The 144,179-nt window shown below is 36.4% G+C and overlaps 11 protein-coding genes and 1 non-coding gene across 14 annotated transcripts in view; 4 read left to right on the top strand and 8 right to left on the bottom strand.

Annotated features, from left to right (window-relative positions):
• The first annotated feature begins 15,188 nt into the window (after window positions 1-15,188).
• Window positions 15,189-24,062, top strand: LOC141723970 (protein PHYTOCHROME-DEPENDENT LATE-FLOWERING). Its single transcript, XM_074525942.1, has 12 exons — window positions 15,189-15,495; window positions 15,609-15,657; window positions 16,404-16,468; window positions 16,560-16,643; window positions 17,311-17,391; window positions 17,502-17,660; window positions 17,726-17,824; window positions 18,143-19,518; window positions 20,282-20,508; window positions 20,593-20,726; window positions 22,139-22,177; window positions 22,282-24,062. Exons 1-12 carry the CDS (start codon window positions 15,364-15,366, stop codon window positions 23,761-23,763), a joined length of 3,927 nt encoding a protein of 1,308 aa, XP_074382043.1. The 5' UTR covers window positions 15,189-15,363; the 3' UTR covers window positions 23,764-24,062.
• A 642-nt stretch (window positions 24,063-24,704) lies between these two features.
• On the bottom strand, window positions 24,705-36,085 carry LOC141723974 (peroxisomal (S)-2-hydroxyacid oxidase GLO4-like). Its single transcript, XM_074525945.1, has 12 exons — window positions 35,823-36,085; window positions 35,295-35,447; window positions 35,078-35,202; window positions 34,948-34,994; window positions 34,804-34,881; window positions 34,436-34,560; window positions 34,195-34,255; window positions 27,060-27,122; window positions 26,817-26,886; window positions 26,344-26,444; window positions 25,257-25,361; window positions 24,705-25,172 (listed from the first exon to the last, which is right to left on the bottom strand). Exons 2-12 carry the CDS (start codon window positions 35,432-35,434, stop codon window positions 24,993-24,995), a joined length of 1,095 nt encoding a protein of 364 aa, XP_074382046.1. The 5' UTR covers window positions 35,435-35,447; window positions 35,823-36,085; the 3' UTR covers window positions 24,705-24,992.
• Window positions 36,086-36,683: 598 nt separating this feature from the next.
• Window positions 36,684-39,267, top strand: LOC141723972 (DNA N(6)-methyladenine demethylase ALKBH1C-like). The gene is made up of 4 exons (XM_074525944.1): window positions 36,684-37,022; window positions 37,142-37,651; window positions 37,907-38,251; window positions 38,792-39,267. The coding sequence occupies exons 1-4, from the start codon at window positions 36,888-36,890 to the stop codon at window positions 39,065-39,067; spliced, it is 1,266 nt and encodes a 421-aa protein (XP_074382045.1). The 5' UTR covers window positions 36,684-36,887; the 3' UTR covers window positions 39,068-39,267.
• Window positions 39,268-41,468: 2,201 nt separating this feature from the next.
• Window positions 41,469-43,578, top strand: LOC141723976 (uncharacterized). The gene is made up of 2 exons (XM_074525948.1): window positions 41,469-42,759; window positions 42,852-43,578. Exon 2 carries the CDS (start codon window positions 42,894-42,896, stop codon window positions 43,317-43,319), a length of 426 nt encoding a protein of 141 aa, XP_074382049.1. The 5' UTR covers window positions 41,469-42,759; window positions 42,852-42,893; the 3' UTR covers window positions 43,320-43,578.
• Window positions 43,579-44,476: 898 nt separating this feature from the next.
• Window positions 44,477-44,881, bottom strand: LOC141660032 (uncharacterized). Its single transcript, XM_074466989.1, has one exon. The coding sequence runs from the start codon at window positions 44,879-44,881 to the stop codon at window positions 44,477-44,479; it is 405 nt and encodes a 134-aa protein (XP_074323090.1).
• Window positions 44,882-45,459: 578 nt separating this feature from the next.
• Window positions 45,460-46,029, bottom strand: LOC141660033 (uncharacterized). The gene has a single exon (XM_074466991.1). It carries the CDS (start codon window positions 46,027-46,029, stop codon window positions 45,460-45,462), a length of 570 nt encoding a protein of 189 aa, XP_074323092.1.
• Window positions 46,030-50,664: 4,635 nt separating this feature from the next.
• Window positions 50,665-51,570, top strand: LOC141723975 (acyl carrier protein, chloroplastic-like). 2 transcript variants are annotated; one of them, XM_074525946.1, is made up of 4 exons: window positions 50,665-50,830; window positions 50,939-51,043; window positions 51,153-51,272; window positions 51,375-51,570. In XM_074525946.1, exons 1-4 carry the CDS (start codon window positions 50,717-50,719, stop codon window positions 51,498-51,500), a joined length of 465 nt encoding a protein of 154 aa, XP_074382047.1. In that variant the 5' UTR covers window positions 50,665-50,716; the 3' UTR covers window positions 51,501-51,570. The 2 variants fall into 2 exon arrangements, with proteins under 2 accessions (XP_074382047.1, XP_074382048.1); XM_074525947.1 differs by having other exon boundaries at window positions 50,665-50,824.
• Window positions 51,571-52,159: 589 nt separating this feature from the next.
• On the bottom strand, window positions 52,160-63,727 carry LOC141723971 (protein SLOW WALKER 2). Its single transcript, XM_074525943.1, has 16 exons — window positions 63,023-63,727; window positions 61,536-61,611; window positions 60,950-61,069; window positions 60,665-60,740; window positions 60,319-60,387; window positions 60,120-60,204; window positions 59,642-59,709; window positions 57,924-58,016; window positions 57,233-57,382; window positions 56,483-56,566; window positions 56,087-56,230; window positions 55,291-55,380; window positions 54,355-54,437; window positions 53,867-54,241; window positions 53,340-53,562; window positions 52,160-52,977 (listed from the first exon to the last, which is right to left on the bottom strand). Exons 1-16 carry the CDS (start codon window positions 63,705-63,707, stop codon window positions 52,312-52,314), a joined length of 3,087 nt encoding a protein of 1,028 aa, XP_074382044.1. The 5' UTR covers window positions 63,708-63,727; the 3' UTR covers window positions 52,160-52,311.
• A 25,858-nt stretch (window positions 63,728-89,585) lies between these two features.
• Window positions 89,586-89,692, bottom strand: LOC141663308 (small nucleolar RNA R71). The gene has a single exon (XR_012551388.1). It is a non-coding gene; the product is annotated as a small nucleolar RNA R71 (small nucleolar RNA).
• Window positions 89,693-108,552: 18,860 nt separating this feature from the next.
• LOC141660034 (uncharacterized) lies at window positions 108,553-109,197 on the bottom strand. Its single transcript, XM_074466992.1, has one exon. It carries the CDS (start codon window positions 109,195-109,197, stop codon window positions 108,553-108,555), a length of 645 nt encoding a protein of 214 aa, XP_074323093.1.
• Window positions 109,198-109,208: 11 nt separating this feature from the next.
• Window positions 109,209-109,847, bottom strand: LOC141660035 (uncharacterized). Its single transcript, XM_074466993.1, has one exon. It carries the CDS (start codon window positions 109,845-109,847, stop codon window positions 109,209-109,211), a length of 639 nt encoding a protein of 212 aa, XP_074323094.1.
• A 24,566-nt stretch (window positions 109,848-134,413) lies between these two features.
• Window positions 134,414-144,179, bottom strand: part of LOC141723977 (phosphoinositide phosphatase SAC2-like) — a 12,127-nt gene continuing 2,361 nt past the window's right edge. The window contains exons 5-17 of one of the 2 annotated variants that reach the window (XM_074525951.1): window positions 143,358-143,580; window positions 142,456-142,532; window positions 141,950-142,134; window positions 141,764-141,861; window positions 141,502-141,635; window positions 141,255-141,383; window positions 140,512-140,848; window positions 137,613-137,734; window positions 137,342-137,455; window positions 136,423-136,617; window positions 136,007-136,186; window positions 135,337-135,439; window positions 134,414-134,899 (exon numbers count right to left, since the gene is read on the bottom strand). In XM_074525951.1, coding sequence (XP_074382052.1) covers window positions 134,786-134,899; window positions 135,337-135,439; window positions 136,007-136,186; window positions 136,423-136,617; window positions 137,342-137,455; window positions 137,613-137,734; window positions 140,512-140,848; window positions 141,255-141,383; window positions 141,502-141,635; window positions 141,764-141,861; window positions 141,950-142,134; window positions 142,456-142,532; window positions 143,358-143,580 — 2,011 coding nt within the window. In that variant the 3' untranslated portion in view covers window positions 134,414-134,785. Of the gene's footprint in view, window positions 134,900-135,336; window positions 135,440-136,006; window positions 136,187-136,422; window positions 136,618-137,341; window positions 137,456-137,612; window positions 137,735-140,511; window positions 140,855-141,254; window positions 141,384-141,501; window positions 141,636-141,763; window positions 141,862-141,949; window positions 142,135-142,455; window positions 142,533-143,357; window positions 143,581-144,179 lie in introns of both variants that reach the window. The other variant, XM_074525950.1, reaches the window with a different exon arrangement.

A 144,179-nucleotide genomic window follows, 5' to 3' on the forward strand; every position in this document is an offset into this window, starting at 1 on the left:
TGGTAAACTATCCTATTCTACTAGCTCATCTGTGGGAACAATTGGTTCACCATGAATATTTCTTGTTGGATCAACCACTTTGAATTCTTCAAATACCACTGAGGGTTTTGATGTCTGAGTTGTAGTTGTAGGTATTTTGGGAAACTGATCTTCCAATTCCTCATCATTAAAGTTCACTTTCCTCTTGGAATGGAGTTTGTATCTAAATCTCCTTTTCTGCTGCAATTCTTCTTGCATTTTCAAATCCTTAGGTTCAGTGATTACAGTTGGTTGTACAGGAGGTTCTGTTGTGGTTTTTACAGCTTGAAGCTTGGCCAAGATAGCAGCTTGTTCTTTCTTTTGCTTTTGCTTCTTAGCATCCAAAGCATATTACTTCTTTTCTAGCATGATTCTTTCTTTCTCTTCCTTCTTAGCTTCCACAAACAATGGATGTCCAACCACCACACAAATCTCCTTACCATTTTTATAAATTTTGGCAATTCTTCTTTTCAATGCTGAATTAGCTGGATACTTGTAGAATGTAATAGATCTTAACAACAGTTTCTTTTCATCTGGCTTTGGTGTCTCAAACACTGTATCCATAGGATTCATTTTTGAAAACTTAGGATAGTTCCATTTGGCCTTCATGATGAGATCTTTCTTTGGAGATTTGATACAGGAAGTTTGACCCCTTTCTAGATAGTTCATACGTATATCATTCACAGAGATTTTAATGACTTTAGAGTAATGATTAAAGACTTTGTCTAGCTTCTGTGTTGGGCCAAATATCTCCTGGATGTTCTCATCAATTTTCTTCCAATTAATTGGACTCAATTGCTTCTTCTCAGCTGCTCTCAAATTGACTGTTGTTTCTTTGATTAGATCTATGCTATCTTTAGCAGGTGGCTTTGTGAAAACAATTGTTGGCACAATTGCTTTACTTACTTGAATATTGAGCACTTTTTGATCCCCCTCACTTCTTGATTCCCCTTGACTGAATAAGACAATTGAGCTTTTTTTCTCCCTCTTAAAAGAGGTTTCTTTCTCCCCCTTTTTGTTATCAGCAAGTTGAGTAGAAGAAGAGGTTTGTGCTACCACTGGCCTTTGAAGCAATTCTGTTTGTTGTGCCTGATGTAGATGTATAGTTGTTAGAGAGGCTTCCATTGCTGTCATTCTTTTCTCCAAGGAATCCACCTTGGTTGCAAGATCAATGTTCTTCCTTAATTATCTTTTGATATCAAGCATTGTAGCTTCTGGAAGTTTTGCATCTAGTTAATCAGCTATATCCTTCTTCACTTGAGCGATCTCTATTTGAATAGAAGTGATATCCTGATTGTGTTGGAAGCCTTGGATTTGTTGTAGTTGGAGAGAAGCAAGATGTGCTTGCAGAAGCTTCTTGGTGCTAGCATTTTTAGATGACTGAAGAGCAGACTGTGTTTGACTGATAAGTTGGATGAGTGTGGTCTTGAAATGATGTTCATCACATTTCTTTGAGAAGACCCATGATGGCATGCCTGATCTGGAACTAGGGCCTACTTCTCCCCTATGTCCAATGGCTCTTCTTCACTTTCTGCATCCTCACCACTAAAGAAATCTTATGAACCACCAGTCTCGTAGTCAATATCACCAGTTGTAGAAGGCAGAGCTGTGATTGCATCCTTTGCTCTTTGCATAGACTGTATGGTGTGCACCAAATTTAGCATTCTTTCTGCATTGGCATTGCCCTGTCCAGCTAGAAGTTGATATGCTAGAACAGGGTGAGTAAATGTCTCAGCATCCAAGGAGGTAGATTCTATAACAGCTTGACTTTGCTGAAATAGTCCCTCCCTATTTGCATCCTGGACATTCATTAACTCACTTGCAATGACATCCACCCTTATATCTCCTGTACCTGTATTTCTCTCATTATCTCTCTTTTCTTGCATCAAGGTCTCACCTTGGCTCCTCACCCTCACACCCTCACCTTCACCATCTAAGGTGGGACTCCTCTCACTCACTTTTTCCAGTCCTGAAGAAATGGACTGCATTTGATCACTATTTTCCTCTCCTTTTTCCTGGGAGCAACCCAGACTCTCACTCAAATCACTCTCTTCCCTCAGTCCTAAGAGTGATTGCACTACTACTAAGTCATCTGCACTTGTAAGAATTGATGAAATTTTAAGCTGTGCAGAGACACCCGACGGATGAGGAATATCCATCGGGTTAGCAGTTTGACTATCCGACGGATGACTGCTGTTAAGCTTATCCGTCGGGATACAATCACTACTCAATGGATGATGTATATCCATCGGGATAGAATAACTAAATGAGTTTGGAGTGGAGACTATTATGGACTCTGTGCAGATTGATAAAAAATTTGGCATAGATGTCTCAACAGTCTCAGAAAGAAATGGCAAGTGAGCCAACAAATCATCTAGAAAATGATGCTCACTTGCATGGATTTTTGGCTTCTCCAAGAGAGTTAAATATGGAGAATTTGGAATTGATGTGTTTATCATGTCAATATTCAATGAGTATGTGGGAGAGTTTGGTGTATCAGGTGCTTCAATTATTAGAGATTTTGGCTGTGACTCCACATTTATTGGAGCCACATCAACCTGACTTTGAGAAGGTGTAGTGATTGGGTCTGTTGCACCAGTTTGCACAGTGTGTGAGTCCTGTGCATCCCCAAGGGTTTTTGATCTTTTCTTTCTGGCATAAGTTTGTGGTGAGTTAGTGTCCCTACCCCTTTTGGCCTGTGCTCCTGGTTGGGAGCTTGTTTCAATGGTAACATCCTTTTGGGAGGATGAAACCAGTAATGAGCTAATATCCTTATTAACAACCACTGTTTATTGGGAAACTGTGGTGTGGCTAAGTTTGGGTACACTCTTCTCACCAGCCTTATCCTTAGGGCTTCTTTGATTTTCATCATGTCCCTCACCTTTCTTGCCCACCTTCACACTCCCCTCTTTAGGTTTGGTGGATTTTACAACTGATCTCTTTTAGAAGAAATTAGAGGGGGCTTTCTTAGCTTTGGATTTAGGAACTTTTATTGGTTTGGTAGCTTGGGTAGGCAAATGTTGGGTCATTGACACAGTTGTCATAGCTACACTAGAAAGCAAAGAAGTTTGTGAGGTTGGAAGAGTGGAGATAGAAGAAATTACCTCACTTACTCAGGTCCCTCCATTACTGGAAAGTAGAATAAAGGAACCTCCTTGTGATGGTTTGCTCTGTTTAAATCTACAATGATCCTTCTTTCTTGAACCCAACAATTCAGCTTGTTGGTTGGGTTCTCAATTACAATTTCCTCAACAAGATGGTTAGCAAGCTTCATAAAAAATCTAGCATAATAGACACTTCTACCTCTCTTATTGATCTCTCCTAACTTAAATCCTAACTCAAACAAAACCAAGTCACTGAAATTAAAGTACTTATCAGTAACTAGCATGTAACGCATGTTAAGCATAGAGATGTTTATAGAGTCAAAGTTACTAATTTTACTAGAAAACACCTTAGTTACTACATCACACAGGTAACTTCATTCTTTCCTAAGACCCAACCTCCTAAATTCACTTAATTTAGAAGTAGTGAGTGCATAGCCCACAGAATTAAGAATATTAGCAATGCCAGTGTCTATGTGTGGAGCAGTTACAGTATTATCAGGGATCTTGAAGCATGCTTTAACAATATCACTATTTATGCAAAACTGCTTACCTTTCAGAGTGAATGTGATGGTCCTGTCTGTCAAATTGTACACTGCAATTGTCCATATCTCTTCAACAACCTCACAGTAAATGGTGGGTGATTCTAGTATGGCATAGTTGAGTTTGCAGTTCTTCACAAAATCCATCATTTTATGATAGTCACAAGACTGTTGAATCTCATTATTCACCAAAGCTGAGAAGTTATTTTTCTCATAGATATAACCGATTTGAGACATGATTTTCACTACATGTACCATTGTTAGAGATTTAGAATTTGCAAAGAGAGAGTTTGCTTTTTTAAGAAGAAAAAAATTAGAGCAATTGAATCGTGAGAATGATAAAAGAAATGAATAAAAGTGAATTTGCTTTTATACTATCTCAGAAATAAACTGACAAAAATAATAAAGTAAAATTAAAGTAACCAATAAAAATTGCTCAAAATAGCCGTTTTAAAAATAAACTGTAAAAATTCCGTCACTTATCCGTCGTGTCAAGCTTACAAACCGTAAGTATACTCGATGGATAATGTTCAGGAAATTAACGGCTAGGATTGAGATAATTCGACGGATGAGGATAAATCAGTTATCCGTCAAATAATAAAATATTTCAGAAAAATAATTGATTTTATTGACAAATTGTATTCCGACGGATGATCAAACTCGATGGATAATGATCATCCGCCGGGATGTAAATTCTGACTTAGCCAAAATTTCATCCAAAATAGAAAAATCAATTAAATTTCTGCCTGCATTACAACTTGCAAAAATATCTGAATTAATTCAAGAGTAATTAAGCATACCTAATTCACTTACCAACCTTGAAAAGGTGGATTCATCAAGTGGCTTGGTAAATATATCTGCAAACTGTTTTTCACTTGGAACAAAATGCAGTTCCACAGTACCATTCATCACATGTTCCCTTATGAAGTTGTACTTGATGTCTATGTGCTTTGTTCTTGAATGTTGTACTGGATTTTCAGTGATGGCAATTGCACTTGTGTTATCACAAAAAATAGGAATCCTTTCCACTTGTAGACCATAGTCCAACAATTGGTTTTTCATCCACAAAATCTGTGCACAACAACTACCAGCAGCAATATATTCAGCTTCAGCTGTAGAAGCAGAAACTGAATTTTGCTTTTTACTAAACCAAGACACAAGCTTGTTTCCTAGAAATTGACAAGTTCCTGTTGTACTTTTTCTGTCTATTTTACAACCTACATAATCTGCATTTGAATAACCAGTTAAATCAAAACCAGAATCTCTAGGGTACCAAGTGCCAAGTTTTGGTGTTCCCTTGAAATATCTGAAAATTCTCTTAATAGCTACCAAGTGAGATTCTCTAGGATCAACCTGAAATCTAGCACAAAGACAAGTAGCAAACATTATATCTGGCCTACTAGTTGTTAAGTACAGAAGTGAACCAACCATGCCCCTATAACTTGAAATATCCACAGACTGAAAGTAATGTTTAATTCAAGCTTAGTTGTAGTGGCCATGGGAGTTTTTGCAGATGTGCAATCCATTAGATCAAACTTCTTTAAAAGATCATGAATTTATTTAGTTTGACTAATGAAAAATCCATCACTAACTTGCTTAACTTGTAGACCAAGAAAGTAAGTTAGTTCTCCCATCAGGCTCATTTTATACTTACTTTGCATCAATTTGGCAAACCTTTTGCAAAAAATTTCATCTATAGAGCCAAATATAATATCATCTACATAAATTTGAACAAGTATACTAGAGCCATTAACATTTCTAAAGAATAAAGTTTTATCCACAGTACCTCTTGTGAAGTGATTTTCCAAAAGAAACTTTGATAAAGTGTCATACCAGGCTCTGGGTGCTTGCTTCAGTCCATAGAGTGCTTTCAAAAGATAGTAGACGTGATTTGGGAAATTTGGATCTTCAAAACCAGGAGGCTGACTGACATAGACTTCCTCCTCCAAATCTCCATTTAGAAAAGCACTATTGACATCCATTTGATAGACTTTGAAATTGACATGGGCTGCATAGGCTAAGAAAATTCTGATGGCTTCAAGTCTTGCAACAGGAGCAAAAGTTTTATCAAAATCTATTCCTTCTTGTTGACAATAGCCCTTAGCAACCAATCTAGCTTTGTTCCTGACCACTATGCCATTTTCATTCATCTTGTTTCTGAATACCCATTTGGTGTCAATTGGATTCTTTCCTTTAGGTTTGGGTACCAGCTTCCATACTTTATTCCTTTCAAATTGGTTTAGTTCCTCCTGCATAGCTAAAATCCAATCAGGATCCAATAAAGCTTCTTCTACCTTCTTTGGTTCTTCCTTAGATAGGAAGCTGCTATATAGACATTCTTCTTGAGCTGCTCTCCTTGTTTGAACTCTTGAAGATACATTACCAATGATGAGTTCAAAGGGGTGATCTTTTGTCCATTTTCTTTGTAGAGGTAGATTAGCTCTAGATGAAGAGGCCTCATTGTTGTCTTGAAGTGTTACTTAGTTTTGATTATTAGAAACTCCCCCTGAGTTTATGGATCTTTGATTTGAGAAAGGGGAACTTTCTATAAGTGATCTATTCTGATTTTCAGTTTCTTTTGATGACCCGACGGATGGTGCATTTTGAGTTCCGATGGATGAAGTTGATTGTCTCCCGATGGATGAAGCATTTTGCAACTCAACAGATGTTGAGTTTTGTGCTTCATTAGTAGTAGATTTTTCCGCATTATCCTTTTCCATTGTCTCTTGATCACTTTCATCATCACTGTCATCACTAATCATTTCCACATTATCAAATTTGAGGCTCTCATGGTAATCTCCATCTTGCAGTCCTTCAATCTTCTTATCATCAAACACAACATGTATTGATTCCATAACAATGTTGGTTCTTAGATTGTAAACTCTATATGCTTTACCAACAGCATATCCAACAAAATTCCTTCATCTGCTTTAGCATCAAACTTTCCATTTTGATCAGTTTGATTTCTCAAGATATAACATTTGCAGCCAAAGACATGAAGAAATTTAGAGTTGGCTTTTTGTTCTTGAACAATTGGTAGGGTGTCATACATTTTGCTTGATTAACCAAAGAAATATTCTGAGTGTAGCATGCAGTATTTATAGCTTCAGCCCAGAAGTATGTTGGTAACTTTGATTCTTTAAGCATTGTCCTTGCAGCTTCAATAAGTGATCTGTTCTTTCTTTCCACTACTCCATTTTGTTGTGAAGTTCTGGCTACTGAAAACTCATGCATAATCCCATTCTCTTCACAAAATGCTCTCATAACAGAATTCTTGAACTCAGTTCCATTGTCACTCATGATTCTTCTAACTTTGAAATCAGGATGATTGTTGACTTGCCTTATGTGATTGATGATGATTTCACTAGCCTCATCTTTAGACTTTAGGAAATATGTCCAAGAGAACTTTGAGAAATCATCCACAATTACTAGGAAAAATCTTTTCCTTGAGATGGATAACACATTGACTGGTCCAAACAAATCCATGTGTAGCAATTGCAGAGGTTCTTTAATTGTCGAATCAAGCATCTTCCTGAATGATGCTTTAATCTGCTTTCCTTTCTGGCAGGCATCACACAGTCCCTCCTTAGAAAACTCCTAGAAAACTCCACTTGAGGAATACCTCTAACCAGTTCTTTCTTTACAAGCTCATTCATGGTCTTGAAGTTTAGATGAGACAGCTTCTTGTGCCATAACCAACTTTCATCTTGACTTACTTTACTGAGAAGACAAGTAACAGATTCTGCATTTGATGAGTTGAATTCAGCTAGGTACACATTTCCTTTTCTCACTCTAGTGAGAATCACTTTGTTGCTTCTTTTATAAGTCACAACACAGGCTTCTGAATTGAAGGTTACTGAATTGCTTTTATCACAAAGTTGGCTGATACTCAACAAATTGTGCTTGAGACCATCCACTAAGGCAACCTCATCAATGATGACATTGTCTTTTGAAATCAAGTCATATCCCACATTATAACCTATGATGTCATCTCCAAAAGTAATACTTGGGCCAGCTCTCTCCTTGAACTCTGTGAGCAGGGTAGAATCTCCAGTCATGTACCTTGAACAACCACTTCCAGATACCAAAGATTCTTTTTGTTTCCCTGCATATATCAAAATCAAATCAAGTTGATTTTGGTACCCCCAAGTTTCCTTGGGTCCTGCCTTGTTAGATTTCTTCTTTTGTTTCTTAGGTTTGATCTCATTTGACTTGGGGATATCAGATTCATCCTTAGTCATCTGAGTTGGACCTTTGAATCCAGTCATTAAAACAGAATTATCATGCACATTTTGATTAACAGGAAAAGGCATGTTGTTTGCAAACATATTTTTCCAGTAAGGCATGCTAAATGGCATTTGAGGCTTACTAAATGCAGCATAATAAGGATTAGGTGCAAATGGCATATTAGCAAATTGTGCATTCATATTCTTTGCAGACATAGCATTTACAGTCATAGAAGGCATGGCATTCATGTTGGGAAAAGAGGACGGTATTGATGTAGGAGTAGGCATAACAAATTTGTAATTAACAGACAGATGATTAACACTACCACAGTTAACATATATTTTTCTTGGAGCATAATTATCAGGTGTGTAGTTGTTATGTTTGTTAATCCCTAATTTCCCATTTCTATTATTTTTCTTTTAAGTTTCTGTTTTAACCTCAATCTTTTCTAATCTGTCAATCAATTGCTTGATAGACAGATGACCAACATTCACTTTCTTCTCCTTCTTCACTTGACTTGATTCTCCTGGAACAAAGTTTTTGGAAACTGATCCATACTTCTCATTTAACTTGGCAAGTTTGGCTTTACTCACAGATTTGCTCACAGCCGACGGATGAGGATTTATGACACTTGACGGATAATCCTTTTGATTATCCGGCGGATGACTCTCATCATCCGTCGAGTCTATATCTGTTAGCAATCCTTCCACCAAATTGGATTCCAACTTCTCTTTACTCTTTTTCCAGGCCGCATCACAAAAGGACTCAATACCTTGAACTTTAGTGATTTGAGCATGAACATCTCTGGACAATTTCCATGCCTTAATCACCTCCTGTTCTCGTTCAAGTTGCTTCTTCAAAATCTCTTCTTTCTTCAAGGACTCAGTTAATTTATCCTTAGCAATCTTACATTCTATTCTCAATTTTTCAAATTCAATAAACTGAGACTCTAACACATTATTCATCTCACTTAAAAACAGATTATTTTCTTTGATTTTAGCATTTTTCTTAGTGAGATACTTAAGAGTAACACGCAAATGATATAATTCTATAGACATGTCATTAATTGCATCATTACACTCAGCTTTATAAATGTGCTAGGTTAGTGGTGATTACCTAATTACTTGAAGAACTTGTCTCTGTTTCATCAGACTTGGCCATTAGGGCTAGATTGACATAGCTGACATTTTCATCCTCATCCAAACCATCTGCTGCCCAGTTATTTTCTTGTGTAATAAAAGCCCTTTCCTTTTGTTTGAGCAACTCAAAATACTTCTGTTTATAATCCACAGGCTCAAACTTCTTCTTGCTGGAATCTGACTTTCTACACTCACTGGCAAAATGCCCTGCCAAGCCACATTTGAAATATTTGAATTTTGATTTATCCACCATGTTTCTATTTGGCTTAGCTGCTCCAAAGTTCTTCTTGAACTTGAGCTTGGAAAATCTTCTGGAAAGAAATGCAAGATGTTCATCAATATTATCCATATCATCTTGGCTCAAAGAATCTTCATTATCAGCTACCAGTCCCTTGCCCTTGTTTTCACAGATCTTAGAAGTAGACTCAACAGCTTCTACATTCACCTCTTTCTCTTTCTCCAACTCAGCAACCAGTGCTATGGATCCTCCTTTCTTCCTTCCTTTCTCCATCCTCTCATCTTGTTCTATTTCAAGCTCATAAGTTTTCAGGATGCCATATAGTCTCTCCAAAGTAAACTCCTTATAATCTTGAGAGTTTCTCAGTGAGACTGTCATTGGTTTCCATTCCTTTGGAAGAAATCTAACGAACTTGAGATTGAAGTCTTTTGTCTGATAGACTCTTCCATGCAACTTCAGAGCATTTAGCAGTTTTTGAAATCTACTAAAAATGTCAGTGAGAGATTCACTATCTCCACAATGAAAGTGCTCATATTGCTGAATTAGTAGCTGCATCTTATTCTCCCTTACTTGCTCAGTACCATCACAGATTATCTGAATTGTGTCCCAAACCTCCTTGGCTGTTTTGCAGTTAATGATGTTATCAAACATATCACCATCAATTCCATTAAACAATATATTCATGGCCTTCTTGTCTTTCCTGACTTGCTCAATATCAGGATCTGACCATTCATGCCTAGGCTTGGGAACAGATGGTTCATTCCCTGTTGCAGCTCTCATTGCTACATGAGGGCCTCTCTCTATGCAATCCACATAGGCCTTGTCTTGAAAAAGAAGATGTAGGTGCATCTTCACCTTCCAGTGGTGATAATTGTCTTTGTCCAGAAATGGAATCTTGACTCCAACATCCATCTTGTTCATCTTGCTGTTTTGTTGTGATCTTTAAACTCTTTGTACTTCAAGAGTTTGCTCTGATACCAATTGTTATTCCTTAACAATACAACAAGAATCACAGAAGGGGGGGTTGAATGTAATTCTGGCTTCTTTTTGATATTTATGAAAAATGGTTCTAACTTAATAATATATAAGTGTTTGATTTGCAAAGTGCGGAATGAAAGAATTATATAGATCAAAACACAAGTAATAAAACACAAGTCTTTAAAACTTTCTGGTGGATTAGAATGTATCCACCAGATATATATATATATATACATATCAAGAGAACCCTATGAAGTTTGAATAGCTCACAACTGATTTACAAGTGAACAAACAAACTACAGAAAAATTCTACAGAATACAGCTTACAAATGATTCTCTGCTAAAAATATGTTTTCTTGGTTTGTTAGTTAGTTTGTTCTACTATCTACACTTGGTTTATATATCACCAAGTTTACATGATTATAAGACAGGATAATAAAACAAAACATATCAAGTCTAATTTCATGCTTCTTCACTACTCTATTCCAGCATCTTTGAAAATTTTCATAACTTGCATGTAAATGATAATGCTTCTTTGTTATCATTTTCCTGCTAAATAGGCTGCCACATTCCTTTTTGCAAACACCCAACACATGTGACTGTGTTGTCACTGTCAACAGATATTTGAATTAATAATCCGTCAGGTACATGCTTGTTATCCGCCGGGTAGCCTTTTTGATCATCCGTCAGGTAGCTTTGTTGATCATCCGTCGGTTAGCCATTTATCACTTGACTCCATTTCATTTGTGCAGAATTACAAGACATCTTATATTTACATTTAATCAACCTATTTCGCACATCTACTAGTAGTTTTCATGACTCATAAGCTACTACAGAAACTATACAAAGTTGTTTGCAGAAATGTGCTACATGACTTATTGTTACATAAGCTACTCACCCGATGGATATCAGTTAGTCATTCGTCGGGACTATATTGAATTATCCGTCGGGACTATAATTGATCATCCGTCGGGTGCTACAAAATATACTAAGTTAAATCTACTAAGGTGTTTTGTTTGGCTTATCATCAAGTACACAACATATTCCTAACACTTGCGAATACTTTTGAACTCTTTTCATTATGTTACAATTATTCCCAGTAGTTCATTTCTATGTTGCAAGTACTTTGAAGTACTTAACCCTAAACCCTAATTCTTATTGATCCTGAGTCGTGAGCCTGATTTATTGTAAACCATTGATTGTTGAATTCTTGGATACGAACCACACATATTCGATACTACTCCACAAATACATATCTACCACATACTGATCCTTGATATGAGATTGATTATCAGACGAACCTTTATGCCTTGTATAACAGAAGATCATGCCTTGTAACATTTGCACCCTTGGTGTTCTGCACTCTGATTTTTTTCCTGGATTGAAAGTCAATCTTCTTGTTTACCTTGTTATACCTTCCTGGTGTTGTGAATCACCTTATGCTTCAAGATAAATGTTGTTTATGATTCAGTTTATCGAATTACATTGTTTATCATGTTATTATTATAGAATTGGATTATTTTTAAATATGGACCAGATTCGTGGTCAGACCATATTCGTGGTCATAATAGGCCAATGTGTGCCTTGGATCCAGTATATAGAGCAAAGTTGGGAGCCTTGCTCGGGGATAGTGCGTGACTGATCAACAGCCTAACCTTGGTTTTTAAAATAAAAGTGAATATCCAATTCTAATCATTTCTTATCAAGAAACTTGATTCCCTATTTCATTTCAATTGATCATTATTTAATCTCAATATTTTCATTATGACTTGCTGAGCTAGTTAGCTCACTCTTGCGAATCTGTTGATGTTCTTTTCCAGTTAAAAAGGAAATTGGTGATGGCGAGGATCCCCAGTCGAGTGTGCCAGCTAGGTTTACAGGTTGAAATGGAATAAGCCAGCGGAAGTTGTGTGACTTAGTGTGTGCTAAAAGTTTGTAATAAAGTTTGACTTCAGATGTAAGATAAATAAATTTGGGATTTGGTACGTTTGTAATAAATATGATTGTGGGTTGTGGACATACTTTAAAATGTTGCGATCCTTGATTATGGTAAGTATGGTCATTGCATATATTATATTCTTAAACAGGTTTAATATGGTGTGTGTGTTGTGGACCTCAAACTTCTGACCCGGGTTTGGAGGGCGCTACATTAAGTCTTTCTTTTATTTCATATATATAATTGATTTAATTTATGGAATAGTACTTTTCCTGTTTTAAATGATTTTATTTCTTATTTTTCTACTTAATAATGTAGCTCTTATATTTCAAATTTTATATATTTAACGTCATTCTTTAATATCTAAAGTCAAATAAATATTAAATTATAAGTAAATTATATTACATATAATAATATACCTTATTTAAAAGTACCAATCATTAAAATATTTAAACAAAAATATACTTTATAATTTCAAAAGTAGCCTCATAAAATAATTGAAATATACACATCTTAGTCACAATACTTATAATTGAAGTTGTCTTCTGAACTTTGACATAGTTTCTTTTTATTTACTCAATAAATAAAATCACTTGAAATATACATTTTATTACCTTTATCATTTATGTTAAATATTTCGATATAAATATATTGACAACCGTATTCAATAATATTATTATCATATTAAATTTTGCAGGTGATATCTTTACTTTATAATTATTGTTGTCATATCTCTTTACTTTAAACTTGATATATTTATATTTTAATCTATAGGTCACCAATAATTGCATTCAACCTGTAAATATACAAAAAACAACATTTATTTGCAAGTCATGCACATGATATACATTCAACCTATATATAAACTAAAAACACCATTTATTTTTAAATCATACACATGATATATAGGTAATAATTTAAAAGGATAACTTCAACCTATAATTACTTCTTATTTGTCTCATTGCAATCATTTTCTGAATATTTGTATTATCGCATAAAATTATAAATATTAGATTGTATTTTACGCTAACAACAATCTCAATTTTGTAAAATAATTAAACCACGAAAAGATATAGAAGAATGAATATATATATATATATATGTATAATTATAATTTAGACGAGTAAGTCCCGTAAACACATATAAAGAATGACAATGATATTTTTTTAGAGGTAATAAGTTTTTTATAATTATGCTCTCCGGTCACTTAAACCTACCTGCTTGTATCATGTTGAGCCAAATAAATTTGAGTCGACTAGCAATTACAGAAAATGCATGTCACGGTGAAAGACTTATGTATGCATCTTTTCCCGCACCAATATCTAGGATTGAATAAATATAGGTATATATATTTTTCTCGCCTCAATATTTAGAAATTATGTATTGATGATTGCAATATACAATATTTTAATAATTAATTAGTCTGAGATCATCGATGAAAGCTTGAAACAATTATCATGTATAAATTGCAATTTCAAAAACATTCATTATGATTTATATCGATTTATAAAATTATGCTACTGTAATATATCTATACACTACAATCTTGACTTTTTACTGTTTTTAACTATAATAACGATCTCGACTTTGTATAATAAATTTAAAAAGGAAAAAACTTTGTACAGTAAATAAACTAATTAAACTAATGAAAAAAAATAAGAGATTACATCAAATATAGACAAGGATATATTGTTAAATTTAAATAAGATAAGATATTTTTTTATAATAACGCTCTTCAATCACCTGAACATGTCTGTATCACGTTTAGTCAAATATACAGATAATGCATGTTGCAGTGAAAAATATGGGTACATATAAATATTTTCATTTTTATTTTATCCCACCATCTACTTCCAATTTCATCTTACAATCTATAAATTATTTTTATAAGTGAGAAATATTTTTCTCAATTTACCACACACGATAACATGCACATGAAGATCATGCAATTTGTAAAAATTGCATTTACTCTTCAATGTTTTCATGAATATAAAATAGGGTTAATTGCACTTTGCACCCTACAACTATATTTCAAAAACAAATTTGTACCAGAACTTTAAGAAATTCAGTTTGCACCCTCATACTTCAAATTTAGGATTCATTATGCACCCCTTTTCAGAATTTTGTGAATTGGGTAGGGGTAAAACCAGAAATTCAACAATATACTTAATCAAAATAAAATTTAGATTGTTCAAATATTATTTAAAATTATGTATTATTTTATAGCAACTATAAAATAATAAATTTTTAATTTTCAAATAACACTATTAATTTTACCTTCGATTATCATTTTTTTAATATCAATTTCAAAAATTTTATTACTCTACTTTATTAAATTTAGTTATATAATCAAAATTAATTGTTAAAATATTTTTTTGTAGAATTACAAAATACTAGAATTAATAATATAAAATGAAATCAAAACTCAAATTACTATTATCATTTAAAAAATTAAAAACTTACAATTTTGTATCAAAATTCAATTTTTAACATTATTTTAAAAGATATGAAATTAATTTACTTAATATTTTTGCTGAATTTCCGGTTTTACCCCTGTCCAATTCAACTAAATTCTGGAAAGGGGTGCATAATGAATCTCAAAGTTGAAATATAGGGTACAAACTGAATTTTTCAAAATTCTGGTACAAATTTGTTTTTGAAATATAATAATAGGGTGCAAATTGCAAACCTTTTATCGAAGGCATTTTTAAACAAACAATGTTCTTCTCATGTATACAATGCGATATCAAAACCTTTTATCATGATTTGTATTGGTTCATAAGATTACGAGTAGTGTAATATATTCATGCAATATTATGAATACTGTAGTATGTCCATACAAACTATTATATATAGACATGGATGTATTATTAAATTGGATAAAGTATTGAACTTTGCAACTAGTTTAGTACCCACAAACATTGATGGATAAAATAAAATGAGTAAATGGTAAGCAGGCTCGGCCCAAATAAGGAAAGGAGGCAGGGAGGCAGACAACAAACACACATTTATACACACTGGTTTGACCCGATAGCAAAGCGGGTCGGAGAGGGTATATACAATAGTAGACAAGCGAGAAAGCACTTTGAATCATCATCACTTACATATTGTTTGTTATTATGGTATTATTATTATTATTATTACCTTCGTAGATTATCCAAGAGGGGGTAACAAATAAATCCCGATGGGGGTTTCATTCAAAGTGTCTAAGAAAGGTGCTAGATTTCATCAACGCAAGCACCAATCTGGAAATACTACCAGTGCTGAAGATGACAACCACCATCACCACGTCGTTGTTCCGATCAAACAACAACAAGTAAATAATCTCTCCTACGTACTTTACTCATTTGTGTTTGCCCTCTCATTCCTTCCCCCCTCCCTCCATGTTATTCGATTACAAAATTTTGTTTTCCTTGTTTTTTCTTACAGATTCACCCGCTAACTATTCACCAGGAGGAGGATGTTGCTCAATTATCTGGTTTGTCAATTGCTCTCTCTCTCTCCTCTCTCTCCTCTCTCTCTCTCTCTCCCTCTCCCTCTCTCTCTCTCTCCTCCCTCTCTCTCTCTCTCCCTCTCTCTCTCTCTCTCTCCCTCTCCCTCTCCCTCTCCCTCTCCCTCTCCCTCTCTCTCCCTCTCCCTCTCTCTCCCTCTCCCTCTCCCTCTCAGATTCTCATGGCTCCTGCACATCTCTCTTATTGGGTTAATTATCAACCGACTCACTTATTTCGTTATACTGTATCAAGACAAATTTTTGGTCTCATTTAAACCACTAGTTCGAAATTAAGTTGCCTTCCGTCTGGTATTAAAGTTTTGATAAGCGGAAGAAGCTGACTATATTAATTTTTCTGACTAAGGATGCCAAATTAGTCCCGATCTGCTTATATATATGTTGTTCATTATGTTGATTTTTAGGGTTTACATACCCATATTGTTTTTGTATTGTTGGTTTATTTCTTGTCAACATGTATATGTATGTCTGCTTGTATTAATGTTTTCTTTTATTTTCTATTATTTCATCGTACCTTACCATGTAGACAAGTCCACATCATTAAATTTAACGGAAAATGTTGATTTTAACGTCAATTTTCCAAAAATTTAAATAGCGTAACTTGTTTTGTGTTGAATGATTTAAGTGACATGAAAAAAAATTCGGTGATTTGTAAATTCCTCTCTCCCTCTCTCTTGAAGATTCTTATGCCTCCTGTATCTCTCTCTTATTTGTAGATTCCCATGTCTCCTTCATATTCAACCTCCTGCCCGATGGCTATTCCATTGCTAAACCATCTGAGGTTTGTCATATATATATATATATCAATGCAAGTATTCCTATCCATATATAGAGACTAGAGTCTCCACTGAATGCATCATATCCTTTTATAGAATGATCTCAGGAGTCAGGCTAGCCTTAAAGAGCTTCCAAAGTTTCTACGTCCATATGATACAACTTCGGACGCCCTCTTCTCCGTGAGTATACTTTTAAATTTTAACTACCTGCTCCTCACGCCCTATTAATATATTATCTTTTTTTTGAGAGTATTTTAATATATTATCTAATAATATATTATCTAATAATCCAATTTCAGGTTTTTTTTGTGTTTTAAACAACAATGTTTTTTTTTGCGTTTGAAATATAGGCATTTCTATGTCTAAAGTTTTTTTATTCGTCCATTTCCCTTTCATTCCATATATATATGAAAGAAACAATTAAAGGAAAACTTATCTTTTTCCTAAGAATTTTATTATAAGAACTTTTTTTATGGAAAGTTTCTATGTCCATATGATACAACTTCTGGCGCCCTCTTCTCCGTGAGTATACTTTTAAATTTTAACTACCTGCTCCTCACGCCCTATTAATATATTATCTAATAATCCAATTTCAGGTTTTTTTTGTGTCTCAAACAACAATGTTTTTTTTTTGCGTTTGAAATATTGGCATTTCTATATCGAAAGTTTTTTTATTCGTCCATTTCCCTTTCATTCCATATATATATGTGAAAGAAACAATTAAAGGAAAATTTATCTTTTGCCTAAGAATTTTATTATAATATTTTTTCCTCAAGTTTAATGATGAAATGAAGGTGGTTTGTATTTTGAAATTGTTTTTATTTATCTTTGTTCTTATGTATTTGAGGCAATTGAGTCTGGCCGATTGCCTGGCGATGCTTTGGATGATCTACCATGCAAGTACATTGATGGATCACTTGTGTGCGAGGTGAGTTATTTGAAGGCACAATCAATGTTCGTTGTTTACTTGGTAGAATATATTCGACAAATGAATGGAAGTCTGTAAATTATTCATCTTCAATGAGAGGTTTTCTGCAGGTAAGAGATTATAGGAACTGCATTTCTGAGCCAGTAACTGATGTGCCTTCTGCAAACAGTCCTGTTGCTACCAAAATACGCCTAAGGATGTCATTAGAGAATGTAGTGAAGGATATTCCACAAATTTCAAATGATGCATGGACATATGGTGACCTGATGGTAAGTATGAATTACACTTTTTGTCCATAGAAAGTAGAGATCACCACTTACGTTTCGATATTTAGGAGGTGGAATCCCGTATATTGAAAGCCCTACAGCCACAACTTTGTCTGGACCCAACTCCGAAGTTAGACAGACTCTGTAAAACTCTTGGATCCTCCAAGGTAACAAAATTATAATTCTACTCATTTCTGGTTTCTTTACAATGTGTTCCAGAAACTTTTAATGAAAGAAAAGAAAAGAAATGTGAAGATTTGATTTCTTCAACTTGTTCCCAGAAGATTTTTTAAGGAAGAAAAGAGAAGATGTTTAAAGATTTGGAAAAAAAATCATTGTATATTTGTCTCCAAAATCTTCTTCCCACTTTTAGAAAGATTAAGAGGGAAATGAAAATAACTCATATTCCATTCTTTTCTTTCATTGTTTGTGGAATAGAGTGTTAGAGTTTGATTCAATCTGAATTCTTTTGAACCTTTTTGCAGCTAAATTTCGCTTTGTGTCGTATGCGTAGAAAAAGGTCAAGACAGATGCCAGAAGCTACAACATTTAATAATATGATCCATGGAAAGAAAAATTGCATTGATGGATTGCCAGAAAACTCGAACTACAGATTGGCAGATAGCGGGCCTATATTGCCGCTGCATGCAAGTGAGGATTTTAATATACAAAACTGTAGTACGAGCAATATGCTTCCCTCGAGACCGAGAAGCGTGGTGCCAGAAGCATCTATTACAACGTCCTCTCTTGGATCGCACCAATCAAAATATCAGATGGGTGTTGCGAATAGCAGAATTTATCAAGATTCTGGAGCAGGGCCGATTTTGAATGCTCCAGGTGGTTCGCCTGCCGGGCAGGACATTTTAAGCTCATACACTGATAATTTGAATACTACTGCATCTTCCATTCATGGCAAGAGAGAAAATCAAGATAATCAATTGTCTCCACTATCGAGCTTGAATAAGAGGGCTAGGCTCTCACAAGCGGGTCTAGATGGCAGTCTACAGCAGCATATAGGGCCACACATGGATGGATTTCAGGGATCAGATTTGCAGTGGAAGAATACACTACTACAGCAGCAAACAAGTGGAAGGGGGCTTAATTATGCAAATCCTGGAATGCAGAGGTATCCTCAGCAGATGTTTGAGGGAGGATTTAGTCAGGAGGGTGGGGCTCTGCCATTCACTGTTGGGCAGCAAGGAATACGGTACGGTCTAAAAGAGGAACCAGTTGAAATAGAGAGACCGGAGAAGCCAGATCTAAGTGGAGTTAAAATTGACATGCACGTGATGGAAGGTGAAATGAATCGCACGGACTCTCAGCATTCACGACAACAGCACAGATTACCACAAATGAGATCCAGTTTCTCTCAGACACCATGGAATAGTTTAGGACAGCCTGTTGAAAATATTTCTAGAAAGGACGACCAATTCCAGAAAAGAAAACCAGTGCAGAGTCCACGCATTTCTGCTGGGGGTTTGCCTCAGTCTCCTTTGTCTTCAAAATCTGGAGAATTTTCTAGTGGTTCTGTTGGAGCCCACTTTGGCGCTGTTTCAGCAGCAGCTACACTTAGTTCATCTCAAAAGGAGAAGGCTGTTACCTCAGTTCATGCAATTGGTGCCACAACCTCTTTGGCTTCTGGTGCCAACGAGTCAATGCAGCGACAACAGGCACAAAATGCTGCAAAACGGAGAACAAGCTCCCTCCCCAAAACCCCTTTAATGAGTGGAGTTGGATCTCCTGCAAGTGTTAGTAATATGGGTGTCCCACTTAATGCAAGCAGCCCTCCAGTTGGGACGCCACCTTTGGGTGATCAAGTTATACTTGATAGGTTAAGTAAAATTGAGCTGGTAACTGCAAGGTACTTTTTTGAACATAATATACTTATTTACTGCAGTAAAATACTATTTGTTGTGATTCATATAAGTTACACCATAGATGATGAACCAATGAGCCAAAAATGATGTAACATGATTTGAAAACTACGAACATACTCCCAGGTTCCTTGTTAGGCATTGTCCTTGGTATTTTTAGTGGTTACTGGTTACAAAAGAAAAAACTTAAAAGAAGATAGACTCATGCAATCCCGCATTTGTTGCAACTGACCTAAGTTGTAAATATTTGGAGCAGGGTTTAAAAGGCCCAATACTGTTCTTTGTGCTACTTCCTATCTTATTCTGTAAGTTGGACACCATTGTTTTCATATGCCTTTGACCGAGATTGTTTTCATTGTCAAATCAATTAATTTTGATTGAATTGTACGGGTGCTTGATAAGCGTCACTACAGGAAAATTATTAGGCCGTTGAGCCAATAAAGTTAGGTCAAGGAAGGTCCAAAGTATTTATGTCAAGTCCAAAACAATTGACTAATGTTAAGAAGGATGATTCTGATGATGCTAATAGTATTATCAGTTGCTTAATGTGTCAGTTCTTTGTTGGTTTCAATTTTGAGTTTTCCATATGATAAAGATGGTAATACTTGGTTTCAATCTTCCAAAATAGGATATCGACTATCCTGAAGGTCATTCCCTTGTGTCATTTTGTGTTAACAGAAATTACTTTTGCAAACAGTGGATTTGTGGCATTGCAAGCTTTCATTCATATCCAATTTTATTCTGTCTCAGGTTTAAACTTAATAGCAAAAAGAACAAGGTGAATGACCATCCTATTAAAAATTCTAACACATACTCAACTCAGCAGCTGATGCTTCATCTGTCAAGTGATACGAATACTGAGAATTTGAAAGATGAATCATGTAAGATGCCCTTGTCAAAGTCCGTTGTTGGTGGAAGCATGAATATCTGCAAGACTAGAGTCTTGAATTTTGTGCCAGCAGATCGTGCTGCCCAAGGTTGTTTATACCATATTATCATATTTAATGCTATCTGTTGCACTCGCTGATATTGAATTCATCTGTTTGAAACTGGTTTTTCAGTTATGGCTAGATCACGAAATAGAATGATCATGTCAGAGAAGCCCAATGATGGTACTGTAGCAATGCATTATGGAGATATCGAAGATGCTGATTACTTGGCAGCAGAGGATTATCTTCCAACACTGCCCAATACTGTAAGTTGCTAGTTTATATATACTGTATATATATATATATAATGATATTAGCATGCATTGTGTGTCAAATACTCTACTTAAGTAGAATTAATTGTGCCTTCTCTTGTAAAATTTTTAGTAGAATTTTCTTAATGCCAGTTAGCTTTTCTAGCAATCCCAGTCCCGACAATGAAATAATACTCTGTAAAGTGTAGATGGCCATAGTTAGCGGTGAACAAAAAACCAACCAACCCACAAACCCAACCCACACGATGTTTAATTGGGTTAATTTTTTGTCAACCCGAATATAATGGGCTGGCTCAGGGTTAAACAAAATTTAACCTTTACCCAACCCAACCCGATTACAATTTAATAGGCCCATTACACTTTAGGCCAGCCCATAGTGCAGTTATCTGATCCATCCAATCCCCTTTTGTACATCTAACCTAGGTCATTCAATTTATCTTTCATAAAAAAACACAGCCGCTCGGAGCACTCTCATTTACTTGCACTCTCAATTCACTCAAAGTCTCGAACACGGACGCCCCCTATTTCTTAGATTGTGTCTCGCGATTCTCTCTGTAAGATTCATCTCTTTTTAATTCTTTTCCTAATTCATAATCTTTTCTATTGTTTTGTTAAATTGATAAGCTTTAATGGTTGTGTATATACCCAATTAGTTTCATTTCGATTTAGATGAATACATTATAGTGATAAGATGGTTTTTTTTGCTATTTTGGTGTTAATGTTCTGATGCACTGATGTTAACGTTCTTAAATCATGTAATGAATAGATTATGTGTAATATGACTATGACAGTATGAATAGTGAATCATATAAACTATAGAATAAACTATAAACCATGAACTTGTTTTAATCTTCATTATACACACATATAAACATCTCCTAGATTACAGATTACTTATTATGTTTATCTTTAATACATTGTACTCGTAGTCTTTTTTCATTTTTTTTTAAATTTGTATCTATAGGGGAGGGAGGTTTATTCTAGTTCAGCTAAAGCTTTCCCAGTAATTAATGTTGGTGCTTAGTTCCTTGGGTTTTGCTATTTTGCATATTGTATTGCCTCTGTTCACGGTCACTTTCTCCCCCTTCACCCCTTCTCTTCTTGTCTGACTTTCTGTACTCGAAAAATGGTACCTCCAAATGTTCAGCATCATCAATAGTCCAGGATTCTTTGTTAAAATCCTTCTTGATTGGCACACCCTCAGTCTCCTCTGGAGATACTATGATTTCCTGCAGGTATAGAAGTAGAAAACAGACACATTTCTGTCAGATGGGCTGGATCTTTGACACAGTTTTGAGCAGCTTTGTTTTAATTTTGATATTATCTCCTTATAATTGTGACCTGAAGAAAAAATATTTACTCTTACTGATATATCGTTATCATCTTCCTTGTTATCCCCGTGACAGCATATTGCAGACTTACTTGCAGCTCAGATATGTTCAATGGTATGGCCTCTCAGTTTCGAGTTTTAATATAGCCTTCAATATTTGAATCTAGAACATTGCCTCCTTTTTGCTCCTTGTGTGTATCTAAATGTATACTTATGCAGATGATACGAGAAGGATATACAGTAGAAGATCATGTGCAGCCTAAACCTATCCACATGAATCGTGGCCCTAATAGCTATTCTAATGCAACTGGTAATCCTCCTAATGCTTCAGCTATTGAAATGCACGCAACAGAACAAATGTCGAGGCAGCCTTCTAACGAGATGACAAAGCCATCTAATAGTGGCATGTCATCTCTAAACTCGTCCCAGAATATGTCCGGCACAAGGATGTTACCTTCTGGAAATACACAACACTTACAGATATCTCAAGGACTGCTTGCTGGGGGTTCGATGCCCTCTAGAATTCAACAACCTGAGAATCAACAGTCTCTACAGCAGCTTCACCAAAACCAACAGCATTCCTTGTTGCAGCAACAGCAGCAGCAGCAGCAGCAGCAGCAGCACCATCAGTTCCAAAGGTCACCCTTAATGCTTTCTGGCGGTCCACTTTCACATTTGAATACAATGGGACAGAGTTCAAGTATGCAGCTGGGTAATCAAATTGTCAATAAAGCTTCTCCCCTCCAACTTCAGATGCTGCAGCAGCATCAGCAACAGCAACTACAGCAGCCCCAAATGCAGAGAAAGATGATGATGGGAATTGGAAATGTGGGCATGAGCAATATGGGTAATAATATGGCTGGACTTCAAGGCCTAGGCAATATGATGGGCATGGGTGCATCCAGGGGACTTGGAGGAGCTGGTATATCAGCACCAATGGGCTCCATCTCTGGACTGAATAATGTTGGTCAAAATACAATCTTAAGCCAGGCAGCAAATATTAGCAATGCCATAACCCAGCAACTTCGTACTGGCCAACTAACTCCAGCACAAGCAGCTCTCATGGCGACAAAGCTAAGAATTCAGAACAGGACAAACATATTAGGCAGTGGACAATCAAACGTTGGTGGAATGTCAGGAGCCAGACAGATGCATCCAGGCTCTACTGGTCTTTCAATGTTAGGCCCAACACTCAATCGAGCTACTACTAATCCAATGCAACGAACAGGGATGGGACCACCGAAGTTAATGGCAAACATGAATGTTTACATGAATCAGCAGCAACAACAGCAGTTGCAGTTGACTCCGCAACAGATGCAGCAGTTCCAGCAGCAACAACAGCAACAGCAGCAACAGCAGCAACAACTACAGCAGCAGCAGCAGCAAGAAACAACATCGCCACTACAAGCTGTTGTATCACCTTCACAGGTTGGTTCACCGTCAACCATGGGAATTCAACAGCAGCTAAATTCACAATCACAACAGCAGCAACAGGATAGTTCACAGCAAATGAGCCAGCGGACACCAATGAGCCCTCAAATAAGTTCCGGTGCTATGCATCCCATGAGTGCTGGCAATCAAGAAGGTTGTCCAGCAAGTCCTCAGCTGAGTTCACAAACCTTAGGTTCTGTTGGTAGCATCACAAATTCTCCCATGGAGTTGCAAGGTGGGAACAAGAGTACCTCCGGTGGGAATTCCTAAGTTCGGATGAAATACAGAGTTATCCTGGTTAAAGTCTCCTCTTTCCGGTGGTGATGATATCATGTTTGTACTGATCACTGGCTGGAAAAATATTGTCAACTCTGCATGATGAATGCAGCTTTCCAGATAGAGTAAAAAAACTAATGCTTGTATACTTGGATTTTACAAATGTTTGGAGTCGTTCTTTACTTTTTTGGACAAAGTCAGATCAAGCTTGCAATAGATTGATGTACTTTATTTGTACCTGAATTGTTTGAAGTTATGCTATCATATGCCATGAAGTTGGACTTTCCATTTGATTTCCGGTTTTAATAAATATTTGCTACTTTAGCAGCTGGTCGGTTGATGTTCTCCGGGTTTATGGAATTATAATATATATACTTACAGGGCATGTTTGTTTACGAGCTTATAAGTTATTTATAGCTTATAAGCCTGTAAGTACTTATCTCGGTCTTATAAGCACTTATCTCGGACCGTTTGTCGACTCAACATAAGTTAAATTTACGCTACATATTTTTTTCCAACTTATTTTGAATTTTTACTTTTTTATTAATTTTAGTTTTTAAATATATATTTTTAAATGTTAAGTTAATTTAAAAGTCATGAATTAAGATAATAATATTTAGAAATTATTTATTTTAATTTATTTAAATTGAAAAAATTTAGAATTATAAATAAAATTAACCAAACATTTTGTTATTTATTTTAAAATTTTCCAAACGGACTAAGCAGAGTAAATGTGCACAGCACGTGTAGCGTGCCTAATCTCTGACAGTTAAAACGATGTTGGGGAAATACAGGAAATATTTTGTTGGAGTAATACGAGAAAATTGTTGTCAAAAAATAGTGTGCTCTTGCTATTGCAAAATAACATGTAATTTGCATTCTTCACTTTCACTTCACCGGTTGTGCTGCTTTTCCATAAATTTTACTCTAGTCCATCAAACAAACTGACATCTTTGCCATATATTTTCAGCTCTACTTCGGTCCATCAAACCAGTTACATATAATTTTTATAAGCAGTTAATATTTTATTTTACAGAGTTTGAAGTTTGCTTCTGTATATATGACGACGGAAATTGCGGCATCAAGGACCCACTAGGTACGGGAAGAACGGGGTATCTAATATTAAGTATCAAAACAAGTTATAAGAACCCAATTGTTTTCAAATATCCCCAACTTTTACAACAATTTCACAGCAGAGTGTAACGATCATTATAAGAAACAATTCAAATCTTGCATTGGAGTCTCTCGTACCCCATCCTCACACGGCTTCTGGTAATATCCTTCAGAGTAGGGCATCCAGAAAGGGCCATGGTAAGCTCAAGTTCATCTTTCAACATTTCAATGACTCGTCTAACCCCATATTCGCCTTTCGCTGCCAATCCGTATATGATTGGTCGTCCAATCTGCCAAAGAAAAAGTAAAAATGAATGCCAAAATTATATTGAAAGATCGAAAGTGCAGAAATACTGCTTATCCATTTTCTTTACCAAAACAGCCTGAGCACCAAGTGCTAACGCCTTATACATGTCTGTTCCTCGTCTCAATCCCCCATCAAAGAGGACAGGGATTTTCCCTCTAACAGCAAGTACCACCTGCACCGTCAATTTAAAAATAAGCTTAATTATCATTAATTTATTAAAAAAATGAAGCTATTAGTAATATATATATAAATAATACAGAGTACAGACTAAATTTTAAATGAGAATCACAGAACCAACCAAGTACTAATATGGAAGCAATCCACTTTTTAGCCCAATAGTAAATTCACCTCCACTCAAATCAGCAACCTATTACAAACTCACTCTAAGGGAACTTCTTATTAACAGCAGACTCCCAGTCAAATTCTAAAAATAATAAAATTTGTGCCTCTAGCGTTACAAGCGAGGACAAATACAGTAACAGAGGGGGGGGTGTTTCCTTTAAGTTGCTTTCAATGCAAAAAGGCCACATTTTAAGGAGCTGTAGCCTACCAAAATTCAGATGCACAAAACAAGTGTGAATACACCAGTTCTAGCATCCTGTACTTGATGAATTTTATTTGCAAGGCCTCCATCTGAAACTGCCATTGGAACATAAAAGACAGCCTCAAATAGGCTCTTCCAGTTACACAATAGCACAGTCTTCCCACTTAGACCTCTACGCTACAGTTAGTCAGTTATAAACACAATTTGTTACCTCTCACATTCTCAACTCAAATATGAAGCCAAAACTAAATCTGACAATCTGCGTAGTTTCCAGTTACAGACAATGTTCAGTTAATTTCTCCATCCTCAGAGTCTAAAAATATGAGCAAAAGTATGCCTGCCCAGCTGCCCTAGTGAGATCCCGTAATATCATTTTCTATCTTCTTATGTAATTCATATGCAGTCTTGATCTTTCTTTCTCAACAGGAAAGAAACCATGTTGGATGCTCAGTAAATAGCTTACAAACTCTCAAAGAGTTAAAAAATACAGCAATATTATTAAATGAGCAAGGCATACAAAGATATACAATAAAATCTCTTTTTTGACTACGAACTGAAAACTCAAAGTAAAAAAGCCCAATCAATATGATTAAAAGTAACTTCAAATCACCTCTTCCAGAGCATTTATAGTCGCAGGAGAATAATCTAGCTGCCGCGCCCCATGATTAGAAACGATAATTCCAGCAACACCTACTTCCAGAGCATTTATGGCTGCATGTATTCCAATAGCACAATTGTCATTTATTTTTTTTTGCTACAATGCACTTGTTATGTTACTTGGCTTGTTGAAATAATGCTTTAACTAATTTTATGAGCCTTTTCAAAAGAATTGCATTAATAAAATTATACTCATAAATATATATAAAAAAAATCCAATGCAACAAAGTACATCAGTTCGAAATTGGAAATGTCATGCCTACGTTCTATGCTCCAAAGACAAACAAAATGGCAGAAACTGCTTCCTAAGAAAAACTAGAAGCACAAGGAAGATGTTTAGATTTTGGGTTCTTAAACATCCCTGATACACATGTACGATTTCTATCATGAAGAGATCCAAATTTTCAAGAAATCACGTGAACTTACCATCTTCACCAGTGAGTACCCCTTTTAGTAAAATTGGCAATTTCGTAATAGATCTTAACCATTCTAGATCCTGCAGTTGAAGATGCTGCTTAACTAATACTGATAGGAGAGCAAGTGACCAACAAATTATCAAATGTTATTTCTCCTACTTTTAAGCATGAATTATGCTTGTTCAGGAGAACAATGCTGAAAAATTCTTAATTTCCATAATACAACAATCTAGACATAAATAGTATTTGGTACCTTCCATGAAAAAGAAGCATCCAGGGTCTCTGACGCATAAGCTGCAAGATTTGAACCCATGTCCTGAAAATGATATTAGTTAGTCACCATAACATCTATTTACTCTTCATTGAACCAAATTTTGATTGTAATTATTTTTTAACCTTTCACATCTAATATTTATTTTAATAATTTACTTCCATTTTTCAGTCAATCTCCTCCTAAAATTAGAATCAATTAAATTCTTATAAAAAAATTACAAATTTAATTATATAAACATGCTATTATCATTATGTAATATTTAAATACACTACATATTGGTAGTATAATAAAACCTATACTACATATTGGTATTGGTAGTGTACTAAAACCTATGTAGTTACACATACATTCTTACATGTGTCTATAGCTCTAGTATCTAATATAATATTATACAAAACCTTTAAAAATTAGATGGCACAACATATTTATTTATATATTAATTTGGGAACTAATATACATAATTTATAAGGCCCGCGCTCAACTTGGAACCAATCCTTAATATAGAACCTTAGAACCATTACAACATAAGGCAAATTCTGCTGCAGAACCTGAAATTTTAAATAGACTCTTAGGTTCTAAACCTAGATAAATGCTTTTTGCATCGTTGTGTATTCTTAAGAATGTTTTGAAATTATAATACATAAAGACGACATAGTCTTCCTGATTGAGGAATGCCATTTGTAAAATACTAAAATCGGAACCGACTCGACAGAGTCAAGCTAATGTCATTTTTTGGTACTTACATATTATAATGTATAAAAATATTTTGGTTTTACATGATCGGAAAACAGACAGGCCGAAGAACTTAAACAATTTTATTATATCACATGAAGTAAATTTATACGGAAGCTTGTGAATTCTGAACTAGCGCGAAATTGGGGGACTATCCTAGAATAAATTTGAAACTGACTCATCTCTAGACCCAACAACTAATAAAGTAGGATTGTTATTCGACTTGATTCAAATATCAAAATTGCTTGTAACATCTTATATGACTACTTCAACTCTTGAAAGTAGCTCAGATTCAAGTTCTAACAAAAAATCTAATACTAGTAAATTAGCACATTTAACAGCATGATTATTTTTGTATATTGTTGCAAAACTATTCGGAAGGCCAAACCCAACAAAAAAATTAAAGTACTATAAATTACACTCTTAATCAACTGGTCGACCGCGTCTAAAGCGTCTGAAAGATAAGTATAACATCTCCTCGTGAGAAATATTTTCAATCGTCTTGCAATGAAAAAGTCATTGATAGAATACAAATTTATCCACTGTGCCATTTTAGTAATAAGGGCAATACCTCATTTACCCCGGTGATTTATCATCCTCATCAAGAGGAAACATCATTGAGGGCTATACATTGATCATGTCTCGTACTTGTGATCTGTTGATGATCATGTGAGGCAAACAATCGATCAAGTCCTAAAATTGTGATTTCTCTCGATCGAATTAATCTAACTCAACAAGTGACAACTTGATGTCTGAAAAAAATTAGGAAGAGAGAATACGAAATAAAACGATAAAAAAGATAGAACTTGGGCAACCGCTAAAGAATTAAAACCCCCAGGGTTTCCCGACCACAAAAGGAATGAAAAATTATGGATTGCAATTATAAAAAAAAGAGACTTAATTTGATGTGGGATTACATCACTATGTAAAGGATGTTGGAAAATTTGGGTTTTAGCCCCACATTGTCAAGTCATGTTTGAGCCATACTTAAGTGAGCGAATGTTGCGTGTGTGAAATAAGTGAAGCTTGGAATGTGTGTTCCTCCGTGAGAGTTTTTCGAGGCACTTTGAATCACTCAAAATGACCAAGAGATGAATGAGATATGAGTATCTAAAGATCCTCCCTTGAAAGTGGAAATGCAGATAAGCATCCTAATATCCCACATTGCAATGAAAAAGGGGTTTCCATTGCTTTATATAGCACATCACTTTAGTAGTGTCTAAATGTGTTACTAAAGTATTGCTCCATCCTCTACGTGCGCCTAGGGGGAGCAATCATGGGATTTCGAGTTTTGGTTTCTGTCTCCTCTTTGTTTCGTTTACTGTTTTAATACACTGATCTGTTATTCACACACAAAAACACGATTATTTTTGTTTACTTGTTTTCGCAGATTGTACAACAATCTTAAAGCGTATTATTTTTTACATATGTGTTTACTTATGCGGTTACTTATTTGTTTGAGTGACAGGTCTGTGGACAATCAAACTGTGAACAACGTGATGAACACGGTGGCCGATCCCAACGCACAAATCGCTGGATTTGATGGGATTCACAGCTGGCGCCTAACCTAACGCACTGACCGGAGTATCTGATGGGGGTAAGACACATGTTGGAATCCAGCGAATCCAGCGAATCCAGCGATTTGTGCGTTGGGATCAGCCACCGTGTTCATCACGTTGTTCACAGTTTGATTGTCCACAGACCTGTAACTCAAACAAATAAGTAACCGCATAAGTAACCACATATGTAAAAAATAATACGCTTTAAGATTGTTGTACAATTTGCGAAAACAAGTAAACAAAAATAATCGTGTTTGTGTGTGTGAATAACAGATCAGTGTATTAAAACAGTAAACGAAACAAAGAGGAGACAGAAACCAAAACTTGAAATCCCATGATTGCTCCCCCTGGGCGCACGTAGAGGATGGAGCAATACTTTAGTAACACATTTAGACACTACTAAAGTGATGTGCTATATAAAGCAATGGAAACCCCTTAGACAGTTCAGTGTGTCCTTAGGATAGACGTCGACAGGATTCGTTCCTCCGATTCTACCTGCGGTGCCACTGGTGTACATACACATGTCGTACAAACGCACGTACCAACTGTCACACCTGCGGTGCCTGTTGCACCTGTGATGCCAACCGTGCCTGCTGCACATGCTCATAAACCCGAGAAGTTTAACAGAACGAACTTCAAACGTTGGCAGCAAAATATGCATTTTTATCTGACCAAGCTGCATCTGGATTGCTTCCTGAAGGAAGAGGTACTGTTGCTCACTGCTGAGAGCAACGCGCAAACTGTGTATGCTGCTGATGCTTGGAAGCACTCCGACTACATCTGTCGGAATTATGTGCTTAATTGTTTGGCCGACTCGTTGTATAATGTGTATAGCTCGAAGCCAACAACTAAGGCCTTATGGGAGTCACTTGACCAAAAGTATAAAACTGAGGACGTTGGGGGCAAAAAGGGGATTGTTAGCCGCTTTCTTGAATTTAAGATAGCGGATTGTAAGACTGTGGTCAGTCAGATGCAAAAATTGCAGGTGATCATTCATGAAATTCATGCTGAGGGAATGGTCATTAGTGAATATTTCCAAATTGTTGTTGTGATTTAAAAGCTGCCACCTGCAAGGAAAGAGTTCAAGAACTACCTTAAGCACAAGGGAAAGGAAATAACCATGACTTCGTATTGAAGAAGACAATAGGGGATCTGAGAAGAAAATGAATGTTGCTACTGAGAAGGCAAACATGGAGGAGTACGTTAAAAGCTCCAAACCCAAGAAGACCACTTCGGGTAAAGGGGCCAAGCTGGCACCCAAGGAAGGGATTTCGAAGTCGAAATTTTAAGGGAAGTGCTATAACTGTGATAAAGTGGGTCATAGGTCTTCTGATTACAAGAAGCTCAAGGCCAACAAGAAGAAAGAAGCAAACATGGTCGATCATATTTCCAAGAAGATGGGTGACATAGACCTCTGTGTTACGGTCTCTGAAGTGAACCTGGTCGGCTCTAATCCGCGTGAGTGGTGGATTGATACTGGTACTACTAGGCATGTTTGCTCAGACAAGGTGATTTTCTCTAGTCTCAAAGCTTCCGATGTTGGTGAGAAGCTTTACATGGGAAAATTTAACGACTTCTACCATTGAAGATGAAGGCACGGTGATTCTGAAGATGACATTTGAGAATAATCTGACTTTGAAGAATGTACTTTATGTGCCTGATATTCGCAAGAACCTTGTGTCTGGTTCTTTGTTGAATAAGTACGGCTTTTGTATTGTAATTGAGTCAGATAAAGTTATTTTGTCTAAGAGTGATATGTTTGTAGGCAAGAGCTATGTAACCTATGGGATATTTAAGCTCAATGTTATATCCGTTAGGGACGATAATGAAATGAATAATTATTTTGCTTACTTGTTTGAGTCTCCTAATTTATGGCATGCTAGATTATGAAATATGAGTTATGACACTTTACGAAGATTAAGTGTTAAAGAATACATACCAAAATTGAATATCGATCCAAAACATAAGTGTGAAACTTGTGTCGAGGCAAAATTAATGAGATCATCTTTTAAACGAGTTGAAAGAAACACTAAAGTGCATGACTTAATAAATAGCAACATTTGTGATTTAAAATTCGCTCCAACTAGAGGAGGAAATAAGTATTTTATTACATTCGAGGATTATTGTACAAAATACTGTGGGGGTAACTAAATCATGATGATCAAATCATTGTGGGGGTAACCCCTGGCTTGTTCCTGTGATGAGGAAATAGTGAGACCCGTATGATACGAGGTTAAGCTTTTGAGCTTTTAATGATCCTTTGGCAAATACATAGAGTTCAAGAGTGAACACATGAAATTCAGTGGGGCCGCATGGGTTACTCTATAAGATAAAGATCACCTATGTGGGAGAGAAGTGGGGCCGCTTCAAAGGAGAATTGTATGGCACAATTCTTTAGAAGCTCCTGCAGAACCAGAACGATGTTTCATGGCCAAAATGGACATATTCGATAAGTATATCACTGTTTACACAAACGGTCGAACAGTTCAAGGACAAGCACGTCCCCTGTCTACCAGTAAAGTCGATATATTTATTCGAGCGAAGGTTCAAGAAACATTCTCTACCTATCGTATGCTATATCTAATCGAAGAAACTATCACCAAGTCAAACTCCGTGTCTGTCTGTCTGGTGTGTGCTACTATAACATCAATCTCATCCATGTAGGGGATTGTTGAAATATGTGGGTATTAGCCCCACATTGTCAAGTCATGTTTGAGCCATACTTGAGTGAGCGAATGTTGTGTGAGCGAATGTTGCGCGTGCGCAACAAGTGACGCTTGGAATGCGTGCTCCTTCGTGAGAGCTTTCTGAGACACTTTGAATCACTCAAAATAACTAAAAGATAAATGAGATACGAGTATCTAAAGATCATCCCGTGAAAGTGGAAATGTAGATAAGCATCCTAATATCCCACATTGAAATGGAAAAGGGGTTTCCATTGCTTTATATAGCACAACACCTAGTAGTGTCTAAATGTGTTACTAAGGTATTGATCATGGGATTTCTAGGTTAATTTGAAGCTTGCAAAGGCCGTGTGGGCGGCGTGCGAACAAGAATGTAGCAGAAAATTGGGCTATCCAATCACATGTGCGAACACGAATGTAGCAGAAAATTGGGCTATCCAATCATACTAGTTTTGTTAATTCTTATTTCCACTGTGCTTTAGATAATTAATTCATTTTTTATACGAGTAATTATAATTGATTTGACATAATATTTTAATTCGAGTCGGTTACGAATTAATAATTAATTAATTAACTCGGTTTAATTAATTAGTGGAGTAGCGCACAAGTTTTGTTATCCCTATATATACATCCTTAAGTCGTAGGTGATGGTTTTTTGCTCGGTTCATCCTCACTGATAGTGGCGCTCTACTAGTTTTGTTAATTTTTATTTCCACTGGGCTTTAGATAATTAATTCATTTTTTACACGAATAATTATAATTGATTTGACAGAATATTAATTTGAGTCAGTTACGGATTAATAAATAATTAATTAACTCGGTTTAATTAATTAGTGGAGTAGCGCACAAGTTTTGTTTTCCCTATATATACATCCTTAAGTCGTAGGTGATAGTTTTTTGCTCGGCTCAACCTCACTGATAGTGCCGCTCTACTTCACTGCAACTCGTTTTATTTTAGGAGGCGATTCGCTCACATACGATGAGGGCTAATACGCTTTAAGGAGCACTGGACTCGGGTTTTGGTTCCTGTCTCCTCTTTTTTTGTTTCGTTCACTGTTTTAATACACTGATCTGTTATTCACACACAAACATGATTATTATTGTTAACTTGTTTTAGCAGATTGTACAACAAAGGATACCTAATGAACAAAGGCAAGCTAACTAGGCTTGTTCCATATACCCATCTACATTTGTAATATAGTACTAAGCCTACATATAAAATATATAAATAGACTTTACTAATTTCCATATATTAAATAAGATTAAATAATTTTATCCTAAATCCACAATGGAACCAATATTCGTATTCTTCTATATTCGCTTTAAGATTTTCACGTGGATAATGTGGTACTTGACTAATGCAAGTTAGCGGAGAGATATAAGTATTTGCACTAGCTGGTTTAGATTATACTTGGAGCTTATATTTTTTTGATAAGAACATGTGAATACATGTGTGTCTTTTCATAAAAAGACGAATGGAGATGAGGTATGCGTACTTCTTAATCTCCATATAGCCTACTACAACAGCGGATACACTGGGTGTAGTACAATTTGGTTTGGTGTGTGCATGTAGCCTACTACGAGAACGGGATACACCGAGTATGCACAATTTGCTTTGGTGAGTGCATATGGATACACTGGGTATGTACAGTTTGGTCTAGTAATTGTTTGGTGTGTGCACGTAGCCTACTACAACAGCAGGATACACCGAGTATGTATAATTTGGATTGGTGAGTGCATGCGGGATACAATAGGTATCTACAGTTTTCTTTGGTAAGTGGACACATACATGATAACTAGTCGTGTAACTAAAATACTACTTTTTCTGTCCCACTCATTTTGTCACTGAAAAGTACTTATGTTGTATGACAATTAACTTAAAGATTACTACCACAAAGTACACTTTCATATCATAAGATTAAATTTTCAAATTTATATAACATGAAAAGTTGAGTTATTATATTTGAGGTCAAAGTTTCGTCAGTTTGACCAACAAAGTCAAATTAGGAAAAAATAAGTGGGGCAAAGGAAGTAATAGCTTTCCCATATTTTACTACCAAAAAAAATGCTAGTTATATTATATATTCTATAAAGACAATCAATTGTACTTAGAAAGATAATATAGATTCCGCTACTCACATTTGAGTGCACTTCAGTCGACAAGAGGCCTTCAAAATTCTTCAGCTGAGGTGCAATCATTCTGCAGAAGTGCTTTTGGTTATAGTTCAATATATAAGTGCAAGTAATAATACAAGCTGCACGACTGATAGAGATCTATGCACAATTACAGTTAGATTGGTAGAGGAAAACTGAAATAGATAAGTGCAGGTAATGTAATATCTGTGAGGATAAGATAAAAGATAAAAATTTGAAATATTACTTATTCTTAATGTCTGCTTCCCGTCGACCAAGTTTAGGAGTGTCAACAGTAAGAACAATGGCTTTGAAACCATTCCTTTCAGCCCTTTGCACCATCAGAGCCGATATATCACGTCTCTTAAATACCTAATTTAGTTGACAGATAACAAATTGACGTATATGACAGATCTTAGCACGAGAAAAATCAGTTCCATTTTGAGTTATGGAACAATGGTAAGCCAAGTTAAAATATTAATGAGTATGTGGTCAATATCAAACACTTAGGTAGGCAAAGAAAATAACTAGAATTGGGATGGAAGGAACTTGTGAAGGTAACAATGAAATTAAAAAAAAATTGTTATAAAAAGAGTTTGAATGTCAGGAAGATACATATAACTGAAAGAAGCGGACAGCGTTGCAGCTGGAAGCAACCTCCTCTATCGTGCAGGTAGAGTTAAATGACAACACCTGAAGTGAATAACAATTTAGTGCTAAATTTACACATCAAGAAAAGTGGTAGGATAAAAGCGATACCATTATGGTGTTACATGCTGCTGCTGCTCTGGCTGTGGCAACCTCCCCTGTTGCAAGTATATACCATTAAAGAAGCCAAAAACCACGCATAAAAACTGGGTGGAAATCTCTTGTGAAAAAAATGAAAGACCTTGAGGGTGTGCCAGCTGATGCATAGCAGTAGGAGCGACCATAATGGGAGCGGATAACTTGTAACCCAATATGGTGGTTGACATATCTATTTTGCTCACATCTACAAGAATCCTTGGCCTGATACTGATAGGTAAACGAGCAATGAGCTTATTAATATAGTACATGCACTAATGACAAAAAAAAAAAAAAAGGCAAAAAAAAGGTTAGTGGCTCACTAAATTCTACGAAAAGCTTCGACGTTCTCTTTAAGCGTGTGCTGGTCCTCAGCACCCCCAGAGTAGAAATCATAAAACATCTTTGGGAGGACCTCCTTTGCCAATTTGTGGAAATCACTCAAATTGATAGGATTGTCCATTAGTAAATATATTCTGTATACAAGAGGGGGGGGGGTTATACAATGAATACTTGTGGCATTGACTAGTACTTTCCTGTGTTCTAGTATGCATAACTCACATCAGTTTTTATCATCACTAATTAGAAAAAGAGCGGAAATCGAAATCAAAATCATATTACAAAACCCAAAAGCCAATCAAATATAGTGATCCTAACACAACAAAAATATACTTTCTTGTTCAGAAATGAATTTAAAATAGCAAAAAATAAAGAATCATAATAATAGAAACAAAGCAAATCAAAACATGGGTATGATACAAGTAGTATGTAAAGGATAAACCTGAAAAAATCAAAGCAAATAAACTATAATGTAACTTAAGTAGAATAATAATTAAAACAAATAGTAGTACCTCTGGTACAGTCACAGAAGCTGCTGGCCTAAATCCGTAGTTCAAATGTTGTGTCCCCCTGTGCAAAGTATAGGACCTGGGTTCTTCTTCTGATTCTCCCTCTCAAAGATATTACTATTAGTTAATTAAATATTGCTAATATTTAATTATATTTATATGTCAGCTGCGTTTTTGACCCTTTTCTTCTCATTGTCAAATGATGATATCACCGTTTGCAACCTCCACCGGAGGGGATGAGTCATGAGTGATGTTTATTTGTTACTACTTACTTACTAGTACTAGTAGCTTAAAAACCCCGCAAGGGTCTTTATTATAATTTTATATTATTTAAATTTATAATATTTTTTTTGTTAATCATTATCTTATTAATTTTATTAATATATTTATAAATTTATAAATATTAATAATATAAATATTTGTTGTTTGCATGATTCAAATCTGAATTTTGAGTAGTGTATAAATAATAATAATATAAATATATTTTGTTAATAGGGTTCGAACATGAGAATTTTAGTAATTTATAAATAATAATATAAATATATGTTGTTAGTAAAATTCGAACTTTGATATTTTTTAATATTTGAATTTAACGGTTCTGATTACTTGATTAAAAAGATCCTACCGTTATAAATGAGTAAAACCAAACCAACAAAAAAACATACCAAATTATATTGGTTATTATAGTATAGATTTTTAATTTCATGAAAATTATTTATATTATTATTTTATTACTGAACATTTGTTTCTCCTTTTTTTATAGGTATCCGATTTTTTTAATCAGGTAATGTATATCTGAATTTGATTCGACAACAGTGAAGATATTAATTAATCATTTGGTTTTAAAAAAATTGATTTACTTGAGTTAAAAATACTGTATATGTTGAATTCCTGTCAAAAAAATGTTGAATTTAATTTGAAATTGTTAACATTTGAGGGGAGGTGAACAGAAAAGAAGAAGAAAAGGCGGAGAGAGAGAGAGAGAGAGTAAATTGAAGTAGAGAGTGGGGGAGTTTCGTCCTTATAGTTAGTGGAATAAACACGAATCATCCAAGAAAAGGTGGGGAAATGATGAATCGCGGTCGAGGTCGAGGTCGAGGTCGAGGTCGCCGCCCAACTCATGCATCCTCCCGCAAAGTGTGGCGTCCCGTTGAACCATCTTCTTCACCTTCAACTCCTACGACTGCTAATACTAAACCCTCTGTAATTTTTATTTTTTTTGAATATAATCGTTTTTTTTATTGGATGAATGTACTGATTAGTATGTCTCATGCATTTTATTTTTATTTTATTTTTTGGGTTGGTGTGTTTGTAATTGACAGGTTGGGGGTCATGTATTCTCCGATGACAGTGACCTAGATGGAAAGGGTAATAAGTGTGGCATCCATGAGAATGCATCACCAGGATCCTGTGCAAATGATAAATTCCTATCTGTTGGAAGCACTTGTACTGATTGCGGAAAACTTAAGCAACTACCTGTGCCTGTAGAAGGTTTAAGTAGTTTTAAAAATGTAATCGGCCGGTCAGCCTGTCAAGTTACTACTAGTGACCGTCAATTACCCACCCCCTCCAATTATCACACACAAAACAATCTCAACTTACATCAACAACCGCTTTCTCAGATACCAAAATCTCAAGAAAAGGACTGCAGCTCAGAGAAAGTGTTTGACATCTGCCTCAACAATTCAGGGGCTCTTAAGTTAAAACCTTCACTACATGCTCTCAACAGAGGAATAAGGAATCAAACCAAGCTTTCACTGGGACCCCAAGCTGCAACAATATTAAGACCTGGAATGCTGCTTCTTAACAACTTCATTTCCCTTAAAGATCAGGTACACCTATATCCTCTCTTTATCTCACTGCCTAATTATCTCATTTTGCCCTCCCCTTATAAACTCACTTGTACCGACCATACCGATATTTCTTTGTTTAACACTCTATCAAGTTATTTTCTACAAAATTATATGGTATTATAAGTCTGGTTTAAGTGCTTAGAAATTCGGACAACTTGTATGCTTTGGAGAACCTTTCCTTGAGCAATTACTGGTATTGCACTGAGATATGTTTCTATTGTAAAACACCTGTAGGTGGAAATTGTCCAAACCTGTCGAAAACTTGGTATAGGCAATGGTGGTTTTTATCAGCCTGGGTACGGGGATGGTGCGAAGATGCATTTGAAAATGATGTGCCTTGGTAAAAATTGGGATCCTCAAACTAGCTTGTATCAAAAACGAAGACCTGTGGATGGTGCTGAACCTCCTCCAATCCCGAGTGAATTTCATAAGCTAGTTCAGAAGGCAATACAATATGCCCATGCCTATCTATTGGAAGAAGTCGGGAACAAAAATGTAGAGAGTGTCCTACCCTCAATGATCCCTGATATCTGCATTGTGAATTTTTATACAAGCTCTGGGCGGCTTGGGTTGCACAAGGTATTATTGACTTTCAACAATCTGTAAAACTAGGCATGTGCAGATTTTACCTGCAACTATGTTATTAATATACTCATCAATCGAACAAAAACTTTTAATGTCACGTATAGTTATATGGTGCTGTTCATTATACCTTGACTTGTTAGGAGCCAAGTGCAAACATGTATGCAAAATAGCATTTTACACCTTCAGTTTTAGTGCTCCAGAAAGGCTTACGCTTTTTGTGTTCATATATTACTTTTTGACTTGTTGATGTTCTACTTTTGTCCTTAAATTGATGATATCTAGCTTTGCTGTTTTATTTTTAAGCCCCATAATGCATATTTATTGAAGTATGATGAGTGGTGATCGTCACACTCCTTAAGATAACCATTAGTTTCTCCACACTTCCTAGTTCTGTTAATCAATGAAAGTAGTCTCTGTTTCTAATTTTTTACCTTGCCATCGCATTGTATGAATTGGCGAACTAAATGATTTTGAGGAGTTACTAGTAAGGCGTGTGAATTGAGGTGACATATGATGTGTGATATACTTGTGCAGGACAAAGATGAAAGCCAAGAAAGTCTGAATACAGGACTACCTGTCGTCTCCATCTCAATTGGCGATTCAGCTGAATTTTTATATGGTGATCAGATGGATATCGACAAGGCTGAGAAAGTCGTACTGAAATCAGGAGATGTTCTGATATTTGGTGGCAAGTCTAGACATGTGTACCATGGAGTGGCTTCTATTCTTACTAAGAATTCTACACAGGCGCTGCTGCAAGAAACAAATCTTCGTCCAGGTCGTCTGAATCTGACTTTCAGAAAGTACTAGCAAATCCCGGGGAAGTGTATTTGTATTAGTTGACTTTTAGTTGCAAGTGTGGATATGGAGACTTCTTAATTTATCTTTCTAAATTCTTCTTTGATGTTAAAGCCTCTTTTTTCACTGATTAAAAAACACAGTAAATATTAGCAGAACACATGCAAAGGTATCATTATTATTTCAATTCGTACATAAAGAATTTCTTACAAGTGCGTGGCATGCCATGCGACCATGTCCAATGATCCTGATTCAATTTGATGTCTCTTACGTTCAATAGTTAGGTCTAGTTGACTAGGATTAAATCATTTACTGTTCCTTTGTTATAATTTGATTTTTGAGGTGACTTCACAGTAAGGATACACCTATAGGTGTTTTTATCTTTGAGTAGGTTTTGGCAGGTGCACTTTCTTGTAACTCTCTCTCTGAACAACTCATATATACTTGTTTTCTTATCCTTGTCAACTTTCCATATCATGTTAATCCTAACCTCCTAGGTCTTGTAGCTTCGTATGAACTGTGCAAAAAACTGACCAAAAGAGTCGGTTAAAGTCTCCAAATTACGAAGTGAGGCAGCAGGACCTTTAATTGCAGCTGTTTTTCTTTCGTTGTCATTGTGCAAGGGATCTAATACCAAGGTACACTACTTATGGGTTTGGGCTTCACTGAATTACGTCCAGGAGGACTTGGTTGGTTTTGTCAACGGCTGGGGTCGGGGTGAGTAGATAGATGCTGTATGAGATCTGTAATCTGTTAAAATGCGACAACTGTGGAGCAATGTGTTGTATTATTAAAGTAGAATCGCACTCGCTAATAACAAAATAGAATTGGATATGGAGAAATAGAGAAGCAGCTCTTTGATCTGGCTATTTTACTAGAAGATAATTCCTATGTATGTGAAGAACAAAACACCCCTCATTTGAATCAAATGCATTCTAAATGGATGCTATTTACAATTAGGGTCTGTTACGCCCAGATTCCTTCGGAAGCTTGAACGGGTTTCGGCTGTCTTGAAGGTGGCTTCGGCTGATACCTGAAAATGAAGAAAATGCGAGGGTTTGTACCCCCGATTCACCTCCGGTGTGAGAATAAGAATCTGGTTGTAAGGGTGTGGTAATAATACAAGAAAAGCAGAGTGTATGCGAGAATGTGTGTATTTTGTCTTACTTCACAAGGGTTTTTATACCCAATTCTGCCATGAATTCTCTTCCGTTTCTAATCATTAAGGAGGGAGTGAAAAGGGGGCGTTATGTCCCTTGCCCTTTCCAACGGCCTGAAGAAGAGTGGGCCTCGGTCTGGGACTTCCGTGGGCCTTCGTCTCGTGGGCCTGAAGGACCTTCGGCCCAATAGCTTAATTGCGCATTGGGCCTTCATTCGATGGGCCTTGTTGGGCCTATAACCAACATGTCCCTGTCCTTCGGCGGGGCCTTCGGGCCGGCCGACGGACACCAGTCTCGGCCCATATTGGGGTGAAAAAATCCTAGGGCGACTGCTTCAGCTCCGCCTCGATCTTCGGTCGTACACATGGCAAGCTTGTGGGAACTTGTAGTGCATTAACGCGACAGCTGTTGGCACGTCGTTCCATGGCTCAATCTCAGCCGTTGAATCTCAACCGTTTTAATCTGGGACGTCTATTTAAAAAACCCCCGAACGTCCGCCTTTCTGAATTCATTTTAGGCGCCTATATAAAGCCCATTTGTGCATTTCCTTTTCTTTTTATCACTTTCAGTTTCTCTACACACAGCAACGAACTGCGGCGAGTTTTTCAATCACGGGCAACAACAACTCCGTCTTCCCAGATTATCCCATCTCAATCCAAGAACACCTTCAAATCAGTAAGTCCGTTTTCTTGCTTTTCAGTTGCCTTTTACATTTGCATGCAAGTTTTTGTATTTTATGGTGTTTGCATGTGGGCTCAATGGCCTTTGTATGGGTTCTGAGTTTAGGGAACTTTTCTGGGTGCGTTGTTGTGTTTTTTGGAGTTTTTTAAGGTTTTGGGCATTTCTGGGTAGAAAATAGAAGTTTTTCTGGGTTCCCCCATGGGTTTAAATATGGCATGCGAGGCATTTTTTGGACAAGAACTCTCTTCAGGGGGTTCTTGGCCTAAGAACGTTCTTCGGGAGCCGACCCAGGGGCAGATGGGCAGTTTGGAGTTTAAAGATGGCAGGCGGAGGGTTTTCTGGGGGCGAGTATGTCCTTCGGGGGGACTTGCCCTTTAGAACAGCCTTCGGGAGCCGACTCCAGATCTTTTTTCTGTTCGCTCGGTTCTGGGACATGTACTCGGCCTTCTAATATTTTTCATTTTTCCTTTGTCTTGTCCCGAGTACATGGACTAATGTCGCTCTGTTTCCGAATACAGGGACACGGACCGAGCGAATCGCCCCCAGAGATTTGGGACCCAAGGTCGGGCACTTTGGTGGGAACCTCTTCTATTCGCCCCGAGAGAACGGGTCGGGATCTTTTTGGATCGGTGGCGAATTACCCGGTGGCGAATAACCGGTCGGAATTGATGAAGGAGAGAATAATTCAGATGTATTTTGATTTCTTTGTCCCTCGGAAATTTCTTTTGGCTCTATGCCCCTAAGGAGAACGAACGGATTAATGACACGCCTGGGGTGGCCGAAGGGTTTGGTGGCTGTGCCGTCGGGATCTCGGAGGCGGCTTTCAAATATGGCTTTAGAGTACCGATTCTGAAGATGGTGAAGTACCTCTTCAGATAGATGGGGATCGCCCTGGGGCAGATGGATCCCAACGGGTTCATCCACATCAACTGCTTCCAGAACAGGTGCCTTCATGTCGGAGTTCGCCCAACTCCGAGGCTATTCTGGTGGCATTATGACTTCTGAAAGAACCCGAAGAGCCCGGGTTTTTATACCATTGTTCGTCGGGCTGACCGGGCAGATTGAACGGCCACCAACTCTAGTAACAAGCAGACCCGTACTCACTGGTGTTTTGTGAGTGGTCGAAAATTGGCTCCGTTGTCCGTCTGGCGGGACGTGAACCATTTGCTGCTCCTCGCTTCGAGTCTAACAGAGAGGGAGAAGGAGGACTACGCGGCCCTGGTAGACGTTAATGTGAGTAAGTTGGGTCCCGAGGAGTTTCGGGATAGAGATTGGCTCCTCAGCTTGTGGGGTGGGGGTAACAAAACTTCTTCCTTCGTTCTTTCATTATTTATTTTGTTCCACCGCCTGTATAATTTGTCCTTTTTATACATTCTGTCATTCCTGCTCGTGCTGACTTGCTTCCTGTTTACATTTCAGTGTCTTCAAGAGAGGCCTTGATAGAGAGGAAGAAGGCCAGGGCGGCCGAAAAGAGGGCTGCAGAAGAGGCGGCGAAGAAGAAAGCTGTTGATGGAGGGGCCACGCCGAATCATTCCGAGGAGACGGAGGATAGACCCGAGGCGGAGAGGGTCACGCCGCTCCGTCAGGTTCCGGCGGCCTCTGATAGGGATGATGACGAGCCGATGGTGGTGAGGGAAGGGAATTCTTCCAAGAGGACCCGCAGCCGGGAGGGGGTCGTTCAGTCCTATCTCCCCAGATGGGGTGTGCTGACGTCCGACCACAGCGTCTACCCGGCGAGGCAGTCTACGAAGGAGGTTGCTTTGGACCTGTGCCACGGTCTCCAGCTCCCGGCCGATCTGTCAGCCTTTGCTTCGGCTTCTCCGACCGAGGCTTGTACAGAGCTTCTATCCTTTTTTTTCCCTGGTATGCTTCTAATTTTTCTTCATCTTTTCTTTCGCTCGTCCTTTTTTCCTTCGGCACCTTTTTCTAATGCTTTTGCCTTGTCTTTTTTGCAGGCTGCTCCTTGGGCCGCAGCCGTGGAGGATAAAGTTAGGGACATGGAGACTCGGATGGCCGAGGTGAAGGAGCTGAAGAGGAGGGCCACGGCGGCCGATGAGGAACTCGTAAGGGTGAAAGCCCAGAACGAGGTCCTGGACGGCGAGGCCACTGTGCTGAAGGAGGACAAGTCCCGGCTGGAGAATGATATGGAGAAGGAAAACCGGAGGATCTCCCACCGGAACGTACAGATGAAGAGGTCCCGCAAGGAGCTTCGGAAGAAGCAGAAGCAACTGGACCAGACGGAGGAGCGCTGCTTCCAGTTCGGCGCTGACTATGTCCTGGAGAAGGCCCATGGCCTGAAATGGGACTATAAGCAGTTGTTGGACGATAGCCTGGAGGATCCTATCGGTCGGCCAACAGTTGAAGCCCCTCCTGTCTCCTCCGGCGAAGACGAAAAGCTCTCGGATGAAGACCCTCGGGTCTAAGCTTTCAGCACTGAGGTGCTTGATATGACTGAAGATGATCTTGTTGCGAAGTTTGTCGTTGGTGTTTTCATGGTCATACCCAACTCTTGCAGCGGCTTTCTTCGTCCATCTCCTTGACTTGTAATTTTATTTTTTGTAATCGGTACTCCTGCCTTCGAGCTTTTGTAATTTAACTAGCCTTCGGCCTTATATATTTTAATGCATCTTTCATCTTTCGTCAGCATTGTTTCTTTACTTGTTAACGATTTTAGTAATTGTATCTTCGGCTTCATTTGCCTTAACAATTTTAATAAAATGAATCGTGTCTTCGGCTTTATCCATTCGCCTTAACGATTGTCTTCGGCTTCATTTGCCTTAACAATTTTAATAAAATGAATCGTAACAATTAAAACAAATCACATCTTCGGCTTTTGCCTTAGCAATTTTAATAATTTTAAAAATGAATCGCCTCTTCGGCTTTCTTCCATTAGCAATTTTAATAAAACGAATCGCATCTTCGGCTTTTGCCTTAACAATTTTAATAATGCCTTACTACCCCTATGGCCCCAAGGGTTAAAGGCCGAAGGTAACTTCGGGCTGTTAATACTTCCGCTGTTCTTATGCGAAGGAACAGGGATGCTAATCGTTCAGTGATTGCCCCTGGACTAGCATGTCATTGTTCATTCAGTCAATAAGAAGTTTCGGCTGGTCTTCTTCGGGATTGCCCCTGGTCCAGGTCGTCTTCATTTTGTATTCTTTGGTAGATACAATCGTGATTGAGGTCGAGGGAGCATGTCCCTTTCTAAGATTGCCCATGGACAGGGTTTCCGTCGGCCTTCTTTAATATCACACGAACAAGGGAAAGACGGAAGATAGGGCATTATTTTAGGATTTCCCCTTAAGGCTCTTAGTTCGTGTTTACCATGTGCGAATTTATAATAGTGTAGTGAAGGATATTTAAGTCTTGGGTGGTTGCCCCTTATGTTACATGCTTCGCTAACAAATCAGACGAGGGCGGCGGCCGAAGAGTTTATCTTCTTCAGGATCGCCCTCAGATAATACTCATGCGGCCGCGGCGTTGGTAAATAAAGAAATGTGACAGAAAATGCATCTTTATTTATAATCGAATTGCTTACATTCTTCATATAGAATTCAAGTACAAACTTTAAAGAAATTTCTTACTGATAAAATTTTCGAAGGCGACTGGCGTGCCAAGTGTTTTTGATTGCTTCGCCCGACAATGTTTCAAGCTTGTATGTTCCGGGACGAACGACCTCGATCACCTTATAGGGCCCCTCCCAGTTAGGCTGAAGCTTTCCCTGTTTGGTCGTCATAGATTCGGCCAGTTCCCTTAGGACTAGGTCTCCGACTCCAAAAGACCTCTTCTTTACGTTGGAGTCATAATGTTGCGCCGCTTGTAGCAAGTATTTCATGTTTCTTTGGTGGGTGGCTTCTCTTTCCTCCTCCAATAAGTCTATGTTCGCCCTCAGCCCGAAGCTATTAGTTTCTACATTGTAGGTCTCAGTTCGATATGATTCCAAGCCTACTTCTACTGGAATTAGGACTTCGGTTCCATAGGCCATTCTGAAGGGAGTTTCTCCCGTCGATGTCTTGGGGGTCGTTCGGTAGGCCCATAGGATCCAAGGGAGTTCTTCCGCCCATCTTCCTTTAGCTTCACCCAGCCTCTTCTTTACTCCTTGAAAGATACTTTGTTAGCTGCTTCTACTGCCCCATTCCCCTGCGGGTGGGCGACTGAGCTAAACTTTTGCTCAATTCTGAAGTGGTGTAGAAACTTATAAAATTTGTTTCCAACAAACTGGGTCCCGTTGTCAGAGATGCAGATCTTCGGAATCCCGAACCGGAGAATAATTTCTTCCAAGAAGAACTTCTTAGTTGCTTCTTCGGTAATGGCGGAGAGAGGTCGTGCTTCGACCCACTTGGTCATGTAGTCGAGGGCAATTATGCAGTATTTTGCTTGCCTCATGCTTTTTGGGAGAATGCCCACAATATCCACGGCCCATACGGCGAACGGAATGTGACTTAGTACCGAAGTCATCTCTTCTGGGGGCTGTTTCGGGACAGTGGCGAACAGCTGGCATTGTACACACCTTTTTGCATAGTTGCTGGCGTCGGCCTTCAGAGTGGGCCAAAAGAATCCCTGTCAGAGAATTTTAAAGGCGAGGGACCGACCAGCCAGGTGCTCGCCGCAAATTCCTTCGTGCACCGCCTCCAGAGCCTGTCGTTGTTCTTTGGTGTTTAAACATCGCAGAAGGGGCTGACTGACTGACCGACAATACATCCGCCCATTAATGATTGTGTAGCTCGATGCTCTGTATTTAATATTTAGCGCTTCCCTTCGGTCTGGAGGTAGAATGCATTTCTCCAGAAAGTTCCTGAGGGGGGTCATCCAATCATTCCCCTGGTGAATCTCCAGACATTCTTTCTTCTCGATCGAAGGCGTCTTGGCTTCGGTGAGGTAAATAGAACCAGTTAGGTTCTGTGTCTCGGCCGAAGCTAGCCTGGAAAGGGCGTCTGCCCTAGCATTGTTTTCTCTGCCAATTTGACTTAGTTCAAAGGTTTCAAATGATAAAGAAGCATCTCGTACCTTGGTAGCATAGGCTTTCGTTCGGGGATCTCTTTGCTCATATTCCCCCGTGAAGTGTTCCACAACCAACATGGAGTCGCTGAAGGCCCTTAGATGCTTCGCCTCAAGGCTTCGGGCCAGCTCCATCCCTGCGAGGAGCGCCTCGTACTCGGCTTCATTGTTCGTAAAAGGAAAGTCGAATCTTATGGCCAGGCATATCTCGAATCCTTCGAGGCTGGAGAGAATTAAGCCGACCCCACACTTTTTTCCGGCTACCGACCCATCTACAAAAAGTTTCCACTTCCCTGGGATTCAGATTAGTTGTTCGTCGGGTGAAAGATCCTTCGGACCCGAGAATGTGCATTCGACCATGAAGTCAGCCAAAGCCTGAGCCTTAATTGTCGTTCGGGAAATGTACTCGAGATCAAATTCCCCGAGTTCGATGGACCATGCTACGACTCTTCCAGAGGCTTCGGGCGTTGATAAAATCTTCTTCAGAGGTTGGCGGGTAACAACTTGAATCGTCCGGCCTTGGAAATAATGTCGCAATTTTCGGGAGGCCATAACCAGCCCATATGCGAATTTTTCGGCGTTGGGGTACCCTGTCTCTGCATCCTTGAGGACATGGGACACGTAGAACACGGGATATTGATTGCCCTCGTAGTATTTCACAAGTATTGCCCCCAGAGTTCTGTCGGATATGGCTAGATAAAGCTGAAGGGTTTCCTTCGGATCGGGCCTCATCAAGAGTGGTGCCTTTGTAAGATATTCTTTTACTTCTTCGAATGCCCTTTGACATTCAGGCCCCCACTCAAAATTCTTTGACCCTTTGAGTACGGCGAAGAGGGGAGTGCCTTCTCGGTTGACCGGGAAATGAATCATCGAAGGGCGGTGAGCCGGCCTGTCAATTTCTGGATGTCTCTGATGCATTTGGGAGGTTCCATATTAATAACTGCCTCGATCTTCTCTGGGTTCGCCTCTATCCCCCGGGCACTGACCATGTAGGCAAGAAACTTGCCACTAGAGACTCCGAAGGTACATTTGTTCGGATTGATTCTCATGTTGTTCCTTCGGAGCATTTCGTAGCATTCTTTTAAGTCTTCGACATGATCTTGGAACAGCGATTTTACAATCATGTCGTCCACATATGCCTCCATGTTCCTTCTGATATGCTCTTTAAAGACCTTGTTTACCATTCGTTGGAATGTGACTCCAGCGTTCTTCAATCCGAAGGGCATTTTAATATAAGCATAAGTCCCCTTCGGAGTTATGAATGCTGTCTTGGGCACATCCTCATCATTCATAGAAATTTGATGATAACCAGAAAAAACATCCAAAAAACTGAGTACCTCATATCCTGTCGTGGCGTCTATCAGTTGGTCGATGCTGGGTAAAGGATAGTGATCCTTCGGGCATGCTTTATTGAGATCCGTATAATCCACGCACATCCTCCACTTCCCATTCAACTTCTTAACGACCACCACGTTGGCCAGCCAGTCGGGATATTCAATTTCTTCGATAAACTTGGCTTCCAACAACTTTTCAACTTCGGCCTCTATGACCCTCTGTCGTTCGACTGCAAATGTCCTCTTCTTCTGCTTTACTGGTTTGCCTCGGGCTGCACATTCAAGCAGTGCTTTGTTGTCTTGGTATCCAGTCAGGGCATGTCTTCCGGCCCCCAGGCGAACACGTCATGATATTGCCGAATGACAGCTATTACCTTCGTCTTCAGATCTGCCCCCATGTTCTTTCCAATCCGAACCATCTTTCCCGAATGGCCCGCGTACAATTCCACTTCTTCGGTTTCCGCTGCGGGTTCGACAATCGGGCTCGAGAGATCGGCCCCAAATTTTTCCAACTCAATGTTTAATGTTTCCCGGCTTCCGCTGGGCTCGGACTCAGCCCGCTTCCTCTTTCCGGTTCCATCCGGTCCTTCATATTCCTGATCCTTCTCAAGATCTTCCAGCATTATGATTCGGGCGGTTTTCTGATCGCCTCTCATTTCTCCTACCCCTTTCTCGGTGGGGAACTTGAGTTTAAGATGGGGTATAGACTCCACCGCTTCAAAGGTTGACAAGAAGGGCCTGCCAAATATTGCATTGTACGGGCTTTCGATCCGAACTACATAGAACTTCACTAGCTTCTCGACGGTATATGGCAATTTGCCTAAGAGAACTGGTAGAGTAATTGTTTCTTCAAACTGAATGGGATGCCCTCCAATGGCATAAAAGGGAGCCTCGTTGCAGGGCTCTAGTTGCTCTCCAGCCAAGTTCATCTTGCAGTAGGTTTTGTGGAATAGTATGTTGGCTGAGCTGCCCGTATCCACCATTACCTTCCATATCTTATTTTGCCCGATGATAGGATTGATGATTAGAGGGTCCTCATGCGGGTGAATGACATCCTCATAGTCTTTAGTGCTGAAGGTCATGGGCATATGGGGCTTTGCCTGTCCGAACTGATACAGATTGTACACTTGTCGGGCATACTTCTTCTTTGCTGTCTTACTATCCTTATCCAGGATGCTGCCCCCAGATATAGTTTTTACTTCGCCCCTTATCCTGTCCCTTCGTTCTGGCTCCTCGGCCTCTACCTCCTCCTCTTGGTTCTCCTTCGGCCCCAACCTATCTCTTAGATCTCGGACGAACTGATTGAGCTCGCCGTCTTTGATCATGCGCTCAATAAGCTTTTTGAGGTGATAGCACTCATCGGTGTTATGCCCCTTGTCCTTGTGATAGTCGCAGTATTTATCAGGGTTCTTCTTGTGGTTTGGGACCTTCATTTTGGCGGGACGGACGAATCCTGGTTTGCCCTTAATCTGATGGAGAATCTTGGAGATTGGCGCATTCAATGGGGTGAATACAGCCGAATCTCTATCTCGTCGTCGTTCAGCCCCCCGATCCGTTTCTTTTCTTCCTTCTTTCCTACTATCCCTTCGGTCAACACCTGATCTTGAGCCTTCATATCTGTCGGCTCGCTTTGATCGGTCATCCCTTCTTGAATCCTTATACCCCCCAATACTTTCCATCTTTCGGCGAATGTTCTCGCCTCTCACATATATATCATTCAGGAATTTCGGGGGAAAATCGTAAAGAGATGAGCGAAACTTCTTACCTTTATAGGGGTCCAGCCCCGCTGTTAGGAAGCCCATTGCCTTGATTTTGTCCAGATTAGTGACCATCCCGGCTTCTTCCTTGAACCGAGCGAGATAATCCCCCAGCTCCTCGTTCGCCCTTTGCTGCAGTGTACCAGGGCTTCAGTATCCTTCGCCTTTCGGCAGAGGTGCGAGTAGTACTTCAACAACTTCCTCTTCAACTGCTCGTAGGACCCAATGGACCTGGGCTTGAGGGACTTGTACCACATTGAGGCCGACCCTTTGAGATAAGTCTTGAACATTTTGCACAACATAATATCATTGTGACCCATCCCAACCATCAGGAGTTCATAATTTTCGCAGTGGTCCTCGGGGTCTCCCTTTCCATTGAACTCGCTCATCTTAGGGAATTGCCTCTCTTCGCCTGGGGGGGTCGATATTGCTCAATTTCTTGTGTCACGACCGGTTCTCGATCGGGCCTTCTATCACCGAACAGGGCCTTCTCTAGGCGATTGAGCCTGAGGCTGGATCCATCGGGCTCCTCATCCGAATCAGAAGAAAAGGGTTGCTTGGTCCTTTTCCTTCGGGGATGCGAATCAGAGTCTGACTCATCTTCTTCGTCATGCACCCGACGTTCTCTTCGATCCTTATTCGTTCTGCCTTGTTTATCGGCCCGCATTGCTTCGCGCAAGGCTTGTTCTTGCATTTCAATCTCATCCCTTTGGAGCTGCAGGGCTTTTAGCCGGAGCGCATCAGCCTCTTTTTTCTTCGCTCGCGCTTCCGCTTCTTTGTTAACTTGATCAGTTTTGGCCTTGCCCTTCTCCGCGGTCTTTTCTGCCTGGATCTTTAGGAGTAAGGCCTCTTCTTCAGAAATCAATGTGATGACCCCCTCCTCGTCCACTAGGGAGGATGTTGTCCTTTGTCGGTAAAACCAGGCGGTGGTGAATGTTCGTGAATTGTTTCCATCATGTTCTCGTTCTCAGCTTGTAACTCTCGTATTCCCACAGACGGCGCCAAATTTTACGCCCAGATTCCTTCGAAAGTTTGAATGGGCTTTGGCTGCCTTGAAGGCGGCTTCAGCTGATACCTGAAAATGAAGAGAATGCGAGGGTTTGTACCCCCGATTCACCTCCGGTGTGAGAATAAGAATCTGGTTGTAAGGGTATGGTAATAATACAAGAAAAGCAGAGTGTATGCGAGAATGTGTGTATTTTGTCTTACTTCACAAGGGTTTTTATACCCAATTCTGCCATGAATGCTCTGCCGTTTTAAATCATTAAGGAGGGAGTGAAAAGGGGGCTTTATGTCCCTTGCACTTTCCAACGGCCTGAAGAAGAGTGGGCCTCGGTCTGGGACTTCCGTGGGCCTTCGTCTCGCGGGCCTGAAGGACCTTCGGCCCAGTAGCTTAATTGCACATTGGGCCTTTGTTCGATGGGTCTTGTTGGGCCTATAACCAACAGGTCATGTCATTTAGACGTCAAATTAGGAAAACCAATTTAAAATGACATAGGAAGAAATGATTCCATTTTTAATATACCCTAAAACATCTTACAGTGAACTTAACCTAAAATTGCACCAGACGAGACAAGGGACTCTTAGAATACACCGTCTAGGAGAGGCCTGATTTCTTTGTTATTTTCACCTCTTCTTTTATATATATAATAATAATAATAATTGAGTCTTTACCAACAAACCCATATCTATTATCTCTGTGTTTATCATCCTCCCTTGATACAAGTTCTCATGGCTTCCTTGCTTTCAACTTCAGCTACTTTACTTGTTAACGCTGTTCCCTTCGCACCCAAATGCAAATCCTCCACTCCCACGCACCTCGCCAGCTCCTCCCCGTTGGTAATTGTTAAGTGTCCTGCTTAGTATTTTTCCAGAACCCCTGGTTAAGTATTTCATAATATCGACTGCCTTGTTATAGTTAGTAATATCACTAAATTGAATGTTTCTATGTAGTGTGGTTTGCGAACTGTACCTAAGATCCAAATTCCATACGCTGCTGCAAGAAGATCATTACCAATTTCTCGTTCTCTCAAGACTACGACAATATCCTGCTCGGCTGTAAGATTAGAGTGATATGCATGTCAACTTGGTCTTGTCACTCCTACATGAATTTCCACACTTTAAGCTTCATATTAACAACTTTCAAATCATTACATTTTGGATGCAGGCTAAACCGGAAACCCTGCAGATTGTTCAAAACACGATTGCCAAGCAACTATCTATTGATGAAACTGCTGTGGCCCCTGGAATCAAATTTGCTGATCTGGGTGCCGATTCCCTTGATACTGTAAGAATGTCTGGCTACTAGTTATTTATTGATCAGGAAATCATACCAACTACATACTCTCACAATCATGATTATAACGCATGCACATCTCTACGAAAACAGGTTGAAATCATGATGGCTCTGGAAGAGAAGTTCGGAGTGTCTATTGGGGAAGGGGGCGCTGAGAACATCGCAACTGTTCAGGATGCAGCCGACCTGATTGAAAAAGTGAAGGCAGCTTCTGCCTAACAGCTCTCTCAGCACTGCAAAATATAGTTGAAACATTAACCCTAATACCAAAGAAAAGCTTTCTCCTGTATGCATAGCTGGCTGTGTTTAGTTCACTCATCAGCCCAGCACAACCTTTTGTTCCAAATTTTCATGCTTGACAAGGATATTTAATAAATGCAATTTTATTCTTTTGGCCATATTACAAAAACTGTATGTCATTGTGCGTGTATCGGGAAAATGAGAACGAACAATACCAGAAACAAAAGGAATACTTGGGAGAACAAATTGACAGGATAAATAATCAGAAACACGTGAGCACCATCAGAATATCTTCAATTTGAATAACTTGAAACAGCGGAGGAAGAATGAATGATTTGTACTGGACCATAAATATCAATCACTTTAACAATGTTCCACTGGCTTGCATAGACCAGCACCACTGGACACCATCAAGAAGTTTTCCTGGCATATTTCCTGTTAACAAATGGTAGGATCAATACACAACCCTTCACAATGTTCCCCTTGTATTTTGTCCTGGGCTACTCATTCCTCCTGCAAAGGAGCTGATTGTCTGAAGCTAAATATAACACCGACATGTCAGCCTGCTACTCTATAGCCTATAGGTTAACTCTATCACCTGTTCACTCCAAATAAGATCGCGATCTGTATATCTGAAATTTACCAGAAACTAGAATATCATAAAAACTGCAGCACTGCCCATACAACAAAAACATGAAACTGTCTCCGGTAACGAATACAAATAGAAAGGTTCTCGAGTTAATCAATTAATAAACTGAAACACCAAGTAATTGCTAGAAAAGAGTCCAACTCATTTTGAGGTCTTCCTTTTCTTTTTTGACTTGGGTTGCCCTTTCTTATGTTTGTTTTCCTCATTATCAGAATCTTTCTCTGCAGGACTCTCCTCGTTCAACAAATGTTCATATTCTTCTATACTTGCAAATGGGGATGCTGTATTTTTCCGACTTGGCTTTCTTTTTCGATTCTTCTCCTCAAAAATATCTTCTTCATCACTCCCATCATCAGCCTCGCCTATGTCAACATTACCATCGTCATCATCATTATCACTGTAGTTATCATCAGAATCCGCATCTTCTGCATCAGCAATGTCTGCTGGAAAGTCCATCCCTTCATCACTTTCATTTCCAACCAAGTCATCATCGTCTTCATTCGCAATCCTGTCCAAGTCATCGTAATCATAATCACCATCTGCCTCCAAAGAAGGATTACCAGAGTCCAGCATGTTATCAATCTCTTCATTATCACTTTCATCATCGTCATCATCATCATCATCATTCCCACCGTATAATTCTTCCGCAGCTTCATCCTCTGTTGTTTTCTTCTTCTTCTTCTTTTGCTTTTTTGAGGAGTTCATTTTGTTCATATAGAACTTGTGGAATACAAGATCTTCTGGGGCAACATCCATTTCAGCTAATGAGATGATCTCCGGGCCAATCAAGTGGTTGCTCATGTCAAGCTGTACAGATATAAAAATCAAAATGAGATTAAACTACCACCGGATGCAGAAGCATGGATCTATACTAGGTCAACCAAACAAACATACCCAGTGCATAATGGACCTATACTAGCTGAAAAATAGTACGTTAATGTCAAAGTAAGCCTAAACTTTAATGACATAAAACAGAATTATATGTTAGTCGTGATTATCTAGAGCTTCATGCCAAAATAAAGAGGAGCTTTTTAGTTCACTTCTGGATAAATTCTATTATTATCAAAGAGGTTTAAAAATAAAATATTCAAAAGCTGTAGTTCAGAAGTTAAGGCCAGGAACACTGTTGCAGCTTAGAATTTTTAGAATTTGTTGGTAGCTGATCTTACCTTTTTGGCAGGTTCAATATCAGAGCCCCCATGCCATTTGCTTTGCTTCGGTTTCTTCTCCATAAACTTGTCCAAGAAAGCCGGAAGTGAAAGATCGTGTAATGGATTCCCATTGTACACTATGTTTGCCCCAGAAAGAAGAGTTTTAGCCATTGTAGCAACAGATGGGTGCGCATGTGCAGCCAAAACCGTCAACTCCCACCAGCTGACGCAATCCGCTTTACTATATTAAAAAATGCAACAGTATTAATCAGGATCAAGTTCAGTTTGTGTAATGCCACATTACATGAAAATAGTTATTTCTACACTAGGCAAGTTTATATGTACTCAAGGAAAGTATAACAAAGCAGAACCCTACAACCCTGAACATTTAACAGTCTTGTTTAAAAAGCAGATCTAAATAATAATATGTCAGTAGTGATGAAGGAACTAGGTAAAAGATTACACTGAGCAAATACTTTCCAGATTCAGCTTGGGCACATAAAAGTAGTGTAGAGAGTTCATAAATCAAAAAAAGATTCTAGTACCAGTAAGAAGGTTCACGATGACGTGGATCGTATCCCCCAGGCAGTGAAGCCCTCAATTTGTCACTGGACACTAGAGACTGTGGACCAGCATGATCAGACCCCACTTTAGAATCTCGGGGAACATTCGAAACACCAGCAGCAAATAAGTCAACACCTTCATCAGAGACCTCGTCTTCCGACCCAAATGTTAAACCACCACCTTCATCAGACGCCGAATCAGAATTAGTATCTGTGTCATGGGCTTCCCTGCTGCTAGCAACCTCACATACATTGGGCTTATCTGGTATCGTGTCGACGTTATTTTCAGTGTCTTCTAAAACATCTTCAAAATGCTCATCGTCATCATCAGCTGACTCGTTCTGGAGGATCATATTCCTGTTTGATAAGAGTAATAACACATTCTTGGTGAACAAAAAATATTAACCAAGATTACAAAATTTGCACAAGCATATATGTGAAAGACCAAGTGGCATGGGTCATCTACTTACCAAAGAGGTGGCCTTGCTTTTAGAACTTCCGAGAGTAGAAAGAGACATCCACAGGCATACTGAGGAGGCTGCTGGAGTGCAACCTGCTTGGACAGCAATAATTACAAAAGAGATAGAAATATTGGATGTAATCATGAGAGAAATAAGCTATAGGATCAGTTGGTCAAACAGCACGCAAGCCCCCTTTAAGTGCACAAGTACTCAATATTTGCACACATTGCAAAAATATTGTGAAACGTGAAACCGTCATAATTATAGATATATTTAAGCAACATCCAGAATGTATTAAGTTTTCAAGTACTAATATAGGCCCATCAGCAAGCTATTTCATGTCTGCTAAAGCAAAAACTATGCCACAACTGGTGCACCAAAGAATTTCTGTTTGATATTGACGTTCCAAGTATTCATATGAAGACAAATTGAAGAATTCTACTATAGGCAACGTACTACCTCCACAGTTCAGTGCTAAATTCTTTCACAAACATTACATTCTGCATATTCCCAAATGCAAGTATTCAGGGAGAACTAATTCCTGTAAATAAAGATCTTATTTAAAACAGTTTTATTACGGTAGGTGCTAAGTTGTGGATGTCAAAATTTCTCAAAGCGCTGTCGAGGGACATAGTCACATCGACCTCCAGAAGGTCACATGCTGCTGCTATTGTGGGTAATGTAGGATTCTAAGTGGTTCTCTTTCTATTGTTGTCTTTCGATGTAGTTTATCCAGTACACAATTAAATCTTGTACCTTGCTTCTGAGATGCACATTCTTCGAACCTCAATAACTTTCAAATTTCTATAAGAGAATTTTATAAGACACCCCCGAGACTAGAAGGGCAGTTTACAATGTGTTGTACACAAATAAAAACATAGGATCACCAGGGGTTTATCAAGTTATATACAGTCGGAGAAAGCAAAATACTCATTTATCACTAACCTGCAACAAGCGCTTGGCAAAAGCAGCTACTCTCTTCAGATTAACATCACTTTTCATTGCCCTTAATAGTAAGCCAATGAACATTTCTTCCTGAAAACAATACATGCTAACAATGTTTTAGAGAAATAGCTAAATAACTGAAAGCCACACTGAAGTGTTAATTCTTCCAACTTCACTAGAAATACTAATAGCTGAAAACATTCACAGATCTTTCGAACATTTAATTTAGAATTAGAACTGCCTCGAAGAAATTTATTAAAGATATACTATTTAATAAATGTAGCCTTAAACTCTTCACAACTAGAAGAGGTACTGGTAAAGGTGATACTAGTAACATGGGTTTATATCTCAGGAAACAAGGACTGTATGCAATTAAAAATTATAGCTTCCAGCAGGAATAATTACTGAAAACTATCCATTAAGATAGCGAAATAAGAAAAGAAATATATGCACCCCCAATCCTTCTCTCTCTGTATTTATGGACACGTATATACGAATCAGAATTATAAATTTGACCAATTTCATCCGTACTGCCATAGTGCACATTAGATGTCTGTAGGACACCAAAATCATTAGACGGGATCAACTAAGTTAAAGAAGGCCGTCTTGGAATCGGAAATTCATCATTCAGTTTGTATGAAATATGATGAGATAGTTTACATAGTCCATTGACATAAGTGAGAAGACAGATAATTCCAGTGCATACAACTAGGTAAAATAACCTTTCTTATATTTATCGACACGACAGTATCTGCATATCAACACATGCTAAGAAAGTAGGCGTTTGTGCACATACCTTGGAAGAATTCATAGCAGCTGGAAGCAGAAGCTTTGAGTACAAGGCTCGATAAAATCGATCACTTACAAGCTGATTTTTAGATGAGATCTTATCAAGAAGTAATAATGCTTGAACTCCAACATTAAAGTTTTTTGAATGCACCTGTGTAGGAAAATTCACTATGAGCAAGACCAATATCAGACAACTGCATGAAACAATCACACATTTGGAGAAAACCGGTCCTGAGGGTGACCAAAGGGTGTTCCTGAGGTTATATAATTTTCTAATATAAATTTTGGGTAGAGTTTTTGTAATTCTAAATTCTCCTCCCTTGATTTACATATATACCCTTCTACATGTATTAAAAAATCTCTTAACCTCAGGGTACTAATAGCAACAGATGCATGATCTTACCAGTTGAAATAACATTGGTGTCTGGACCTCAAGAATGTCATCAGCTTCATTACTTGAAACATAAGGAAATGCTCGATTGACACCCTGTGGCAAACAAGCAAGACAGCAAAAGTAAGTCCTCTAAATTCAGAAAATATGGCATAAAACCAGTCCCAGAATTTTAAAATAAATAATAAAGATGTTTTACAAAGAGAACCATGTCAATAAGCGAGGGCCGTAATATTTCACAAACAAATTTAGTGCACGAACACTCAAGTGAAAGGTTTACAAGAGGGTATAAATGGAGAAATACATTTTCGTTTTCTTTGGTGTAAGATACTTTTTCAGGTAAGTTTGACCTGAAGGTATTATTCATACAGTACAGTTAGTCCCAAAAACCCAAGTAAAGAAGACAAAAGATTACTATAGACTTTCTAATTCAACTTTCTTGTTCATAACTCTGTTAATTAGAACTACTCTATAATGTAATTACATTCTAAATCACGCAATATTTTCACTTTCAATCATAACATGGCACGCATAATTAATCAGTGGTCTAAGCAAGAAATCTAGAAAGCAGCAATTACATAAAATAGCAGATTGGGCACAAAAGTATAATTTTCAGGAAATAGAAAAGATGTTGAAAAAAAATCATCATTAAATTTTAAAAAATTTATACCGAAACTGATACGTTCCTTCTAAAGGTTAAAACTGAGAATACAATTGTGCTTAAAGAAATTAAGTATGTAATCAAGAATTGATTATACTGACAGTTAAAAGAGCTGTTAATAATCTGGAGTCCATTTCAACATGAGACTCTGACGCGTTTGGCTTTGCCTCCTTTCTGGAAGTGGATAGCTTTTTATGTTCTTCTTTGCTGTTATTATCCACCTTATGTCCACCAGCCTCTGAAATAAGTACCTGAAACATAACAGTTTCTATACCGTAATTAAATAAAGTACTTCAAATCATTCCTTACGCTGTGCTCCCGAGATTTTTTGGGAGAGAAGAGAAGAGAAGAGATGGGAGGAGAAGAGAAGGGAAGAAGAAAATAAATCAGTCGTGTGCTCCCGAGTTTGTGTAAAAAAGGAGAGAAAGTGACAAAAAAGAGAAGGTAATGTGAGAGGATCTTTCCAAATCTTCCCATTTTTGGGAAGAAAGTTTTGGGGGAAATTTATAGGAAATTTCCTCTCCCGATCATTTCTCTTCTCTCGCCAAAAAACTCGGGAGCACGTCTCGGAAGGAAAATTTTAAAATTATTCTTTCTCTTCTCTTCTCTTCTCTCCATTTTCGAACTCTGGAGCACAGCGTTAATGATAAAAATAGCACATTCCAAGAAGTGGAGTTCTAAAGCAGGCTTAAATATATAAACCCTGGTTCAAAACTTTGGCATACATACAAAGAAGACAAGAATATAACAGAAACATAAAAAATTAGTATATATAATTTTTTCCAAAATTACCTTGAACAAAGCAAAATATACATCAACCAAACGTTTCGCTGCTTGAGGCCCGTCTCCTTTGTGGGACAGACGAACTTGACTTAAGAAGTTGACCTGTATGTGAACAGCATCAGCATAATCCAAAATGCATCTATACTCTTTATTAATAAGCAAAACCATGTTTTATTAGAACACAAAAGTACCAAATTTTGATACTTACTAGATAATTATAAACTATTTTTAAAATTTTGTATTATTAAATCCCGACTACTAATATGAATTGACTTCTATTCTATGTAGATTTTGTTTTCTATTATTTAGAGTTAACGTCGATTTACTTTTAAATTGTAAAACATTTTTTTAACAATAACTAAGTAAAAGTAAATGACTTAATTGACATTTATTTACTTTTAAATTGAAAATCATTGATTTAACGATTGTATTTGTTAGTGTTATCCCGACGTCTATCTACTTTTAAGTTAAAAAAAAAAACATTTTTTTAACAACGACGAATTTATGAGTTGTATTTAGATTTTATTAAGTATTATTAAATTAAGTTAATCAAGTAAAATAACGTCTATTTACTTTTAATTTGAAAAACATGTTTTATCAATAATTAAGTAATAATAAATAAACTATATTGAAAAAAGATAATTATCAAATAATATTAAGGTAATATTAAATTATCTAGAATAATAAAGATTTTTTGTTCATAAATCATAATATAATTATACAATTTGTTACACACAAAAAAACATGTTAGATTTCTATAACTAAAACAACTAATATGTGCAAAACTAAAACTATACCGGGTGTAGTTCATAACTACACAAGTTCGATTCCTTTTAAGTATATACTCCCTCCGTCCCACCCAATTCTTGAAATTGGGTTTGGGCACGGAGGTGAAGAAAAAGTATAAATTAATGGTGAAAGGTAAGAAAGGTGGGTAAAGTGATGGGACCAATCAATATTTAATATATAAAGTGGGTATAGTGGATGAAAATAGTGCATATACTTAAATTTTATATAATAAAAACTTTACTAATGAAATATAAAGAATTAAGACGGATATCCACATATGAAAAGTGTAAAGAACCGGATGGGACGGAGGGAGTAATTTAATATCATTTATTAATTATACATTCTCATCATGTTTATAAATACCAATTTAATATCTGATATTAATATTTTAATTTTGATCCGTGTTTCACACAAGTTATTAGTTAAATTCTCTGCACATACTAATTTAATATTTTTAATCTCGGGCCCATACTTCGGACGAGTTATCAACTAGTATTACATAAAGAATGTGTGGACACTTGCCTGCGCGTGTAGTTGAGAGAGAAAGCATGCCCAACATTAACTCTAGAACTAAAGAGCGGACATTAACCAGATACTGTATATTATATTAAGGTAGACCCTTTTAGCGCTCAGATGCCCGAAAAAGGAGACTGAAAAAATTCCTGATCCAACTTATTAAGTACTGTGTCCTTGATTTGTTTTCTATCTAGTTTTCTAGCAACCATAGTTATTTGAAACTTTAAGACACTCGATGGTTATACATTAACACAAGAGCTACTCACCAAAAAAACCATACTAAGTTGTATATACATATGCATATATATATATAGACACCTATGTGTACATATATTTAAGGTTAGCAGTAAATTTACAGCAGTTTCAGTACACAGACGATTAAATATATTTAATTCCAAGTGGTTCTGGAACAAACTACTTACAGCATGGTACTTTGAGCGCAAACCCAAATGAGGCCTAAATAGAAAATTATCCACCTCGTCAATCACTACTGCCTGAAAAAGGAAAAGCAACAAAGGAGCAGCCTTCAGAAAATAATACTATAGAAGGCAATTGACAGGTTAAACTGTTAGCTTAGACTAGCATCACATCCTTATGTAAAATAAAAACACTACGCAATTGTTTTGTTCATATATATTCTTGAAGTTGGTTGGGGACAAAGACTACTGCTAGATTCCACAATCCATCTTCCAATGAGGTCATACTCATACTACATTTCTGTTTGAGGTTTCTGTACATCGTTAACATATTGATTTAAATTTCTTTCAGCAACATTCTCCCAAAAAAATACATAATACATATCGACTTTCCAAAGTAATAACAAAGAAAACACATAATTCAGTTTCCAAAAAGAACATGTTAACTTGAGGGATTAAATATAAAGTACTAAAATAGGAAGACATGCCTTCATATTCGGGTGATCAGATAAAAGCTTTGATAAGTGATAATCTGCATTAGATGCAGCCTTGTTTTCTGGATCACCTAGCTGTAGAATAACAAACAAACCAAATAATTCTATTAGGACACAGTGCCAAAACAGGATTTCACGTAATTGTAAAACCAAAAATCTTAAAATATTATAAAAAAGCAAAACACGTACTTTGTTTACTAGTCCAGCTAACAAACGCCGCTCTTGCTCTGATTTACTACTCAGCAACGTGTACATGGTCTGCGAAGCAATTGGAAATACCAGTAAATTACAAAAGAAATCACATCTCACGTTGAAAGCAGTTGGCTGAAATGTGTTCTAATTACAAATCCAAGGACTTAATCAATATATCTTAGCTTCTTTACATAAGACACAGGGACCCAGCCCGGAATCCCTTGATACCTAACCCATTAAAACTCCAAAAGTTAAATTTTTGTCCTCTAGGAAAGGTCATATCAAATGCAAACCCTTATAGTTTAATAGCCAATAAATATAAAAGAATCACAAATGAATTAACCTTCAATGCCTTGTCTTTTAGTACAGCTAACACATCTCTCGATGCTTCCTCAAGTGCAAAAATAAATCGTTCATACCTGCAATACAATGTATAAGCAAATTTTAACAAGAATGGGGGATGCCGGTAGCCTGATAAAAACATTGCACAATTAGCCACTATACTTAGTTTTGTGAAAAATTACATGCCGATATTTGATTAAACAGTCTGGTTTAGCTTAGCATATTTTTAGTACAAAGGCAACCAATCTCTCCCTTGCAAAGAAAATTAGGCGAGAAAAGTACATACCTCTGTTTTAGACATTCCTCCCAGTACCAAAAGAGTAGGAGAGAGTAGCCATCTTTTGATTCGGGTAGTTGATTTACAGGCCTCTGGAACAGACTTTTAAGCTTACGCTCAGGTAATAAACTGCTCATTGGGTTTAGGATCAATTACCAGGTCAGAAAACACATAGTAAAAAAAGAAACCGCAAGGGGAAAAAATTGAATTACATCTATATTGGTTTACAATAAATTTTATATATTGATATTAATAACAGAACAAGAATAAGGAGGTTAACCATATTTGATGGGGATGGAAGGGGATAAATTTGGGTTTTACAGATAACTCTAGCAAGAAACCTTTAAGATAAGGTTAAAACAATCTCAATAATAATAACTCCGTCTCTATTACAATATATAAGATCCTACATGTAATATATAACAGGAAAAGCACTTATCAGAAAAACAACTTTTATATTTTACCACAGTTTTTTAGTTGTTTTTCAGCAAAAAGTTGTTGTTGTTTGCAACAGCAATAGCAAAGGTATACAAGCCTTTGAACTAGTAGTGATTACACCGTGAATAGTAGTATACACAAAGCAAACAGTACTGACCTTGAAATAAACATCTCTTTCAGAGCTTCAAATCCTGTCAATGCATGACGCTTTCCAACTTTAGACGTCACCATTCCTGTATTTATTACCAGAATTAGTAGCGCCATTTAAAAACCAGAAGTGTAAAACTTCATATATATATAATGTTGAACTAAGTTTAACTATAACACGTCAATAGCATACTAGCATCACACAGATCCCGAAACAGAGGTATGTACATTAATACCACGTTATAATAGGATGGAACGTATATCTTAAATATAATTTAAAATGAATTGAATCCTGTTTTCAAGTTTTTTTTACCCTAAAAATAATAATAGTAATGTAACCAAAATATTTCGTTTCAGAATATGGTCCGATATACCCCGCAACTACGGCATAGTTGTTCACCATTTTAATATCATCACAATTGACTTATTTCATATATTGATGAGGAACGAGAATAAAGAATTTATAAATATATATATATATATGTTATTGATTAGTTTATATTTATTTAGTGTAAAGATAAATAATGTATTTATCTATTTGTTTTATATGTGGGCCTAGGAGTATATTAATTAAGTAGTTTATTAATAATAAAGCCCAATTTTATATGGGCCTTAATCCATTAGGTTACTTTTTTTGGACTTCTATTCCCTATATATGCACTGTAATCCTCACATATTACTTGGCTTTGATTATACACTTTTTTTGGGAATAATATTGATTTCATTCTTGACATTCGTATAATTCATTGCTTATTATCTTATTATCATTTTTGTTTAATAAATCATTGCTTCTACAATCTTGTCTTGCATCATATAAGGCTATATATACATATCGACCATCAATATACACACCTCATCCCATTATACATACAATGAATATAGTGTGCGACATATTCAACAACGCAATATATAGTGACACATTCCAATAGTGTATAATAAGCCAGGGCTACAATTTGAGCATTCCAAGTTCATATTGAGGTAATTAAGTCATTTTCCTATTTAATATTTTAATATTTAATATCCTATTACAAAAACCCATACTTTAATCTTGGCCACAAATCCAAATATGTTTATATTACTTATTCTACCCAATGACTGTCCACCCCCAAACTTTCAAGTTTCGACCTTAGCAGTATACATAGTGCTTTCAAAGATATCCTCAACAGCTGAACATCAGTTGTTAGATAAATGGATACATTACAAGCCTTTCAGCAAACAGATCAATATGTTTCTTTACACTACTACTAAGCAGAACCTGAACTGACTTGCATATGTTTCGTGGAAGTATGCAAATGAGTTGGTATTAACTATAGCAGCAGCTCATTAAAATAGGAAAATCACTGTACTTCTTCTCTAGCTGATACAAAGACAGCTTTTAATTCTTGGCCTAATTTATCTTATGTCATAAAGTTAAGTTATATACAGCAACATATAGAATGGACTTAACATGAAAATGCCCCAAGATAAAAAGATATAAATATAGAAGGTAAAGCAAACCTATAAGTGCATCAAGTGACTTGATATTAGCAACGGGATTTTCGCCAACCATAACAGAAAAAGCAGAAACCTTGTCAGCAGCAGTACCAGAGCGCTGAGTAGCAGTGAGCATCTTAATATCCCCAGTCTTGCCTCTGGAAGTCTGGAAATCCTGGGCGTACTGCGCCATAAGCCTCTCCCCTAAATCCTTCTTTTTCGACACCAACAACTTCCATTCATCCACATTTTTGTACTCAACTTTAGTCTTGTCCCCATTGCCTAGTAGTTTCTGTTCCAATTCAGCAGCATCAACGTACCAAATCCCCAAAGAGCTGGCCTTGACAAGAGGAAGTTTGGGAAGATTTTCAAATTTATCGAAAGCGTGATTATTTTCATCGATTAGCGCTAGTGGTGGTTGAGCCCTAGGCTGGGGGTGCTTACTATTCTTATAATTATTATTATTATTATTGGTGTCTCTCTTCTTGTTCTTGTTAGAACTGGGTTTAGAAGAAGAATTGGGATTATTATTGGATTGTTTGAGAGGCTTGTGAGAATCAGAATCAGCAGCAGAAGAGAGACCCAGAGAGGAAGCGAATGAAGCGACGTCGTTTACGAGTAGGTTGTGATCTTGCTTATCTGAGCCACCAACTACTTGTGATTTTGAATTTGATTTCTTCTTGCCCATTTTTGTACTTGTTTTCTTCATTCCTTTCTTCAATGCTAAATACCAGTAGTAGGGTTTAAGAGTAGCTGGATGAGATGGTTTCCATTGTTGGGCTAATTTAATTTGGGCCGGATGGAGTAGCCCACATCAACAAAACGGTTTGCTTCTCATTTCGGCCGCCACAATTTGCAAGTTTATAATACATACATAACCGTGTTATGCCCGGATTGTTTTTAACAATTAAATAATTTTTAATAATATATTTTATTTTAATATTATTAATATTTAATATAATTTTTAATAATTGAAAAATAAATTAAATAATATAATAAGTTATAAGAATATATATTTTATAATAATTTTAGACTTTATTGAAAATAAATAATATAATTTATAATATGTTGTTCACCGAATTCGAACCTTAAACTCGTAGAAATCATCAATCAATCAATATCAATATATATATATACTTATATAAAGGAGAAAACGAGCACGTGTACGTTGCGTTCTTAGATCGCCTCTAACTATTTTTCTAATTTTCTCAAATTATTGAATTTTTAAATCAATTTTTTATTTAGCTGACTAAAATAATTTCTTTTAGGTATAAATTGGAAAGATTGTAGAAACTTTAGGAACAAATTTTAGAGTTACCTAATTAAAAATTATTTTCTTTTATTTAGGATATTTGTGTACTAGAATAATTTCTTTTAGGTATTAGTCAGAGAGATCAGAGAAATTTTCTGAATAAGTTTTGAAATTACCTAATGTCCTTTTAAACTGTAAAGAGGATTTTATTTGAAATTCTGGATTTGATTAAATAAGTTATTTGGGAATTTAGATTTGGATTTCATTTGAAATCTAGGACATTCAAATATTAATATAAACATGAGAATTTGAAATGACAACTCAAATTCTGTTATTTAAAACGCCCTAAATTTAGGCTTGTGTGCATATATAAAATTCTCATTCAAGTAATCAATACGATACAAACTCGTACGTACAAGCCTTGGCAAACTGATAGGTAAGTTTTCGTTCGGTTAATTTATTAATTCTATAATGTGTGCTATTTACATATATGATAAAATTTCATCCTCCCTACAGGTTGCGGAGTGGAGCCAATATTAGAGGGGAAGTCTTGGATAATTTAGTATGGTTTATCTTAAATATTTTTTTCTTTATTTTTTTCTTGATTTATTAATTATATTATTATATTATAATTTAAATTGCTAAAATTAATTTTGAAAGTGTTTGGTTTTTTAAAAATTTTCTTTATTTTTTTGGTTTCGAGATATTTAAATAGGCAAGATCTTCTAACATATTTGAAGTCAAATACAAATTTAAACCGGACTTTACTTTCTTTTTAAAATCAATTTATTATTTTAATATTACGCTAAATTGTAGGTTTTAAACATTTTTTATAAAAAATAAGATGAGAAAATATGTATTCTGTTTTTGTGCTGAACTTTGTTATATTGGGTTAAATAATGGTTATATATATATATATTATTTCTTAATTACAATGACTATCTGCTAAAAAATTGTAACAAATATCTAAATAGAGAAAAAATATTTTAATATTTTGCTTTTCAACATGTATTTTATGTGTCATTTTTATAAAATATTGTAAATGCCCCCGCGAAGCGCGGTTTAGTTGACTAGTTGTTAAAAATAAAGAATATAAAAGTTTAAATAAAATATGACTGGATTCGAACCCTGAACTTATGAGAGCAATTTAAATATTAATATAATATTATTTTATTATTACATCTGACGGTTCCCATCTATCTACTTTTAGATCTGACGGTTGTTATTTACCGTACAAAACAATTGTACCGAGCAACAGACCAACTACCAAATATAGGGTGTCCTGCTTATAATAATATAGTATGGACTAGCTTAAATCATGTGCGATGCACGGGTCCCGTTAATATTTAAAAAATTTATATATCTCGTCATATTATAATTTTAAAATATTTATATAAATATATAATAATTATAAATTTATAAAAAATAATAAGATAACATGTGATCGTAGTTTAGTAGGATAAGTATACTATGTTTAATAGTTTGCGAATTTAGTAGTTTAGCGATTATATAACACTATTTATTATTTTTTTAATAATAGGACAAGTTGTGGTCGAAATTTAGTAGGATAAGTAGATTACATTTAGTAGTTTAACAATTTAGTAGTTTAACAGATATATAACACTATTTATTTATTTAATAATCAAAATTAGGGGATAATCATTAAACCAAATTATAACCCAACCCGTGTAATCCACGGGTTCCTATTAATATTTTAAATTTTTATTTATCCCGTGATATTATAATTTTAAAATATTTATATAAATATATTTATATATATAATTATAAATTTATAATAAAAATAATAGGATAACTTGTGGTCGTAATTTAGTATAATAAGTAGACCACGTCTAATAGTTTAACAATTTAGTAATTTAGTAGCACTATTTATTATTTTTTAATAATATGATAAGTTGTGGTTGTAGTTTAACAACTTAGTAGTTTAACGGATAAATAACATTAATTATTTATTTTTTAATAACCAAAATTTGGGAATAATCGTTGAACCAAATTATACCTGATTCTGGTTATTATATTATAGTATAGATTTGAAATTTAGATTTTTGGCACATATATTTTTTTCGCTGCATAGCTAATATTAATATTTTTAAAATTTTCTATTTTGAAATGAAGTTTTGATTGTTTAATTAATAAAAAAATATTAATATTAACTATAAAGTCAAAACACTTAAAGATGTGTGTCAAAAGTTAAAGCGTCAAATATTAAAAAATAAAGAGAACATTTTATAATTTTTTATATAAAAACATATTTTATAATTTTATTAGATAAAATTTAGCATCATTATTCAACATATACAAATTATATAACTTCCTTTTTATTTTCAATTTTTTAACAATTTACAAATATAACTAGAATAATAACTCATGTAAGGCACATGTTATTTTTAGATTTTTTTTGTACACAATATAATTATATTATTTACATCCTTGATTGTTTTCTTATTGGTAACGTCTAAAAGATTTAAAAGATTTGAAGTTGAGTGTTTTTGTGTGTTGCCGAGAAACAAGTCAGAATTGCCTCAACAAAAATGTATGAAATTGGGCCTAAAAAGCTATTAAGATTCTTTATCGATTAAGATTAGTGTGAATATCTATACTATACTATAATAATCGGAAAGAGGTATAATTTGTAGTTTGGTTGACCCATCATTTTGGTTATCCCTTTACATCATGACCGTCGGATCTTCTTCATCAAATAATCAGAGTCGTTAGATCCACATACTAAAAAAATACACTCCACAAGTTCTCAGGTTCGAATCTCGTCAACAACAAACATTTATATTATTAATTATAAAAATATATATAAGTTCTCAGGTTCGAATCCCGTTAACAACAAATATTTATATTATTATTTATAAAGATACATATAAGTTTTCATATTCGAATCTCACCAACAACAAATATTAACATTATTATTTATGAATAAGATCTCATCACATCAATCCTATAATGTTTATACTATTTGAACTTAATTTAAAATTATACACAATGAAATTATAATTATATAATCATTATTTAGTATTTAATTATTTATATAAAATTTTAGTAAAATTATATAAAATTAAAATAAAAATATATAAATATTAACTAAGACCTGTGCATCGCACGAGCCGTAAGTTAGTAAAGATAAAAAATTAATTAAGTATCAGATCGACCAAATGGAACAAACGTTAGGTAAAGATCATGTCGTTCATTGGGTATTGAAGAGGGGAGAACGAGCAGACATCAACGATTCATTTTTATTTCTTGTTATCGTTGAATTCGTCATCAAGATGGATTGTCATTACGCGGTCAAAGAACTCATACTAATGGTAGAAATCGTCGCAAGAAAATTTACAGAAAATTATTGTGTAACGCCTAAAATAAATCAAATATAAATTGAGTGTTTATCAATATATATGATTTTTATGTAAAATATTAACAACATACGCAACGTTTTAATATAGCTCATTACTCAAATTACATAATGTTCTCTCTGTAATTTGTTTTTACCGAATGAATACAAGAAGTGTAGTCACTGTACGTTAAAAAAATTGAAGTTAATTGATATAATATTATCACATATGTTTAATACAGAGTCAAGCAAAATTTTTGAGTTTTGGTTAAATAAACCCTGAGTAATGAACTATTTTATTACTAAAGTCACTACTAATTTACAACTACATTGCTAATTAAAATTTTAGTAATGTATAACTAAAGTCGCCAAGACCGACAATCGTAATATTCAACAAAGTAGAATTTACACTACCATTAATGTAAGTTGAATTTTGATGAAAAATGTTTTTTTTAGATTTGACGTTTATGTTGATGTCATGTCATTGTTAATGTCTTAATTCATTAACTAAACTTGATCAGTGTCATTAGTTTTTAACCTATTGTACATAATTAATTTTATAAGATGTCAGATTATTATCGATGTCAGATTATTATTAATGTCACAATTCATCAATTAAAATTGGCATATTCCACCTAGTTTTTAATACATTGAGAAAAACTCATATTTAATTTATTATACTCATTTTTACAATATAAAAGACTTTTGGTATTTTATTTTGGGTATATCAATAAATCTGAATCCAACATTAGTATTGAATCTTTTAAAATTAGTAAATATAAAGTCACATGTATGTGTGTGTTTGTAAATTATTATTTGTTATATTTTTTAGTAAATTATGCTTGTCTCGTTTATTTGCATGCTAAATATTTTTAGTTATGTATATGTCTAATCACTAGCCAATAAATTATTAAAATAACATGCTTATATAATTATTCAAAAATTATAATTATCCAATAAATAAATTGCAATTATTGCAATCAATCCATATCTAATTTTACTCAGCTGAGCATTATTCATGGATCCGACATAAAAATAATTCATATTATATCATAAAGTCTAACCACTGATATTCACAAGCTTTTTTCCCCAAGAATCCAAGGAGAAATTTGTACTAATATTTTCATTTAAATCATTTTCAAATTTATTTCGTTTATGGTTCCGATCTTTCTTTTTTATAATAACTTGAAAATATATATTATTTTCTTAAAATTAAATATTTTTCAATTTGATAAAAACTTTTAAATATTAGTTGAATATACGCTCGAGACGAGTGTTGGTTTGGTGATTTACATAAAACCTATGAGGGTTGTGAAGACTAAGGATAACCTGAATGTTTTTTTGAATAAGATATGTCATCTCATGTTGTAACCAATATGGTGAACTTCTTACTGGAGCGGAAAAATATAATTTTATTGGAGGTGCTTTGATAACTACCATATTTGATTGTTCATTGGAATCCAAGAATTTGATAGATTTTCTTATTGATTATAAGAGAGAAAATATTTATTTTTTGTATTACTTTTTGGATACTCTCTAGTTCTGTAGTAATGTGAATTTAATAGGGTAATCATAGATTTATATGAGATGTAGAGATTTTATTGTAAAAGTAGGCTATGTGATTACAGAAATGTTGGTTATCCGGAAGTGTTGATAGTAGTTGTATGTTATTTATAAAAATAGGAAAATTTGAAAATAGTTACGGCGGGGTGAAGACCGTGTGTAGTAATTTCAGAATTTAACTAAGAAAAAATTAAGAGAGTTCAGGAGGGGAGAGGATGGTGCTCCCAGTTTAATTTCAAGTATTTGCTCAATATGTTACTACCTAAAATTTGATGTACTCATAACGAATAGATAAATGGCGTTTTGGACCAAAAGATGTGATTATGTAAAATAATAAAATAGTGAAAAAAGTACAAGTCACTCTCATTTGGTATTGATAGTAGTTCTGGAGGCAATAGGAATCATATAAACATGAAATTAGTTTCCAGATACACAAATTGGCATCACTATTTTTTCCCTGTTCTGTTATACCGTTCCGGGATAGTTGAAAACTGTTCTACAGACCCCGTAATGATTTCTAACAGTCTGGTAACCTAATTGTGGTTCCGATTCGGTTCTTATGGTTCTAGTATGTTAAGATAATTTTAGTGTTTATTTTTGCTCACCATATGCCCAACAATGACGCAGGGGTCATGTTACTTTAAACAACTTGAAATTAAAGTAATCTCAAAGTCAGCGCGTGGGTTCACTAATTGATGGGGAGAAAAAAAAGACCAGATCACGGGGTCCATTTTTTGGATATTAGTTTAATCATGTGTTTATAATAAATTGTAAAAATACAATCCAGCATGAGCTCTAATATCATGTCGGAGAACCGATGTTTTAAATCCGTGTCACTGGAGTAGGGCTTAAATGGATGTTTATATCATATTCTAAAGAGTTATTTTGAATTTAAGAAATGGCATATTCGTTTTTACCGGCTACTTATAAGGCAAAACACGACAAGTTGTTCAAACCTCAAATGGAGAGACGCTAAACGCCAATAATCTGTCTTACTGTCTACCTAAACTTTTACGGTAATATACATATTAAAATCCCGAGTTAGGTTGTAAGAACACCTCTCTTAGACTAAATCTTGAACATTGAAATAAATAATAATTAGAGGTTCAAATTAAATTGCAATTAAATATTTATTTATAAAAAAAGGAGTTACAAAGATTACCTTAGTTATACTTGCCATCATCTATCACCCTCTCATGTAATCCTGATCAATCAGCATTTTCGGTGAAGTGTAATCAATTTTTCGAGAACTCCTAACACCCATTAGAAGATTTGCAGTTGAAAAGTTCCGAGCACCCCATTGCTGCTAGCGGCCTCCAACAAAGAATGAATATGAGCATTGTTCATGTGTAATGTATAGTCAAGAATAAAATATATTTATAATAGAAATACAACAACTCACTTAACTCTAACATCATCGCCTAATAATTGTTTTTTCCTCAAAGAAGCCATTTTTATGAATGAATTGAATGGAGAAAACGCCCAATGCAAGCATTTCCCGGTTCAGACCGAGAACCAAGCTAAACCGATCAAAAATTGTGGTTCCGGTTCGGTTCTTAACTAATTTGGGTCCAATTTGATTCTTGTTTTTCTAGAAATTTCGGTACTCGGTTCAGTTCGGTTCTTAACATATTAGAACCGTAAGAACCGAACCGGAACCACAATTTTATTACCGATTATCCTAATTCCATAAAATTCTGATAGTAACCTAATTTCAAATAAGTCTTTGGATCCCTTACCGATTATCCTGACTCGAATTTTCATCTTCGAGATCCTTAACTAATTCTTCAGACGTCGTTACTGCTTTAAGTCTCTCTTTCCTACTAAGGGCATCAGCCCCCATATTGGCTTTACCCTGGTGGTACAGGATTTTGTAATCGTAATCCTTTATCAACTTTAGCCATCTCCTTTATCTCATATTTAATTCTTTCTGGGTGAAAATGTAGTTGAGGCTCTTATTCCTGTGTAAATCTCGCACTTCTCCCCGTACAAGTAGTGCCTCCAGATTTTCAGGGCAAACATTATGGCTTCTAGTTCTAGGTCATGCATAGGGTATCTTATCTCATATTCTTTCAACTGTCGAGATGCATACACAATCACTTTTCCTTGCTGCGTGAGCACACATCCTAACCCTTTGTGCGAGACATCGCTGTAAATCACGAACTCTCCCTTTCCATCGGGAGGAGCGAGTACTGGTGCCGACACTAGTCTCTTTTTCAACTCTTGAAAGCTTTCTTCACATTTTTCCATCCATACAAAATTCTCTATCTTTCAGGTAATCCTAGTCAGTGGCCTGCTATCTTGGCAAAGTCTTGCACAAATCTCCGATAATATCCTGTTAAACCTACAAAGCTTTTAACCTCGATTGGGGTAGTCGGTCTTTCCCAATTAGATACCGTCTCTATTTTGGCGGGGGTCGACTATTACTCCTTCACTACTTACCAAATGTCTTAAGATTTGAACCTCTTTCAACCAAAACTCACACTTTGAGAACTTGGCATATAAATTCTCATTCCTCAAAATTTCTAAGACTATCCTCAAATGTTCCGCGTGCTCTTGCTCTATGTTTGAGTAGATTAATATATCATCTATGAAGACTATGCCACATATGTCCAGGTACTACTTGAACACTCTGTTCATCAAATCCATAAAGGTTGCGAGTGTATTGGTTAACCCGAATGACATGACTAGGAACTCATAATCTCCATTCCTAGTGCAAAAGGTGGTATATCTTCAGTTTTAATTTTCAACTGGTGATATATTGTCCTCAAGTCTATCTTGGAAAAGTGCACAACACCTTTAAGTTGGTCGAATAGGTCATCGATCCTAGGGAGAGGGTACCTATTCTTGACGGTCAGTTTATTCAACTCTCGATAATCCATGAGGACACCGATGGAAGAGAAGACCTCAAATTTAAAGTTAGGTAACTCATTATCCTCATAGATTTGATTGTACAATGGATGAGTGTCATCGTGTGGAGAACATTCAGAATCATGGCGAAGAAAGGAGAGATTTCTCAACTCTGAAAAGAAGGTTTTGTTATTCCCTTAACAATATAGCAAGAATTACAGAAGGGGGGGTTGAATGGAATTCTTTATCTTTTTCTTGAAATAAAAATGTTCAACTCGATTATAGATATATCTGTTTTGATTAGCACAATGCAGAATATAAACTTTAATGAATCAAAACAAGAGTAATTAAAAACAAGAGTCTTTAAAAACTTTCTGGTGGATTTAAACAATTCCACCAAAGATATATATTAATATATCGAAAGAACTCTGTGTGCAGAAATGCTCACAACTGCTTTTACAAGATAGAACAACTAAGAACACAGGACATGCTAAAGATAGTGCTTACAAAGATTTCTCTGTGTTTGTTTCTAAGCTCACTTAGTTTTCTTAGTTATTTTATATTTGCCACTCTCTTGGTTTATATATATTACCAAGATTACAAAGTCAAAAGAACTGAATAAATATAAAATCTAACAGTCTTGATCTTTGCTGCTTTTCGTCCTTTATTACCCAGTTAATGGGCTTCCACAGTGTTTGTATCCAATCTCGACGGCTGTGTGTCAGCTTTCACTGTTCAACTGATGTTTGAATCTTGATATTATCATCCATCGACTTTCAGATCATCCGTCGATGACTTACTTGATCATCCGTCGACTGCTATTTTGAACATCCGTTGAAAGTCATTTGATCATCCGTCGAAGCTTTGTTAAGCATCTGTTGATAGCTATTTTGGCACTTGACTTCATTTCACTTATACAGAATTACAAGACATTGCTTATGTACAGTTAATCAACTTATTCTGCATATCTAGTTAAAGTCAACATGACTTATATGCTACTACAGATTCTATACAAAGGTGCATACAACACTGTGCTACAAACTTATCATTATATAAGCTACTCACTCGATGGATAATAAATTACTCATCCGTCGGTACTCAAACTGAGTTATCTGTCGGGACTATAATTCTTATCCGTCGAGTGCTACATTATTTCACTAAGTAAAATCTACTTAGATGTTTTGTTTAGGTAATCATCAAGTGCACAACATATTCACAACAATCTCCCTCAATTTATGTCTACTGGAATTGTAGCCATAAATTAAGAGACACTTGATGATAACAAAACATCCTAAACATATATCTTTAAAGATAAGTAGATAAAACTGAAAGTGCTTCAATTTAAACAAGGTATACAAGGTTTGGCTCACAGTCAATTCAAGATGCTCCTCTAGCCTGAGCCGATTTTTCTAGTTTCTTGAAGGTCTGGATCTTCTTCCAAGCTTTCTGTTGTTTTCTTCAATTTGATTCTGGAGCTGTCTGTGGAATTCTAATTCATCAGATTCTGAGAGATCTAACATTTCTTGCATTTCTAAAAGAGTCTCATTGCTAGAGATACTCAATTGGTCTTCTAGTCTGAAGAATCTTCTCACACCCTTGTCATCCATGAATTCCATCAGCCAGTAGGGCCTTAGATGCACTCTTCTCCCTGTGTATGGGATGATAAGAGTTTTGGGTAGTGCATCTTTGGCTCTAACACTCCTTAGCTCTTCAATCTTCTTCAATACTAATCTTCTTGCAGTTACATTAAACCCAAAGTTTTTCTTGAAGGATGAATAGACTTTGATCAACACAGCTTGGCTTTCTTGAAGTATCCTGTGAAGAGGCCACTGAATCTCCCTTCCTCCTTTGTACTTGAATACCAACCTTTCAGGTAGGTTTCTGTATGCATCAATTGCCCTTACCTCATCCAGCTCCTCCAGATAAAGGTTTAGGTCTGAAAATTCCTTGATGTCACACAAGTACAAGTAGTCTTCCTTGTTGATCTTGGGTTGAGCTTTGACTACTGCCTTGGATTTGAGAGGTGACAGCTTCACTTTCTTGACTGCCCTTGATTTTGTCCTTCTTGGCTTGGTGAGAATTGGCAAGTTGAAGTCAGGAATTGGTAATTTATCCCACTCTATTGGCTCATCCTTTGGCAAAATAGGCTCTCCATGTATGTTCCTGTAGGGGTCTACCACCCTTATGTCTTCAAATACCACAGAAGGCTTTGATGCTTGAGTTTCAGCTTTAGTGGATTTCATTGGAAATTGATCTTCCAATTCCTTGTTAACAATATCCAACTTTCTTTTTGTTCTTTTAGCCAATTCTTTCTTTCTTGGAGATTTCTTCTGTTCTTCAATCTTCTTCTTTGATCCAGTAGCTTGAGTTGGTTGAGAGGGAATTTGTTGAGAAGAGTTCACAGCCTGTAGCTTGGTCAAGATATCAAACTGTTCTTTCTTTTGTTTAGACTTCTTTGCATCTAGAGCAGATTGCCTCCTTTCCTGCTTCAATCTGGCTTTTTCTTCTTCCTTTGCTTGAGCAAATTGTGGATGTCCAGCTACCACACAAATTTCCTTCCCATTTCTGAATATCTTTGCAATTCTCTCTCTTGAGGCTGAATCAGCTGGATCTTTGTAGAGAAGAATAGATCTTGACAGAAGCTTCTTTTCATCAGGCTTGGGTGTCTCATACACAGTATCCATAGGGTTCTTCAAAGATGACTTTGGATAGTTTGCCCTTGGTTTAAGAATCATCCCAGCCTTTGTAGTCTTGATGCAGGAAGATTGTCCTTTCTCCAGATAGTTCATGCTCATCTCATTCACATTGATTTGCTTGACATGAGAGTGATGGATTGCTGACTGATCTGGTTCCTTGACTAATTGAAACTTTTTCTGTATTTCCTCATCAATCTTTTTCCAGTTGATCAGAGTCAACTCTTCTTTATCAGCATCTTTCAAACTTGCTGCTGCTGCATTTATAAGATCTATACCATCTGCAACTGGTGGCTTGGAGATAGTAATTGAAGGTACAATTACTTTGCTGATTTGAACTACAATGTTCTCCCCCTTATTTGGTCCTTTCTTCCCCTGACTTGATTCTCTCTCCCCCTTTTTGTTATCATCAAGTGAAGGAGTTAGGCCTTGTGCTTTAGCCAGTTGCATGAGAAGATTTGTCTGAGTCTGTTGATTTTGAAGAAGTAGGGCCACTGAATTCTCAATAACTTGAACTCTGGTCTCCAGCTTGGCTATCTTCTTTTCAGAATCTGATTCTCTTCTCAACCTTTGTAATAAATCATGTATGGTACCATATGGCATTAGTGAATCCAGTTTCTCAGAGTTGTATGTCTTTAAGTCAGCTATCTCCTTTTTCAATTCATCCACACTGATATTCTGTCTGGAGTGTTGGATCTTCATTAAGTGCAAGGAGTCTAGATGAGCTTTAAGAACAGCCTTGGTACCAGCATCTGAAACTTCCTGAAGGGCTTGCTGAATAGCTGTTACTTGTCTTACCAAAGACACCTCAAATTGTCCTGGTGTAAAGTCCTTTGCCCATGCCCATTCAGGTAAACTTAAAGCAGAACTTTGGCCTTCAGCTCCCCCTAAGTTCATGCTTCCATTCAAAGAACTAGAGTCATCATCATCAGAATTTACTCCAAATTCTTCAGATGGCTCTTCAGCTTGAGGAGGCATCCTGTTGACAACAGCTTTATCTCTTTGAAGAGATTCTGTGGTGTGCACTAAGTGTAAAGTCTGCTCTGCCTCCATATTACCCTGAGCAGCCAACAGTTGATAGGCTGAAACAGGGTGAGTAAAAGTGTCAGCATCCAAGGAAATGTTATCAATTACGGCTTTGTAATGTTGCTGAAATTGTCTTTCCTTTTCAGCATCATCCACAATCATTAACTCACTAGCAATGGCTGGCTCCATCCTTATTGCTCCAGTACCTGCTTTTCTCTCATGTTCTCTCTTTTGTTGCATCAGGGTCTCACCCTGGCTCCCCACCCTCACACCCTCACCTTCACCTACTAAGGTGGGACTCCTCTCACTCACTTTTGCCAATCCTGAATGAATGGATTGCTGAGATTCACTCTTTTCCTCTCCTTTTGCCTGGGAGCAACCCAGCCTCTCACTCAATACACTCTCCTCTCTCAGTCCTAAGAGTGATTGTATTACCACCAAATCTTCTGCACTTGAAATTATTGAAGTTTGAAGTTGTGCAGAGACACTCGACGGATAAATGATATCCGTCGGGTGAGTGGTAAAGCTATCCGACGGATAACTGCTGTTAAGCTTATCCGTCGGGATACAATCACTACTCGACGGATGAGCAATATCCATCGAGAGAGTAGAAATGAATGAGGTGGGAAGAGAAACTATTGTTGACTCTGTGTTGATTGAAGTTATTTGAGGCACAAATATCACAATAGAATCAGAAAGAATTGGCAAGTGAGCCAATAAATCATCTAAAAGATGATGCTCACTTGCACTAGATTTTGGCTTCCCCAACAGAGTTAAAGAAGGGGAATCAGGAATTGAAGTGTTTATCATGTCCACTTTCAGTGAGTTGGTTGGTGAGTATTGTGTTTAAGTGGCTTCTATCAAGAGAGATTTTGGCTGTGACTCCACATTTATTGGAGCCACATCAATCTGAATTTGAGAAGGTGCAGGGACTGTATCTTTAGCACCAGTTTGCACTAAGTGTGTGTCCTGTGCATCCCCAGTTATTTTGGATTTCTTATTTCTAGTGTAAGTTTGGTGTAGGCTTGTGTCCCTAACCCTCTTGGCCTGTGCTCTTGGATGAGAGCTTTATTCAATAGCCACATCCTTTTGGGAGGATGCAGCTAGAAGTGAGCTTCTGTCCTTTTTAAGCACTGCAGTTTGTTGGGAAACTGTAGTGTGGCTAGGCTGGGACTCACTTATCTCTCCAACCTTATCCTTGGGGTTTCTTTGATGTTCACCCCTTCCCTCACCTATCTTACCCTCCTTCACACTCCCCTCTTTGTGTTTGGTAGAATTTTCAACTGGTACCTTTTGAGAGATACCATAGGGGGTTTTCTTTGATTTGGATTTAAGAATTGCAGTTGTTTTGGCAGCTTTGGTAGGCAACTGTTTGGTCATTGTCACAGTTGCCATAGCTATGCCCGAAGTCAAAGAAATAGAAGGGATTGGAATAGTTGAGAGTGTAGATGAACTTACCTCACTTACCTGAGGTGCCAGCATTACAGGAAAATAGAACATTGGCACATCCTTGTGATGGTTGGCTCTGTTCAAATCTGCAATGATTCTTCTCTCTTGAACCCAACACACTAATTTGTTGGTTGGGTTCTCAAGTACAATCTCTTCACAAAGATGGTTAGCCAAAAGCATAAAAATCTAGCATAGTAAATATTCTTTCCTCTTTTGGCTAAGTCACCTAGTTTATAACCGAACTCATACACAACCAGATCACTTAAGTTGTAATATTTGTCTGTAACTAGCATGTATAGCATGTTAAGCATGGAAATGTTCACAGAATCAAAATTGCTGATTTTTCCAGAAAAGACCTTAGTTACTACATCACACAAGTAACTCCATTCCTTCCTAAGACCTAGTCTTCTAATTTCACTTAGTTTTGCAGTAGGAAGTGCATAATGAATGAAATTTAGCATATTGACAATATCAGTGTCAGTGTGTGGTGCAGTAACATTGTCATCAGGAATCTTGAAACATGCTTTTATGACATCACTATTGATACAGAAAACATTACCTTTGATGGTCAGAGTGATGGTTTTGTCAGTAGAGTTGTAGATTGTTGTTGTCCACATCTCCTCAACAACTTCACAATAAATTGTGGGTGATTCCAGCATAGCAAAACTTATCTTGCAGTTCTTCACGAAGTCCATCATCTCATGATAGTCTTCAGATTGCTGAATCCCCTTATTGACCAAGGCAGTGAAGTTGTTCTTCTCATAGATGAACCCAGTCTGTGACATGATCTTTACTACGGGTGCCATTGTTAGGGAAGAAAAGCTTGAAGAGAAAGAGGATTTTTGCTTGAGAGAGAATGAAATAAGACAGGTGAATTTGAGAATGATAAAAGAAAATGATTAGAATAAAATAGGCTTTTATACTTTGCTCAAACTCAACGGATAAAAATAATAAAGAGAAATAAATTACCCAATAGAAACTGCCTAAAATTACCGTTTTAAAATAAACTTTAAAAATTCCACCCATTATCCGTCGTGTAATGCTTATAAACTGTAAGTATACTCGATGGATAATGTTCAGGGAATTAACGGTTAAGATTTAGACACTTCGACGGATGAGGATAAAATGTTATCCGTCGAGCTTTAAAATATTCCAGAAAAGTAATTGATTTTTATTTACAATTTGTATATCGACGGATGACTCAACCCGATGGATAATGGTCATCCGTCGAGAGACAAATTTTGACTTAGCCAAAATTTCATCCAAGACTAAAAATCAACTAAATTTTTGGCTTCTTTTCAACTTGCAAGAATAATTCAGATAAATTCAAGAGTAATTAAGCATACCTAACTCACTTACCAACCTAGAAAAGGTGGATTCATCCAGTGGCTTGGTAAAAATATCTGCAAGTTGCTTCTCACTTGGAACAAAATGTAACTCTACAGTACCATTCATTACATGTTCCCTTATGAAATGGTACTTGATGTCTATATGCTTTGTCCTTGAATGTTGCACTGGATTTTCAGTGATGGCAATTGCACTTGTGTTGTCACAGAAAATAGGAATCCTTTCAACTTGCAAACCATAGTCTAGCAATTGATTTTTCATCCATAAAATCTGTGCACAGCAACTGCCAGCAGCAATATATTCAGCTTCAGCTGTAGAAGTAGAAACTGAATTTTGCTTTTTACTGAACCAGGACACAAGCTTGTTTCCTAAAAATTGACAGGTTCATGTTGTGCTTTTTCTATCAATTCTGCAACCTGCATAATCTGCATCTGAATAACCAGTTAGATCAAAACCAGAATCTCTAGGATACCAAATGCCAAGGTTTGGTGTTCCTTTGAGATATCTGAAAATTCTTTTAATAGCTATCAAATGAGACTCTCTAGGATCAGCCTGAAATCTAGCACACAAACATGTAGCAAAATTATATCTGGCCTACTGGCTGTTAAGTACAGAAGTGAGCCAACCATGTCTCTATAACTTGAAATATCCACAGACTTTTCAGTAGTGTTTAGTTCAAGCTTAGTTGCAGTGGCCATGGGAGTTTTTGCAGATGTGCAATCCATCAGATCAAACTTCTTTAAAAGATCAAAAATATATTTAGTTTGACTAATGAATATTCCATCACTAACTTGCTTAACTTGTAAACCAAGAAAGTAAGTTAGTTCTCCCATCATACTCATTTCATACTTGTTTTGCATCAGTTTGGCAAACTTTTTACAAAGTTTCTCATCTGTAGAGCCAAAAATAATATCATCTACATAAATTTGAACAAGTATGCTAGAGCCATTCACATTTCTGAAAAATAAAGTTTTATCTACAGTACCTCTTGTGAAGTGATTTTCCAAAAGGAACTTTGATAAAGTGTCATACCAGGCTCTAGGTGCTTGCTTCAGTCCATAAAGTGCTTTCAATAGATAGTAGACATACTCTGGGAAATTTGGATCTTCAAAGCCAGGAGGTTGACTTACATACACTTCTTCCTCCAAATCTCCATTCAGAAAGGCACTTTTGACATCCATTTGATAGACCTTGAAATTGGCATGGACTGCATAGCCTAAGAAGATTCTGATGGCTTCAAGTCTTGCAACAGGAGCAAATGTTTCATCAAAATCTATCCCTTCTTGCTGACAATAGCCTTTAGCAACCAATCTTGCTTTGTTCCTTACTACTATGCCATTTTCATCCATCTTATTTCTGAATACCCATTTGGTGTCTATTGGATTCTTTCCTTTAGGCTTGGGTACCAGCTTTCATACTTTATTCCTTTCAAATTGGTTTAGCTCCTCCTGCATAGCTAAAATCCAATCCGAATCTAATAAGGCTTCTTCTACCTTCTTTGGTTCTTCCTTAGACAGGAAGTTGCTGTATAGACATTCTTCTTGAGTTGCTCTCCTGGTTTGAACTCTGGAAGAAACATCACCAATAATTAGTTCAAAGGGGTGATCTTTTGTCCATTTTCTTGGTTGAGGTAGATTAGCCCTAGATGAAGAGACCTCAATGTTGTCTTGATATGTGATTGAGTTTTGATTGCTAGAAACTCCCCCTGAGTTTGTGGATCTTTGCTTTGAAATTGGGGTGCTTTCCATGGGTGATCTGCCTTGACTTCCTGCTCCTTTTGATAACCCGACGGATGGTGAATTTTGAGTACCGACGGATGAGGCAGGTTGTCTTCCGACGGATAATACAGATTGCCTTCCGACGGATGAAACATTATGTAACTCGACGAATGTTGAGTTTTGTGCTTCATTTGTAGTAAATTTGTCTGCATTATCCTTAGACACTGTTTCTTGATCACTTTCATCATCACTTTCTTCACTGACCATCTCAACATTGTCGAATTTGAGGCTCTTATGGTAATCTCCATCTTTTAATCCTTCAATCTTTTTATCATCAAACATAACATGTATAGATTCAACAACAATGTTGGTTCTTAGATTGTAGACTCTATATGCTTTACCAACAGCATATCCAACAAAAATTCCTTCATCTGCTTTAGCATCAAACTTCCCATTTTGATCAGTTTGATTTCTCAGAATATAGCATTTACAGCCAAAGACATGAAGAAAGTTCAGAGTTGGCTTCTTGTTCTTGAACAATTGATAAGGTGTCTTGCATTTTGCTTGATTAATCAGAGAGATGTTCTGAGTGTAGCATGCAGTGTTGACAGCTTCAGCCCAGAAATATGTTGGTAATTTTGATTCTTCAAGCATTGTCCTTGCAGCTTCAATAAGAGATCTATTCTTTCTTTCCACTACTCCATTCTGTTGTGGAGTCCTTGCTGCTGAAAACTCATGTAGGATCCCATTTTCCTCACAGAATGCTCTCATGACATACTTCTTGAACTCAGTTCCATTGTCACTCCTGATTCTTCTAACTTTGAAATCAGGATGATTGTTAACTTGCCTTATGTGATTGATGATGATTTCACTAGCTTCATCTTTGGACTTTAGGAAATAAGTCCAAGAGAACTTTGAGAAATCATCTACAATTACTAGGCAAAATCTTTTCTTTGAGATTGACAAAACATTGACTGGTCCAAACAAATCCATGTGAAGCAGTTGCAGAGGTTCTTCAATTGCTGAATCAAGTTTCTTCCTGAATGATGCTTTAATTTGCTTCCCTTTTTGGCAGGCATCACACAGTCCATCCTTTGTAAACTCCACCAGAGGAATGCCTCTAACTAGCTCTTTCTTTACCAGCTCATTCATGGTCTTGAAGTTCAAATGGGATAGCTTCTTGTGCTATAGCCAACTTTCATCTTGACTTGCTTTACTGAGAAGACAAGTTACAGATTCTGCTTTATTTGAGTTGAAGTCAGCTAGATACACATTTCCTCTTCTCACACCAGTGAGAACCACTTTGTTGTTTTGATTATTAATCACAACACAGGTTTCTTTGTTGAAGGTTACTGAGTTGCCTTTATCACAAAGCTGGCTGATACTCAACAGATTGTGTTTGAGACCATCCACTAAGGCAACCTCTTCAATGATGACATTGTCCTTTGAAATCAAGCTATAACCCACAGTATAACCTTTGCTGTCATCTCCAAAAGTGATACTTGGGCCAGCTCTCTCTTCAAACTCTGTGAGCAGGGTAGAATCACCAGTCATGTGTCTTGAACAACCACTATCCAAGTACCAAAGATTCCTTCTGTTTCCCTGCACACATCAAAATCAAATCAAGTTGATTTTGGTACCCAAGTTTCCCTGGGTCCTGCCTTGTTAGCTTTCTTCTTCTGTTTCTTAGGTTTTAACTCATTTGACTTAGGAATTTCAGATTCTTCCTTAGTCATTTGGGTTGGGCCTTTGAAACCACTAGATGCTACAGAATTATTATGCATGTTATGGCTAACCAGAAATGGCATGCTTGGTGCAAACATGTTATTCCAGTAAGGCATGCTAAATGGCATTTGAGGCATATTGTATGCAGCATAATATGGATTAGGTGCAAATGGCATATTAGCAAACTGTGCATTCATGTTCTGTGTAGGCATAGCATTAACAGGCATAGGAGGCATGGCATTCATGTTAGAGAATTGAGGCTGAACAGACATGGGAGTAGGCATGGCAGATTTGCAATTAACAGACAAATAATTTACACTACCACATTTGGCACAGATTTTTCTAGGAGCATATTTGTCAGGTGTGTAGTTGTTATGTTTGTTAATCCCTACTTTACCATTCCTATTATTTTTCCTTTTAGTTTCTGTTTTTACCTCTATCTTCTCAAGTCCGTCACTCAACTGTTTGACAGTCATGTGACCAACATTAGCCTTTTTCCCTTTCTTGGCTTGACTTGACTCCCCTGAAACAAAGTTCTTGGAAACAGACCCATACTTTTCATTTAGCTTGGTTAATTTGGCTTTACTAATGGGTTTGTTCACAGCCGACGGATGAGGATTTTTATCATTCGACGGATAACACATTTTGTTATCCGACGGATAGTCCTCATCATCCGTCGAGTCTACATCTGTCAGCAATCCATCTACCAAAATAGGTTCTAGTTTATCCTTATTCTTTTTCCAGGCTTCATCACAAAATGACTCAATTCCTTGAACCTTGGTGATTTGAGCATGAACATCTCTGGATGTTTTCCATGCTTTAATCACCTCTTGTTCACGATCGAGCTGCTTCTTTAAAATTTCTTCCTTTTTCAAGGACTCAGTTAATTCCTCCTTAGCAATTCTACACTCAATTTTTAGTTTCTCAAACTCAACAAACTGAGACTCAAGCACATTATTCCTCTCACTCAAAAACAAGTTGTTTTCTTTGATTTTAGCATTTTCTTTAGTGAGGGACTTAAGTGTAACACGCAAATGATACAATTCTGTAGACATGTCATTTATTGCATCATTACACTCAGCTTTAGATAAATGTGCAAGGTTTGTAGTAATTACCTGATTGCTTGAGGAACTTGTCTCTGTTTCATCAGACTTGGCCATAAAGGCTAGATTGACATAGCTGATCTCCTCATCTTCATCCAAACCATCAGCTGCCCAGTCATTCTCTTGTGTAATAAAAGCCCTTTCCTTCTGTTTGAGTAGATCAAAGTATTTTTGCTTATAATCCACAGACTCAAATCTCTTCTTACTAGAATCTGACTTTCTACACTCATTTGCAAAATGCCCTGCCAAGCCACATTTGAAACACTTGAATTTTGACTTATCCACCATGTTTCTATTTGGCTTGACAGCTCCAAAGTTCTTCTTGAACTTGAGCTTGGCAAATCTTCTTGAAAGGAATGCTAGGTGCTCATCAATGTCCTCCATGTCATCTTGACTCAAAGAATCTTCACTTTCTGCAGCTAGCCCTTTACCCTTGCTTTCACAGGCCTTTGAAGTTGATTCCACAGCTTCCATCTTCACTTCCTTCTCCTTTTCCAGTTCAGCAACTAGTGCAATGGATCCTCCTTTCTTCTTTCCTCTCTCCATTCTTTCATCCTGCTCTATTTCAAGCTCATAGGTCTTCCGAATGCCATACAGTCTCTCCAAAGTAAACTCCTTATAATCTTGTGAGTTTCTCAATGAGACTGTCATTGGTTTCCATTCCTTTGGAAGAGATCTGAGAAATTTCATATTGGAGTCTTTAGTCTGATAGACTCTTCCATGCAATTTAAGAGCATTTAGTAGCTTTTGGAATCTACTAAAAATGTCAGTGAGTGACTCACTTTCTTCATTGTGAAAATGCTCATATTGCTGAATCAGGAGTTGCATTTTATTTTCTCTTACTTGCTCAGTACCATCACAGATTATCTATATTGTGTCCCAAACTTCCTTGGCAGTCTTGCAGTTGATGATGTTATCAAACATATCTGCATCAACACCATTGAACAGAATGTTCATGGCCTTTTTATCTTTCCTGACTTGTTCAAGATCAGGATCAGACCATTCATGCCTTGGCTTTGGAACTAATTGTTCATTTCCTGTTGCAGCTCTCATTGGAACATGAGGGCCTCTTTCTATGCAGTCCACATAGGCCTCATCTTGAGAAAGCATATGAAGATGCATCTTTACCTTCCAATGATGGTAATTATCTTTATCCAGAAAAGGAATCTTGATTCCAACATCTTTCTTGTTCATCTTGCTGAATTGTTTTGATCTTTAAACTCTTTGTAGATTAAGAGCTTGCTCTGATACCAATTGTTAGTCCCTTAACAATATAACAAGAATTATAGAAGGGGGGGTTGAATGGAATTCTTTATCTTTTTCTTGAAATAAAAATGTTCAACTCGATTATAGATATATCTGTTTTGATTAGCACAATGCGGAATATAAACTTTAATGAATCAAAACAAGAGTAATTAAAAACAAGAGTCTTTAAAAACTTTCTGGTGGATTTAAAAAATTCCACCAGAGATATATATTAATATATCGAAAGAACTCTGTGTGCAGAAATGCTCACAGCTGCTTTTACAAGATAGAACAACTAAGAACACAGGAAATGCTAAAGATAGTGCTTACAAAGATTTCTCTGTGTTTGTTTCTAAGCTCACTTAGTTTTCTTAGTTATTTTATATTTGCTACTCTCTTGGTTTATATATATTACCAAGATTACAAAGTCAAAAGAACTGAATAAATATAAAATCTAGCAGTCTTGATCTTTGCTGCTTTTCGTCCTTTATTACCCAGTTAATGGGCTTCCACAGTGTTTGTATCCAATCTCGACGGCTGTGTGTCAGCTTTCACTATTCAACTGATGTTTGAATCTTGATATTATCATCCGTCGATGACTTACTTGATCATCCGTCGACTGCTATTTTGAACATCCGTTGAAAGTCATTTGATCATCCGTCAAAGCTTTGTTAAGCATCCGTTGATAGCTATTTTGGCACTTGACTTCATTTCACTTATACAGAATTACAAGACATTGCTTATGTACAGTTAATCAACCTATTCTGCATATCTAGTTAAAGTCAACATGACTTATATGCTACTACAGATTCTATACAAAGGTGCATACAACACTGTGCTACAAACTTATCATTATATAAGCTACTCACTCGATGGATAATAAATTACTCATCCGTCAGTACTCAAACTGAGTTATCCATCGGGACTATAATTCTTATCCGTCGAGTGCTACATTATTTCACTAAGTAAAATCTACTTAGATGTTTTGTTTAGGTAATCATCAAGTGCACAACATATTCACAACAGGTTTGGTATAAGGTTGGGAGATGATGGGTTGAGGATGTTGCTGTTGGAGGCAAAAGGAGGGAAATGATGGAGAAATGAGGCCCCATGTTACAATGTGTGTGCCCCCTACATTCCAAATAGGGCTGAGCAAAACCGAACCGAAACCAAAAAACTGAACCGAACCGTGCTAATTCGGTTCGGTTCGGTCCTAAATTATTCAGAAATTCAGTCTATTCGGTCTGGACCGAATAGACCAAATCATAAATACTATAATTTTGTATTATATATATTTTACATATATCTTAAAAATTATAATCAAAATTTTTAATTTGTAATTATATTATGCAATTTTATTTTTGAAAAAAATTCGGTCTATTCGGTCCAAAACTGGACCGAACCAAATTATATCGGTTCGATCCGATCTATAATGTAACTTCGGTCTGGTTCGGTCCAAGAAAAAATGACTATTCGGTTTTTCGGTCTATTCGGTTCAGTCTGGTTTTGGACCGAAACGACCGAATGCTGAGCCCTAATTCCAAAGGGATGATAAGGTGAGGCATCGCGAGTACGAGCGTGCCCCTCCACATGTTTTGATTGGAAATTATGGATGAGTCTATGAAAGGAATGGTCAAGGAAGATTGAGATACCATCATGAAAGAGCATCCCCGCAAGGAAGGGGGTGGGAGAATCCTTGGTATTATTCCTGTTGTTTCTCAAAGTGCTACGGGCAATGGACCGACAGCGCGCCCTCATGGTAGGGTGGTGCACAAACTCAGGAGAAGCCACACAATGATGGAAAAGTTCAAGGACGAGGTCAAGGAGATCCTTTGATTCAAGGGCAGGTTCAGAAAACCAAGATGTCCCACAGTTGTAGCCTTAGGGCAAGGGGCAACAAGATCCTCCAATACTCCTGGGGGGTGATCAAATGGGGCAACAACAACCCCCACAACCCAATGTTCAGAATATCCCGAGAGTTGGAATAGTCAACATGGATATTTTCAAGAAGTTACTCAATCATCTCGAAGGAGGAAGGGTCAAATAAATTGCACTAGCTCTGTCTCCCTTCTCTATTGTTGTGAGTGAAGCACAGTTACCCGTTGGATATCGAAACACAACCAATGAATTATATTTTCATGGGAACTCTAATCCCCTGGATTTCTTGGGAAGCTTTAATATTGAGATAAATGTGTATCAAGTACCTGATTTATCAAGATGCCATCTCTTGGAAAGAACATTCAGAGAAGGTTCTTAGCAGTGGTTTCAGAAGCTCGGACCCGGAATCATTATATCATGGGAGAAGATGAAAACTCAATTTTTTAACTCAGTTCCAAGTTGCCGTAAAGTATGCTCCACCAGTCATCATTTTGGAAAATGTAAAGCAACAGGAGAATGAAAGCTTAACATCGAATTTCAAGAGGTTCAACAAAGAGTCTACATTGGTGAGAGGAGAAATAAATGAAATGTTGATGAGTTTCCTCAGAGTAGGGTTGCACGTGGGAACATATTTTTAGAAACACTTATAAGGAAAAGATGCAACAAATTTTGTTCATGTGCTTGCCCAAGCTGCGTCCTTCAAGGAAATAGAACAATCATTAGCTGAGACAAAAAAGAACGATAATGCAAGAAATCCAAAGGGATGGGCAAAAAGAAGGGATAGGTCTGCAAGTCCGGAGTATTGATGAAATGCTCGAGGCCTTAATCGAGTAAATGCTCTGAGCTCACGGAGAGAATGGAGTCCATTGTCAAACTATGAGAAAAGGGTAAGCAACTATACTTCTTTGGCTGCATCCATTGATCACATCTTTATGGTTAACAAGGATAAAGGATTCTTCAAAAAACTAGAACGTTTAACTTCATGACAAAACACGTATAAGATAAGTATTGCGAATATCATGAATCCTCTTGCCACGATACTTATGAGTGTCTCCACTTGAAAGATGATATTGAGAAATTGATCAAAGCTCGTTATCTCGGAGAATGGCTATTCAAGGAGGTGAAGCAACATAGAGGAATCGATGACAAGAAAAGGGATGGAAGGCGTCCTCCACGAACAGATCTTGATGACAAATCTGAAGACATAAAGTTTGAAATGGCCAAAAGTGTTAGAGTTATTTACGGAGGGCATCCACTGGTTGGTTGTTAAGTGGCATTTATGACACTTATTTATGCTCTAATAAGCTTTGAGGTGGTGTATTTGTACTCAAGTTATTTGTGTTTTAACGTGTTTTCAAGTGTTTTTACATTTCAGGCTTTACTTCGTGAATCAGGCGAATTAACATTGTTTTGATGCTAATATGGTGTTTAGGATGTGCTGGAATAAAAGTTTGGAAGACTGGCTCGAAGCTGCAAGGAATAAAGAAGAAAAAAATAAAGTTTTGGCATAAGGCAGGCGCGCCCGCGCTGGTGTTGCGCGCGGCCGCGTCGGGAGTACAGAAAGGCAGTGCACCCGTGCTTGTGAAGCGAGCGGCCGCACTGGGTCGGGATATTAAAATCCTGATTATTTTATAATTCAAATTAATGGACTCTTGTGATGCATGGACTGCTATATAATTATAATTTAGGTCATTTTTCAGGAGATATTCAGAGATATCAAGACATCAAGGAGGGAGAAGATGGCAAGAGACCTTTTGGCACAATTCAACAAAGGCGAAGACGAACTAGTTTATTCTTGTGAATCTTTGTTTTGAGTTGTAATTTGGATGCTTGTTTCATGTTCAGCTAAACTTATATTCTTGATTGTACTTTGGTTATTTGTTCATATAAAGACTACGTTTGCTATATCATGTTTTCATTAGAACCCACATTGGCGATGAGTTCGATTATGGGCTAATCGTTATCGTGGGGTTCTAGCGGATTTATTTATGGATTTCTTTAGTTAAATTGTTTGATGTCGTAGTGTGTGGTGATTATATGATATCCTAGTTATGGTTGTGCGTATTCGTCTTGTGAGTGTCGCGAAATTATAAGATAGTGTGTTAATCTTAATGAAGCGAAATTGAATATAAGGATTTAGAACTTGCCATGCTAGCATAGGTTCATGTATTGTCATGCATGATTCGTAGGTAATTTTAACCATCTTACTTGCCCTATGTAATCAAGATAGATAACTTGTGCTTAAACCGTTATGTTGTCAAATTCTATAGACATATAGGGTCTCAATATAATTGGTGCCTATTCAGCTTCTATCTCTTTTGTGGATGTCTGGTAGAATGGTACCCGTGCAACAAAAGTTGGCGTTTATCAGTTTTGTGTTGTCTGATTAGTGTCATCACCATTGCATGCTAAGGTTGAGAATAATGAGTCTATTGAATGAAGTATTTAATGAAGTTAGAATCCCATGTATGTCATATATATTAACTCAGTCTATCTTATTCTCGTAGTTATAATAGTTAGCGTAATTCTTAGTTATAAATATTCTCAATTTGTTATCGTCTTAGCATTGAATAATAACCATACATTGTTGCTTAGGTGTGTAATTTAGATAGTTAACCAATACAGTCCCTGTGGAATCAAATCTTATTTATATCTTATACTACTTGCGAACTCGTATACTTGCGTGTATTATTAGCGCGTGTTTAGTGACTAACAAGTTTTTGGCGCCGCTGCCGGGGACTGCAGTGTTAATTACTAGTTTATGTGCTTTCCATCAGTGGTCGTTAAAGTTCATTGACTCGAACATTGTTACTTATTTGTTTCCTTTTTTTATTTCAGGTGATCTAGCGAGGGTATATGCATACGCGTTCGCGTACTCGTAAGAGAACACTGGATAAAGCCGAGGAAGAACTTGTGGTAATTCGTAGGGAAGTTTTTGAGGAAGAAAAGAAGGTAGAAGAAGAAGAGAAAGTTGAAGAGCCAATTATAGTTGCTATGGGTGATCAAGTAGAAAATCTGAAGGCTTTGATGGACTATTCTAAGCCAAAGATTAATGACATTCAGTCTAAGATCATTCGACCAGCCATCACGGCTAACACTTTTGAGATCAAGTCAAGCACGATCCAGATGATACAGAACTCAGTTCAGTTTGGGGGTTCTCCTACCGAAGACCTCAACATGCACATCAGGGATTTCATCGAGATCTGCGATACTTTCAAGTTTAATGATGCGACTGAAGATGCTATCAAGCTGCGACTCTTCCCATTCTCTTTGAGGGACAAAGCTAAGTGTTGGTTACACTCTCTACCGGCAGGGTCTATCACAACTTGGGAAGATCTTGCTCAAAAGTTTCTCACTAAATTTTTCTCATGGTGAAGACTGCAGCAATCAGGAATACTCTTACCTAGTTTGCGCAGCAAACTGGAGAATCTCTGTGTGAGGCTTGGGATCGATATAAGGAGATTCTAAGGAAGTGCCCATACCATGGCATGCTTGATTGGATGATTATCAATTGTTTCTACATTGGATTGGGTCCTACTTCTAGGCCCATATTTGATGCAGCATCAGGAGGAGCCTTGTGAGCTAAGAGCTACGATGAAGCTTATGAACTTATTGAATTGATTGCTGCTAATGAGTACCAGAATCCTTCCCAGAGACTGACTCAGGGAAATGTAGCAGAAATTCTGGAGTTGGATGCAGCAACTGCTATAACTGCCCAACTTAAGGCTTTGACAATTAATGTGGACACTTTGGCTAATTATGGAGTTAATCAAATCACTAGTGTCTGTGAGCTTTGTGCTGGTGCCCATGAGACTGATTAGTGTGCAATTTTTAATGCATCAGCTCAGTTCTTGAGCAACTTTCAGCGATCGCAGCAATCTGTGCCAGCCACCTATCATCCAAACAACCGCAATCATCCTAATTTCAGTTGGAGCAATGCTCAGAATACGGTTCAACAGCCTTATCAGTAGTATCCAGCTAAGCAGTACAACCCCCCTGGTTTCCAGCAACCGCAATATGCACCAAAACAACAACTCCAGCTGTAACAAGCTAATGAAAAATCTGAATTAAAGGAGTTGAAGCTTATGTGTAAGAGGCAAGCTGTTTCTATCAAGACCTTTGAAAATCAAATTGGGCAAATTGCCAATGCCTTGCTAAATCGTCAACCTGGTACATTGCCTAGTGACACTGAAGTGCCAGGAAAGAAGGAAGCTAAGGAGCAGGTAAAGGCAATCACTTTGAGGTCTGGGAAGGTTGCAAATCCCGATCAAACTCAAGAGTTGATTGAAGAAGCTGGGGTTGAGGAAGAAGCAAAGCAGCAGGATGAAGAAGTGGAACCAAGGAAGACTACTGTTGAGCACACTGTACCTGAGGGTAATACAGGGTAGAAATATATCTATCCTCCACCGCCTTTTCCTAAGAGGCTGCAGAAGAAAAAGCTGGACAAGCAATTCGAGAAGTTTCTGGAGGTGTTTAAGAAACTTCATATCAACATACCTTTCGATGAGGCTCTCGAGCAGATGCCTAGTTATGCAAAGTTTATGAAAGGTATTTTCTCTCGGAAGGTGAAGCTAGATGATTTAGAGACTGTCGCTCTCAAGGAGGAATGCAGTGCTGTGCTGCAGCAGAAGTTGCCTCCGAAGCTTAAAGATCCAGGAAGCTTTAATATTCCATGTACTATTGGTAAAGTATCTTTTGACAGATGCTTATGTGACTTGGGAGCTAGCATCAATCTGATGCCCTTGTCAATCTTCAAGCAATTGGACTTACCTGATCCAAACCAACTTACAAGACCTTGCAGTTGGCCGATCTTTCTATTACATATCCAAGAGGTATTGTAAAGGATATCTTGGTCAAGGTGGATAAAATCATCTTCCCTGCTGATTTCGTCATTCTTGATGTCGAGGAGGATAAGAAGATTCCCATAATCTTGGGAAGGCCCTTCTTGGCAACTAGCCGGACCTTGATTGATGTGTAGAAGGGTGAGCTTACAATGCGAGTATTGGATCAGGATGTGACTTTCAATATGTTCAATGCTATGAAATTTCCTACTGATAATGAGGAGTGCTTAAAAGTCGAGTTGGTCGACTTGGTGGTCACATCGGAACTTGATCAAATGCTAAGGTCTGATGCCTTAGAAAAAGCCTTGTTGGGAAATTCAGACAGTGAAGCTGACGAAAAAGATGAGCAATTGCAATAATTGAATGCGACTCCCTGGAAGAGGAAGATCGATATGCCTTTTGAATCTCTTGGAATGGAAGAATTGAGCAAAGCTCCTAAATGCCTCAAACCTTCTATTAAGGAAGCTCCTACTCTTGAGGTTAAGCCTTTACCTGAACATTTAAGGTATGTTTTTCTAGGTGAAGCATCTATTCTTCCTGTTATTATTGCATCTGACCTTTCAGGTAGCGATGAGGAAAAGCTTTTGAGAATTCTGAGAGAGTTCAAATCGGCAATTGGATGGACTATAGCAGATATCAAGGGAATCAGCCCTTCTTACTGCATGCATAAAATTCTGCTAGAAGAAGGTAGCAAACCTATAGTCGAGCAGCAAAGAAGACTTAATCCAATCACAAAGGAAGTAGTAAAGAAGGAAATTCTGAAGTGGCTAGTGCAGGGATCATTTATCTCATCTCTGACAGTTCATGGGAAAGCCCGGTTCAATGTGTACCAAAGAAAGGTGGTATTACTGTGGTAGCAAATGAGAAGAATGAGCTTATTCCTACACGAACAGTCACGGGGTGGAGAGTTTATATGGACTACAGGAAGCTAAATAAGGCCACTAGGAAGGATCACTTTCCCTTGCCCTTCATTGATCAAATGCTTGACAGGTTGACTGGTCATGAGTACTATTGTCTTCTTAATGGGTATTCGGGTTATAATCAGATTTGTATCGCTCCAGAAGATCGAGAAAACTACCTTCACTTGTCCATTCGGTACGTTCGCCTTTAGACGAGTTTCTTTTGGTCTGTGTGGTGCACCGGCCATATTTCAGCGATGTATAATGGCCATCTTTTCTGACATGATTGGCCAGAATATGGAAGTGTTCATGGATGACTTCTCAGTCTTTGGCGATTCTTTTGATGAATGCTTGCAAAATCTTGGACATGTTCTCAAGAGGTACGTTGAGACCAATTTAGTTCTCAATTGGAAGAAATGTCACTTTATGGTGCGTCAAGGCATAATTCTCGGGCATAAGGTTTCTAATAAGGGTCTTGAGGTGGATAAGGCCAAGGTGGGGGTCATTGAGAATCTTCCCCCACCTATTTTTGTCAAGGGAATTCACAGTTTTCTTGGTCACGCGGGTTTCTACAGGCATTTCATCAAATACTTCTCAAAAATTTCAAAGTCATTGTGCAGTTTACTAGAGAAAGATGTCCCTTTCAAGTTTGATGATGAGTGCCTTGCGGCTTTTGAGGCATTGAAGAAGAGTCTAATCTTGGCATCGGTCATAACTGCACCTGATTGGTATGAGCCTTTTGAGATGATGTGCGATGCAAGTGATTATGCAGTTGGAGCAGTTCTTGGGCAGAAGAAGAACAATATATTTCATGTAGTCTACTACGCAAGTAAGACTCTAAATGGTGCTCAACCGAATTACACTACTATGGAGAAAGAACTTTTGGCTATTGTCTACGGTTTTGAGAAATTTTGATCTTATCTACTTGGGACCAAGGTGACAGTTTTCACCGATCACGCCGCCATTCGATATCTCGTCTCGAAGCCTAGATTGATTAGATGGGTTCTTTTACTCCAAGAATTTGAACTAGATATCAAGGATAGAAAAGGGACTGAAAATCAAGTTGCTGAGCATCTCTCGCATTTAGAGAATCCTAATGCTACTTCATTGGATAAGACATTGATAAATGAGTCTTTTCCCGGCGAGCAGCTGTTTGGAGTGCAAGAAGAAGAGCCATGGTTTGCAGACATTGTGAACTACCTTGTGAGTAACATCATACCTCCCGACTTATCTTATGCTCAAAGGAAGAAGTTTCTACATGAAGTAAAGTGGTATATGTGGATGAGCCATTTCTTTTTCATCGGGGAGCTGATCAAATCATCAGGAGAGGTATTACTTACAGCAAAACGGGGGGAATCTTGCGAGATTGCCACTCAACGACTTATGGAGGACATTATGGTGGAGAAAAGACAGCAACTCGTGTTCTTCAAGCAGGTTTCTTTTGGCCAATATTGTTTAAAGATGCGCATCAGTTCGTTTTGAAATGTGATCGATGTCAACGTGTGAGTAATATGTCTAAAATGGATGAGATGCCTCTTAATGTGCTTCTCGAGGTTGAGGTCTTCGATGTTTGGGGAATTGAATTCATAAGGTCATTTATCTCGTCTTGCAACAATCAGTATAACTTGTTGGCGGTTGATTACGTGTCAAAATGGGTTGAAGTTAAGGCATTGCCAACGAACGATATGAAAGTCGTGCTTAATTTTCTTCACAAGCAGATATTCACAAGGTTTGGGACTCCAAGAGTCATTATCAGTGATGAGGGGTCGCATTTTTGCAACCGCAAGTTCACTGCCATGATGAAGAGGTATAATGTGAATCATTGCATTGCTACGACTTATCATCCTTAGACAAATGGTCAAGTTGAGGTTTCTAACAGAGAGATAAAGTGTATTTTAGAGAAAGTGGTATGTCCATCAAGGAAGGATTGCTCTTTGAAGCTTGATGAAGCTGTTGGGGCGTATAGAACAGCATATAAGACTTCATTGGGAATGTCGCCATTTCAGTTGGTTTATGGTAAGGGGTGTCATTTGCCGGTGGAGCTCGAGCATAAAGCTTATTGGGCTTTGAAAATATGAATCTGGACTTGGATGCAGCTGGAAATAAAATGATGCTTCAATTGAATGAACTTGACGAATTTCGACTTCAAGATTACGAGAACTACAAAATGTACAAGGAGAAAGTCAAGAGGTGGCACGTTCGGGGTCTAGTGTTCAAGAAATTTGTGCCAGGGCAACAAGTTCTTTTATTCAACTCTCGTCTCTGTCTTTTTCCTGGAAAGTTGAAGTCAAGATGGTCAGGGCCCTTCATAATCAAAACCGTGTTTTCACATGGAGCGGTGGAAATTTTTGAGAATAATCTGGGCCAATCATTCAAGGTAAATGGTCAACGGTTGAAGCATTATTACGGTGATACGGCAAACTGCGAGGTGGTTAGTGCCGTTTTATTATCCACTTCATCTCGAGATTCTACGTCGAGCTAGCGACGTAAAAGAAGCTCTTCTTGGGAGGCAACCCAAGTATGTTGTACATTAGTAGGTAGAGGAAGCAAGAAGAAAAGAAAAAAAATACAAAAAAATCAGAAAAAGGAAAAAAATTGGGGCCAAGTATAGAAGATGGGCGCGCCCGCGCTGGCCAAGCGCGCGGCCGCACCGTTTTTCCAGTAACGAAGCGCGCCCGCGCCGGTTTTCCAGAATGTGAGCGCGCCCGCGTTGTCCTAGCGCGCGCCCGCGCCGAGTCCCTGTTCAGAAAAAAAATAAAAACAGCAGTGCTATTAGAGAAAAATCGGGATTTTAATTCCAAAATCAATTTTAACCCGATTTTTACTCTTCCACATCCTATAATTCTCTCTCCTAATCAATTCCATTATTCCCACAATTCCCATAATCAATTTCCACTTCTATTCATTATCAAATTCACACCTATCCACCTATAAATACATACATTTGCATACATCTTCTCCACCAATTCACAAACTCTTAAACACATATTCTCTCTAAACACTTAAGCTTTTATTCACTCTTTTTCAATCCGATGGCACCCAAAAAATAGAGAACTCAAGTTGGAAGCAGCGCCACCGATTCTGTTACTACGAGTGGTGTGAGGCCCAGGTTCTCTACTCCTGAGGCTGAGGAGGAGTACAAGAGGCTTCTCTCGAAACCTATTGCTAAGGAGAGAGGATTTCTGCCATCAGGAAAAGATGGTAGGTTGTTGGAGATGATTTTGAAGATGGGTTCCTTTTTGTGAGGCTCCCGCTGCTGTGCCCATTAGTGTTGTGCGGGACTTCTACGCCAACGCCAAGGCGGAGAAGAATGGTTTTATGGTGGTGAGGTGGAGGACTATTGAGTACAGTGCTGAGGCTATCAGGACAGTGATTGAGCAGCCTGTGAGGAAGGTGGGCCAGGACACTTGGAACGATAAGACTCCTGAGGACTTTGATTTGGATTTCATCGTTGCTACTCTCTGTGTGCCTGAAACTCATTGGAAGTTCAAGAGGGGCACTACTGATTACTCCACATTCCCTGCTTCATGCATGAACAGGTATGCATGGGCTTGGAACTCATTTATTTGTGCTAACATCATGGCATCTTCGCATGTGCATGAGATTACGGTGGAGCGTGCTCGTCTATTTTGGGGTATTCTACAGGGGGATTACATTAATTTGGGGATGGTGATATATCAGGGGATCCTGAGGTTTTTGAGAGGAGGTACTTCTGGGGTGATTCTATATGCGTCCATTGTGACGAAGTTGTGCGTGGCAGTTGGTGTTCATTGGCCCGCACATGAGTAGCTTCAAATTCCCAGTGCTCCTATTGACAGTTCTACACTGCACAACATGCAAGAGTGGGTAGGAGGATAGCTCGATCCGAAGGGGTTTGGTTACACGTTTGATCATCTGCTAGGAGGTGTACCCTGCGATCAGATGTATGTTGGTGGTACGCAGCAGGCAAGCCGAGCAGCTTGGAGAGCTCAGTATGGAGAAGAGGATGGACCGTCAGGATCGCAGCAGCAGCAGGGGGAGGCAACAGGAGCAGAGATGGGATCTGGTTTGAGTTCGATGCAATATAGGCGTCTTGCGAGGAGGATGGATGCGATGCATGACATCCACAGTCGGTTTGCACGCGATCTCACCCAGGCACTTGGGACTGCATTTAGAGCCACCGAAGTTGACATTCAGTGGCCAATTTTTGGTGAGGATTCCGTGTATCCACCTCCGGACACACCTGACATTCCACCCTTTAAGGGTGAGGATTCTGACTCAGAGTAGGTATGCCTGATTCCTTACTATTACCTTCACTGAGGACAATGAATATTTTAAGTTTGGGGGTAGTAGTTGAAGGAATATGTTTGTGTGAGTCTCATATAGTTGCATGTTCATGATAGTTTTATTTTATATAGTTGTATATATTTTGCCATGTAGTTTTTTTTGGTGGTTTTTATGATAGTTTGTCCATGTAGTTTCATGCATTTGCATTATATCATGATTCCCTTAGATAATTTTTCCGATTAATTGGTGATATTGATGCTAGTGTAGTGATGTTGTATTTAGTGATGTTGAGTCTTATTGGATTAATTTGCATGCTAGAGACATTTGTATTTCACTAAGTCTTATAGGTTTCTATAGTGCTAGATCATAGTCATGATTTGTTGGTTTGTCGAGGTTTAATCGCTTGTTTATATTTATAATTTAGGGTATTCTCTTAATAATAAAAGACATGGATATTTAGAAATTGGAGAAATTGGATTTCATTGCTAGTTGTGTGGCTCAGTGTCAAATAGCTAGTAGTCGACTCATATTTTTATGAGTAGTTTAGGGTTGAATGAGATGGAGCGAAACACACTCATTCAGAAATAGAAAAAAAATTGAAAAAAGAAAAAATATAGAAAAAAGGAAAAAAAAGATGAGAATAAGTGTTATGTATAATTGATTACGAGTGGGCTCTTTAGTACTCGAGTTATTAAGTTCTTAGGGGACTTTGTGCCTAGTGACTTAAGGCTTCTATAGTCTGGGATCTGCTAACCTAACGCTCGCTACATGGGTAATATTGTATAAGTCTTTTGTGGACCTCACTCATTGCTCGATCAAATATGCATATTTGTGTTGTTTTGTTGTGAATAAAAGCGTGAATCCATGTTAACTCCAGAGCCTCAGCGAAAGGTATGTTGATGTGAAGTTTCTTGAACACCTCCAAAAACTTGCCGAATTGCTTATCCAGCTTTTTTTTTTGCAATCTCTTAGGAAAAGGTGGTGGAGAATAGAGCTGTTTCTCCCATGTATTACCCTCAGGCAGAGTGTGTTCAACAGTAGTCTTCCTTGGTTCCCCCTCTTTCTCCTTTTGCTTTTCTTCTTCATCTACAACTTCAGTTTCTCCATCCTTTGCTTTTTAGCTTCAGCAACTTTTCCAGACCTTAAGGTAACAACTTTGACTTGCTCTTTAGCTTCCTTCCTGCCTGGCACTTCAGTATCGCTGGGAAGTGTGCCAGGTTGACGATTGAGCAAGGCATTGGCTATTTGACCGATTTGATTCTCCAAGGTCTTGATAGAAACAGCCTGACTTTTGCACAACAGCTTTAGCTCCTCGAAATCAGCGGTAGAAGGTGGAGCAGCACCTCCTTGTTGGGATATGATTGCCTTTGAGCATATTGCTAAGGTTGCTGAAATCCAGGTGGATTAAACTGTTTACTTACAGCTTGTTGATATGGTTGCTGAACAGCATTCTGATTGTTTCTCCAGATGAAATTGGGATGATTTCCATTTTTAGGATGACAAGTAGCTAGCACAGGCTGCTGCGGTCGCTGATAATTGTTCACATACTGAATAGATTCATTAACAAGAGAACACTGATCCGTAGCATGAGAGCCTGCACAAAGCTCACAGACAATAGCTATCTGATTGACTCCATAGTTGGCTAAAGAATCGACCTTCATAGACAGCGCTTGGAGCTGCGCTGTAATAGCTGTAGCCGCATCAACTTCCAGAATAACTGCTACCTTCCCAGGCATCATCCTTTGAGTTGGGTTTTGATACTCGTTTGCAGCCATAGTTTCAATGAGATTATAGGCCTCAGTATAGCTTTTGGCCCACAAGGCGCCTCCATTGTAGAACCCAGTGGTCACCATCCAGTCAGGCATACCATGACATGGACACTTTCTCAACATCTCCTTATAGCGCTCCCAAGCTTCGCACATAGATTCTGTTGGTTGCTGCGTAAACTGAGGAAGAGCACTCCCCATAGCTGCTGTCTTGGCCATTGGATAGAACTTCACCAGAAACTTTTGCGCAAGATCTTCCCAAGTAATGATGGACCCAGCTAGTAAAGAATGTAACCAGTCCTTAGCTTTATCCCTCAGAGAGAATGGGAAAAGTCTTAGCTTGATAGCCTCATCAGTAACACCATTATATTTGAAAGTACTGCAGATCTCGACAAAATTCCTGATATGCATGTTGGGATCTTCAGTCGCAGCACCTCCGAAAGAAACAGAATTCTGCACCATCTGAATAGTGCCCGACTTGATTTCAAAATTATTGGCCTCAATAGCCGGATGAATGATGCTTGACTGAATGTCATCAATTTTAGGCTGAGAAAAGTCCATAAGAGCTGGATCTGCTGGAACTATACGATCACCCATGATTACCGGTTCTTTCTTTTCACTCTCTTTATCCGAATTTTCAAAATCTAACTTCTCCGGAATGTCAAAAAGTGAATCTGTCTCCTCAGCCGTATCTAGAGTCCTCTTGTGAGTGCGAGAACATGTTTGCATAAACGCTCGCTAGAGTACTTGAAACACAACCGGAAACAATAAGTAACAAGTCTTAATCAATGAGTCCTAATGACCACTGATGGCAAGTACATAAACTAAACAAATTAACACCGAGTCCCCGATAGCGGCGCCAATAACTTGTTAGGCACAAAGCATGCGCTAATAATTCATGTAAGTATACGCATTCGCAAGTAATATAGAATGATTTCTAGTTCGTTCCCACAGAGACTCTGACTAATTATATTTAATTAACACTTACTCACCAATGTATGATTACTTCTCAATGTCAAGACAATAACACTTAAGGTTGATTAACTAATTATTAACTACGAGAATTAAACACTTAAATTAACATTTAAATTCACAATATTAAACACACATGAGATCATAACTTCATTACTACTTCATTCAATAGTTATTGTTATTACCCTTAGCATGTAACGGTGATGATATTAATCGAACAACACGAAACTGATAAAAGCCAACTTTCGTTGCACAAGTACCATTCTACCAAGCATCCACAATTAAGATAGAAGTTGAATAGGCATCAATTATGTTGAGACCCTATATGTCTACAGAATTTGACAACATAACGATTTAAGCACAAGTTATTCATTATGATTACACAGGGCAAGTAAAATGGTTAGAGTTAGCCACTAATCATGCATACAATATATGAACCTATGCTAGCATGGAAAGTTCAAAATCTCAAGATTCACTGTCGCTTCACAAGAGATTAACATGCTATCTTATATGTTCACGACGCACATAAGACGAATAAGCACAACCTATGCTAGATATCATACAATCATCACATACCAAGGTATTAAATAATTAACTAAAGAAATCCATAGTAAATCCGCTATGACCTCATGATCACGATTAGCCCATGATAGAACTCATCGTCACCATGGGTTCATATGAAAACATGATAATAACACAACGATATAAACTAATAAAAATACTTAATAAAATCAGAGTACGTCACAAGAGTATTAAGGTTCAAAGTAAGAAAACTAGCATCCACTGTTACAACGAATAAAAGAATCACAAGATAATGTATGCTTCCTCTTCTTCGTTGTTGTGTGCTAAAACGGTCTTCTTAATCTTCTCTCCTTGCTCCTTGCTTGTCACTTGTTGTTGTGAAACGTCTCCCAAGATTGCTTATATAAGAGTCCACAAGAGACAGCGCCGTCAAAACCCCAATAGAAGTCAAATTAGAAAATCCAGATTCTAAAATTACGACCCCAGGCGGCCGCCTCCATTCCCACGCGGGCGCCTGCTCTCTAGGCGGTCGCCTGCAAGCTCCAGGCGGGCGCCTGCACAGTTTCTGGAAAATTCCACTTCTTCTCTTCTGATTTTGCTGATTTCTTCGCATAACTCCCCGCAACTGATTCCAAGTACTTCCCTAGGCTTATTATGATGAAATCTCCCTAATTACGAAAGTTATACCCTGAAATGCAAAAATACCAGAAAAATGCATCAAATATACAAAAATACTTGATTTTAAGACATCAATTCAAGCCATTATAGGACGTTCTAAGTGGTATAAAATGCCACTTATCAGGAACCCACATTGGTGATGAGTTCGATTATGAGCTAATCGTTATCGTGGGGTTTTAGCGGATTTATTTATGGATTTCTTTAGTTAAATTGTTGATGCCTTAGTGTGTGGTGATTGTATGATATCCTAGTTATGGTTGTGCGTATTCGTCTTGTGAGCATCGCGAACTTATAATATAGTGTGTTAATTCTTAATGAAGCGAAAGTGAATTTAAGGATTTAGAACTTGCCATGCTAGCATAGGTTCATATATTGTCATGCATGATTCGTAGGTAATTTTAACCATCTTACTTGCCCTATGTAATCAAGATAGATAACTTGTGCTTAAACCGTTATGTTGTCAAATTCTATAGACATATAGGGTCTCAATATAATTGGTGTCTATTCAGCTTCTATCTCTTTTGTGGATGTCTAGTAGAATGGTACTCGTGTAACGAAAGTTGGCGTTTATCAGTTTGGTGTTGTCTGATTAGTGTCATCACCATTGCATGCTAAGGTTGAGAATAATAAGGCTATTGAATGAAGTATTTAATGAAGTTATAATCCCATGTCTTTCATATATATTAACTCAGTCTATCTTATTCTCGTAGTTATAATAGTTAGCGCAATTCTTAGTTATAAATATTCTCAATTTGTTATCGTCTTAGCATTGAATAATAACCATACATTGTTGCTTAGGTGCGTAATTTAGATAGTTAACCAATATAGTCTCTGTGGGATCGAATCTGATTTATATCTTATACTACTTGTGAACTCGTATACTTGCGTGTATTATTAGCGCGTGTTTAGCGACTAACATTGGTGACAGCAATCGAGCATTAAAAAGGCATGCTAGAGAGGCAAGATATCAACCTCTCACCAGTCTAAGCAGTTTGAAGGACATTCCAACAAAGTTATTCAAGGGCGAGTCTATTGATATCACCTTTAGAGGAATGGAATCAAGATGGGTGCATCATCCTCATAATGATGCATTGGTGATAAACATACATATCGGGTCGATGAATGTCCATCAAGTTTTCTTTGACAATGGAAGTTCCACAAATATCCTCTACTATAGTATGTACAAGAAGTTGGGATTTACGGATTATGATATGCATTATGAAGATGCACATGTCTACAGGTTTACTGGAGAAGCAGACAGAGTCATGAGGTCATTCAAGTTGCTTGTTACACTGGGAGAAGGAACACTTTCTGCCACTCAGATGATATAATTCAAGATGTTGGATCAGGATTCTATGCGTAATGTACTAGTAGGAAGACCTTAATTGAGGGTTTTTAGAGTAATAAATTCCCTACACCTAATGGGGTGGGTAGTATGCGAGGTTCGCAATATTACTCACGTGATTATTATCACAATTCTGTTAAATAATTTCTTACAACAAGGTACGAAGGAAGAAGCCTCCCCAAGAAAGACGCAACAAGCACGCAATCCCAATCAAGTGGTGAAATTTATGCCAACTAATTTGTTGAATATCAAAAAGAGAGGAGTACTCATGTGGTAAGTCCTCCAATTTTGATGTTGGAAAATGGTCCAAGAATTAGCGATGTTGTGGATGTAGCGGTAGAATGCAAGGGAGATGTTATGCAGCGAGAATTTAATGAAGACTAGCTTGAAGGGAGGAGTGAATCATTCCAAGTTCTGAATAACCCTCATGAGGTTGATGCTCCCCTAAGGGAGGATGCACCCTCAAAAAGTGAGATGTTAAAAACGCATAACTTGTGAGAGGTCGATGCTACCCCAATAGAGGACGCGCCCTCCATGAGTGTAATGTCTGAAACTTTGTCTTGTCCGAAGGTAGACGCTCCAATGTCCGAGGACATGCCCTCAAGGTAAACAATGGATATAGAAGATCTTCAGGATTTTGATTTTGATTTTGATCTAGATCCAAGAATTTTTATGCTTATGGAGAAAATGGGGACGACTGAAAATACGATATAAATTCTAGTAGGCAAAGATGACCAGAGCAAGTTCTTAAAAATTCGATCTCAGCTGAACCATGAGATGAGGGAGAGGCTCACTCAATTTTTGTTAAAGAATCTTGATGGCTTCGCATGGAGTCATAAAGATATGGTTGGAATTGATCTGAGGGTAATACGCCATCGTTGAACATATTTCTCAATCAGACGAGCATACAACAAAAATGTCATCCCGTAAGTGGGGAAAAAGCTATTTGTTTGAAAGAAGAAGTGGATTGGTTTCTAGATGTTGGGTTAATCAAAGAGTCTTTTTTATCCTGACTGGATTGAAAATCCATTATTTGTGAAGATACCAAATGGAAAGTGGGGAACTTATGTGGATTTTACAGATCTGAACAAGGCTTCTCTAAAGGATAGCTTTCCACTTCCGCGGATTAATCAATAGGTTGATGCAACGGCTGAGAATACAGAGTTTCATGGATGCATACTTTGGCTACAACCAAATCCCCATGTATGGACCAGATCAGGAGCACACATCTTTCATCACTGACATGGGATTGTATTGCTACATTGGAATATCGTTTGGCATGGTCAATGAAGGGGCAACCTATCAGTGATTGGTAAACATGATGTTCAAGAACCATATTTGGTAAACCATGGAAGTTTATGTAAATGATATATTGGTTAAATCCAAGAAAGTGTGTGATCAGGTAAAACACCCAAGGGAGATGTCTAACATCTTGAGGAGGTATATATAAAGTTGAACTTGCAGAAATGTATGTTCAGTATGGAATCATGATAATTAATTGGATTCATTATTAATTAGAGGAGAATCAAGGCTAATCTCGCAAAGATCAAAGCTCTGCTCGACATGAAATCTCCCACGGATGTAAAATAAGTGCAAAGTTTGACTGGAAGAATTGCTGCATTGAATCGCTTTGTGTCCAAATCATCTAACAAATGCAAAGAATTCTTTAAAGCAATCAAAGGTGTGAGGAAAGAATTTGTATAGACACCAGAGTGCGAGGAATATTTTAAGAAGATCAATGAACATTTGAGAAATCCTATCATGTTATCAAATCCAGTGGATGGAGAAACTTTGATTTTGTACTTGACAATTTCTGAATATTCAGTCAGTGTTATATTGGTAAGAGAGGAATATGGGAATCATTCACCAGTGTATTATGTGAGTAAGAGGTTTCCTGATGCTGAGACTCACTACACAAGTATGGAGAAGTTGGTTTATGCACTGATCCTTGGAGCATGGAAGTTGAACCCATATTTCCAAAGGCATTAGATTGAAGTTCGCATTGCGTATCCCTTGCGACAAGTCCTTCACAAACTTGAGCCGTCGAGAAGGATTTTGAAGTGGGTTGTGGAGTTGGGGCAATTTGATTTGAAATATATTCCGCGCACAACAATCAAAGGGCAAGGCCTACCAGATTTTTTCTTGGAATTTGATTTTAAGATTAATGACAAAACCATGATATCTTTACATCCACCTTGTCCAGAAGGCGATATTGGCCCGTTACAGGATAAAGAACTTCCATACCCTTGGTGGACTTTACATGTAGATGGTGTAGTGAATAATGAAGGGGTAGGTGCATGTATAGTACTTGTATCTCCAGAAGTACAACATCTATAAGTGATATTCACGTCAAGTTCTATGCTACAAACAATGATGCTGAGTATGAGGCTTTGATCAATGACTTAAAAATTGCCCTGGAAATGGGTGTTGTTAATTTGGTCATCAAAAGTTATTCAAAATTGGTAGTTAACCAAGTCAATGGGGGGTTCCAAGCTCGAGAACCCTGAACGAAATTATACACTAGATGCCAAATTTTGGTAATGGGTTATTTCGGTCAGGAATGGGTCAATTAGAATCAAGTTGGGACAAAAAATTGAAGGATTAGGTTTTAGGTCACAAAATATGAGGGGAGGACGTGCCCTAGTGGTAGGACGTGGCCTCAAGGGGTAAAATGCTAGATATGGGTCATTTGAGTGTTTGATTATAATTCAAGAAGAAGTGTGTGCATTCCATAGGGTGAGGGCGTGCCCTAGCCTAGGGAGATACATGGTTTGGCTTATGTGAATAATTGGGCTTATCCTCATCTAGGGAAAGACAAACAAGGACAAGTTTAGGGCAAGGCAAGCATACGAAAGCTTAAAATAATAGAAACATGAAGAAAGGAATGGATATTATTTTCACTAACGTATTTATTGTAGGTACTATTTGAAGAATTCCCTCCTTGAGTCGGTCAAGGAGGGGGTGTCCGTGAAAAACTTGAAGGCCTCCAGGGGTATGTCTAATGATTGAAAATGCCCTCTTGTATTAAACGGGGATCCTCGTTCTTGGTGTGTACTTTGGGAGCTCTGTTCTTTTATTCAACAGGAGTCCTCGTTGGAGAACTTTGGAGTCATCCTGCAGCTTGCACCCAAAAGCTTGGGATCACCTTTAATCTGGTGGGTTATCCTTATTCGGGGGACCGGGATGTGTCTGCATTTGGGGTGAACCATGATATACCTATGTCCGTAATCAAGTAAAATAGCTGGTAGCGGAGTGTTATCCTTGCGTACGAAGATGCACTATTCATGAAGTCCTATGATTATGAACAAGCCTTAGTCTTTGTGGTTGGGCTTCATAGTTGGACATTCTTAAACCTAGTAGAAGACGATTTCCAGTTGGTTTCCTACTGGGCCTCGGGTTGAGAAGTGTAAGCCCAATTAGATTTCTTATTTCCCAATAATTACACCTGGATTGATCCCCCATATAATGGGTACTTAAGCACATTGAAAGGGGTTGGAAGTTGAGAGCTAAAATCGGCCACAAGTAACCCCAATCAATCTCAGCCACCATTTAACACGCAAACACCACACACCACTTACTTTTTCGGTGAACTACCATCATAGATCTTATTTCTAACGTAGAAGCTCAAATTTTATTATTACTAGATTCCGCCGTAAACATAGGTCTATAAGGAGGAGAGATCCATATGAAGGAGGAAATTGGGAGATATCTCACAAGAGGGGAATTGAATACAAAGAAAACTCACATCACCTGATAGTAAATTTGGGGGATAAGAAAAATATGCAAGTACTATAAGCATTTATAGAGAAATAAAGAGAAACATAATAGGGGTTTAAATACCAAAAGAGACCGGAGCACAACCGGAAGCTGTTGGGTAGAATTTCAATTAGGACCAAAGGAGCCAAATAAGGGAAGCAGAAATACTGAAGTTGTTGAAATATAGTAAATACATATGCTTGGATAGTCGGGAAAATAAATTCAATATTTCTTTTCATATGATTTTGTTGGAGATTACAGTTTGAAAGTTTACATATTAATTGAACATTTTGTTACAAGAAACATTGATCTAATATCATATGCTTGCAATAATTCTATTCTAAAATTTTGGTTATTTCTATTTGTAAATTAAGTTTGAGTTATTTTGGTTATTGAGCATCATATGCTTGGGTTTTAAAGGTGGGAGTCACTATCAGGCTGATCGCCTGTAGTGAAAATTTGGAGAATGTTCGACTCAATATACTTAATTCAAAATATTGCTTTTGTTAGGTATTGTTCTTGTTAAGAAGAATGTTTTTCGGGGAAATTTCATTAAGTTTCTCAGTGATAAATTCAATTATAATCATCGAGGGGTTTATTTTAAGTTTTTTATTTTAGAAAAAACTTTGGTAGTTATATATTCTTTTGACATTATTATTGTACTTGTTGAGCATTAATTTCTCACTCTTGCAAATGATTTGAAGTTACCAGTCAGGTAGAAAGCAACATCATGTTCGAGTAAAAGATAGAGAGAAATGAAAAGAGGTGTGGCAAGTTTATCAGTGATGTGATAAGATCATATTTTCTTATATAACAAATAGTTTTTTATTTCTTAGCGAGAGTTATGAACTTGTCTGGCGATGTAATGAAAAGGGGCTTGTATATATGACCAGTGTTGTAATATTTTAACTATGTCCGCTATTATATTAAATTAATAAAAAGAATGAGGTGACTGTAACAACAACCTAGCTCTAAGATAGTTGAAGATATGGGAATGTGATAATATTATTATAAGCAAAACTCCCTTTAATTTGTTGATTGATCATTGATCGGTTGTTTTGTACAATAAATCACAACAGTTAAATCTTGAAATAAAAAGCTTTTGAATGTGATACTAATAGAATATTCCGTATTTTAATAATCCAAATCACTCCTAAAAATTAGGGGTTCAAATCCTCTCAACTTTATATTATTATAAAATAATTATGTTATTTATTTTAAAAACTATTGTCAGAAGTTTATGGTTCAAGTCCCGACACTAAATAATTTAATTATAGTTAGACTATATATTATCCATTTTCAAGATATAATGAAATGACCATAGTTCAAAATATAAATATGTTACATTATATTTCATAATTTAAAAAGATTACATATTAAAAAAATGAATAATAATAAAATAAATAAAATTGAAAACTATTTGTGCCTTTATGCTAGCCAGTCTAATCTAGGTGAGGGTTATTGGACAGTTGTCAAGAATATTCTTAAGTACTTAGAGCAAGTCCAATGGTGAGCTATATCTTATGCTATATCTATATTATAGCTCAAAATCAAAAAAATTCAACTCCAATGGTGTGCTAAACTTGGTGCTAAAATAGCATATTGCTATAGTTGGTGTTATATTTAGCACAAACTATAGCAATAGCTATAATTGCCACCTCATCAAAAAGTAAAAAAGTGGAGGAAAATGAATAAAAAATAGATTTATATCTCAACCTATTCAAGTACATGAATGCACATATATTCATTCAACATCCAGTTTTCTTTACAATACATTAATGATTTTTTACATAAAATTAAAAACATACAATGTTTATTACAAAAATTTAAAACGATGCAGCTTTACCAGAAAATTAAAAAAATACATTTAATTTAATCAAAACACCAACCATCCACATTTATGCCTCACACCCACCTTTGTTATTGCATTCAACGTCCAACAAATTATTTTGTAGACTATTTGATAAACACCTCTATAAATATATATATGCAAGACTGATCAGCTAGAACCAAAACACCAACAATGTCCTCTCAGTCTTCTGCAAGAGGAAAATCATTCACACCGGAACAAGATGAAGCAAGACTGATCCAATTATTGGTAGCTCACAGCCAAAGAGTCAATTCTGGAGCAGAATTCTACAAGAATATAAAGCGAAAACAAATGACGAGAGTCGGTCCGAAATAAGCATCAGATCTCGTTGGCAAATTATCCAAAAATGTTGTAACAAGTTCCGTGGGTGTTTAAAAAGTGTTGAAAGTTTAAATCTAAGTGGAATCACACGCCAAAATGAGGTAATTAATTTAATATACATTATACTCTTTAACTTTAAATCATATGCTCACTAATATAATTTTGCTTGATCATTCCTAGTATGAAATGGCAAAATAATCATATTATGAAGATACATGAAAGTATTTTACTGGAATGGATGGTTGTTGGACCATATTAGAACAATCAATCAAGTGGCAGGATGTGACTCCCAAGAGAGCAATAGTTCCCGAAGATGTTCCGGTATTCTACCAGTCTACAGATACTGATATGAGTCCTAAAAGTGGAGGCAGTGCTAGTGTGTCATCGCCAAGAAAAAGACCTATTGGAACAAAACTAGCAAAATCTAAAAAGGCAAAGGATCAAGTTCAAGAAGATAACAAAGCAAGACACATTAATCTACTTGAGACACTCAACAAAACTATGGATGAAAACCAAGCTAGAAGGATTGAATTGGAAGAAAGGATAATTGTCTCGCTGTAACGACAAACAACGTGTGAGGAAAAGGAGACCGAGAGAAGAGATGCAGAGATGGAGGAACGAATTATGAGCATGGATTTGTCGACAATAAATGATCCGGAAATGAAGGCTTATTATCAGCATAGACGTTCTGCAATTTTAGCAAAATGGAACACCATGAACTCTACAACTTATTTTACTAATTTATCAGATTTCTAGGTATCTAGTGTGTTTTCAATTCATTTCCTATGGCCAGTTTTTATGCAGCAGCTTGTAGGCCTTAATATTTACTACTCAGACAATTTCGAAATCAAAACTATTGAATTGTATTTACTAGACATCTACTTAAATCAAATATGATTTTTCAGCAGCTTGTATTCAATTCATGTGCATATCTCCACACAACACATGTAATTTCATTACCTAAATTTTTCCCTGGAGTGCTCTGAGCTCAACACAACGCATGGTTTTATATCTCACAGTCACAATAAAAGATAAAAAATAGCACAGATAGAAAACATGAATTGCATTATTTTATCAAACTTATGCTGATACTAATTCAACCTAACTTAAGTTATTATTCTTCACTTAAACGCACCCACAAATGTTCAATAAGATCATAACGAAGCTGATGATAAGTCTCAGTAGACCTTATCTTCTTATTACGAGCAAGAAATTCAGAGAATGTTGATGTCCGTTCTCGTGAGAGTTGAGGTGACGTGTCACGAAGTAATTCAATGGTTTCATCATCTTCTTGCTCACGTTGATATTCAATGATCATATTATGTAAAATAATACAAGTAGTCATGATGTAATACATATCTTCTTGATCCCAGAAACGAGATGGACCTTTCACAATTGCGAACCGTGCTTGTAATACACCGAAAGCTCTTTCAACGTCTTTGCGGTATGCCTCCTGCATTCTTGCAAAATGAGCCTTCTTCCTGTCATTTGGTGCTCTTATTCTTTGCACTATAGTCGCCCATTTCGGATAGATTCCATCAGCAAGGTAGTACCCCATGCCATATTCTCTTCCATTGATAACGAAGCGCGCAGAAGGGGCAACACCAGCTCGGAGTTCATTAAACAAATCAGATTGATCAAGAACATTAATATTATTAAAGGAACCAGGCATCCCAAAGAAGGCATACCAAATCCATAAATCTTCAGAGGCAACTGCCTCAAGTATAAATGTAGGTTTCTCAACGTGTCCGGTGTACATACCATGATAAGCTACTGGACATTTGTCCCATTCCCAGTGCATAAATCCAAACTACCGAGCATCCCAGGAAACCCACGATTCTCTGCCACATGCAAGAGCCTTGCAATATCTGTTGTGTTTGGAGTTCTCAAGTATTCTGAGCTGAAAATCTCCACAACCCCTCTACAAAACTTCTTGAGGGATTCAATAGCAGTACTTTTTCCGTTTCTAACATACTCATCAATGCTATCAGCAGGTGTCCCGTATGCAAGCATCCTTAGCGATGCAGTCATTTTTTGAATGCCTGATAAACTAATTGCACCAGTAGCATCACATTTTTGGACAAAATAATTATCATGTTGCTGCAACTCACTTAAAATCCTCTCGAAGAGTGGTTTTGCCATCCGGAATCGCTGTCGAAATATTTTATCATTGAAAACAGAATTTGTGCAGAAATAATCTCGTATTATTCTTTCATTGGTAGCTACTTGATCACGCTGGATGAAAGTTCTTCCATTTGTAGAACCAGCATGGCCTCCTTGTTGGTGATTACTTGTTTGTAGTTTTTGATAGCTGATAATCAACATCATTTGGATCATGGCCTTTTCATCTTCATCTGAAGAATCTCCATCAAAATTACCTCTCTGTATCCTTTTCTTTAAGCTGCTCATATTTTGTTTTTCTAAAAGATAGATTCAATATGATATGTCGAGTGAAAGACATATAATAAAGAGTATACTAGTAAATATATTGAATGTAGGTGGTTGAATTTATGTTTAAAATAATAGGGTAGTTGAGAGTTGGTTAAATTTGGCACAAGATATAGCACCAACCATTGGAGATGTGATATTATTTTAGCACCAAAAACCATTGGACTTGATCTTAAAAAGGGCTAAAGATTCATTCTTGGTGTATGGGGGAGATGAGAAGCTAGTTATAAAGGGTTACGTTGATGCTAGCTTCCATACAGACAGAGATGATTCAGTATCTCAGTCAGGTTTTGTGTTTTGCCTTAATGGAGGCGCTGTAAGCTGAAAAAGTTCAAAGAAAGAGACAGTAGCTGATTCTACAATGTAAGCTGAGTATATTGCTTCCAGTGAAGCAGCCAAAGAGGCTGTTTGGATGCGGAAATTCATAACAAGGCTTGGTATGGTTCCATCGATCGCATATCCATTTGATCTCTATTACGATAACAATGAAGCCATTACAGGCTAAAGAACCAAGGTTCCATTCCAGAGCAAAACATATACTTAGGAGATATCACCTTCTTCGAGAGATTAATGAGAGATGAGATATACATATATGTAAAGTGCATATTGATAATAATATTGTTGACTAAGGCTTTGTCGTAGCAAAAGCACGACGATCATACTAGTTTCTTGGGTATTATATACACGAGTGATCGGCTCTAGTGCAAGTGGGAGATTGTTAGCGTTTGTGCCCTAGAGACAACATTATTATGTTTTATTTATGACATTTGGATTATTAATGTCTGTAATCTATCGATTATTCTTTTTTTTTTATAATTTATTATGTCTTATTTGTGATATAAATATTAGATTAATAAATGTATTTGGAATATGATATGCATCCTATATCTATAAGTACGTGACTTAGAAATGAGATTATGAGAATAGTATCTGTTATTCCCAGTGGACTAACAATGAGATTTACAGAAGGGGGGTTGAATGTAAATCTCAAAACTTTTTCAAGTTTTGAGCAGTTTCTAAGGCTAAGTGTTTGAGTGATCAAATGTGTGTGAATTGCTTGAAGCTGATGCAGACAGATATATATTCAAACACAAATGTAATGAACACAAAGAACTTAAAAAAAAACTTTTCTGGTGGATTTGTTGTTCCACCAGAGATGTGTTATTTCAGAAAATCTGTGATTCAAAGAATTAAATCACAGCTGCTTCCTAGTACAAACTAGATGATTTTCTCTTTTGATATTTCTAAACAGCTCAAGGAAAATTCATATCTAATTACTAGTTGCTACTTGGTTTATATATCACCAAGTTTACAAGTGAAGACAAACTGTAAAATACAATTGAAAAGATTCTTCACATGTTTCTTCTTCATTTCTCTATCCAATGCAATCTAGAGTAATCTGTAAATCTTTGAATACTTCCTTGTTTGCATCAGAATGGAAATGCTGCATTTTCTTGATTCCTCCTAGAGGCTTCCACATTCCAGTATGTCTCTGTCAATCCATGTGCCTCTGTCAGCTTGTGAGTTGTCACTATCAACTGCTAATGAACTAAGCATCCGTTGAAGCTTTCATCCGTTGATGCTTTCATCCGTTGATGCCTTATCCGTTGAAGCTTTATCCGTTGATGCATTATCAGTTGAAGTCTTTATCCGTTGAAGCACTTATCCGTTGATGGATATTATCCGTTGAAGCATTTATCCGTTGATGGATATTATCCATTGAAGCATTGTTTCTTATCCGTTGAAGGTCTTCAATATCCGTTGACACTTCTTCACTTATACAAAATTACAAGGCATGAAATATTTACAATTAGCCCTCCTATTTGTACATCCATTAGTAGTCAACATGACTGATTATTTCCTAACAACATCTAAGAATTACAGCTTGATACCAGAGAGTGAAATGTGCTACAATACTAAACTTATTGCTAAGTAAAGCTACTCCTTCAACGGATAGCCAAGATGGTCTTATCCGTTGAGGTTACAAATACTAGATTTCTATTTAAGTGTTTTGCTTAACTTATCATCAAACTAATACACATATTCCTAACAATCTCCCCCTATTTATGTCTACTAGAACTGTAGGCATAAATTTGGGTTTAGCTTGATGATAACAAAACACTTAACAAATATATAAACTGTAACAAAGTAGAAATTCAAAAGTGCTATAAAAATGTATATGCTGAGATGGAATTGAAGAATTACATTGTTTCCAAGGGTGCTCCTTTAGCCTGAGCAAATTACTTTCTTTTCCTTTGATCCCTGGTTTTCTTTCCTAGCCTCCTGTCATTCTCCTCTATTTGAAGTTAAAGTTGTCTGTAGAATTCAGCTTCATCTTCTTCGTTGATATCTAACTTAGATTGCATATCCTTGAGAGTTTCATTACTGGCAATCTTTAGCTGATCTTCAATTCTGAAAAATCTTCTGACTCCTTTATTGTCTTTGAACTCCATTAACCAATGAGGTGATTTGTGAATTGTAATTCCTCTTTCTTGAATGAGTAAAGTTCTAGGCAAGGCATTTGGCTCCCTCCAAGTTTTCCTTATGTTGGCAATCTTGTTGAGAATCTCAGTCTTGGCAGTCCTGGTAAAGCCAGAATCCTTCTGTATGGCTGAGTAGACTCTAATCAAGGTAGAGTAGCCTTCATTCAGAATTCTGTGAAGAGGCCATGTTCTTTCCCCAGCTCCTTTGTATTTGAACACTAGTCTCTCAGGTAGCTGTCTGTAGGCAGCTATTCCCCTTACATCCTCCAGCTCATCTAGATAGAGTTCAATGTTTGAAAATTATTTTATGTCACAGATGTGAACATAATCATCTTTAGAGGTTTGAGGTTTAGGCTTAGGCTTCTGTGTGAATTTGATTGAGGCTTTAGAGGGTGTTGATTTGATTCTTCTTTTCTACTTCTTTGATGGTGGAGAAGAGGTTAGGAAGGTGGGCAATTTGATGGTGTCCCAATCAATTGGTTCCTCCTTGGGAATGATTGTTTCACCATGAATATTCATGAAGGGGTCAGGTACAATTGGTTCAGGAATAGAGGGTAGTGGTTTGGATATTGATTGGGTTTCTTCAGTCTTATCTACCTTCTTTCTCTTTGCATTGACCTTCTTTCTTTTCCCTTTCTGCCATTCTTCCTTACTTCTTTCCTCCATCTCAGTACCAACCATGTCCCCCATAGCTTCATCTTCACCTTTGTCTTCAATTTCTTTTTGTTCCTCAGCCTGACTTGACTTTAGCTGTTTTTCAAGCCTTGCTTGTGCTCTTTTGTCAGCCTTTGGCTGTTTGGCTTCTTCCTTCAACCTTTTAGTTTCTTCCCTCTTGGCTATTGAGAATTTGGGATGTCCTTGCATCACACATATGCTATTTCCCTCTCTGAAGATAATAGCCATGTTTCTCCTTACAGCCTCATCCATGGTCTCTTTGAGATATGCAATACTTCTACCTAAAAGCTTGTCCTCATCAGCTTTTGGAAGAGGAAAATCCACCTCTTTTAGAGGATTCTTTGTAGAGTCCTTATTGGATCTGTTGTTGGGCTTGAGAACCATAGGTTGCAGATCTTTGGAAGAAGTTTCTCCTTCCTTATGCCTCCCTACTGGCTTGAGTTCCATAATAATTGATTCCACTTTTATGCTATGCTTCACAGATTGTGATTGAGAAGTTGTAGAACCAAATATTAGTTGCATCTTTTCATCAATCTTCTTCCTTTGCTCTTTGACTTGCAATTCAGCTGCTGCTATCTGGATTAGATCAATTCCATCTAGCTTTCCTTTGACTTGAATAGTTGGAGAAGTTGTGATGACAGGAACTAGCACTTGAGAGATCTGAACTGTTGTAGATGGCTCTCCTTCCCCTTCCCTTTTATTCTCCCCCTTTTTGTTATCATCAAGGGTAGGGGTCAAGCCTTGTGCTTGTGCCAGCTGCATGAGTAGATTTGTTTGAGTTTGTTGATTCTGAAGAATGGTGACCATAGAGTCTTCAATGATTTGAACCCTATCTTCCAATCTGGCCAGCCTCTTGTCAGCATTAGATGCTTTCCTCAGTCTCCCCAACAAATCTTGCATAGTACCATAGGGTATAAGTGAATCCAATTTCTCAGCATTGTAGGATTTCAGATCAACAATGTCCAGCTTGAGCTCATCCACACTTAGATTTTACTGGTAATGCTGCAACTGCAAGAGATGCAGAGAGTCCAGATGAGCTTGAAGAATTGCCTTGGTACCAGCATCCTGAGTCTCCTGAAGGGCCTGCTGAATTGTCATGACTTGTCTGACCAAAGTGACACCAAACTCTCCTGGTGTTGATGGTTTTGCCCATGCCCATGCAGGAAGATCAGGAACAGAACTTGGGCCTGCTACTCCCCCTAAGTTCATGCTCTCATTCAAAAAATTAGAGTCATCATCATTAGAATTTACTCCAAATTCTTCAGATGGCTCACCAGCTTGAGAAGGCAGCCTGTTGATAGCAGCTTTGTCTTTGAGAAGAGATTCTGAAGTATGTACAATGTGTAGTGTATGTTCTGCCTCCACATTGCCCTGTGCAGCCAATAATTGATAGGCTGAAACAGGGTGAGTAAAAGTGTCAGCATCCAAGGAAATGTTATCAATGACAGCTTTGTAATGTTGCTGAAATTGTCTTTCCTTATCTGCATCATCCACTTTTATTAACTCACTAGCAATGGCTGGATCCACCCTTATAGCTTATGTACCTGCCTTTCTCTCAATTTCTCTCTGTTCTTGCATCAGGGGCTCCCCCTGGCTCACACACAACCTCACACCCTCACCTTCACCTTCTAAGGTGGCACTCCTCTCACTCACTTTTGCCATGCTGGAAGAAATAGCATGCATTTGGTGACTCTCAACCTCTCCTTTTGCCTGGGAGCAACCCAGCCTCTCACTCAAAAGATCACTCCCTTCCCTCAAACCTAAAAGTGATTGTACAGTTGCCAGGTCCTCTACAGTTGGAATTGTTTCTGTTAAGTGTGTAGAGACCATCAACGGATAGGGAGTATCCGTTGAAGTAGAAACTGATGGTATCAACGGATAACTGCTGTTAAGCTTATCCGTTGAAGAACAACCACTTGTCAACGGATGAGAGATATCCGTTGAGGAAGGAAAAGATGTAGATATAGAAAGTGACATAATTGTTGAATCTGTGTGGATTGATTTTAAGTGAGGTAACACAGATTCTTCAACTACATCTGAAAGAATTGGCTGATGATCTAACAAATCATCTAAAAGATGATGATCATCAGGTTTTGAGTGGGGCTCCTCCCTGAGTTTTAATGAGAGAGATTCAGGAATTGATGTTAATATCATATCCTCATCCAGAGAGGGTGTTGGAGAGTTTGATGAATGGTGTGTTTCTATATTGAGAGAATGGGGCTGTGATTCCATATTTGCTGGAATCACATCAAGCTGAATTTGAAAAGGCACAGATAATGGTGGATGTATCTGTGCTGTGTGTGTCCCTTGTGTGGAAACTAGGGTTTTGGCCTTCTTCTTCCTTGAAAAGGCTTTAAATGGTGAATGTGTGGCTTCAGTGTCCCTCCCTCTTTTGTTCGGTGTCCCTGGTTGGGGACTATTTTCAATAGTTACATCCTTTTGGGAGGATGCAACTAGGGATGTGCTGGACTCCTTTTGAACCACCACAGTCTTTTGAGAGACTGTGGCTTGGCTGGTTTGGGTACCACTCACCTCTCCCACCTTATCCTGGGGGGATTTTTGATGTTCACCCCTCCCCTCACCACTCACACCCTGTTCACTCCCTTCAGGGTTTATGGTAGTTGTTACAACTGTTGTCTTTTGAGAAACAACAAAGGTAGGTTGCTTTGACTTGACTTTGGAAACTTTAGATTTGGGGGCTTTGGTAGGAGCCTGTTTGGACAAAGACACAGGCTCCATAGCCACACTAGAAGACAAAGAAACAGTGGGGTTGGAAGTAGTAGGAGTTATAGAAGTATTTACCTCACTTACCTGTGGTGCATTCATGATTGGCAAGTATACCAATGGCACCTGGCTGTTGAGGTTCATTCTCAAAAGGTCTGCAAGGACCCTTTTCTCTTGTGCCCAGCATTTGAGTTTATAATTCTCATTGGATATAACCAAACCTTCAGCAACATGGTTAGCCAATAACATAAAGAATCTAGCATAGTAGATGTTATGTGGTCTATTAGCTTTGTTACCTAATCTGGAACCTAATTCTAGCATAACACAGTTGCTAAAATTAAAGTACCTATCAGAAACTAGCATATAGAGCATATTAACAAGAGATGAAGTGATAGCATCAAAATCGCTAATCTTCCCAGAGAAAACCTTAATAAAGGCATCTCCAAGAAAACTCCATTCTTTTCTAAGGCCTTTCCTTCTAATACTACCTAAACTAGCAGAATCAAAAGCATAGCCTATGGAATCTAGCATAGCAGAGACATCTTTATCAGTGTGTGGTGTCATGGCATTATTCTCAGGCAACTTAAAGCAAGATTGTAAATCATCACAATTAATGCAATAGTCCTTATCTTTGAGAGAGAAGGCAATAGTCATATCTGTGGAGTTGAACTCTGCAGTTTTCCAAATCTCCTCAATCACCTCACAGTAGATGGTTGGGGCTTCCAGCATTGCATAGCTTAGTTTGCAATTTTTGATGAAGTCCATCATCTTGTGATAATCAGAATGGGCTTCATTCTTTTCAAACAAGGCTATGAAATTATTCTTTTCATAAACAAATCCTGTTTGAGACATAATTTTGACTACTGGTGCCATTGTTGTGAGTAGAGGTTGCAGAGAAAAACTTGAAAATTTAGAGAGAAAGTGAATAAGAATTGCAAGAAAGCGTAAAGTGAGAATAAGAGTTCAATTGGGCTATTATACTTTCTTGAATTAAAACATAAATAAAATGATTAAATGATACTTTTAAGTAAGTTACAGCCGTTCAAGAACAAAGAAAACTGTAGAAATTCTGAAAACTACCTTAAATACAATTACATACAACACTGTATATTTGTATCAACGGATGAGTAAAAGAATCAACGGCTGTGACTCACTTATAGTAACTGACGTGACACTTCAACGGATAAGGGAAATAGTTATCCGTTGATGAACAACGCCATTTTATCCGTTGAAGGATAAAATTACCAAAAATGTATTTGTCTTTCAACGGATAATGAATATCCGTTGATAGAACAATTTTGGCTTTCAACGGATAGAGAATATCCGTTGATAGGATAAGTCTTAATTAAAGCCAACTTTGTTTTTGCAGCAAATTTCATTTCAGACTTCAAGACAGATTATATAGATGACATAGATTATGAATAATTAAGCATACCTAACTCACTTACTAATCTTGTGAATGTTGATTCATCAAGTGGCTTGGTAAATATGTCTGCAATCTGCTTTTCACTTGGAACAAAATGAAGTTCCACTGTACCTTTCATCACATGTTCCCTAATGAAGTGGTACTTGATATCAATGTGCTTGGTTCTTGAGTGCTGCACTGGATTTTCAGTAATGGCAATGGCACTTGTGTTGTCACAGAATATTGGAATTTTGTCAACAGTCAGACCATAGTCAAATAGTTGATTCCTCATCCATAGTATCTGTGCACAGCAACTACCAGCAGCAATGTACTCAGCTTCAGCTGTTGATGTGGAAACAGAATTCTGCTTCTTGCTGAACCATGATACAAGCTTGTTCCCTAGAAATTGATAGGTGCCTGTTGTGCTTTTCCTGTCTATTTTGCAACCTGCATAATCTGCATCTGAGTAGCCAATTAGATCAAAACCAGACTCTCTAGGGTACCAAATTCCTAGATTTGGAGTCCCCTTGAGATATCTGAAAATTCTTTTAATAGCCACTAAGTGAGATTCTTTAGGGTCAGCTTGAAATCTAGCACAGAGACATGTAGAAAACATTATATCAGGTCTACTAGCAGTTAAATATAAAAGTGAGCCAACCATGCCTCTATAACTTATAATATCCACAGACTTTTCAGCCTTGTTTAATTCAAGCTTAGTGGCAGTGGCCATGGGAGTTTTTGCAGGTGAACAATCCATTAAGTCAAACTTCTTTAAAAGATCATAAATATATTTAGTTTGACTAATGAAAATTCCACCACTAACTTGTTTAACTTGTAAACCAAGAAAGTAAGTCAGCTCTCCCATCATGCTCATTTCATATTTACTTTGCATTAATTTAGCAAACTTTTTACAAAGCTTATCATCTGTAGATCCAAATATAATAACATCTACATAAATTTGTACAAGTATCTTAGAGCCATTAACATTTCCAAAGAAGAGAGTTTTGTCAACAGTACCTCTTGTGAAATGATTATCTAGAAGGAACTTTGACAAAGTCTCATACCAGGCTCTAGGTGCTTGCTTTAGTCCATAGAGTGCTTTCAACAGATAATACACATGGTCTGGAAAATTTTGATCTTTAAAACCTGGAGGTTGGCTTACATAAACTTCTTCCTCCAATTCCCCATTTAGAAATGCACTCTTAACATCCATCTGATAGACTTTGAAATTGGCATTAGCTGCATAGGCCAGAAAGATTCTGATGGCTTCAAGTCTGGCAACTGGAGCAAATGTCTCATCAAAATCTATTCCCTCTTGTTGAGAATAACCTTTAGCAACCAATCTGGCTTTATTCCTTATGACAATGCCATTTTCATCCATCTTGTTTCTGAATACCCATTTTGTGTCAATAGAACTCTTGTTCTTTGGCTTGGGTACCAGCTTCCATACTTTGTTCCTCTCAAATTGGTTTAGCTCCTCTTGCATTGCTAAAATCCAATCTGGATCCAATAGAGCTACTTCCACTCTCTTAGGTTCCTCCTGTGATAGAAAGCTACTATACAGACATTCATCTTGAGTAGCCCTTCTAGTTTGTACTTTTGATGTAGCATCACCAATGATCAGTTCAAAAGGGTGATTCTTGGTCCATTTCCTTTGAGGTGGTAGATTAGCCCTAGATGAGGTTGCCTCAGTATTGTCATGATGTGAGATAGAATGTTGATTTATTGAAACTCCCCCTGAGTTGCTGATCCTTTGAAAGGAATTGGGAGCTCTATCAACTGATGAAGTGAATTGATTATCCGTTGACAGACTGTGATCAACGGATGCTTCATTATGAACTTCAACGGATGATGCACTTTGTCTTTCAACGGATGCTGCAATGCTTCTTTCAACGGAAGCTGAATTATGACTTTCAACGGATGCAGCATTCTGTGCATTATCCAAAGGCAGATTCTGAATTCTTCTTGAGATGCCTTCTTCATCATTCTCACTTTCACTATCATCACAGTATATCTCAATGTTGTCAAATTTGAGTCCTTCATGATATCCCTCATCTGTTAGTCCATCAATCTTTTTATCATCAAACACAACATGTACAGATTCCATGACAATGTTGGTTCTTAGATTGTAGACCCTATATAATTTTCTAGCAGAATAACCAACAAATATTCCTTCATCAGCCTTTGCATCAAACTTCCCTTTGTGATCAGATTGATTCCTTAAGATGTAGCATTTGCAACCAAAGACATGTAGAAAGTTTAAAGTTGGTTTTCTTCTCTTGAATAATTGATAGGGAGTCATGCATTTTTCCTGATTGATTAGAGAAATATTCTGAGTGTAACATGCACAGTTGACAGCCTCAGCCCAAAAATAAGTTGGGAGTTTTGACTCTTCAAGCATTGTCCTTGCAGCTTCAATTAGTGATCTGTTCTTCCTTTCCACCACACCATTTTGTTGTGGAGTTCTTGGAGCTGAGAACTCATGCATGATCCCACTTTCTTCACATAACAACTTCATGGTTGAATTCTTGAACTCAGTTCCATTGTCACTCCTAATATTCCTTACTTTGACATCAGGATGATTGTTGACTTGCTTGATATGATTGATGATGATTTCACTAGCTTCATCCTTTGATTTAAGAAAATAAACCCATGAAAACTTTGAGAAATCATCTACAATCACTAGGCAGTATCTTTTCCTTGAAATTGACAATACATTGACTGGTCCAAAAAGATCCATGTGAAGAAGTTGTAGTGGTTCATCAATTGCAGATTCAAGCTTCTTACTGAATGATACTTTCTTTTGCTTTCCTTTCTGACAAGCATCACACAGCCCATCCCTTGTGAATTCCACTAGAGGCATTCCTCTAACTAAGTCCTTTTTGACTAGATCATTCATTGTCTTGAAATTCAAATGGGACAGCTTCTTATGCCATAGCCAACTTTCAACTGGACTTGCTTTGCTGAGAAGACAAGTTATGGATTCTGCATCTGTAGAGTTGAAATCAGCTAAGAACACATTCCCTTTTCTAACTCCAGTTAGAACCACTTTATTGTCCTTTTTACTTGTGACAATACAAGCTTCAGAATTGAAGGAAACAGTATTCCCTTGGTCACATAGTTGACTGATGCTCAATAAATTGTGTTTGAGACCATCAACCAATGCAACTTCATCAATAATGACATTTTCTTTTGAAATCAAGCCATATCCCATAGTGAATCCTTTGCTGTCATCTCCAAAGGTTATGCTAGGGTCAGCTCTTTCCTTAAACTCTGTGAGCAGGGTGAAATCTCCTGTCATGTGTCTTGAACAACCACTGTCCAAGTACCATAGATTTCTTCTTTGTCCCTGCACACAACAAAATCAATCAAGTTGATTTTGGTACCCAAGTTTCCTTGGGTCCAGCCTTGTTAGTCTTTTTCCTAGACTTCATTCCTCCCGCATCTTTTGACTTAGGTAACTTTGGGTCACCCTTGGTCTCAGATGTGGTTGGTTGAAGTGTAGGGTTAGTCACAGAATCATTTAACACATTTGTTTGAATTTGATAAGGCATAGGTTGTGCAAACATGTTATTCCACATAGGCATATTGTATGGCATTTGAGGCATACTAAATGCAGTAAAATAAGGATTGTTAATATATGGCATGTTTGTAAAATGTGCACGGGGATTCTGGTGAGACATAACAGGCATAGCATGCAGAGGTGACATAGACATTTTAGGCATGGAGGGATTTGAAGGCATGGGAGCATTTTTAACAGATTTGCAATTATCAGATAGGTGATTAACACTTTTACAATGCACACAGCTTTTTCTAGGAGCATACCTATCAGGTGTGTAATTGTTATGTTTATTAATCCCTACCTTCCCATTTCTTTTAGATTTTCTTTTAGTTTCCTTCTTATCCTCAACCAACTTGAGCCTATCTTTTAGCTGATCTAAAGTCATGTGTCCTATATTCACCTTACTGACATCTCTGGATGTGCTAGCTCCTTCTTTGACAAAGTTCTTGAGAGTTGAAACATTCTTTTTATTGAGACTTTTATTTTTAAAAGAACTTGCCTGTTTTAATTGATGAGCCTTCAACGGATGCTCCTTTTCTTCCTTCAACGGATAACTTTCATCATCCGTTGATTCCACATCCGTTGACAATCCATCAATTAATTCTAACTCCTTTTTGTTTTTCTTCCAGGCATCCTCACAGCATGATTCAATTCCCTGAACCTTTGCAATCTGAACACTAACATCCCTAGATGTTTTCCAGGCCTTGATTACCTCTTGCTCACTTTCTAACTGTGTAGAAAGAATTTCTACTTTCTTAACAGCTTCTGCTAGTTCACTCTCAACAGTCAAGCATTTAAGTTTCATCTTTTCAAGCTCAATTACCTGATCCTCTAACACAGCATTCCTATCACTTAAAAACACATTATTCTCCTTGATCCTAGTGTTTTCTTTTGCTAGTGATTTAAGGGAAACACGCAAATGATATAATTCATTGGTCATATCATTTATGGCTTCATTGCATTCATGTTTAGAAAGCTGAGAGAGATCAGTAGTAATTACCTGGTTGCTTGATGAACTAATTTCATTTTCATCAGAATTAGCCATCAGGGCTAGGTTGACATATTCCACATCATCATCTTCATTTACCCCATCTGCTGCCCAATCATCTTGAGTGAGAAAAGCTCTTTCCTTTTGTTTGAGCAAATCAAAATACTTCTTTTTGTAATCAACTTGCTCAAATTTCTTTTTCTCAGAATTTGGCTTCCTACACTCACTTGCAAAGTGTCCACTAATGCCACAGTTGTAACATTTGAACTTTGATTTGTCCACCATGTTTTTGTTTGGCTTGGTGAACTTTGTGTTTTTTCTGAACTTCATTTTTGCAAACCTCCTGGACAAATAGGCCAAATGTTCTTCAATATCATCAGATTCATCCTGACTGGAATTGTCTTCATCCTCAGCAACTTGCTCTTTACCCTTGCTTGATTCTGATTTGCTTGTACCAATTTTGAGAATTGGCATTATCTTCTCCTCATTCCTGGCTTCCATCTTCTCACTGTCAGCTACAAGAGCAACTGTTCCTTCTTTTTTCTTTCCCTTTTCCAACAGCTCATCCTGCTCCATTTCAAGTTCATAAGTCTTCAGAATTCCATATAATCTTTCAAGTGTGAAGTTCTTATAATCTTGAGAATTTCTCAAAGAGACAATCATGGGCTTCCACTCCTTTGGCAGAGACCTAAGAAATTTTAAGTTGGAATCCTTGACTTGGTACACTCTACCATACAGCTTCAATCCATTCAACAGTTTCTGAAACCTGTTGAAGGTATCATTTAGTGATTCACCTTCTTCAAAGTGAAAATATTCATACTGTTGAATAAGAAGCTGCATCTTGTTTTCTCTGACCTGCTCAGTACCTTCACAGATGATTTGTACAGTATCCCAAACTTCCTTTGCAGTTTGGCTATTGATGACATTGTCAAACATATCTTGATCTAAGCCATTAAACAAAATGTTCATGGCTCTCTTATCCTTGCGGATTTCTTCCATGTCTTCAATAGTCCATTCTGCTTTTGGCTTGGGAATGGACTGTCCAACAGCAACTGTTGCAGTAGCAGCTGTGGCTACTTTGTGAGGGATGTGAGGACCATTTTCAATACAGTTGATGTAGCTTTCATCTTGAGAAAGAAGATGTAAATGCATCTTCACTTTCCAGTGATGATAATTATCTTTTTCCAGGACTGGAATCTTTACACCAATATCCTTCCTATTCATGATGTTAGCAGGAGGATTCTTCTGTGCACTCATGATGTTAGCAGAATAGATCTTTAAACTCTTTGTATGTTAAGAGCTCGCTCTGATACCAATTGTTATTCCCAGTGGACTAACAATGAGATTTACAGAAGGGGGGTTGAATGTAAATCTCAAAACTTTTTCAAGTTTTGAGCAGTTTCTAAGGCTAAGTGTTTGAGTGATCAAATGTGTGTGAATTGCTTGAAGCTGATGCAGACAGATATATATTCAAACACAAATGTAATGAACACAAAGAACTTAAAAAAAAACTTTTCTGGTGGATTTGTTGTTCCACCAGAGATGTGTTATTTCAGAAAATCTGTGATTCAAAGAATTAAATCACAGCTGCTTCCTAGTACAAACTAGATGATTTTCTCTTTTGATATTTCTAAATAGCTCAAGGAAAATTCATATCTAATTACTAGCTGCTACTTGGTTTATATATCACCAAGTTTACAAGTGAAGACAAACTGTAAAATACAATTGAAAAGATTCTTCACATGTTTCTTCTTCATTTCTCTATCCAATACAATCTAGAGTAATCTGTAAATCTTTGAATACTTCCTTGTTTGCATCAGAATGGAAATGCTGCATTTTCTTGATTCCTCCTAGAGGCTTCCACATTCCAGTATGTCTCTGTCAATCCATGTGCCTCTGTCAGCTTGTGAGTTGTCACTATCAACTGCTAATGAACTAAGCATCCGTTGAAACTTTCATCCGTTGATGCATTATCCGTTGAGGCTTTATCCGTTGAAGCTTTATCCGTTGATGCATTATCAGTTGAAGTCTTTATCCGTTGAAGCACTTATCCGTTGATGGATATTATCCGTTGAAGCATTTATCCGTTGATGGATATTATCCGTTGAAGCATTGTTTCTTATCCGTTGAAGGTCTTCAATATCCGTTGACACTTCTTCACTTATACAAAATTATAAGGCATGAAATATTTATAATTAGCCCTCCTATTTGTACATCCATTAGTAGTCAACATGACTGATTATTTCCTAACAACATCTAAGAATTACAGCTTGATACCAGAGAGTGAAATGTGCTACAATACTAAACTTATTGCTAAGTAAAGCTACTCCTTCAACGGATAGCCAAGATGGTCTTATCCGTTGAGGTTACAAACACTAGATTTCTACTTAAGTGTTTTGCTTAACTTATCATCAAACTAATACACATATTCCTAACAGTATCAATATTCCTAAATATCCCTAGCCGGGTGTTATTGTTAAAGGACAATATTAATGTATTAAGACTAGTGTGTTTGTTGACTGACGATCACATCTTATTGATCATAGGTATAGTGATACTAAAGTCGAAAACACGGGTATATGTAAATATTCATGGTGCTTGATAGACCTAATGTGAGATTATACATATCTGTTGTGTCATAAGTAATTCTCATAGTGATAATGATGTAATGGTCCTTAGACTTAAAATCATTATATTTCCATACGATGATTAATATACTTTGATTATATTAAAAGTTTCCTTTGATCGGGTAATGATAAAAATGGATTTCGGGTATATTATGAATCATATGAGAAATATGAATGATCTAGAAAGGATTTAACCCCCTATATTTGGAAAGATATTATTGGCCTCATGTGTAACCTAGACTATAAAATATGTGGCGTCCCGCGCTCAAATATTATTTTGAAATGACAGTCTACTCATTGATCTAGGAAACCTGTATTAAATCATGAAGAGGATGACACAAAATATGTCTCAAATTTAATCTATAATATATTGTTAAACGAAACATATTACATTATAAATTATTCATGAAAGCTTTAGTCGATCACCGATTTAATTATTATTACTTGGGTAGCAATGATTTATTACTAGATGTCGCTCATTATTTATAATTTTAATGTGATATATTAAAATTATTGCCAATGTAATAATAACCTATAGGTTCGTACAAAGAAAGCTTGGATGAATTCTTATTTAAATTAAATAGAAAATTTGAATTATTTATTATTAATTAAGTTGAACTTAATTAATAAGATAAATGAATTTCAAATTTGCATATTATTAAATCCGAAATTCATTTGTAAATAGATAATTGAGTTAGACTTAATTATTGAATAAATAGAATTTCAGATTATAATAAACTCTAACTTGGATTAGGTTTATGACTGTTTTTAGCATCTCTATATAAATTTCTTAAAGCCTAAAATTAGGTTTACGTTTGTTATTTACTAACAATCAACTTAGGTTAGTTTTTAGAAGAGGGGTAATATAAATTAAAAATTTTAAGTTAATTTATGCATGTGAGATGAAATATGAACAAAAATATTTATAATTTTAGGTGGTTTACTTTTCGACTTGCCACCTGAGGTTTAGTTTTGAACAAATAATCTGTTACAATTACAAGTGTAATCTCACAGCTGCGGTTTACATTATTTCACTCAGAGGGAGATATCTCTCTCTAAAGCTCTCTGAGAATGTAAAACCTATTTCATAAGTGAAACATCTACTTCTACTTGGTTTATATATCACCAAATTACGATGCTTGCTAGACAATGCACATCACAGTCTTCGAGGTCCAGCAAGATTGCCTCTTCATTCTATTTCTCATGGCACTTGAAAAATGAGGCTAGATTGCATCCTGATATGTTGCTTTGAATATCCCTCTAATATGTCTTATGAAAATGGAATGTTTCTTCTTCTTCAGCATCCAAGATCACATGCAAAGTTTGTTTTGACTTCTCATTTTCTTTTCTGAGATTCCCATCAGCCCATATGATGTGACAGTCCTAGGTTTTGACCACTGTCACGTCACTATCAGTATTTGTGTATATTCTTATCCATTAATAGTCATCAGCTACAGAATTTCTTAGCGATTAGTTATCAGCTACAAAATTTCTTAGCCATTGGAAGTCTCTTGCTGCGACTTTCCTAGCCATTGATAGTTATTAACTACGAAATTTATTATCCATTGAAAGTGTCTTGCTCCAACTTCCCTGGCCACTGATAGTTGCATGCTTAGCATTTGATGGGCAGATCTTGATAGCAGTTGATGTTATTCACTCATTTCACAGTCGAAGGTCCACTTCACTTAATCCGAATTACATGACATCAATATGTACACTTAGCCACCATATTCTAGATTATTCATTGAGTCAACATGACTTCTGAATGAATAACTACATTGCTATCTGTTTACAAGAGTCTCATAGAAAATGTTATATAAAGCCTTTCACTCGATGTGCTACTCCTTCAGTGACTATCCCTTAGGATGGTAAGTCATAGAAGGTTGCAGATTGCCTTAACATAAGTATGTGATGTGATTTATTTATCATCAGGATTTAGACTTGATTCCTAATAACGTTTTTACTAGATTAAAACACAAAACGCTAGCAACTTAAGGGGGGAGGGAGGGGGCAGAGAGAGAGAGGGGGGAAAATATCTTCGTTCTTAGTGCTAGTACACGCCTTCTCCGTACCGGCTTTCGTGTGGTTACCTCTACGGCGTAGATCGTTAAGACGGGATATGTAGTGTTCGATTAGAGCTAGGATCTTCATTAGACAACCATAATTGTAAAGCTCATTAAGGAAAACATTTAAAGTACGAATTAAATATTTTTTTTTTGCATGGAACCTGCGGTGGGTTTCAATTTTATTCAGCTTTACAATTTTATTTATTTTTTCCCTTGCATTTTAATGCACCGAAACCCAACATTTACAACCCGAACCAATTATATTGTTTTGAATTTTTTTAACTGATCCCATAAAATATAATTGCATATCCCAACCCTACATGTTGTGCATCAATTTGGGTCGAGTTGAGTCTTTTTGAACAGATTGATAAAATTTACAAATAAAAATTTCAAGACTATACACCATCACTCATTTCATAAATTTAATTAAACTAAAATAGCTATAACTTACCATTATAGTACAATTATTTTAATTTGATTAACTTTAAAATTTTAGTAATGTATTATGTTGTAAATCATATGCACTCGCACAAAATATTGTATAATTGTATATAAGTAGTGCTAGATACCCCAAATTAATTCTCAAATTCTTTCTCGAATGATGTGTCATGACATTTGTCACATTTTAATTTGTGGGGGTATATGTATACACGTCGGTTCTCCTCTTATTATCAGTAACTAGTTTTACATCATGTGCAATGCACGTGCATACTCTAGATTGTGCTAATTGAAATTGTTTTCGCTATAACGATATATTTATGTTGTTACCTAAAGTATGAATAATTTATTTGTTTATGCATATAAGCACGAGTGGTTATGAGTGATTGAGGTGTATGTTTGCAATGGTGCATTCGCAGGAAGTAATAAATTATGTTAGTATATATTTTTTGTCGCTTCATAATTAAATGATATTTGTAATATGTTAATGCTGAGAAAGTAAAATAAATTCAAGTGATTATGTGTGGCTGATGTATATCAATCACTCTAAATATAACATAATTATTAATTTATTTTTTAATTATTTAATTATGTGTTAGATATGTGATTGATGAGCCATACTATATAGGTAGTTGACGTCAATACTGTAAGTTTACTCATTGAATGAAATATGATACTCGCCGTCCCAATAACTTTCTTTTTTAGGATGTTCCAACAGATTGTTAACATTTCCTAAAATAGCATATTGTCTTAATAATGGCTCCAAAATTTTTCTCCACTTTCTTAATTTTTCTTCAACATGATTCATTTTTTCAATCTTTGTGTCTAACAATGATGTTAACAACCTATGGGACGGTGAAAGTATATGATATAAGTCATAGAATGATTAATAGTGAAGTATAAATCGTGTATATATATATAAATAGTTTATTATATTTTTTATTGCATTGAATTTAATATAACATTTTGCCATTTCATTATGTTGGAGAATGAGATTAGATTGATGACAAATAAGAATGTACAAGTATGTATGTGTGTATGTATGTCCGTGTATTAATTTTTAAACATGTATATATTTATTGTATGTATATATGCACATATTAATTATTCAACAACCGATAATATTTATTAAATAAATGACGAGGTGAATTAACTATTATTTAGATATTAATGTAGGGGTATAACTGTCATATGAATTACTTTACTCAACAAATACGTGTGTGTATGTATATGTGTGTGTATGTGTGTGCATGTATATATGTATGTATGTATGTATGTATGTACGTACATATATATATATATATATATGTATTTATGTATGTATGTATGTATGCACATATTAATTATACAATAATTGATAATTCTTAATAAATAAATGACGAGGTGAATTAAATATTATGTAGATATTAATGTAGGGGTATAATTATAATATAAATTAATTTGCTCAACAAACCCCCTGACGATGTTAACAACCAATGGGACGATGAGAGTATATGATATATGTCACACTATTATTAATAGTGAAGTATAAATCTTACATATGTGTATAAATAGATTATTCTATTTTTTATTTTATATAATTTAATATAATATTTGGCTATTTCATTTTATTGATGGACGATGTTAAATTGATGACAAATAATAATATATGAGTATGTATCTATGTATGTACGTGTGTATGTGCGGATATGTATGTGTATGTGTGCATGTGTGCATGCATGCATGCATGCATGTATGTATATATGTATGTATGTGTGTATGTATGTATGTGCGTATGCATGTATATATATATATGTATGTATGTATATGTATCTATATATGTATATATGTATGTATGCATGTATTAATTTATATATATATATATTTATTGTGTGGATGTATGGATGTATGTATGTATTATTTTATGTATACACGTACTAATTATAAAACAATTAATAATTTTCTATAAATAAATGATGAGGTGAAAAAAATATTATATACATATAAATTATAAAATAATTAATAATTTTTAATAAATGAATGATGAGGTGAAATAAATGACAAAAGCCAATACTCGAATTTAATACTCTGCAGGGTACAAATTTTTACTCATAAATCACATTCTTAACACATAAAATAATTATAACCGCATTAATAATACAAACACATAAAATAATCAAAAAAATCGACGAGTTATACATATTTTCATATCCGTGCATAATTTAATAATATTTATTTCACTCTTATTCTCTCAATTAACGCATTATTAATATGTATATTTTTTAAATCTCACTAACACCAGCATTCTCTAAATATGTACTCCCTCCGTCCTAACCAATTCTTTACATTTTCCTTTTTGGACCGTCCCATCCATTTCTTTACATTACACAAACTTACCTAAAATAGTAAACTTTATATATTAAATAAAAGTTATCTTCTTATTATTTTATTATACTTACCCCACCCACCTGATTACTATACTCTACTTAATTACTCTAATTTATTTTACTTATACTACTTGTATGTACTTTACCCTCTCTCTCTAAACTAAAAAGTCTTCTTCTTCCCTATTCATCTCCACCATATCCCCCATATTTGTGCATGTAAAGTTTCAGTGCCAACAGGGAAGGCTGAAGTTTCAACATGGGGGGGAGGCTGGAGGAGTAATATTTAAATCTGGAACTACATTTGTTGCCATCTTTGTTGTCTGCTTCACCAACAGCTTTAAGCTTCTGTAAAGTTTAAACAAGGACTTGCATATTTTTGTATAAAAGGATGTTAATGTAGATTGATGAATAGTGTATGTACTGTGTTGTAGGATTACTTATAGTAGTGATGTGGAGCCAAAAAATGTGATATAAAATGTAATATGGGCGGGACTTTTAATCATATTTCCCTCCTCTGTTAATCACAGTCCACTAGTAATTTAATATAGCCCACTTATCTTTTTACTCAGTTTCTTGGTTTCCGTGCAAATCACAAATGCAAAGAACTGAAATGGACAGAGGGAGTATAATTTATTCATTTTTGAAAATATTTTATATTTTTTTGTATTAGAAATATGATTGAAAATATTTTGTATGTCAAAAATGTGATTGATGAGTCATACTGAATTAATGTTATAGAAGTTAGTAACTCGGTCGAGTATCCAATTTGAGTACTTGTTATTGACCCCCTAGTTGGGCCCAAGTAATTAAGTACATATACACATTTACGTAACTGTGAATATGTATGTATATATGTATATTAATTATGCAAAATTAATAGATTTAAACAAATAAATGATTGAGTTAAATGAATAATACATGTACATTAGCTTAAGGGTTTAACATATTATAAATGACTTACATATTTTTTAATTAAATTATATATTTATAATTAAATACACATACATAATAATGAAGGATAATATATATTTAATTGTGAGAATAAATATGAAATAAATATTATATAGACATTGATATAGAGGCATAAAAATCATATGAATTATATATTAGTATTCGTGCCGATTATTCAATTTGAGTACTTATTTTTGACCCCCTAGTCGTACCAAGTCAATACATATACATATACATACGTATGTATGTGTGAATATATATGTATATATGTATATTAATCATGTTAATTTAATAAATTTTTTTATCGTAGTTAACCCGCAGCCGCTAACCTTTGGGTGCGCACTGGGTAAATCCTACAGGCTCACGCAATAGCCTGCAAACCACGTAAATCAAGGTAAACAACATTTAAGCGACATGCTCTGACTCAGGAGACATAATCATAAATTCTCCACCCGTAGGACTCGAACCTGTGACTAAGATGATAGTTATCCCCTCTTTAAACAACTGAGTCAACCCTTGCAGACTGCTAATTTAATAGATTTTAACAATTAAATTATTGAGTTAAATAAATAATACATGTATGATTAAATTATTATATATTTATAATTAAATACACAATTATAAAAATGAAGCAAATTAATGATGCGTCATTTAATATATATATTAATTGTAAGAATAAGTGTGAAATAAATATTATATATAAATATTAATGTAGGGGCATAATCGACATATTAATTAAATTGTTCATCAAACCCCACTATTGTTGTATTATATATATATTAGAAGTTAAAAAGTATGCATACATTTATGAGCGTTTTTTATCGTAATTAACCCGCAGCCGCTACCCTTTGAGTGCGCACTGGATAAACCCTACGGGGTCACGCAATTACCTACAAATCACGTGAACCAAGATAAACTACATTTAAGCGACATGTTCTGACTATTTAGGAACATTTTTTGAAAATCGTTTTGAGAATTTTAACATTTCCCATTGCAATATATATTATATTTAAATTATTATCGAATAAAATATTTAAGTATAATCACGTTGGATTTGGTTTATCGAAAAAATCTAAACCCAATGGTTTGAACGGCTGGTTGGTTCGATTTGATCGGGCTAACCAAGTCATGAACCCCTACGGGGAGGTCATCACCTTGTGTATAAGTCATGCTCAAATACAAACTAAAAACTGTCGGGTCATAGACCCACTTTCCTCTCGGCCCCACTTCTCTCTCGCTGAGAGGTAAACAACATGATATACAAGCTAACCATTTTTACCCTAGCAATGTACACTTAAAATACAAATTGTTAGCTGTTGGTGTTTTTCTAACCATTCTAAATACAAATTGATTTGTTTAATTTTAAAAAATATTATTTATAAAATTTAAGTATACAGATCACTTAATTATTAAAGACTAGCTTTATCCCTGTGCAATGCACGGGATATCTTATAAATATTTAAATATGAAATTAAATAATAATTCAAGACACGTGTCTTTAAAACATCTATTAGTTCTAAAGTAAAATTTCTAAAAATTAAAGTATCACTAATATTGATAGAAATTATCAAATTAAATAATTAAAATGAAAAAATTAAATGATAAATCACAAATTAAGATTATTCTAATCACCATATAATCATATTAAATAGTGAAATTACGAAATTAATTGGTAAAAATGATATTTGAAATATTTATTTGTTTAACTTGTGAATAGTTTGACCTTTTTTTTAACGATGTGAGATGTGACATATTGAATTTTATTAACATGTATTTTTAGCTTATAGCATATGCGGGGTAATAAAATCATATGAAAGAAGATTCAAAAGTCTCTTAATTTTATTCACTTGAAGCAAGTTCAATGTATAATTATATTTAATCTTATAACTATAATATAAGATTAAAATCATAAAATTCAACTCTAATGCATAGTTATGAATAAATGCATAAATATATACTTAGTCTTATAAATAGGACTAAAGATTGTTATAACTTTCTTTGTCACATCATCAAATAACAATATAGAGTGTAAAGAGGTTCACTTTGAAATAAAGTGAACGAGTTGAATAAAATATTAGCTAAATAATAAAATTTCTTGATTGTATAATAGAACTAGCTAGTATTAAGTGCAAAAGTTATTTTAGCAGTAAAAACATTTTTTTGTGTCAAATTATAGCAAAGTTGTAGTCATTTTTTATCTAGTATTAGAACTTACTCTGCATTATGCATCCAATAGCTAATCAATTCAATTTGCAGCATATGCCATGTTGCCGCCTAATAGCCCAAAAATGTTATGAGACAAATTTATTAAAAGAAGATTTATAATATCGGTCTTTCTAATGTTTGCCAAGGGCACACAATAAGTAGTAAATTTTATGAATTTGGTACATTTTAATTGGTGGAGTTGTTGTAAATGCAGAGGGTCCATCAATATTTATGATTAGAGGATCAATCAAAATGTACCAAATTCTTAATGCTTATTGTGTGCCCATCAGAAAACCCGTTATAACATATATATCATGAACAAAAGTCACTACTACCTAAGCATTTTTCTGAACAATAAGCCCTAAAATTCCAATTGTAATTTAGTAATAAAATCACAAATATATATTACAAGAATTACTGAGATATATGATGAAAATCACTAACTTATAATATTAAAATTACTAAAACCAACACTGATACACATGTGAATTTACAATAATTTACCACACTTCCTCCTTCACAAATCTCGAATTTGATCTGTTCCAACCACCGTCGTCTTCATCACCTAAAACAACAAGTATCATCTTTGATAGAAATCACCACCTCCAGTCATTAATTCTAATTAATAAAATTTGTAAAAAAAATATCAAAACAATCCATTCGTCAATACTTTAAATTCACACAACTACCACGATTAACGGCGTCCAGGTCGGAGTTGATGATAATCAACGTCGACAACCCGTCATTAATCATAATTACCGGACATAGAGTGATGGATACAGAAATAAGTGGATGAGAATGTAGGAGAGAGACGGAGGGAGAAGGAGAGAGAGAGTCAATTCATAATGAAATTTCCAATACAAGAAGAATCCAGGAGTATAAAAAATAGTAACAAAAGTAAATATATGTGTGTCTATCAATGGTTAGGATTTAGTGAGATTTTAAAAAAGAGAATATATTGTATGAGTTTTTAGTTTTTATTTTAAGATTTGTTTGTATTTGATTTTTGATGCTCTAATAGCATTCCTTTACATATTTCGAAAAAGATGTCATGAACATGTTTTATTTGCGATTTTAGTTGCTGAACCTAGTTGCAAATTTATATATTGACTGGACTCAGAATATTTAAATGATAAAATATCATACACATTATCGTATGGTAAAAATTAAAAATTAATTTTTAAAAATTAAGATAATAATTAAAGTATTTAATTCTATTTAAATTTATTCAAAATTATAATTTATGTGTTCACTATAATCGTCATCTTTAAATTATTAAACTCAAAGGTTTTTTTATTTATGTCTATATTAATTTTACAATTATGTAAAATTTGTTTAAATATATTATTTAATATACGCATACACACACATACTTTAAATTTAATAGAATATATATATATATATACACATATATATTGAAATATAATATATATTTATTCAAATTTGGATATTAGCAGATACTGATTTGTCTAGATCCGTATCTATATCCGTAATTGTCAGATTCTGATACGAATAATATCCATTTTATTTCGGATACAGATTACATTCAATTTATTTCGGAAATAATACAAACTTTTTTTACGGATATCAAATTTTTCGGATTTTTTTGATAGAGCTTAACATGTGCAACTTCGACCGTTAGGGAGGCATTATTATGGTTAAAACAATTGAAACTTCGACTGTTTGAGAGACATTAAAACAATTAAAGGACTTTTGTACCTTCATGAATACGACGAACAATTGAAATTTCGACTGTTTAAAAGACATTAAAACAATTAAAGGATTTTCGTAGGTTCATGGATACGGCGTAAAATGAACAGTGTGGAATACCAGAACCAGATATCCCTTTGCTCAAGTCTCATGCCATTTTATATTTATAATGTCTAGATTTGACTATGATATCATTTTATTTTGATATAAACTTATCCAGGTATTGAGGTTCGGATCCAAATATGACGAGCTATTTAAACCATTCCCATAACTTACATACCCCAAGATGACAAACAAAATGTATAAATCTCTCCTGGCACACTTGAGTGGAGTAAACTGGACACAAATAATTATATTTCTTAGAAATATATACAAGATTAAAAATTTCAAGGGCTTTCAACTCTGATACGAGTAACAGAGCTCGGACAGAAATAACCTACAGGTATAGACATGTTTAATTTTTGTATGATATCAATGAAAATATAATCAACCAATAAACACATTAATTTGTACATGACTGCCTTGGTTAGAGGCATTATCGCACCCTAGCCATTATTCTTTTTTCTTTTCCTGTTTCATTACTGTTGACCCCCCCTCCTCTCCTCTCTTCCTCATGTTGGGAAGTCGGCATCCTTCGGATGATCTAATCAAGTATAATGTCAAAATGTAAAGCTTCTGCAAAAGTTCTATTGCCGATTATCAAAGGGAACAGCATCTCTGCAGCAAGTTCACAAAGGTATCCGAGAACTCAGCCAGGATGTTGGAACCGTGACCATCGTCATTGTTAAGGTCTGCAGTGGTCATTCCATTTCCCTAAAAAGCAAAACAAATGAAGAAAAACATAGTTTACACAAGAACAAGAAAATGATTACACTTTTAACAGAAAAAAGCTATCATGAATGATAACACTTCGTTTAGCAAATATAAATTTAAGTATTTAACTAGGCGGAAATTTAGAAAACCAATGCAAAAATTAATTCTCACCAAGCTTACAGGAACAATTTTGTACAATGCAAAATGGAAGTCTAAAATTGGAAAACTAGACACCCCACAACCCCATTTTCCCACTTTAAACTTAATTTTGTCTAAGAGGGATGATGAGCAACTTTTAACCCCCGTGCAAAAGCATAGATCAAATATTATATCCACTTCTAGATTCTTATTTTAATTATACATTCTACACTTATTCGTTATAAAAAGACAGTATTTATTTAGCGGTTACAGAAGCCTGTCACCTAAAACAAACTCACCTGCATGATTGATCCAGATTCACTTGTGTTTGCGCCTACTTTAAGCTTATTTCCAACACTTTCAGATGATAGGCCAGCATCTGGAGAATTAATAAGCGAAGATCTGCAAATCATGAAATAAACATTAAAAAAAATTCAATGTAGTTTTCAACGGTGCCAGGAACATTTTAATTGAACTCGAAATATATCAAACTTAGGTCACCAATAAGTTAACAATAAGAAAAAGAAAGATATAAGAAATCCCAAAGTTGAACTAGAAGAAAAATTTTGTCTAGCTCATAAAAGATGGATGGCAGTTACAGTAGTTGCCTTGTTGCTACTTCATATACAATATTTGTAACGGCATACAGACTGTCCATCGTAATCATCTGGAAAGGTCTGGTACATTACATCAATAAATCTCTGCTAAGTTTTAGTGATTTTTTCTGCTAGAGATTAATTCTTAAACATCTTTAAAGAATATGCACTATGATAAGATACTTGCAATACAAAATAGAAGAAGTCCTAGAAATCAGCTGTTTGTTTACATGGAACTAAACCAAAATGGATAAATATTGCATATTCAGATACATGGTAATCTTCTATAAAGGATCCAACACATGCACAGGATGGTGAAGGCTAAAAAGATTGAAAACAAATTATTTGACCCACAGCCAGAAAGAAAGGTTACCTTTCATACAGTTCTTCCTCGCATGAATTTCCAGATGAAGAGTGCCAATCTGAGTCAAGAAAATTTGAATAATTGAATGAATCCCAATGTTCACCAAGACCTATCTTATTATCACATTCGAGAAATCGCTCAGGATGAATATTGGGAAAAAGCTGTCTGCCAGACATTCCGGGGGTAAATCTGCAACGAGACAAACAAAATGACCACCAGTCATATACTACTCTGGAATAAGAAAAGGCTGCCTAAGGAAGACCACATATACAACATATTTTGTATCAAAGATTCTTGGTAGTTTATACCCTCAATTTACTTTAGTTGATCAAAAAACTAAGACGGGAAAGTCAAGCTGTAGCTTACGTAATAATACAGCAATGTGTTGAAGCAACTAATCATTCCTGTATAAGGTAAAAGCTGACCTGGTAGTATAAGATGCCTCACTCTCACAACTTAAGATTTCTGGTGTAGACTCCGAAGGAACTTTGCTACTACCTTGGATCTTATCAGGGTACACCTGCTTATTTGTTTCATGTTTATCAACACTTACATTTTCAATAGGCGAGTTACTTTCACTGAGAATGTTTCCATCCGACAACGACCTTTTAAAAGTTGACCTGCATATCAGAGGAAGTGGTGAGCCGTCAGCCTGAATCATATATTCCAGAACAAGCTGATTTAATAAAATAATGTACAATAATTTAACTAATTTAAGTAATTCATATGCAAGGCTTAAATAAAAACGGATTTCTGACAATAGTATTCCAAATTTATGCTTATAGTAGGTATGATATTTGTGCGAATGTTGAAATTTATATTGAGATCCATTAGTTAAGAAATGTATGGTTCTGTAAGAGTTCTAAGTCCTAAAATAGTCACTTTTTATTAACAAAAATCAACAATCCTATTACTTTTGTCATGATTTGCATAATCTCAAGCATATGTAAAAAAAATGCAACTGCAACTGTTTTTTAGAAAGAGACAAATATTAAAAGTGGATTTTAAGTTGCATACCGTATCTTTGCAAATATTTACAGAGGCAATAATATTGCAAAGAACTAAATATGGCACCTAAGCATTGTACAATTCTCAAAAAAATATACCTAACCTGTCACAACTCTGACATGGCTTGTTCATCGTATATAAAAATTTCAGAAATGAATCAAATTTGATATTACAAGGTTAATGTTTACTACAAAATGAAAATGGCCTGGTCACCAACTCGTGAAAAACTGTAGCCAATCAGTAACTTTACTTTTCTCATTTTGCGCAAGGAACATATAAAGTAAATCTTACAATTTAAAGAGGTCACATAACATAGTAAAGGGATAAATATAACACCTTGCAGTGTCCTTTGAAAAGTCAGAACCTCGATTTCCAACATTGTGGTGTTGGTCTGAATCCAGCTCCCACAGTTCTGGCTTCCCCTTATGTGGCTGAAAATGCCCTAGGAACCTGCTCAACAAAATAAAGTCAAGAGGAGCTAGAATGTTTTTAACCAAATGCATATCACGTCTATACCACAAGTATGCCGTATGCAAGGAAACACAATTTTCAGTGAAAGGGTCTATCTCGCAAAACCATATAATATTAACTTACTAATTTGACTTACACATTGATTGCATCTTGCTTTTCAGCATCCATGTAAGCATTACTATAATACCGTTGTAGAGTTCTAAATAATTCCTGAGACTGTGTTGCTGCCTTCCACTGGCCTCTTCTCTGAGAAAATATCTATTCAAAAATTACACAATAAATTAGAATTTGTTTTTACTTTTTTAAAGAAAAAACTTCACAAATAGGAGAAATATAGAGAAAAATGATATTAGCAGAAATTTACATTCCTAATGTCCTGACCTAAAATAATATATAAAATTATATAGTAGCAACCACTGAATAGTAAAAACTTAAAATTTCAATTTGTGTGGTCACAGTTGTAGCGGTTATGACATTGCCGGCTTCCAAATTGTATGAAGGTAAATCCAATTTATCGTGTATTCCAGTATTATATCAGTCCAAGCACACACCTGAACACACCTGAACATACCTCCTATCTCTGTTTATTAAGCAAGTACAGCAATATTTGAATTCTTGGTCACATAATATCATTGAACAGGACTACTAAGTTTATAGTTAGACTCTTCAGAAACCATGGCTGACGAAATACGCCAACCTGGGTATTGTCCGTCAGTCCATGAAGATTTTAGATCCAATGTAATTAGTCTTTTATTTTGTTAAGATGTAGGCCCAATATTAAATAATCACACACCTAAATAACTTATATTCTCTTCACATCCTCTCAAAGTATAACAAAGAAACCATTTGATATAAATAATATGCTATCTCTGTTCCAGTTTCCTGTCCCTTTAACATTTTAAAACATACCCTATTTTATCAGTGTCAATAAGAAAATACATCAGTGAACCACGACCAACTTGCATGTAGGTCATTTTACTCCAAAAGCTTACATTCAATTCAACTAACCGAAAACTAATAAAAACTTTCAAATACATTTTGAACATGTTAACTGCTACAAATGGGACTGAATCATGAGATGGATTGTTGACATGGAAGCAAAATACGAGATGCCATATATATACATAGGGAGTTACTCCAGTGAGAACTCTCATGAAAACTAAGAACCTGGGACACGATCACCAAATACAAATATATATATATATATATATATATATATATTAGAGTTAAGTTCTATGGAGACTACGTTTTTATTGGAGACCTTGGAGACCACTTATGTTCTGCAAGTAAAATCTTGCATAACACAAATATGACTCTATTATATTTGACACTAGCCTATAACCCGTACGATGCACGGATTGAAAATCTTCGTGGACTAATATATATATATATACTAGCCTATAACCCGTGCGATGCACGAATTGTTTTTAACATTCGATAGTTTTTAATAATATAATTTTCAATAGTTGAAAAGTAAATTGAAGAATATAATAAAATATAACAATATATGTTTTATAATAATTTGAGACTTGACTGAAAATAAATAATATAATATAATGTTTAAATAAAGAATATAAAAGTTTAAATATAATAAGCTGTTGACGGGGTTCGAACCCTGAATCCATGAGAGCAGTTTAAATATTAATATAATAATATTTTATTATTGTATCCAATGGTTCTCATTTTTTTGACTTTAAATCTGACGGTTGTTATTTGTCGTACCAAACAACTGTACCGAGCAACTACCAAACAACTGTACCGAGCAACTACCAAATAGAGGGTGTTCTGCTTATAATAGTATAGTATAGATATATATACTATTATATTAAAGACGAAACATTGAAAGTTTGTTTGTTGGTTGTTGGTCGTTCTATTATATTTAAAATATGACACTTAATATTATATTTAAAACAAGACACCTAAAATTACTCGCCTATCAATTCTATTATATTTAAAATAGGACACTTATATTATGATACTTCATGTTATATTTAAAACAGGACACCTAAAATTAATCACCTATCAATTCTATTATATTTAAAATAGGACACTTATATTATATTTCTATCTATACTATTATGTTAAAGATGAAACATTGAAAATTTGGTTGTCGATCGTTGTTGACCGTTAGATTTATACTTAAAAATTAGTATTATTTAAGAGGTATAAGGTTCGAATCCTGCCGGCAACATATTAAAATTATAAAAAAAATTAGTATTCTTTGAGAGGTATAATCAAAATTAGAATTTACAATATATATGATAAAAACAACCGTGCATCGCACGAGTTATATAATAGTCTATACTATACTATTATAAGCAGAACACCCTCTATTTGGTAGTTGCTCGGTACAGTTGTTCGGTAGTTGCACGGTACAGTTGTTTGGTACGACAAATAACAACCGTCAGATCTAAAGTCAGAAAAATGAGAACCATTGGATACAATAATAAAATATTATTATATTAATATATATAAACACATATATCTATCTTATAGTCATACATTTTATCATCACTACATTTATTATGACCACCACCAACTATCACCACTACACCGCTATCAACATCACACAATCACCACAACACCACCACCACAGCACAATTATCAAAATCAACTCAAAATTATCAAAATTTGAACCACCAACAATACCACTACTATCTAAATTACACACACACATATAGTTAACATGGATGCCGAGTTGGACTCCAATATAGAACCATTTCAACAGATCCTGTAAAAATTAAGGGGGAGTCGATGCCTGTCAAAGATTTTTAAAGTTTGGCGACGGAATTGCAAGTTATATATACTTTAGTATTCCGTTAAAAAGCTTTTAACTTCAGTGACCCACCTGAGAGTTGACCATGAGTTAAGTAGTCTTTTAGATTATTAACCTCCTTTCATATAATACATTTATCAGTACAATTTCAAAATTGATCACTTTAAAACAACACCTAGATCTGTGACTTCTTTTTATACATGCATCAACATCTAGTGAAAAAGTAACCATGTTACAAACTTCAATTATAAATAATCACCTTATTGTGTGCTGCAGAACCACCATATTGTAATGCAAGTGTGTCACCCATCATCTCATATAATCTCATCAAATCGTCTGCCAAAGGGGAATCAAGATCTATGTCCGGTGTATCTTGAAGTCCTAAAGCGTGGAGCTGGCAGCCAAAAGCAACCAAACCATAGGCGTATTGTGCGACATTCGTACGGTCCAAACAGTCTATGCAATTTGTTCGAAGAACTCCTTTCTGAAATGATGGCTTGATAAAATTACTTCCACCAACATCATCAGTGTCGATGCAAATTACATCTTCTGACTTGCAGCATTCTTCGTCCACTATATTGCAATGATCACCATCACTGTTACTGCACCAAATTTTGATAGTGGACTCATATTATGTAACTGAAAGCCAAAGTACACCACCGACGTTTGACAAAATTCCAAAAGCAATTTACAGTTCATAATAAATGGAAGTCCATGTAACACTCATTTGGCATTTTTATAACAAAATAAAGAACAGGCTTGCATCAAATCTTTATAAAACTACACAAAACCAAACAAAAAATTTGTAAATCTAAAATAATACCAAGGGGATACTGGAACCATCTAAGCACGTCCTGGGAACGTATGCTAAACAGATATTTAGCTTTACTATGTTTCAGACTATCACAGGGAAGGACATAATAGTACTACATGTAGTATGCTACAGAGTCACAGAAGGACAGACATACCGACACCCACAGTCCACAGACAAACAATACTTACTCAGAAGATGAACAGTTGTACATGTCCCTCATCCTTGAAGATGGTTTCACTTGGCAATAAAAGATACCGGTTAAGTTTAATGCATATGCAGCCATTTTAGCTAATAGCGCCAATACATTTGTTGCTTTACTGCAAAATGCAAGGAATTATCACATTGATTGCACACCAAAAATAATGGGAAAAAAGAAACAGAAATCAAAAGCTAGAGCTAAAAGGGGAAATCAAAGGATTTTTTCGTACGGTGTACCTCCTGGAAAACTTGTTCAGATCCAAGTGTAGGAACTTCAAATGGTTTTCTTCGGACAGATCTTTATTAATTAAATTAATAGCATTGCGGAACTCTGTGCGCAGAATAGATTCGCGAGGCCTCTTTTCTCGAGTCTGCTTATCACAACCATTAAAAGAGGCAAATGAAAATGAAGAATATGACTAACAGACTGTTTAGTTACATCCGTCTGCAGATGTTTCACGACAAAACAAACAAAATAATCAAAAGATAACAAGCATACCTTGATTAAATTTAAGATTATGATTGGATTTCCATATCTCTTAGCGAGATTCTCAAAGTGAAGCTTAGTGGCTTCATACTTGGGGTCCTTCTTAAACACTGAAATGATGAAACTGATTAACATATTATACATTATAAACAGTGACATAATATACACCAAAAGAGCTATTCAGTATGCTCAGCATACATATAATGTCAGGTTTGATATTCAATCGTGAAGTTTCTTGTGACCAGAAAAGTGGTATCGAACCCCTGTGCTGCACAACAGAACTTATTTGAGTGCACCCATTAGGGACATCTTCTATGACAATCTGTTCAGTCTCGACATCATTTGCAACACGACCTTTCTCATTCACCCCTCGTTTCAAATATCTAGAACAGGAAATTAGATAGTTATCGGACACAGGAAAACTATATGATTTTTCCAAAGATTGGACAATCATTTTAGAGAAACAAAATATTTATGCACAAGACTCTATGCTTATGCAATAATTTCACTGTATGCCATACAACATAGAATGATTTTAGTTTTTTAAAATTTGGATAAAATGCACACAAGTGGGCTGTGCAGATGAGACAAGTGATGTCCACATGTAGGGAAGAGCAAGACTACGTATATGAAATGTCTCAGTAATAGGAAAATAGTTTTCATTTTTCCTAGTTTATAATTATCAAAGTGAAAAGTTAACAAACCTGGTTCCCGCGTAATGCCGAGATCGTCTAGCAATGAGGGTCAAGTGGAAATCCTTCCCTAAAATTTGAAGCTTTACCTGATACGACAGATTATGAGAAGTAATAGGAAAAATACTTAAGCGTTGCAACTAAACTGGTGGACATGGGATACAATACATGCCATATATGTTATATACTACTGATAGTAGGTGCGGAGATCTTAAATTAACTTTTAATCTCAACTGCAGGGTTCACTCTAAAAACAACCATCAATTTATACTGCACAAAGATATGCAATTACATGTTTACTGCCAGTGTTCATTGGCATCAGTAATTTTCCCTAGTACATATATTTCAAACTCTTTAAGCATCACGGATTTTCCCAATTTCTTACAACTTAACTCAAATATAAGAGAACACTCAAGTTTCAAGATCTTAATCGGCCTTGAAGAAAATTATGTATTGACAGTAAAAGTTCATCTTCTCTTTAAATAAATATATAAATTAGGCATATAATTCAAGTCGATTAGGAAGATGTAATCCAAGTTGGCATAGCCATATACTGACATTGAAAAAGTTCAGGAAGAGGATATCCTCTTGCACACTAACCAGATACTGACAAGCAAAAGCTTCACTTTTCTTTTCTTTAATTGAAAGAAAAAACTTTTATTGATTACAGAAACCAAATCAATATTTTTGCCAAATAGGGAATCATTAGATATTGGGGTGCCGCCTCAGCCTATACTATCCAATTAGTCAGCCTACAACCAGCGTCTTGGTTTAGACTCTGGACTGGTCAATAAGTCGGTAATTCCAATTTACAAGAGAACACTGATCTTAAGAAAACACAAGTTGCTTAACTTTGGATTTTTGTAGAACGAACAAACTAATATGATAATAGTAATAAAGTGCTTTAGGAGTACCTGTTTAAAGAACCCATACACTAGTGCAACTGTCCAAAGAGTATTTTTAAGATGATTTCGTATTCCACGAGTCATAAACTCATTCCATACAAACATTGTTTCATAAAGGACATGTCCTGCTTCATGGTTACTCATGTTCTTTTGAAGACTACGCATGACATGGTAGGAATAGCTAAAAAAGAAGTCCTTCGTGAGATCCACAGTGCACAGGAGCTTCTTGTATCTATGTCATTAACAGAAACAGGAAAGAGGGAAAATCAATTATACAAGTTCAGTGCTATATACATATATATAAATATATGTGTGTGTGTGTGTATATGTGTACAGTTACTATGAAATTTCAACAATGACATGAGAAAGCTGTAAATTCGCTAGTTGCCGAAGGAAAACTATTACAATTATAATCTGTAATAAAGGAGTGGACCACACAAACCCAGATAGTACCTTCTCCTCATTCAACATGATAAATTAACATCACAACACCACTGAAGTTTGCCCTGTAATTCACAGGATGTAAAAAGGCAAGAACCTCTAGTAATATTATAATTATCGAGGAAATATTGACATTAGTCAAAAGTACTGCCCAGCAATTGCTTATATACAATTTGGATTATAAATTGCCTCAAATAGTACAGAAAATATGAGCATGCGGTCGGGTTAAAGTCCACAACCGCTGGTTTGAACATCAATGAATATAACAAAAGGCAAACGGGTTGCCATAGTGAGTTGTCCTATATAAAAATGAAGACAAACACATTGAGAAACGGTTTTTAATGAAATACAGAGGGACTGGAACCTAAACATCTTCTCTCCTAAAGGTAC

Source organism: Apium graveolens, chromosome 5 (genome assembly GCF_009905375.1).
Source record: "Apium graveolens cultivar Ventura chromosome 5, ASM990537v1, whole genome shotgun sequence".
Lineage (NCBI taxonomy): Eukaryota > Viridiplantae > Streptophyta > Magnoliopsida > Apiales > Apiaceae > Apium > Apium graveolens.

Coding starts and splice junctions, on each gene's coding strand:
- LOC141723975 (XM_074525946.1), top strand. CDS start 50,717: ATGGCTTCCTTGCTTTCAACTTCAGCTACTTTACTTGTTAACGCTGTT. Junction 50,831..50,938: donor GCTCCTCCCCGTTGGTAATT/GTTAAGTGTCCT, acceptor GTTTCTATGTAG/TGTGGTTTGCGAACTGTACC. Junction 51,044..51,152: donor CGACAATATCCTGCTCGGCT/GTAAGATTAGAG, acceptor TTTTGGATGCAG/GCTAAACCGGAAACCCTGCA.
- LOC141723971 (XM_074525943.1), bottom strand. CDS start 63,707: ATGAAGAAAACAAGTACAAAAATGGGCAAGAAGAAATCAAATTCAAAA. Junction 61,070..61,535: donor AAAGAGATGTTTATTTCAAG/GTCAGTACTGTT, acceptor CCCAATGAGCAG/TTTATTACCTGAGCGTAAGC. Junction 58,017..59,641: donor TGCGCTCAAAGTACCATGCT/GTAAGTAGTTTG, acceptor GTTCACATACAG/GTCAACTTCTTAAGTCAAGT.
- LOC141723976 (XM_074525948.1), top strand. CDS start 42,894: ATGGAGACTCGGATGGCCGAGGTGAAGGAGCTGAAGAGGAGGGCCACG.
- LOC141660032 (XM_074466989.1), bottom strand. CDS start 44,881: ATGGCCTATGGAACCGAAGTCCTAATTCCAGTAGAAGTAGGCTTGGAA.
- LOC141723974 (XM_074525945.1), bottom strand. CDS start 35,434: ATGGACAATCCTATCAATTTGAGTGATTTCCACAAATTGGCAAAGGAG. Junction 34,561..34,803: donor TCCGCTTCTTTCAGTTATAT/GTATCTTCCTGA, acceptor CAACTAAATTAG/GTATTTAAGAGACGTGATAT. Junction 27,123..34,194: donor CGACTGAAGTGCACTCAAAT/GTGAGTAGCGGA, acceptor TATCATTTTCAG/GACATGGGTTCAAATCTTGC.
- LOC141660033 (XM_074466991.1), bottom strand. CDS start 46,029: ATGGAGCTGGCCCGAAGCCTTGAGGCGAAGCATCTAAGGGCCTTCAGC.
- LOC141660035 (XM_074466993.1), bottom strand. CDS start 109,847: ATGAGCAGCTTAAAGAAAAGGATACAGAGAGGTAATTTTGATGGAGAT.
- LOC141723972 (XM_074525944.1), top strand. CDS start 36,888: ATGATGAATCGCGGTCGAGGTCGAGGTCGAGGTCGAGGTCGCCGCCCA. Junction 37,023..37,141: donor CTGCTAATACTAAACCCTCT/GTAATTTTTATT, acceptor TGTAATTGACAG/GTTGGGGGTCATGTATTCTC. Junction 38,252..38,791: donor GGCGGCTTGGGTTGCACAAG/GTATTATTGACT, acceptor ATACTTGTGCAG/GACAAAGATGAAAGCCAAGA.
- LOC141660034 (XM_074466992.1), bottom strand. CDS start 109,197: ATGTACACCGGACACGTTGAGAAACCTACATTTATACTTGAGGCAGTT.
- LOC141723970 (XM_074525942.1), top strand. CDS start 15,364: ATGGGGGTTTCATTCAAAGTGTCTAAGAAAGGTGCTAGATTTCATCAA. Junction 16,644..17,310: donor CTTCGGACGCCCTCTTCTCC/GTGAGTATACTT, acceptor TATGTATTTGAG/GCAATTGAGTCTGGCCGATT. Junction 19,519..20,281: donor ATTGAGCTGGTAACTGCAAG/GTACTTTTTTGA, acceptor ATTCTGTCTCAG/GTTTAAACTTAATAGCAAAA.